Source organism: Desmodus rotundus, chromosome 7, assembly GCF_022682495.2.
Source record: "Desmodus rotundus isolate HL8 chromosome 7, HLdesRot8A.1, whole genome shotgun sequence".
NCBI lineage: Eukaryota > Metazoa > Chordata > Mammalia > Chiroptera > Phyllostomidae > Desmodus > Desmodus rotundus.
Genome location: NC_071393.1, coordinates 84,243,890 through 84,388,068, shown reverse-complemented (window position 1 = coordinate 84,388,068; position 144,179 = coordinate 84,243,890). Strand labels below are relative to the sequence as shown.

The 144,179-nt window shown below is 43.5% G+C and overlaps 1 protein-coding gene and 1 long non-coding RNA gene across 8 annotated transcripts; both read left to right on the top strand.

The window, feature by feature from the left end:
* The first annotated feature begins 65,774 nt into the window (after positions 1-65,774).
* Positions 65,775-70,428, top strand: LOC123480517 (uncharacterized). Its single transcript, XR_006656553.2, has 3 exons — positions 65,775-66,250; positions 66,428-66,516; positions 69,005-70,428. It is a non-coding gene; the product is annotated as an uncharacterized lncRNA (long non-coding RNA).
* Positions 70,429-80,811: 10,383 nt separating this feature from the next.
* On the top strand, positions 80,812-135,465 carry ONECUT1 (one cut homeobox 1). Of its 7 annotated transcripts, none has more exons than XR_008427405.1 (3): positions 80,812-82,173; positions 83,063-83,319; positions 112,993-113,130. XR_008427405.1 is itself a non-coding variant. In XM_053928942.1 (3 exons), the coding sequence occupies exons 1-2, from the start codon at positions 81,069-81,071 to the stop codon at positions 101,843-101,845; spliced, it is 1,152 nt and encodes a 383-aa protein (XP_053784917.1). In that variant the 5' UTR covers positions 80,812-81,068; the 3' UTR covers positions 101,846-101,869; positions 112,993-113,010. The 7 variants fall into 7 exon arrangements, 6 of the variants coding, with proteins under 6 accessions (XP_053784917.1, XP_053784914.1, XP_024424285.2 ...); XM_053928942.1 differs by lacking the exon at positions 83,063-83,319 and adding an exon at positions 101,799-101,869 and having other exon boundaries at positions 112,993-113,010; XM_053928939.2 differs by lacking the exons at positions 83,063-83,319; positions 112,993-113,130 and adding an exon at positions 135,250-135,465.
* Positions 135,466-144,179: the final 8,714 nt, after the last annotated feature.

The following is a 144,179-nucleotide window of genomic DNA, read 5'->3' as shown; positions in this document are numbered from 1 at the left end:
TCTCAGTAGAGTGTGTTTAAAGGGCTGCAGTGGGGTGACTGGAAGTGGGGTGAGTGCTGAACAAGCATCCAGCAGTCAGGCAGCAGCATGCCCTCCCCCCCGTCTTATTCCTCCCCCACTTATAAAACCACAAAGCACTGAAGTGGGCTGTCCTACTCTGCTGATTACTTAAGGCTCTGCCCCATACCATGTAACAGGTACACCAAGGCAGGGGGTCAAGGCAGCTCTACCTAATACATGGAAACAAACACAGAGAGGCTGCCAAGTTGAGGAGAAAAAGAAATATGGCTTAAGTGAAAAAAACAGAACAAAACCCCAGTAGAAGAACTAAGCAAAATGGAGATAGCCAACCCATCAGATGCAGAGTTTAAAACACTGGTGACAAGGATGCTTAGAGATCTCACTGAGTACAGCAAATGCATAAGGGAAGACATGAAGCCTACACTAAGTGAAATAAAGAAAAATCCACAGGGAACCAATAGTGAAGGGAAGGAAGCCGGGGTTCAAATCAACGATTTGGAACATAAGGAAAAAATAAGCATTCAACCAGAACAGAAAGAAGGAACAAGAATTTAAAAAACAAGGATAGTATAAGAAGACTCTGGGACATCTCCGAACATGCCAACATCTGAATCATAGGGATTCCAGAAGGAACAGAGGAAGAGAAAGAAATTGAAAACTAATTTGAAAAAATAATGAAAGAAAACTTCCCTGATTTGTCAAAGGAAATAGATATAAGTCCGGGAAGCACAGAGAGTCCCAAACAAGTTGGATCCAAAGAGGGCAACATCAAGACACATCATAATTAAAATGCCAAAGATTAAAGATAAAGAGAAATCCTTAAAAACAACAAGAGCAAAGTACACAGTAACCTACAAAGGAGTTTGCATATGAATATTATCTGATTTCTCAAAAGGAACTTTGCAGGCTAGAAAGGACTGGCAAGAAGTATTCAAAGTGATGAAAACAAGGACCTACTACCAAGATTACTCTATTCAGCAAAGCTACCATTTAGAATGGAAAGGCAGATAAAGTGCTTCCCAGATAAGGTAAAGCTAATGGAGTTCATCATCATCACCAAGCCTTATATGAAATGTTAAAGGGCCTTATTTAAGAAAAAGAAGAAGACCAAAACTATGAACAGTAAAGTGACAACAAACTATCAACAACTGAATCTGAAAAACAAAAACAAAAACTAAGTAAACAACCAGAATAGGAACAGAATCACAGAAATGGAGATCATATGGAGGGTTATCATCAGGGAGGGGGAAGGAAGGGAATGAGGGGAAAGGTACAGGGATTAAGATGCATAATTGGTAGGTACTAAATAGGGGGATGTTAAGAATAGTATAGGAAATGGAAAAGCCAAATAATGTATATGCATGACCCATAAACATGAACTAAGTGGGGGGATTGCTGGAGGGAAGGGGGATACCAGGCAGAGGGGGCAAAAGAGGGAAAATTGGGACAACTGAAATAGCATAACCAATAAAATGTACAAAAATTAAAAAGAAGAAAATGGAAAGATCATTCAAAGTGAACATGTGGATAAGGCAAAGGTCAGTGGAGATGGGAAGACCTGGCAGTGGGACAAGCTGGATGAAGGATAAAAGGAGCACAGGGGCAAAGGAAAAAATATCAAACAAAGAGGTCAACATACCATGAAGGGACTCAACCACCAGGCCAACATTCTTCAAGATAAAGAAGAAATTATCAGCCAGTTTCAAGTTCTGTAACTGTGATATTCTTAGCTAAGGTCTTAGCTTTCAACTGGGAACCTCAGATCAGCACATTTCAGTATAGATAACCCAAAAAATCTTTTTGAAATGAAATAAACCAATGGATTCACACCATATGTCTGAGTCTTAAACCAAAAAAAAAAAAATGTATGCAGAGAAACATTAGCTTAGAAACACATGTTAGCAATCTAAAGGGTTTTCTAAGACAGAAAAAGGGTCACACCAGGGTTTGGGCTTGGTCACTATGGAATTGCCCTATCCTGAGCATCCAAACCAATGGAAAATTCCTAAAAACCATATTAAGGGAATTCCAATTCTATAGAGAGGGCTGGAAAAGAGTTCTGCAAATGGAAGACAAAAAGCGAAGGGAAAATGTGTACTTTTTCTTATTACCCCCAGGGAAAAGAGAGGGAGGAAGATTCATCCTGGGATACTGAAAAAGGCTAGATTCAACCAAAGATGAAATGAAGGACATACCACAGTTATATAGAGACTCACAAGGAAAATAAAAATTTATTTCTCTTTTAATTGATTTTATACTCTCACATAACATTTGTAATCAATTTGCACCAAAGTGGGATCTATTTGTTCTGTATCACACATGGGCTACCATATGTAAAAGAAGTAATATATATAACATACATTGAAGAAGCAGAAATGATGTCTGGTCCACAATTGAACATAAATAGATAACATATAGTCATTCACTTATTTATTCACTTAATTCAATATTTATTGACTGTTTACTCTATGCAAGACACTGTTCTAAACACTAAGAATGTAGCATTAAAAAGAAAAGACAAAGCCCTCATGGAGCTTACTTTCCAGTGGGGGGAAACTGGAAAATGTGCAAATATATATTTAAAACAGAAGCAGAAACTAATACGTGCTATGAAGAAAAGGAAACAGAGTAAGGAGATGAAGAGTGACTAAGGGTTTCTTTAGATGAGGCAGTCAGGGTGGTGTCTCTGAGGAGGTAGCATTCAAGCAGAGACCTGGATGAAGTGAGGGAGACAGCCACATGGATATCTTAGAGGGCTTCATGAAGAAAGAGGGCAAAATGCAAGGTTCTAAGTTAAGGGCCAGCCAGGCAATAAGTAGACTGGATCAGAGTGAGAGAGGAAAGAAGGGGTGGGAAACGGGGCTGGAGAAGGATGTAGCAGCCAGGCCATGGTCACCTTTGTGGACCATGGAAAGGACTTTGGACAGTATACCAAATGTGGGGAAAGCCACTGGAGGGTCCTAAACAGGTGAGCCCCATGATTTGATGTTCCTTTTAAAAGAATCTCACTGACAGGTTTGCAGAAAGTGGCCCGTAGGAGTTGGAGAGCAAGAGTAAAAGCAGGGAGAAAGCTCGGTCAAGGAATGAGGATATGATGATGGTGTGGGGGGATAAAATAGAACATGATCTCCCCTTTCCCCAAAGAGAAGTTTCCAAAAATGTATTTTGGCCAACTTGAATACACAATTTCCAGAATGTTAATGAAATAGCCAAATATCTAGTTAGAACATTAGTGTTTTAATTTTACTCACATATATGTTTAAATTACATCTACAAAATCAACCTAGAAATATCAATTCATAAGTATTTCTTCCTTGTCAACCTCACATTACATAAAGTAATTTTACTCAAACTCATCACAAGTACATTTGACATCAGTGTCTTTTTAGAGCCACTTTGGGGTCACAAATTTCCAGCACGTGCCATCTTCACTTTCACCTAGGCCTGTTTTGAATCCGTGTGTCATGCTGTAGCTGAATGTTTGTCTCAAGCCACAAGTACCCATTGGTAAGGATTCAGGTTTTAAAGTAGCACTTTCATCATAACGTGGGTTCCTTGAAGGCAGGGATGTTGTTTTGTTAACTTCCTATCCCTTGGGCCAAGAGCAAGGATCCGTAAATATGGCCTGGGAGCCAAATCTGTGAATAAAGCTTTTATAAATGAGATTTTATTGGCACACCTCTGCCTATTTATTTGCATACTACTTAGAGCTACTTTTGCTCTGTAATGGCTGAACTGTTCGAACACAGATTGCATGGCTTGGAAAACCTAAAATATTTACTATTCAGACCTTTGCAGAAAGAGTTTGCTGAGCCCTAGTCTAGGGCATTGCCTAGCACATAGTAGGCGCTCAACAAAAATTTGCTATTGACCAGCTGACTATAAGACAGCTCCTTATCTTCCAAAGGATAATTAAGAGAAAGGAAAAAATAAAACAAAACCTTATATTCTGCAGTATTTGATGAATCCATCCTCAAGTGCCCTTCACACTGGCCCCCCTTGTAGTGGTTCTTTTCAAGCACTAAGGGCCATGAAAAAGCCTTTCTGTCTATTCTTAAGCAAGTGTTTTCTGAGGCAGCTCTCCTTCTCTTCAACCATGAGTAACTCTAAAGACATCACTTCTCTCTTCTGTGCCTTCATTTTCCACAACTTGAAAACAGTGTTTGCAGAACTCATGGGTCAAGTGTTTTCAGAGAAAAGGTACTGCTGTAGGAGTGTTTGACTTTTATAGCTGGAAAAAGCAAGAGGGCAGGAGTATGGGAAGTCCATGTACACAGGGAGGGCTAGAGGGGTGGTCAGCAGCAGGAGCCAGTGGAGAGTGCATCCTGTGGGAAGAAAGCACCTATTGAAAGGGACTTATTTCTTCCATGTGTTCAAGCCACTTTTATAAGAGCATGCTTTGAAGGAGTTCTAAAACTCTGTTCCATTTCATGTTAAAAACTATGTACAAAATTTACTGATCTTTGTATGCAGGCTCTCTCAGAAAGAGTTCCCACCTATGGAGGTATTTTGGAAAGATTTGCAGGTAGCTCAATCCAGCCAAGACTCTATCACAGCAGCACGGCTGGATATACAACCACCTGGAAGAACTCCAAGCTGCAAAACTGACAGAGTGGCGACAGCTTTATTTCTTCTTATAAAGCCAAGTGGAAATTACCTCCCTCTAGCCTTAGGAGGCAGAGAGCCTACATTTTTTGCCATTGTAAGGTCTCAAAAATGTTGTTTTACCCCTCCTCTCTTTTGTCTTCTGCCACCTTAAAAGAAGCAGAGGGGAGATCTCAGAGGAGTTGAACCTTTTAGAAAGTATTTGAGCAGCAATTTAAGAAGACATTCCTAAAAGCAATTTTCTGTAGCCTGAAATATCCTTCGGGGCAGTGAGGAGAAACTGTGACGGCTTTGGTGGCCAGGCCTGTAGACCTGGAGGCATGGCCCTCCTGGGGAACATCCGGCCCCACAACAAACTTCAGAGTGAGCAAGAAGCCTTCCATTGAAGCCATAGTGGTAACTGAGCCCCAATTTCCTCATTAAACATGGTCACATGATGGTACTGAAAAAATGAACTCATAATAAATGCGAGACCATCTAGGGCAAATAGGTCACCTTAGTGTGAGGAAGACCCAAAACAGAATCAGGATGTATATTTGAGAGGCATGAGAAACTAGGCAAGTGAGGAATACAGCCAGGAAAGGAAGGAATACAGGGTCAGACATCAAGCCAGCTACTACGGTGCATGAATGCGGCTTAGTCCTAGGGGAAAACTCTGGGACACTGAAAAACAAAAGCTTCTGGGTTATTCCACTCAAGGGATGGGGAGCTAAGCTCAGTAATTGATTGACAGCTGCCAGGGTGGTATTAATTCATTCAGTACTCACCCCTGGGCAAAGATGCAGATGTTGGCAGCTGGAAGAGATGGAGCACCTTGACATGGTAAGTTCCAATGGATATGACTGGTACCCCAACAACATCTAACATAGAGCCTCCCAATAAAAGTTTCCTTTTGTCTTTCCTTGCCCCCATGTCACTCTTGCATATACTTGGAAAAATGAAATTGCCTGGGACAGAGTCATGACTTCTGCCATATACAGGGCTCATGACCTTGTGAACTGACTTCCTACGTCTGGAGAAATCCCCACACTGTGAGTCCAAAATCCTCAGAATCGAACACAAATGCCCAGCCTCCCCTGCAGCTGGTACTCAGGCCTGAGGTTTAGGCTTTGCCAATCAGGCACACAAAGGTGACACTATGTTTTGGAAGTGTGCAGTGTAGGAGACAGGATGAGGGGGACATCTTTTGTTCCTGGTGAGAGGAGTGACAGAGGCAATGACTTGCTGATGGTCATGCAGATGTTCTGCCTGAGAAGGGGCTGGAGCCCCCAGCTCCTCTCCACTCGATCCCACTCTACATAATGGCCCGCAGTGGTCAAGCCACTCTTGGTTGTGCCTGGAAAACCCTTCCATCCTCTTCTGGGACACTGGGAATCCAAATAGTAAACCTGGCATCAGTCTTTCCCCAGATTCCTGGGTGACAGCAGAGACAGTGACCTCAGTGACAGGTCACTGAGCACTCCCTCAGCATCCCATAGTCTGCCCTCCCCACAATCAATCTTTTCTAACCCTTCATTTATCATCCCAGAACTTGAGAGTGAAGCCAGAGGAGAGAAGGCCACCATTACTGTGTGTCCTCCACACCACTCATCCTGTACATAATCTCTGGGTAATGGTTCCTTTTTCCAGAAGCCCAGCTCCCAAAATAGTATGGTGCATTGGCAGAGATCCAGGAACTAATCAGGGTGGCAGCATTGTGTCTTATGACCTGTTTTAACTGAGCTAATTTAGAATTTACCTGACCAAGAGTACCATAAAATGCACTCCTCAGAATGAGATTGTTAATTACCACAGGATGATTCTCCTGTATTTGGTGGTTGGTGGCTGAGAGAGAGCTGGAGGGGAAAGGCTTGTTTCCAGAAATAATCCTTCCCTCTTCACCAAATAGGAATTAAATGTGGGAAAGGGCAAAGGGGATGGATGGAGAGATTCACCCACAGGAACTAAATAGGGTTATAATTAGTTTGTGTGTTTTCAGGTGTCATTTTTCACCCTCTGCCAGAGGAGGACACTGCGGGTAAGCTCAGAATCCTTTGTGTCTCTTGGAGAAGGGCACTGAGATCCTTGGGGTGTTAGAGGAAGAGCTGAAAGCAAGATGACTGCAAGGAGCAAGACAAGCATAGTCTCTATGGTGCAGAGAGACGCCTGATGCAATGACCCCCGAATGTAACACTGTTTACTGACAGCAGCTCCCCGCAGCTATTACAGAGCTGCCTGAGAGCATCCTAATTAGTAAGGGTTGTCAGCGCTCCCATTATAATCCCCAGCTGAGTGGGCTAAGTGTTTATCTCAGCCACTTCAAGTCCCAGCCTCTGAAAATAGCCTTGAGTGGCCAGTCTTATTTTGTTTTTACCCTGTGACTTATTCTAACCATCTCCATGTTTCATATGCATCTCAAATCCAGGTTCAAGCTGAGCCATCCCATATTAAGGGAGATTCTCACAGCTGTCTCATAGCTGAGATGTCTATAATTTTACAAAAATCTTCTAAGAACTCTCTTTCCAAATGTTTTCAAGATATGTTATAAGATAGATTCGGAGCATTTTCTCCCACCCTTTTGTTTCCTTTTTTCTCTCATGCTGGCTCCACACACTGGGTCTTGACCTCAGCACAATGGCTCTATGGAGGCAGGAATTTGTTCCTACTTTTGGCTGTATTAGATTGCAATCCTGAACAAACGTCAGTCGAGGATTGTGTTCGTGACTTCATCCTTAGCATGCTCTCCTTAATATTTGTTAATTCATGAAACCCATGTGGAATTTGGACTGTAGTAGATATTGAATTTTACTGTTATATCATAAACCTTTACAGGACATGACCTGCCTTGTTGTATAGACCAGCCTTATTAAAAGTAATGGGTTTCCTGCATTTTGAATCGAATTGAAAGAGCATTCTGAAGAACAGGAATAAAACGCCAATGGGATGATATAAGTGTAAAAACATGGTTCATGTGGATGCAGTCTTGTAAGCACTGCCTCCCTTCTCTGCCAGCCCTTCTTCACAGCCACAACTGTCAAGAGAATTCCAGGGCAAAAGGGTGGGTGGGGGGAGCCTTATGTTCTTAAAGTGCCAGACAATACCTAGGTAAGTATATCAAATGTCAGGCTTTTCCTTAGGCAGTGTGGAGCTGACCTAAGCTTAAGTCTCACAACAAAACCAGTGGTTCCCTAAAACAAGAGAAGTCCAAAAGGTACTAATAGAGGTTACATTGAATCCCTTTTGAAATCCAAGTAAAATTAACATTAAAGATACTTGAAGTGAATTTATCTATTAGTAATAATCAAATTCAGTGTCATTTCAATTCCAACATTTTAAGAAATTTAAATATCATTTTCAAACACATAAAAAAGAAGATAGAATAGTTTAATAAACCTCATAATTGAGGTCTACCCAGAAGGTATCTAGCCATGTAATATGGAAAGTAGAGAAATATACTGAAGAAGATACAAGAAACATTGTACATAGGACAATGCTGCCTCAGTCCCCTTCAAAGTAGGCACCTTGGGACCTCACACAGTTCTCCCAATTGCCACCAGCTGCCTTGTCATGTTTTCCTGAATCTCATCAACAGTCTGAAGTCTCTTACCTTTCAAAGTTGCTTTTAGTTTTGGGAAAAGCCAGAAGTCACCAAATCTGGGCTATAGGGAGGCTGAGTCACTGGGTGATTTAACATTTCACCAGTAAACACTGTACAAGACATAATGCATGAATGGGCATGTTATTGTGATGAAGCTGCCAATCACCAGTTCTCCATAGCTGCAGCCTTCTGAATCATCTGAACAGTTTCCATGGAGGAATGTTCAAGCTTAATGCAAAATCTGATGCAGATTCATTGCTCTACTCGCTCAGTCATTTTGAATGTGATGGCCACACAGTACAGATGCTCACTAAACGGTGTCTACCACCCCCTCTGACTAGTACCAGTGAAGTTGTCATTGATCATGCATGCGCATTCCAGTCCACTCTCCTTGGCTGCCAGGTTACATCAATGTCATGCAAACCGTTCTCGTTATATTAACAATGACTGGACTATTTTCAGACAGACCTCGTATATCCAGCTTCAACACTATCAACTATCAACTCCTGGAAAATCTTATTTTACCTCTATTCACCATCACCACCTCTACCCATTCACCCCCTAGATAGTTTTAAAGCTAAAATCAGACTATATCAAGAAATTTAAACAACCATTTTACCTACCTCAGAGAGCCCATTCTGGGATGGAGTGCCATCTCCAGTTAGTGCATTTGGCCTCCCCTGATGCACTCTCATACCCCTACCACCCTCAACAAGCTTCATCTGACCACAGCCCCCAGAGATGTCCTCACAGGTATATCTTCAAACACACCATGAAACTCATCAGTGGCCCAGAATTGAAGGAAGTCACTGGGTGCCACAAGAACAATTGCCAGATGAATCTTACAACCTGAGGAGTAGCACTACCCATGGCCTGAGATTGGCCTCCATGAGCCAGCATAGTAGAGCATTTCCAAATCACCAAGGTAACAACATCAAGCATTCTATTATCAAAGAATTGAAAACAAGAAAGCGTCATCCTTGCTATAGAAAAGCTCAGTTTCCCAGGGTGAGGGCCGAGCAAGCAACATTGTTCCCTCTCCCACCACTCACTCCCCCACATACAGCGCCACAAAATGGTGAAGCAGGTTGCCCTACCATGGCAAATACCTAAGGCTCCAGCCCTTACAACATAACAGGTGCACCAGGACAGGGAGTCAGAGAAGCCCTGTTTAGTACATGGAAGCAAATACAGGGAGGCCACCAAGTTGAGGAGAAAGAAATATTGCCCAGATGGAGGAACAGATCAAAACTCCAGAGAAAGAACTAAGTGAAATAGAGATAGCCAACCTATCAGATGCAGAGTTCAAGACACTGGTGATAAGGCTTAGAAATCTCACTGAGTATGGCAAACACAAAAGGGAAGATAAGGAAGCCTACACCAAGTGAAATAAAGAAAAACCCACAGGAAACCAAAAGTGAAGAGAAAGAAACCAGGGTTCAAATCAATGGTTTGGAACATAAGGAAGAAATAGTCAACCAGAACAGAATGAAGAACAAGAATTCAAAAAAAAAAAAATGAGGAGAGAATAAGAAGATATTGGGACATCTCCAAACATGCCAACACCTGAATTATAGGGAAGCCAGAGGAGAAGAGGAAGAGCAAGAAATTGAAAACTTACTTGAACAAATAATGAAAGGAAAATTGCCCAATCTGGCAAAAGAAATAGACTTCCAGGAAGTTCAGGAAGATCAGAGAGTCCCAAACAAATTGAATCCAAGAAGAAATACACAAAGACACATCAAAATTAAGTTACCCATGATTAAAAATAAGGAGAGAATCTTAAAAGCAGCAAGAAGAAAGGAGAGAGTTACCTACAAAGGAGTGCCCATAAGACTATAAGCTGATTTTCTCAAAACAAACCTTGCAGGGAGGAAGGTGCTAGAAAGAAGTATTTGAAGTCATGAAAGGCAAAGATCTACATGCAATATTACTCTATCCAGCAAAGCTATCATTTACAATGGAAGGGCAGATAAAGTGTTTCCCAGACAAGGTAAAGTTAAAGGAATTCATCATCACCAAGCCCTTATTATATGAAATGTTAAAGGCATTTATTTAAGAAAAAGAAGAAGATCAAAACTATGAATAGTAAAATGACAACAAATTCACAACTATCAACAACTGAGTCTAAGAAAACTAAAACAAAAATAAACAAACTAAGAAACCAACTAGAACAGGAAGAGAATCACAGAAACGGAGATCACATGGAGGGTTATCAGCAGTGAGGGGGCAGGGGAGAGAATGGGGGAAAATGTATAGGGAATAAGAAGCATAAATGGTAGGTACAAAATAGGCATGGGGAGGTTAAGAATAGTATGGGAAATGTAAAAAGAAATCTCAAAAAATTGAAAATACAAATTATTATTTTACACACAAAAAATAAAAAATAATTAAAAGAAAGAATAGTATGGGAAATGGAGAAGCCAAAGAACTTATATGTTTGACCCATGGACATGAACTAAGGTGGGAGGCAAGGTATAGGGCAGAGGGGAGTAAAGGGGAGGATAAAAATGGGACAACTGTAATAACACAATCAATAAAATATATTTAAAAAAGAATAGTGTAGGAAATGGAGAGGCCAAAGACTTGTATGTAGGACCCATGGACATGAACTAAAGAGACTGCTGGAAGGAATGGGGGTACATGGTAGAGTAGGACAAAGGGGAAAAAATTGGGACAACTGTAATAGCATAATCAATACAATAGTCTTAAATAAATAAATACGAAAAGCTAGTTTCCTTAAAAACAAAAGCAAATGCATACATGCAGTTTGTGAACAAGTATAGCCTTCATTCTACAAATGCATATGAAGTCTGGTATCAGTAATAAACCCTCCCAAATTGTTTTTAAACCACCTTGTAATAGAATACCAAAAATTGGTGTCATTGCAATAAACCTCCCAAAAAATTAAAATAGAGCTGTAATATCATACCAAAACCAGACTCCCATGTCCCCCCTACTAGGAAGAGATGTAAGGAAAAATAGAGAGAGAGAGCTGTACCCCCTGGAAAGCTACTTAACTTACTCCTACAACATGTATGAGCTTGAAGGTGTTGACAAATGTATGAAATAAACACATCAGGTGGTAATGACCAGTGAAAAGTTTAAGGCTCTGGAGATATTTTTTAAATCAACAAGCCCCTGATCTTGGCAATTAGCAGCTATTACTATACTAAAATGATCTGCCTATAAGGCCCAAAAAAATCAAAGACATTCTCCACAGCGAAGCAAACAAGTTTGATTAACAAGATGAGCCTGTACTAAAATTCTAATCTTCCCCATCAGAGCAATGGCAAATGAAGCCATGAATGAGCTTATATACGTTTTTAGATACCCCTCTAGAAATACGCATCAGAAAGAATGTGCATTAACCAAATAACTAACTGGAAAGAAGAGACACATTTGAGATAGTGGTCAGTAGGAAAAAAGAAAGAAGGCTTTCTTAATCAGCTTTTGTCATTCAGCACCCGAAACGCAAGGAGAATGACAACATCAGTAACCAGGCCTTGTCAGAGAGGAGGGCAGAACTGAAGGAGCCCCAAGAGTTAAAACCCTGTTTACTATGTCTGGAGGTAGTGCAATCTATATACCAATCACTGAAGTCATTTGAGGCTGGCCTGTTGCTGACAAATGTAGATGGACAGATATGTAAAGATGATGCGTCATGAACTACAGCTGATGAATTTCCTGCAGAAGCCCCTGTACTCACATCAGAAGTGTCAAGAGGTGACAGAACTACATCACACCAAGTCTGGCAGTTTAATTTGGTGTCGGCTATTAGTGTTGACTCTCAGTGCTATTGCCATTCAGTGTTTCTGCTGGCAAGGTGACACAGCCTCAGAGATTGCTAAATTTCTTTGTTGAGTGAAAGAGAGGTTGCCTGGTTTGCTCAGTAATTCCTTGCTGAACAATGAGGATTGCAAAGGTGCAGGGGGAAGAAACGGGGAGAAAATGAACTTGTTTCACAGAGATCTTCTAAAACTTCCCTTGCATAATTTAGGTAAGAATCTGACGACTTCATTTGGGTAAAAAAAAGCAAATGCCTGGGGAAAAGAATGATTTATGTTGAAGGTTTGGCCTGGCTGAAGTAGAAGCTACTGTGTGTACTGCCGTCACAAAAGTATTCTCCCTACGTTGGTCCCCATGAAAGCATCACATTTGCTCAGGAAGGAGGACTTGGTGGGTTGGTCTGACCTCTGGGTGCCACCCAAAGAGTCCAGTTCCCTTCTCCTGGCCCCATGCTTGGAGGAGAAGCAGGCTTTGACAATTCCCTCAAGGACACTTCACCTTTCCTTTGTTACCCCTTCTCCAGAGAAAAGAGAAAGGGCCTGTACCCTATATGCCTCCCCTACCCCATACCACTGCTGTCAGGGTGTGAAGGCATGTGGTACAGGCCGGGGAGGCCCTGGCAGCTCCACACTGGCTAAGGGAAGCCTGACACTCAGTCAAGGGAATTTGGTCAAAGGCTATACAGATGTCCCAGTCATCACATCTGGAGGCCATAGGAAATTGATAAAGATTACCAGCTCCTAATATACACCTTAGGATACACCAGCTCCTAAGATTTCACAGAACTGTCTATGAAAGTTGGGAAGGAGTTGGAAGAAACATGGAGAGGAAGTTACAGTCATTAGTATTAAAATAATCTCTATAGCAACAAGAAAAACATAGCTCAAAGTTCAAACAACTTGTCTAATTTGTCCAGTTAGGATTAGAGTAGGGCAAAGAGGAAGCACTGCAGGAACTCTGTTATTATAAGAACAGGAACAGATTGCAATGCTTCTTGCCACCTGCGCTACCACACTGGAAAAGAGCCTGCTCACAGTACTGTGCTGCGTATATTTTCATGGAATTCCACACTTGTGTGTGGATTTTACTACCATTATCTTATCTGAGCCTCATTCATTACATGGTTTCCTGAAGGCACCCCTACACTCTAGTTCTAAGTTCTTCCAATACTCCAACTTCCACCCACATTCTTCTTTAAAGAAGAAAGTTGCATATTTCAGGAAAATTTCACCTAACACAATGGAGCTGATCAATCTAAAACCATCACAATAGTATAACCCAGGCCTCCTATGCTAGAAAAATTGGGTAAATTTCTAAGAGGAAAACAGATAGGTTAGTCCAAGGAATTCTGTATACACAAGGAATGTCTGGGATAACTGAAAGCAGCATCCTCAGGATGATGTTCTAACCTAAAAGTCTTTGGAAATATAAATTCATACTTGTAGTGTTCTTGTGGGAAGTTTTTCCTGTGAAAATTTCTCCAGGTGAAGGATCCTAGCATTAATATTCTAAAGTCCTTTGTCCTAGATTCCTGCTTTCTGAAACTATCTCCCTTTCATAAATACCGTTATTAAAGTTTCAGGAAGATCATCTAAGGAATATCGAGCTATATGCCTAGACGTAATGTATAGAACAAGCTCAGTGAGGGTTCTTGCTCTATGCTGATCACCCACCTAGAATATTGTGTCCAACTGTGGGAGCCACAGGAAAGCATCTGTGACCACAAGGAGTCGACAGTACCACTATGTATGGTTGAAGGTAAATAGTCAAAGAAGACAAGAATAAATACAGTCTTCAGTCAGCTGGACAGTTGTCATGTGAAAGCTAGGGACTGTTTATAACACATGGAGCAACACCTTTCCACACTACCCATAGCGGCATCCACACAGAGCTGTTTCAGGTTCCCTTTTTAACTTAAAAGGGAATTTTCACAATGTTCAGAGCCATTGATGTCCTGCAAATGGAGGGAGAATGTCCTAAAATTCCTTGCACCAAAAACCTACTTAGGAAGCACCCACTGTGACTTCCAAATAGAGCAGTTCATCTATAAAATGAAAAGTGATGGCATCTACATCATAAATCTGAAGAAGCTTCTGCGTGCAGCTCATGCCATTGTTACCTCTGATGTCAGTGTCATATCCTCCAGAAATACCGGCCAGCAAGCTGTGCTGAAGCTGCTGCCACCTCTGGAACTACATCTATTGCAGGCTGAGACTCTTGCAAGCTTCAAGAAGCAGATCCAAGCAGCTTTCTGGAAGCTGTGACCTCCTGTGGAGACTGCTCCCAGTGCCCGCCACCAGCCCCTTATAGAAACGTCTGATGTTAACCTGTCTATCACTGTTGCGTAACCCAGAGTCTGCTCTGCACCATGTAGACACTGCCACCCAAGCAACAACAGTAAGGGAGCTCACTTGGCAGGTCTCGGGTGGTAGATGCTGGCCCGGTTTGTTTTGCATGTATGCAGCAGCCTCTCACATGATCACCAATGGGAGGTCCTGCCTGATCTCTACACCTACAGAGATCCCAGAGAGACTGAAAAGGAAGAGCAGACCACTGCTGAAAAGGCTATGACCAAGGAGAAATTTTAGAGTAAGTGACTGCTCCAGCCCCTTGCTACTTACTCAACCTGAGGTCACAGGCTGCTCTGAAGGCTCAGGTGTCATCTGTGGCTGGTCAGCTGTTCTCTACTGAAGACTGGAGCCCTCAGCCTGTCACTGATGACTCGTCCTCAAATCCCTCCACTCTGGCCACCAAACAGGTAGGAACAACCTGAATGCTCTTTAGTGAGTCCACAGACTCTTAAACAAAAAAAAAGAGAAAGGTTGATAGAAAAATAAACCATTTCCAATAAAAAATAAGAAAAGCAGAACAAGGTCCAAACTGTGGGAGTTTCAGAAGGTCAAATCTGGAGTAAGGAAAACCTCTCTAGTAGCTCACCTGAGTGAGAAGGGGTTGCCTCAGGAAGCCATGAGTTCCCTCCACAAAGAGGCTAAGTGCTTTGGTGATCTGTTCATCGTATACAGAGTTGGAGTAAATTACAGCTCAGGTCCCTTCCCATTCTCATGTTCCATGGTCCTGGAATCTTCTCATTTAAATGTAATTACAGAAGAATGAAGGAACCTCAGGCATTCCATGCCCTGTCCATATGAGAAGTGAACTGTCGCTGTCAAGGAGGTAGGAAAGTTTGAGATAAGAAAAATAACTCCATGGGTCACTTATCATGCTTCTCCAGGCCTCCAGGTTTTCTCCCTTTAGTTTCAGACAGTCTTCAAGTCAGGAGACACTGCTGGTTAAGGAAGATCCACCTTCTTCCAAATCTGACTGTGTGTGGCTAGTTGATTGGCTTTCTCGGATAGAGAAACATCACCTACCTTGTAGTAATGGTTGAGAGTGTGAGGGTCTGGCAGACAGAGGGCAGCAGCCATTTCTGTCTTGTTACCTCTGTTTAAAAAGGGGTCTCACAGACAACTTGGTTGAAGGCCTTTATTTTTTAGGTAAGGAAACTGAGACTGAGAAAGGCCAACTCAGTATCCGAGGGTTAGACTGATAATTACTGTCAGAGCTGGGCCTTGAGCAGGGGTCACCTTGTCCCCTATCTAGGGGTCGTTCTTCCACCAAAGACCAATCTTAGCCACTGGGGATACAAATACCAGTTTCTCCAACAAATCAATGACATAGAAAGTGAATAGATTAAAAGAGATTTAAGAGAATCAACTAAATGCCTTGGTTGGAACTTGTTTGAATTCTCGCTGGGGAAAAAAAAACTGTAAAAAGACATTTTGGAGACAACCAGCAAAACTAAATATTAATTAGGTATTAGGTAACATTACTTATTGTAATTTTATTGGATATGATAATGGCATCAGGTATATGTAACTTTTTTAAGTTACCAGTTCAAATGCATATTGAAGTGTTGACAAGTTACAAAACAAGTCTTTGAATTTCCTTTAAAAGTACTCAGAAAAGTTTTGGGGGTGCAAAGTGGCCATGAATGAAATAAGATTGGCAAATATTGGTAATTGTTTAAACCAGGTAATAGGTACATGAGGACTTATTAAGCTATTCTCTTACCTTTGTTTGTAAACTGTAAACAAAAGGTGTCGAACTTTTTAGCATCTCTGGGCCACACTGGAAGAAGAGTTGTCTTGGGTCATACATTAAATATATTGTGACATGTAATCACAAAAAACCTCATAATGTTTTAAGTAAACTTACAGTTTTGTGTTGGGCCGCATTCATAGCCATCCTGGGATGCATGCGGCCCATGGGCCACAGGCTGGACACCCCTGGATCATTGGGTTGGCCAAAAAGTCCATTTAGTTTTTTCCATACCGTGGCTCTAGCAGTGCTTAGCTGTCTTTAAATTCACTTGAAACAATTTTGTTAGATTGTATTGTGACAGCTGTCATGTCAGCGTGCATTTAAAAAAATCAAATTTGGTGAATTTTTGTGCTGTCATTTTAATATCAAAGATGGAAGAAGATATGTAACATTTTTGGTGTATGGTGCTTTATCATTTCAAGAAAGGTAAAAATGCAATTGAAACACACACACAAAAAGATTTCTGCACTGTATGGAGAAGGTGCTGTGACTGATTAAATGTGTCAAAAGTGGTTTGTGAAGTTCCTTGGTACTGTTGACATTTTGGCAAATAATTCTTTGCTTTGGGGCTATCTTATTTTTTGAAAGATGGTTAGTGGCAACCCTGGCCTCTAACCACTACAAGCCAGTAGTGGGAGATAGCCAACTTACTCAAAATATTCAAACCAATAAAGTTATTGGTAAAAATGAAAAATGTCTTAATTTACTGAAAAAACGTAACAGACTTTTTGGCTAATCTAATAGGAAATGTCCATTTTTAAAAGAAAATATACTAATCCATACTTAAGGTTGAGCAGATTGAAAGTACAACCTTTTTCCTACCTCCTATGAAGCAACTCTGGGAGAGGGAAAAGTAGCCTTGGCCTGGATCACTGCCACTCCCCCGGGTCCTTCACTCACTACCACCTCCCAAATCTCCTCACCGAAGGTGCCAGGCAGGAATCACACTGTGCTTTATATATATTTACATATATTTATGATATCTATATATCATTTAATAGCAAACTGGAAACTTCCAGTGAAATAGACCTATGCTGTGTTTTCCAGACTCCAATCCTTTGTTAAAATTTTAAAAATTAAAATTTAAAAAGCCCTTACATTCTTCCTAAGCACAATACCCTGTTTAATCAGATACAATGTTAGTGCTCATCAATAGTTTTATTCATGTCACCCATTCTCACTCTCCCTTGGTGTTGTGTGTTCCTCTACACACACACACACACACCATGCACCCTTAACTGCACAGGAACCCAGTTTGTTTGCATATTAATCATAAGAAGGGAGACCTACCATTGGATCCAAATGGAAACTTGCCTGAAATATGCATGCAGAGTGCGGTTTGGCTTCAAGCTGCAGCTCTTTCCTGTTAATTTTCTCAAGGGACTTGAGTAAGTTGGGCTTTCATAATTAAAGAAATTGTGTCTTTGTGGGAACATTTGAAATAACTTTGGACTATTGAATCCACTTACCATTGGAGTCCTGATCTAATAGCTTATAATAGTGAGTCCAAGGGCATTCACTGCCTCCACCCAGTGACTTGATGAAATAGATTAAAGATAGAAGATTGCAGAGGAGGAGGGGAAATCCATCAACACAGCCCTGGGAAATTTCTTTAAATGATCAAGACTACATAAATTACTTTCAACCCCTCCAAAATCTACCTTGATCCCACCATATTTGCTTCTTTCCTGGTCCTAACCATCCCTGCATCCTTTTAACAAGTCAGAAACTTGACAAATATTATTGTGGCCAATGTAATTGTGGAGGAAACAGGAAGAGAAGCATGACTCTCTGTACCAAGGTTTGGGTACCTGGAAAAAAGCACGGAGGCCTGAAGTCATGGGGTTTGATTCTAGGCCCCCACATACAGAAAGAAAGCATTCATAAATAATTGCAAAGTAACACTCTGCCAGCGGGGATCATATCCCCCCCTTCTTTATGACTTCCACAAAGCTCAGCATAGTGCTTTGCACCTCAAGAAGCGATTCATAGACATAGACATGGAGAGTTTCTTTTAGCAATCTCCCACCAGGCACAAAATTCACAAGATTCACCATTGCTAGTATCTGTGGAAATCCATCCTATATAAAACTATATATAAATGCAATGGATTTGTAGCCTTAAAGTTCCAAAAGCATTGATATTTCTGATCTGAAGAAATAAAGGTATTTTAATACCATTGCATCTTCCAGTTTAAGATAGTGTATTAGACTGGAACAGAGATTATAACTTTTACTCAAGAGATATCTCCTGTAGGCCCTGACTAGTGTAGCTCAGTGGTTTGAGTGTGGGCCTGCAAGTAAAGCATTGCCAGTTCAATTCCCTGTCGGGCCACATGCCTGGGTTGCAGGCCATGTCCCCAGTAGGGGGTATGCTAGAGGCAACCACACATTGATGTTTCACTCCCCCTCCTTCTATCTCCTTTCCCCTCTCTTTAAAAATAAATAAATAAAATCTTCAAAAAAAAGAATTGAAATTTTTTTAAATTAAAAAAAGAGAGCGATATATCCTATATTCTCATTCCATTAGTTACAACAAGGCCCCATCACTAAAGATTTATTTTCTCACTGTGATGGAACTGTAATGAGTAATTCATTCACACAATTGGTTTAGGGAACCAGACTCATTCACTTAATTTAAAAAAAAAAAAAAAGTATGTCAAGTAAAGAAGAGATGGTCAAAGAATAACTCACTGGGTTCACCTTTATCTTTTTCTTTGAATAGGACCAGTAGTATCTTTCCCAGAAATGAGGTAACACTCAAGATGGACCTGAGGGTTCAGGTGACTTCAGTGGATCCACAGCATCCAGAAAGCACTGACTGTACACAAATCCTTGAGCTGTGACTGAAGAACCCACTGCAGACCTGACCCCTGCAGAAGCTTATTGTCTCATTGAGAAGATTTAAAACAAAAGAGAGGCATTTTTCAACCTAAAGAAAAAGCAGCACAAAAACTAGGGGGAAAATAATAAAATGCAAATGAAATATCCAAGGACCAAGGAGTACTGGATTAAGGCCACAATTAAGTCAACATAAGCAATAATAAATAATTTCTTCCATTTGTATAATACTCCACAATTTTCTAAATATTCACAGCTGTTGCCTCTTTTAATTTTCAAACAATGTTATGAAATAGGCTTTATCTTCCCCAATTTCTCAATGGGAAAACTGAGTCCCTTGTAGTTGAGGTGATGTGTCCAAGGTCTTTGAGCTCGTAAGTGGCAGAGCTGAGCAGAAAATAATTCAAGGCTCTAATCTGCTGACTTCTAGCCACTGATGTCTCCACTTCACCACATTATCCACTCAACACTATATATCTGTGCAGAGCTTTGCTTTACAAAGTATTTTCACAGACATTTTATCATTTGGTCCTCTCAGCAGCCCAGGGAGAGAGGCGGAGCAGAAATTCCACAGGAGAGCACACTAAGATCTTGGTGAGTTTCCCCCCTGAAGTCACCCAACCAGAAACTGCCCATGCATCTTGACTCCCAGCCCAGGGACTGCTCCTTTACACCTCACTGGGCTTTCACCACTGAGGTGAGTAGGAGAGAGGACAAATGCCAACCAGACATGTATTTTCATTTCTTCCTGGATCCGTACCTGTCAGGTAACCTTTAAACCATGAAGTGGCTGAGATGCATACCAGCCTGTTCTCTCAGCAGCTTCCTTGCTTTTCAGAGCATCAGGAATGATGGGGGCTCATCACATCTCCCCTACACCCCAAATCACCCTGCGCCCCTTTGTTTGGATTAAGGCAATTGAGTTGGATGGTGAATTTAAATCAAGTCCCCAGTTCTCAGCACTAAGCAGTCTCGTCTGCCAGTGGAACTGCCACAGCCTCCCCTGTTTTGCATGGCCTCTGTGAAGAAGAAGAATGAGAGAAAGATAACCCCAGGGTGAGAAGGAGAACCACTTTGGGAAATGTATTCCCGCAGCACCTGAGAAGGAGCTGGCTAATTGGCTCCAGAGGCAGTAGTGGCAGCACGGGCGAGTAGGATTGCTCTGTTCTTTATTGACTGGTACAGTCATTTGTTGGGAACCTGTGTTCATTAGCTGTGTGTAAAGTTGTATTAGAGGAGAGACGCTGGGTCCTGTGCTGAATGATTGAGCACATAATGCACACCTGATGGGAGGTGCATTATGTAAAAGCACCTCCAAGAGTAATCGCATTACTTAAGTGGATGTGTTGGACGTATCTGAGCGGGTGCTGCTATGCGAATGCAAGATCAGGGAGCGCTGAAATGTGACAGGCAACGCTACCTCAAATGAAATAAGCCCTCGGCCTTTTGCTACCCATTCTCCACATCTCTCTCTAGTTATCATCTGGAAGTAAAGAGTCTTCCACTTACCCTGTGCTGACTCTTCAGGATCCAGGGGCAAAAGTGGGTAAGCCAGCTACCAGGATCTGTTTGCTTAGCAGACCCCAGAGGAAAGTGGAGAGGCCAGCTCCTCTTGCTTTTCTTAGTCTTTTTTGTGACATCAGAAGGCTCATTGGCTAATCCCTAGGCATTAAAAGATTCAAAGGAATAAAAAAATTTTTTAAGCTATTAGGCCAAAGGCGTCTGCTACAATATTGCTGCTCAAGTCAGAAGTGGCAAAGAATTCACTGGATTTGCCCCCTTTCTCCCCACCACACCACCTTTGGAGGCACAGAAAGGAGTGTCTGGTTCTCATGGGTCTTGTGCTGAAACCAAATAAGTATAATCACCTCCACAAGTGGATGTGTCAAAGGGCTACCTCTCCATCACTGTGCTCCCATAAAGTACTGGTCGTCAACCCACTTCTTTCCCTAGTTCACTGCCTTCTGAACCCCTGTCCTCTTTTCTTAACCATAGCTTTTCAGTGAGATGGAGACATTCATACAAAAGCAATCTTCTGGCTCTACTCCCACCTACTCTGCAGGATCTGGAGACCCCTCCAGTTCCTCCCAAGTCATCCAAGAATCCCCAGAGGCATTTCCTAGGTGCTCCAAAACCAAACTTCTGGGCTACCAGTATCCCCTATCCCTATCACACTGGCAGGGTTATACAAGGTGTCTCCCACCAGAGCTGATACCAAAAGTAGCATCTACGTGCCTCCGAAAGCCTAGGACTCTGGATCCCTCATCCAAATAGACCACAGCTGGGTCTACACTTCCCACCCTAGCCCTCCAAACATGCCCCATTCTAGACAGAACACAGTTTCAGCTCATACCAGGATCCAGCCCACTTTCAATGGCTCACAACCACCTACACAACACAGTCCAGACTCTTTAGCATGGTATTTAAAGCCCCATGTCACTCTGCTTCCACAGTAGCTCATCTTCTCCCAATCCCATCCTCACACCCAACTCATTGCCCACTCCCCAGACTACTTGCCTTTCACCAGACACATTCTGAATGCTCTCTGCCTGGGCTTGTTCACTAAAGTTTTTGCAACCAGCCTTCCCTCCCCTCCACCCCCTGCTCCTTATTAAAATCCAGCCTGTCAATCAGCAAAACCCAGCTTAATACAGTGGCTTTCATCCTCTCCTCAAAGACCAGTTTACACCATAGTCAGTGGTGTGTGTCCCTCCCTAAAGTTGTGAGCTCTGAGGAAAGGGATCACACTTTATTTATCTAAATCTCTATTGTCAATAATATAGTGCTTGCACATAGTGGGTGATCAATAAGTGATCATTGAATTGAAGAGGCCATAGGCGTCTAAAAAATGATGCCTGAGGAAAATAAATCATTTACACCTAATTATGAAATCATTTATCCATTTTGTTTCTTTCACATGGAGGTGTTCTGGGGGAGGAGAACCCAGAACACGCAAGTTTTGATAGTCAAGGTTAGGATTGGGAAATTCCTGAAGCATGGCCCATGGGACACCCACGTGTAAGGTTCTTACCACCAATGGGAACCAGAGAAAATAAAATAAATTGAGCCCTGACTGGTGTGTCTTAGTTGGTTGGGTGTCATTCCACATAGCATAAGATCACTGGTTCAATTCCCTGTCAGGGCACATGCCCGGGTTGCAGGTTTGGTCCCTGGTCAGGGCACATGCAAAAGGGAACCAATTGATGTTTCCCTCTTTCTCTTCCTCCTTTCCCATCTCTCTAAAAATAAATAAATAAATATTTGTTTAAATAAATAAAATAAAATGGAATAAATGGAGAAATTGAGTGGGAGGAAAAGGACAGTCAAAATGAAGAGCTCTCTCAGGCCTGACCCCAACACCAACAATGCATGCTAGTCGGTATTCTCCAATGTTTTCATCTCCACTTTCTTTTACAGAACTAAGAGAAGGTGGGATCCTCAAATATTAGAATTACATGATCTAGCTGTTCATTCCATAGAGTCAGAAATGGAGGCTTAGAGAGGTCAAACGACTTCCCCAAGGTCACAGAGCCAGTTACTGGAAACTTCAAAACTAAACCCTAGGTCTTCTCATTACACATGCATATTTTTAGTAGTATTATAATCTCTTCTTCCCATCTTTTCATCATTTATTTTCAAAATGAATATGAATGGAATTTCGGGAGAACCAAGATGGCGGCGTAGGTAGACACACTGCGCCTCCTCACACAACCAGAACTGACAGAAAATCGAACGGCAAGGGCATCCAACACCAAGGAAATAAAAAATAAACATTCATCCAGACCGGTAGGAGGGGCGGAGACGGGCACTGGGGTGGAGAGGACTCTCGTGGCTGTGGCGGGACCAAGACTGGCCGAGTGTGGGACAAACGGGGCAGGCAGTCTGAGCACTAGCAGACCCTGCGGCCCCACATTCATGCAGATAAACCAGACTAATGGCGGGGAGCGAAGCAGACCTCGCAATCCAGGGCTCCAGCACGGGGAAATAACGCCTCAAACCTCTGATTGCAAGCACCCGCAGGGGTTGGGGCAGCAGCAGGAGAGTCTCCCAGCCTCACAGGAGAGGTCGTTGGAGAGACCCACAGGGGCCTAGAGTGTGCACAGGCCCACCCACTCGGGAACCAGCACCAGAGTGGCCCAGTTTGATTGTGGGTAGTGGAGTGAAAGATTGAAATCTGGAGGAGAGTGAAGTGGGCGCCATTGCTCCCTCTCGGCCCCTCCCCCATACACAGCGTCACAGCACAGCGACCAGCATTACCCCACCCCGGTGAACACCTAAGGCTCCGCCCCTTAAAGTAACAGAGGCGCCAAGACAAAAAAAAAAAAAATACAACTAAGTGAGGAAGAGATAGCAAACCTATCAGATGCACAGTTCAAAACACTGGTTATCAAGATGCTCACAGAATTGGTTGAATCTGTTCGAAAACCAGATGAAAAAATGAAGCCTATGCCAAGAGAAACAAAGGAAAATGTACAGGGAACCAATAGTGATGCAAAGGAAACTGGGACTCAAATCAACGGTGTGGACCAGAAGGAAGAAAGAAACATCCAACCAGAAAAGAATGAAGAAACAAGAACTCGGAAAAATGAGGAGAGGCTTAGGAACCTCCAGGACATCTTGGAACGTTCCACCATCCGAATTGTAGGGGTGCCAGGAGAAGAGGAAGAACAAAAAATTAAAAACTTATTTGAACAAATAATGAAGGAGAACTTCCCTTATCTGGCAAAGGAAATAGACTTCCAGGAAGTCCAGGAAGCTCAGAGACTACCAAAGAAGCTGGACCCAAGGAGGAACACACCAAGGCACATCATAATTACATTACCCAAGATTAAACGCAAGGACCTACATCCAAGATTACTGTATCCAGCAAAGCTATCATTTAGAATGGAAGGGAAGATCAAGTGCTTCTCAGATAAGGTCAAGTTAAAGAAGTCATCATCACCAAGCCCTTATTATATGAAATGTTAAAGGGAGTTACCTAAGAAAAAGAAGATCAAAAATAGGAACAGTAAAAATGACAGCAAACTCACAGTTATTAACGACCACACCTAAAACAAAAACAAGAGCAAACTAGGCAAACAACTAGAACAGGAACAGAACCATAGAGATGGAGATCACATGGAGGGTTGTCAATAGGGGAGTGGGAGGGGGAGAGAGGGGGAAAGGTACAGAGAATAAGTAGCATAGATGATAGGTGGAAAATAGACAGGGGGAGGGTAAAAATAGTGTAGGAAATGTAGAAGCCAAAGAACTTATAAGTATGACCCATGGACATGAACTATAGGGGGGGAATGTGGGAGGGAGGGGGTGGGCAGGATGGAGTGGAGTGGGGGGGGGGGGGAATGGGACAACTGTAATAGCATAATCAATAAATATATTTTAAAAAAAGAAATGAATATGAATGAAATGAAAGGATGAGGAAGTAGGATGAAGAGGCAGAAAAAGAGGAACTAAAAAGGAAGATTTATTCATAAATCTTTATATTGCCAATGATCCCTCAACATAAGCAATAAAGGGCTTTCATAAATTCTTTTGTTTTCATGAAATGGTCAAAAAGATGTGAAATTCACAAGTGACTAGGAATCCAGATTCCGCATGCTAGGCTCCACCTGCTACGTGCAGGCCCCTGGCCCTCCCTGCTAGAATCTGGGTGGGCTGATCATGGAAATGGGACACCAGATTCTTCACATTATTGTCCTTAGCACCAGCCCCAATCCTGCCAGGCTTTCCTCTCCAGTTTATTAGCATGAACCCAGAACTCTAAAACTATGATTACTGTATTGAGAATCTTTTTCCTATCTATATGCTGCAGGGATTTAAGCAGAACATAAACTCTTCGGACACTGAAATAAATCTGAGAAAACCAAACTGTGTACTCTGCCAAACCAGCCCGACAGCTGACGCTGCGCCGGGCTGCAGATGTGGAGGGCCGCTCCCCAGCAACTGCCACGCGGATGAAGGCAGCCATCATTTTAACATGAAGCACACAATTTACAGCAAGGAAGGCAACCTCATAGATCTTTCTTGATCATCTTAATATGAACTATTTCCTAAGTTTTATAATATACCCCCCAAAATAAATAAACTATTAAAATATACCTCCAGATTCTCACCTCTGATCTAGAGAAGAACTATACAATTTCTTTGTCATGTACTAAAATAAAACAGGCCAAAGAGACTAGTTAGGCATCATGTTTCAAATGAAAGACGTGTCTGGGAAACACAGCCTTAAGCATGGGTCCCTTGAGCTCATCCTCCTAAACCCGTTTATATCACCTTTAAAACCCCCAGTGGACTAATACCTTCTATTCAGCCTCCTGGCCCCTCCAGAACTCTGAGAGGCCTTGAGGTATAGTGACATAGGGCCCATCCCATCCCTGTCATGGGTTTGCTGTGCCATCATGGGAAAATGGCTGTTCTGCCTTGATCTCCATGACTAAAATGGGGACAACAGCCTTCCTGTATTAGTTAGCTAGGGCCACCGTAACAAAATACCACAGACTAGGGGGCTTAAACAGTATTTTTTCTCACAGTTCTGGAGGCTCTAAGTTCAAGATCAAGGTGTCAGCAAGGCTGACGTCATTCTGACACCTCTCTCCTTGGCTGGCAGGGGGCCACTCTCCCTGGGTCTTCACATGGTTTTTTGTGCTTGCACATCCCTGGTGTTTATTTGTGTCCAAACTTCCTTTTCTTAGGAGGGTACCAGTCAGATTGGATTAGGATCCACACCAACAGCCTCATTTTAACTTAACCTCCTCTCTAAAGACCTTATCTCCCCAAATATGATTACATTCTGAGCCACTAGGGGTTAGGACTTCAACAAATAAATTTGGGGGGGACACAAAGTAGCCCATAACACTCCCACTGTGATGTGGTGGTAAGAACCAAATACAATAATGAATATAAAGTGGCTTACATAGGGTCTTTGCACAGTAAATGCAAGTAAATGTCACCTATTTCTACTATAATTATTGTCTCTTTTGATAATATAATTTTGAGCTTTAAATAAAATTCAGAGATCATCATGTTTGTTTCCTCTTTAGAAAGTTTACAATGTCATTGAAAGCTTTTGGCTAGAATAAAGTTCTAAACACCTTCGCATCATTTACAAAACTCTCTAGAACCTGGGTTTGACCCATCTTTCCTGCCTTAGTCACTCCTCCACAAAGCTAGTGCTCTCTGTCATTCCAGACTTCCATCTGTTCTCCAGACATGCTGACTCCATCACACACAGATTCCTGTTCCTCCCACTACACACTTGATGAACTCCTTCAAGACCCACACTAAATTTCACACTTTTTTGTGAAACCTTTCTTCTAACCCTGGGTCAAAGTCAGTTTCTCTTATAGTGACACAACTAAATCACTTTTCATATAAATTTACAATAGCATATAATGCTTTGTATTTTAACTATTTGTCTACATGACTGTTGTGGTTTATCATTTTTCACGTAGTAGATGAAATTAAGAAAGGCAATATGCTACTCAAGTCTATCAATTCTAATATTAATCTCATCCAGAAACACTCTCGCAGACACATTCAGAAATAATATTTGACTAAACGTCTGGGCACCCCATGTCCCAGTCACGAAGACACATAAAATTAACCATCACACACAGTATTTCCCAAAACTTCTTCCACATCAGAATGCCTCCCTACAACAGTGTTCCTCAGGGGCTGGTGGTCCGTGGGTCACCTGTCTCAGAATCACCTGAGCTGTGCTCTTAGAGATGCTTATTCAGAGGTCTGTACTGGACCCATGCATGAGTCACCACTTGCAGGACCACAACACCTACACCTACGAATCAATCTCAGCACTGCTAAGAGTGGGACTGCTCCTGCATTCTTGTCCCAAGAATAGAACTGAATCTAAACAAGTCTCAGATTTAAGTGGCTATCCACTAATGAAAAATAGTACCAAACTAGTTAAAATTCACTACAAGGATAGAATCAGCCAAATCTGGAATGTGGTACATTCTATAGAATGAATGATTTTGTTCTTCAACAAATAAATGGCATTTTTTCATTGATGGGAGACTGTGAATCCATTGATAGATTAAAAGACACTTACAAAATATAAGATCCAATGCAAAGTACAATGTATAGAAACCACATGTAAAGGACATTTTGGAGACAATCAGGATAATATGAATATAGATTGAATACTAGCTAATGTTATGGAATTATTGTTAATTTTGTTATGTGTGATAATGGCATTGTGAATGCATAGGAAAAAAGGCATCTGGCAGAGATGCATATTGAAGTATATGCAGATGAAATTATATGATGATTAATATTTGCTTTAAATCACTCCATTAAAAAGAATAGGAGAGGTAGATGGAATAATATTTTCAAGACATTGATAACTGTTGAAAGTAAGTGTTATGGAAATAGCTTTTGTATACAATTTTTTCTACTGTTGTATTGTGTTTAAAGTTTTCCATGATAAAATACTTAAGAGAAAGGAAAGAAACATAGGTAATGTTTATGCGTCCTAAAGTTCTTCTTTCTGGGTAGTGCAAGGGCAAATGTGCCATAAGGAAGCAGAAATCAACTCAAAATTTCATAACCTTCTAACAGTTGGACATATCTGACTCTGGGAGCGTTCAGGGGAAGGTCATGGATAAAGGAAGCTGCAGAGGGACTTTCTGCATTGTTTTGGAGGCTGGGCAACGACCATCCAGCCAACAACTTATGCACTCTGATGCAGTTCCCCACACCACTCCTGGTTACCCTGGTCTCTAAGGAGCATGAAGGTTGCCAATTTCCAACCACTTTGCCTCATGCCACATAATCACTACTCCTGTGTTATAGAATCTCTAATCCCCAGCCCTGAGTACAATGAGGACTCAGGGAATCTTTCATGTGATTTACCACCCACTTTAAACTTTTAAAGTGGCTTGTGCCAAACGGAGGCAGTGGATCATTCACCTGAGCATCTCTCTAGCCATCAATTTAAAATATTCGGCAAGTCTTGCAAATAGCCACTCGGTCCAGACACAAAACTATTAATTAGGGTCATATAGAAAATGATATTAATTTCACTTACTGTGCTACATGTATTTGTCCCAGGAGGGCAAGGAAAGGTCTAGGTTTGGTTTTTTGCTGTTGTTTTTTGTTGTTGTTGTTTTTGTTTTTAAGAAAAAGAAAAAGCTATTGTGGGCTAAGAGGAATCTACATTTTTTTAAGTATGCTGTTTTAAGAATCTACTCAATTTGAATTTGATAAAATCACATGTTCATTGTCTAGTTTCCCCATCTCTACTTGGGAAACCACTTGGTATTGTGAGAAATCCCAAATGATGAAGGAAAACAAGTAATGTCCATTTGTCACGATGGTGTTCATACTGGAGGCAGGCTTGCAAAGTGTCATTTATACTTGCTCTGAAGATTACCTGGAGCACTTTATTTTCTTTCTTTTGCTCTTTAAAGGTTTTCTAGCACTTCTGCTTGTACAAAATCACCTTTGTAACTACGGGCACAATTGAACATAGGATTCTGCTCCCGGTTTCAATTCAGAATTTCGCACACACTATTACTCAGTGGCTTTTCCAATCAGCCATGTCCATGGTAGCTGCATGGCAAGGGTGCCAACCCACAATTATTTTTCTTCTGCAAATTAATGGTGTTGCATGTCTCTGTTAAAATAAGTGTGTTTGACTTTTCTATTAAGGTGTATTATCCTAAATAGGTTGTCAATCAGATTGTCCTCATTAGGAATTCAAACCTCCAAGTTCATCAGGGAATAGGTTTAGAATGGCTAATGATGTTACAGAGCTGCCAACCCTTATTCATAAGAAAAATTAGCTCTGTGATGTCTCAGAAATTCATCTCTTCCTTTCCCCTCCCACAACACTTGCTCTAATGCAGGCACCCCCGGCATCTGGCTACACAAAAGCCTTCCCTCCTCCATCTCCACCCACTTCTCTAGCCCTCCACACACACACGCACACACACAGCTTTGCTCTTCACTCTGACATTCAAAGCACCAAACCATCTTTCCAGTTTATCCCTACTCCTAGCCTCCCACCAATACCCCCACAACCACCGCCAAATTGATGTCCCAGCGACATCCCACAACTACCAGGCCCTCCCAGCCTGGATCTCCTTACCCCACATCTGTACCTGTCAGAGACCTGTCAATTATTTAATACTTGTTCAAATCCTCCAATTCTAGGAAAACTTCTCATGTCTTCCAAATAGAATTAATGTATTCCTCCTAGGTTCATTCTTTGAACTCTTCTTACACCTCTTACAGCACACCAAGAGCTTATCTTTCTTTGTAATTACCCAAATACATACATTCTTCTCTACCAGAACATGAGCCTGGGAGACGGAGGTCTGTCATGTTCATCTTTGCTTTCCAGGCAACACTCCTACTCCATACATTTTAGGGTTACAGTGAACTGCCAGGAAGCCATTCAAAACAGACGTGAAGCTATGGACAAGATATAGCATTATGTAAAAAGCAAAGGCAGCAAAGTATTTATATCATGCTGCCACTTACTGAAAATAAAACTACAGCCCTGGCTGGTGTGGCTTGGTGGATTGAGTGCTGACCTGCAAACCAAAAGGTCACCAGTTGGATTCAACCACACACTGATGTTTCTTGCCCTCTCCTTCTCCCTCCCTCCCCCTCTGTCTAAAAATAAATAAATAAAATCTTTTTAAAATTACATATGCATAGAGATATAGGAAGGTATAAATTGATTGACCTCTGATGACATTTCTTTCACAGGATACACACACACACAAACCTCTAATAACAGTGGCTGCCATTGCAGAGGCCACAGATACACAAGTCAGTGGTGGGACAGAGCCTTGCTTTCTCTGCAGGCCATCTCAAACTGTTCAAATTTTACTACCAGTGCATATACTACCTTGTGCGTGTATTACCCGCATTGCCTTTTCAAAGATCATTCAATTAAATTGAAAGTAATAAAATAAATGTTTGATTTTAATTGCAGCTAAACCGAACAATCCTGAAATTAATAATAGAACTGGCTGGAGTAGTGAAATTACCCATTCCCAATGAGAGCAACATTCAGAGAGAGAATTTTATTTCTCTAATTATATGGCGATCCAAGGCCAAGTTGAATTCATTAGTTTTAATAATAGTAATAATAATGAATACACTTATAAAATTAATAGATGAGACACAATTTTTTATACTGAGAAATTTTATCCAAGAGTGTTTAAATTCTATTGGCTTAATCAGTTCACTAACAATGTGAGCTCTTAGCAGTCAGGGGGTTTTTCAGTTTGTTTTGCAACATTGTTATTGGAAAGTGTTACCAAATAGCAAAAGCTGAAACATTGCAATAAATACATCATTAAATCTTACAATTACATAAATTATATTGGTAAATCCTTGCTGGAAATGTGCGCATAGAAAGAATAAAAACTGTTCTTAGAGTTCAAGGCATAGCTTCCTCAAGATATAGATGGAGAAAGCCCACTCCATGAAGAATTGGAACATGATATTTATAGCTAACAGATTCCCAGACTGGGCTGTGTGGCAAGATTTGCATAGGTCTGTGGAGAAGGTCGTTCCTCTTCTAGTTTCCTGCAGACAGAGAATTAACTCTATCAGACAACTCAAAATATTGTGGTTCCCTCTTTAGCTACTTCTACATCCTTCCTTCCCTTGTAACCTATTAGCAAATACATGAACATTCAAAAATATTTTTTAAAAAATTAAAAGAAACCCTTCCACAGCAAGCATGGGCTGCCAGTGCCTCCTTCACCCTAGCTGGTGAAAAGACCCTGCTCTGAACCCCAGGGCTTCATTGCTTTCACCATTAGCTTAGCCTCTGGAGCTACAAATGTTACATATGGTCATTAAATTATCCTGCCATCTCTAAGATCCCTTTTTAAAGAGTCACCTATGACGTATGAGCAGCACTGAGACTCCACTCCTGAAGGCTCTCAGTGGAAAGTTGGGGGCACAATGGAGACCCACGTGGCAGTGGCAGATCCTGGGGGATGCTAATGAGGGGCAGGGCCAGTGCTCAGAGAAGCACTACTTATTATTAACACATTAGCCCTGCAGGGCACTGTGCCAGTTTTAATAAGTAACCAATCTGGCAACCAACGTGCTCATCTATTAAAGATCTAGAAACTCATGAAAAAATATCCACCTATACTCTTAACACCTCATTTTCTGCAGTGCCTGAAAAACCACTTTTTTATAACAACAAATTCTCAGTCATTGCTAGTCACTATAGTAATCTTAAGTATTATTGCTAGTAATAGAGTAACTGTTATTACTCTCTACAACCAGTGTGGTTATTACAGAGTATATACTAAATATACTACCATAGTATTTGTGCTTACAATAATAAACTATCATAACATATTTTGTTCACCATTGTATTCCCAGGGACTACCCTGGCATATGGCAGGTGCCTGATATTTGTTGGCCCTAATTGAGTATTACATACAATGTGATAGATAATATGCTATTTTATTTCCAAGAAAAAAAAGACTTGATTTCTTGAAAACTGATTTCTGACTCCTCTATGTTTATCCGCAGAGATAGGCCACACCAGGAGAAAGGTGCTAGGAGAAGAAGGGAGCCTTCTGAGCAGGTAGCTGTACAAGGTTAGTAGTGACTCCCCTGCTCCTTCATGTAGACAGTCCTCCCAGGAAAAGCATGAGAAGCAGTCTTCTCCTTTGGAAAAGAAACTATAACATTCAAGCTTCTGATCCTTCTCTTTAGTGCTCATCTCTGTGTCCTCTGGCTCAGGACAGACTGAATTGTTTATAGAAAGTATTTGGAACCACTCTTCCCAGAATCAAGAAAAGACATTAGCAATGCCCTCCAAATTTCAGGTTCAATTGTACACTGCTAGTTGGCAAGAATATTGGTACAAGCTTTTTGAAGAGCAATTTGGCAATGTACACAGCAAGAGCTGTAGAATTATGCATATCATTTGACCCAAAATTCACCTCTAGAAAGCCAGCCTAAGGAAATCATCCAAAATACATAAAATTCTTTCTAGTCATATTCATTTGGAGCCTCATCCATAACAGAGAAAATACAGATGCAACCTGAATTTTTAATAATAGCAAAATGTTTTATTCCACTCACATGCTGGGGCATTGTGTAGCCATTAAAAATTATTTATGAAGAGCATGTAACAAGGGGAAATAATTATATTTCAATTACAAGTAGAAAAATATTCAAGAATATGTACATATAGGATGACCTTAACTATATAAGAATCTATGCATAAAATGAAGGGGCTCACACTGGCTGGTGTGGCTCAGTTGGCTGGAGTGTCATCCCATAACCAAGAAGTTGCAGGTTGGATTCCTAGTCAGGGCACACACCTAGGTTGCAGGTTTGATCCCCAGTTCAGGCATCTACATTCCCTGGTCTTGGAATGTATGGGAGGTGACCAATCGATGTTTGTCTCTCACATCCATGTTTCTCTTTCTCTCCCTTTCTCTCTCCCTTCCATTCTCTCTCTAAAAGCAATGAAAAATGTCTTCAGGTGATAATAAATAAACAAATAAATAAATGGCTCGATTTCACTAAAGGGATTGCAAATAAAAATTACAATGAGATATCATTTCACCCCATCAGATTAACAAAAAACTTTTTAAGGTTTTACTTATTTATTTTTAGAAAGAGGGGACGAGCAGGAGAGAAACATCAATGTGAAAAAGAAACATCCAATGGCTCAATGGCTGCTGCTTGCATGCTCCTTGACCAGGGGCCAAATCCGCAACCCAGGCATGTACCTTGACCAGGGATCAAACCACCAACTTTTTGTTCTGTGAGACCATGCCCAACCAACTCAGCCACACAAGTCAGGATAGATTACCAGAATTTAAAGTCTAATAATACCAAGTATTGGACTTCCAGTCCAGATGGCGGCATAGGTAAACATGGCTCACCTCCTCACACAACCATATCAAATTACAACGAAAGTATAGAGCAACCATCACTCAGAACCATCAGAAATCAAATTATATGGAAGTCTGACAACTACAGAATTACAGAAACCACATCCTTCCAGACTGGTAAGAGGGATGGAGACATAAAACAATCTGGTCCCACATCCATGGGTGGTGGATAAAAATTTCAGAGGGATATCTCGGGAGTGAGAAGTCCCAGCCCCACACCATTCCCCCCAGCCCAGGGTTCCAGTGCCAGGAAGTTAAGTCCCCCTCATTTCTGGCTGCAAAAACGAGCAGGGACTGAGTCACTGGAAGAAACTACTGGAGTCCCAAACAGTTCCCTTTAAAGAACCCATGCACAGACTTATTCCCTCTGAGTTCCAGGACCAAGTACCATCCTGAAAGACACCAGAGGCACATAGAGCAGAACTGAAGTGTCTGACATCAGGGCGAGAGCTAGAGAATAGCTTTCTTTTTTTTTTAATTTTTATTGTTATTCAGTTACAGTGGTATGCCTTTTCTCCCCATCCCTCCACCCCAATGGAATTCTATGCAACAGAGAGAAAGAAGGAGCTTATACCCTTTGCAACAGCATGGATGGAACTGGAGAGCATTATGCTAAGTGAAATAAGCCAGGTGGTGAGGGACAAATACCATATGATCTTACCTTTAACTGGAACATAATCAACAGAAGAAGAGAATAGCCTTCTACCAGACAGAAAGGTGAGCAGAGGCCATTGTCCCTTTTCTGCACTATCCCCCTGCAGAGCCACAGAGCTGGCCAGCAGGTGCCATATCTGAGACTACATCAACCTGGCTAACACTGTTTGCCCTGCTCTAGAGATCCCCTGAGGCTCCATCCCATCCAACTTACAACTGTCAACAGTGGCTTTTTCATATGAATGGGTCTTGGTTCATGCTTCACAACTTCCTAACTCCTCTCAAACAAATGACCTCAGTGAACCCCCAGCCCCCATACCTCTCTCTAAGTAGTCCCAGGCCTGGCAATATCAGCAGCCAGTTTAAATTCACAGCTTGGCTTCATGTGGGAATCTCAAGCCCAGCACAAGTTGCAGCCATCTCAGATTGCTTTATAGCCCAGGCAGGGTGGCCCCAAGCAAAATACAGGCAGAGGCTGATCTTAGCCTGCACCACCTGGAAAACCCCAGACCTGTGCACCCAGTGGACAGCTACAGACCATGTTGGAGCACCATCACCCTGCCCCTGCACAGCTGATCCTCCACAAGAGCAGAGGCTGGTGGTCAGTGGTCACAGCCAGTCATTGAAGCTGCATGGCCTGGGTAAAGCCTTCCCATTGACTTTCCAATAGCAACCAAGGCTCAACTACAAGAGGAGGGTGTACTCAGCCCACACAAATGGCACACATCAAATACCCAGCTTGGGTGATGGGGGAGGCTGTGCCACTGGACCCTACATGACACCTACTACATTAGGCCACTCTGTCAAGCCTGGGAGATGTAGCAGCTCTGCATAACAACATAGAAACAAACACAGGGAGGCTGCCAAAATGAGGAGACAAAAAAAAACATGGCCCAAATCAAAGAACACATCAAAACTCCAGGAAAAGAACTACACGAAATGGAGATAAGCAGTCTATCAGATGCAGCATTCAAAATACTGGTTAAAAAGATGCTCAAGGAACTTAATGAGGATCTCCACAGCATAAAAAAGATCCAGTAAGATATGAAGGATACACTAATTGAAATAAAGAATAATTTACAGGGGAAAAACAGTAGAGTGGGTGAAGCCAAGAATCAAATCAATGATTTGGAACATAAGGAAGCAAAAAACAACCAATCAGAACAAAAAGAAAAAAGAATCCAATAAACAAGGGTAGTGTGAGCAGCTTCTGGGACAACTTCAAGTGTTCCAACATTCCCATAATAGGAGTGCCAAAAGAAGAAGGGAAATAGCAAGAAATAGGAAGTCTATTTGAAAAAAATAATGAAAAAACAACTTCCCTAAGTTTGTGAAGGAAATAGAAATGCTAGCCCAGGAAGCACAGAGAATCCCAAACAAGATGCATGCAAAAAGGCCCATTCCAAGACACATCATAATTAAAATGCAAAAGTTAAAGTTAAAGAGAGAATCTTAAAAGCAGCAAGAGAAAAGAAGTTAGTTACCTACAGGGGAGTTTCCATAAGACTGTCAGCTGATTTTCTTAAAGAAACTTTGCAGGCTAGGAGGGATTAGCAAGAAATATTCAAAGTCATGAAATGCAGGGACCTACAGCCAAGATTACTCTACCCAGCAAAGCCATCATTTAGAATCAAAGGGCAGATAAAGAGCTTCCCAACAAGAAAAAACTAAAGAAGTTCATCATTACCAAACCATTATTATATGAAATGTTAAAGAGCCTTATTTAAGAAAAAGAAGATCAAAACTATGAACAATAAAATGGCAATAAATACATGTCTTTCAACAATCGAATCTAAAAAGCAAATGAAGCAAGCAAGAAGAACAGAGGCAGACTCATGGATACAGAGAGCATTTTGATAGTTACCAGATGGGATGGGGGTATGGGGCAATGGGTGAAGAGGTGAGGAGATTAAGAAGTACAAATAAGCAGTTACAGAATAACCATGGGCATGTAAAGTACAGTATAGAAAACAGAGTAGCCAAAGAACTTATAGGCATGACCCATGAATATAAACAATGGTGTGGGATTGCCTGAGGGAGTGGGTAGAGGAGGGTAAGAGAAAAAATTGGGATAACTGTAATAGCATAATCAATAAAATATAATTTAAAAAATAAAAAGGTGAAAATAATAATAATAATAATAATAATAATAGCAAGTGTTGGTGAGGCTGTGGAATAATGGAAACTAGTACCCTAAGTTGTCAATATCTAGTAAAATTGAACAATTTCCTCTTCACTGTATACCCAACAGAAACTTTCATGTACACGAAAAAACAACCATAAAAGAAGTTTACTGTCTATGCCCTGGCCATTGTGGCTCAGTTGGTTGGGCATCATTCTGCAAAGTCAAAGGTCCCCAGTTGTTTCTTGTTCAGGATACGTGCCCGGATTGCGAGTTCGGTACCCAGTTGCAGGGGTATGCACAAGAGGTGGCCAATTGATGTTTCTCTCTCACATGGATGTTTCTCTCCTTCACTTTCTCCCTCCCTTCCCTGGTCTCTAGAACCAATTTTTTTTTATTTTACTGTCTGTAAAAATGAACTATGAAACAACTTATAGTTAATTATTAATTTCTATTCATTAGAAATTAATGGATGAATACATGGTGGTCAAGTTACACAAAGAAATACTATATATACATCAATGAAAATGGAGGAGTTAGAGCTATATTAGCATGATTAATTCTCACAAACATAATATTAAGCACCAAATGCCATGCATAAAAATAATTATGTAAATTTTAAAAACATGTAAAGCAATATTCTTACATTACTTAATGATGGATGCACCAGTTGTTCATCTCTATTGTCACGCATGTCTAGACTTCATCAATTCCACTCACTTGTTTTTTGTCACTTATGATGTAAGAATATAAAGAGATTCAGCCCTGGCTGGTGTAGCTCAGTGGACTGAGCTCGTGCCTGCAAACCAAAGCATTACTGGTTTGACTCCCAGTCAGGGCACATGCCTGGGTTGCGGGCCAGGTCCCCAGTGGGGCATGCACAAGAGGCAACCACACATTGATGTTTCTCTCCCTCTCTTTCTCCTTCACTTCCCCTCTCTCTAAAAACAAATAAATAAAATCTTTTAAAAAAGAATAAAAAGAGATTCAGTATAGTGGTTATCTCTTAGGGACAGGAAAAAAAGACATGACAGGAAAGGGGCTCAAAGAGAGCTTCAATAGTACAAATGAAAGTTTTATTTCTTAAGCAGGATGTTGAGTACCTGGATGTTAACTGCATTATTTCTTATGCCTTTTGGTATATCTTAAATATTTCATGATAATTTAAAAACATATGATAGCCCTGGCCAAGTGGCTCAGTTGGTTGGAGCATCATCCTGTACACCAAAGGGTTGCAGGTTCAATCCCCAGTCAGGGCATGTACAGGAGGCAACCAATTGATATTCCTCTGTCACATCGATGTTTCTCTCTCTATCTATCTCCACTTTCCTCCCTCTATAAAATCAATAAACATATCCTCAGGTGAGGATTTTTTAAAAATTAAACATATATTACATATATGATAAATACATGATACAAAAGAGAAGGGTATTAACTATATCCAAATTATACAACGGCTACCTCTGTATGGTGGGATAGAGATGAGATTCTCCTTCTTTTTGCTTTTCACTATTTGCTAAGCCTGTATAACCTGGTACAAATAAGACACAAATAAGTAGGTACCAATCAGAGCCAGGAACTACAGAGATAATGGGCATCCAGAGGAGTATGACCAAAGTGATGATGAGAGGGCATTCTTTCTGGGTCCCAACTGTTGAGTCTTTCCTGTAACTAATTTCTGTCCTCAGCTCAAACTTACTGGTTCTAGAACACCACAGCCATTTACCACAACTCCTGTGAGCTAATTCAGTTGGTCAAAGATACACTATAGAAGGCCTGCAAATGTACTCGGCACAGTCGAGGAGACTTGTCTGGTCTCTTCCCACTCCCTATCCACCCTAGACTACAGGCCCAGTTCTGTCACTACCAGTCTGATCAGGTGTCTTTCAAAACTAATCAAGCTGGCCCAGTCCTGAGATAGAACCTAATTAATCAAGACGTACTTGACTCTACCTAGTGATGTAATACAAAAGACTACATGAGAAACTGTTGACAGTGATTCCTACTAGTGAGAAATATATGAAGAGTTTTATTTTCTATTTTATACCCTATCTGTTTTGAATTTTTAAAGTATATCTACATTAGCTTTAGCTACACTGTTATTTTAAATATATTTCTCTGATTTGTTTAGAAACAAGTAGCTATAACCAAATTTTTCAAATACATGTATAGATATATATTTATATGTATATCTGCACATACATAACATATGTATATTTATGTATATGGGTGTGCCTATATATATTATACATTTTGTCAGATATAACTTATTTTTATATTTTATATTATTTATATTTTATTATACATTATAATTTTATATATCATATATATATATATACTTATACATGTAAATTTAAACCCAGACACACTGGATTTGCATTAATAGAGACATATAATATTAAACTGCATTATTGTGGCTATTAAATGATACTGGCTTTAAAAACTTGAAAATATAATTCTATTTCTTAACTATTTTTTCTACTTCTTTTCTTTCTACCTACATACATTTTTGTTTGTGCTTTTAATTAAAATGACAAAATGTTCCTAGCGGATAATATAAAGCCAAATCCCACTATTACAAATTTCTAGTAAATAGTCTAAATCAATCACATCTTAGAATGTTTCCTTTGTGACCCCACAAGATATATATTATTACTGAGGGTTCTTGAAGAAAATGAGTATTCAAAACCTCAATTGATGACTAAGTGGAAGGGCAGTCATAGGAGGAAGAGAGAATATTTAGGCAAGAAGGTGAAAAACTGAAAAGAAAAAGCTAGACAAGAAAACATCTCTATGTCTGTTGAGAAGATTTGTGAAAAGTAAATGTGATGACAAGGGAAGGGTTATTTCTTTGTAACTGAACCTTGGCAGGAAGAACATTAAGATATGACAGAGTTTAAATAGACTAGATTTGGAAAGGTAAAATTATAAAGCTGTAAGAACCACCAAGAGATTTCCAGGGTCTTGAAAAAATAGCAGTTATTTGATAATAAAAGATACTGAAAATACGTGAGGCAAAATTAAATATAAAAATATAAATCTACACCCCGCATAGATCAGTAAGTCCAATCTTGGATAAAAGTAGACAAAAACAAATGTCTGTCTACTGCATTTCTAAAGATCTATTAGAATAGGGATCATATGCTTATGCACAGACATATATACAGAATGGAGTGATCAATCATTCCATTTTTCCTGGGACTAACGGAATTTCTGGCATGCAGGAATTTTAGTGCTAAAATCAGGATAGCCTAGGCAAACTGGAGACAAATTAGTTACCCTAACACAGAGATAGATAAATATAAAAGATAGATGAGCCCTGGCCAGTATGGCTCAGTTACTTGGAGCTTCATCTTGTATGCCAAAATGTCACAGGTTTGATTCCCATTCAGGGCACATAACCTAGGTTGCTGGTTCGCTCCCTAGTCAGGCGTGTACAGGAGGCAACCTGTTGATGTATCTCTCTCATATTGATCTCTCTCTCTCTGCCTCTCTCTAGAATCAATAAATGTATCCTCAGGTGAGGATTAAAAAAATTTTTTTAATTAAAAATATAGATGGTAGATAGATAGATAGATAATGAATATATTGGGTTGGCCAAAAACTTTGTTTGGTGTTTTTCATAAGATGGCTCTAGTAGCCCTTAGTTCTCTTTAAATTTATTTGGAGCAACTTTGTTAGATTGTATTGTGACAGCTATCAAGTCAGTGTGCATTTTTTAAAAAATCAAAATTGGATAAATAGTGACTTCTGGCCAAGATGGAGATGTAAGTAGATATACTTTGCCTCCTCGCACAATTAAAAGAAGGACAACAACAAATTTAAAAACAAAAACAACCAGAACTGCCAGAGAATTGAACTGTGTGGAATTCTGACAACCAAGGAGTTAAAGAAGAAACATTCATCCAGACGGGTAGGAGGGGAGGAAATTGGAAGCCAGGGCAGAGAGGCCGAGTGGCAAGGCAGAGGATGGAGGACTGATTGGGCGAGGCGGTGGCTGGTGGTCCCACATTTGCAAGTAGATAAACCAGGAGGAACAACTGGGGAGCGAAACAGACCACACAACCCAGGGTTCCAGTGTGGGAAAATAAAGTCTCAAAACCTCTGGTGGTAAAAAGCTGTGGGGGTTGCAGCAGTGAGAGAAACTCCCAGCCTCACAGGAGCATTCATTGGAGAGACCCACTGGGTCCTAGAACATACACAAAACCACCCACCTGGAAATCAACACCAGAAGAGCTCAATTTGCTTGTGGGTATCAGAGAAAGTGACTGAAAGCCTAGAGCCCAGCAAGCTGCATTGTTCCCTCTTGGACACCTCCCCCACAGACAGCACCACAACACAGCGACCTGCATTGCCCTACCCTGGTCAATACCTAAAGCTCTACCTTTTACTAAGTAACAGGCACACAGAGACAAAAAAATATGGCCCAAATGAAAAAACACATTAAAGCTCCAGAAAAAATACAACTAAGTAATGAAGAGCTGGCCAGCCCATCACATGCACAGTTCAAAACACTGGTAATCAGGATGCTCAAAGAAATGGTTGAGTACAGTTGCAAAATAGAGGAAAAAGTGAAGGCTATGAAAAGTGAAATAAAGGGAACCAACAGTGAAGGAAACTGGGACTCAAGTCAATCATTTGGAACACAAGGAAGAAATGACATTCAACCAGAACAGAATGAAGAAGCAAGAATTCAAAAAAATGAGGAGAGGCTTAGGAACCTCCAGGACAACTTCAAATGTTCCAACATCTAAAACATAGGGGTGCCAGAGGAAAACAACAGCAAGAAATTGAAAACTTATTTGAAAACATAATGAAGGAGAACTTCCCCAATCTGGCAAAGAAAATAGACTTCCAGGAAGTCCAGGAAGCTCACAGTCCCAGAGAAGTTGTACCCAAGGAAGCACACACCAAGGCACATCATAATTACATTACCCAAGATTAAAGATAAGGAGAGACTTAAAAGCAGCAGGAGAGAAGGAGACAGCTACCTACAAAGGAGTTCTCATAAGACTCAGCTCATTTCTCAAAAGAAACCTTGCAGGCAAGAAGGGGCTGGAAAGAAGTATTTGAAGTCACGAAAGTCAAGGACCTCTGTCCAAGATGACTCTATCCAGCAAAGCTATCATTTAGAATGGAACAGCAGATAAAGTGCTTCCCAGATAATGTCAAGTTAAAGGAGTTCATCATTACCAAGCCCTTACTATATGAAATACTAAAGGGACCTATCTAAGAAAAGGAAGATCAAGACTATGGACAGTAAAATCACAACAAATTCACAACTCTTGGCAACTGAACAGAAAGAAAGGAAGGAAGGAAGGAAGGAAGGAAGGAAGGAAGGAAGGAAGGAAGGAAGGAAGGAAGGAAGGGAGGAAGGAAGGAAGGAAGGAAGGAGGGAGAAAGAATGGAAAGAAAGAAAGAAAGAAAAGGAAGGAAGGAAGGAAGGAAGGAAGGAAGGAAGGAAGGAAGGAAGGAAGGAAGGAAGGAAGGAAGGAAGGGAAAGAAAGAAAGAAAAAAATGAACTAAGGAAACAACTAGAAGAGGAACAGAATCACAGAAATGGAGATCACGTGGAGGGTTATCAGCAGGGGGCGAGAAGTGGGGAAGAATGGGGGAAAAGGTACAGAGAATAAGAAGCATAAATGGTAGGTACAAAATAGACAGGGGGAGGTTAAGAATAGTATAGGAAATGGAGAAGCAAAGAACTTACATGTAAGACCCATGGACATGAACTAAGTGGGGGAATGCTGGTGGGAGGCAGGGTGCAGGGCAGAGGGGAATAAAGGAGAGAAAAAAATGAGCCTGCGCTGGTGGTTCAGTGAACTGAGTGCTGGCCTGAGAACCAGGGGGTTGCCAGTTCAATTCCCAATCAGGGCACATGCCTGGGTTGCAGGCCAGGTCCCCAGTAGGGGGTGCTTGAGAGGCAACTATACATCAATTTTTCTCTCCCTCTCCCTCCCTTCCCATCTCTCTAAAAATAAATAAAAGCTTGTTTAAAATAGGGGGAGAAAAATTGGACAACTGTAATAGTATAATTGATAAAATATACTTTAAAAATTTAAATAAAAATTGGCGACTTTTTCTGTAGCCATTTTAATATTGAAGATAGAAGAAAATAAGCAACATTTTCAGCATATTATGCGTTCTTATTTCAAGAAGGTAAAAAATACGACTGAAACAGAAAAAAAGATTTATGCAGTATATGGAGAAGGTGCTGTGACTGACTGAACATGTCAAATGTGGTTTGTAAAGTTTTGTGCTGGAGGCTTCTCGCTGGACAATACTCCATGGTGGAGTAGACCAGTTGAAGTTGATAGCAATCAAATTGAGACTTTAATTGGCAACAATCAACATTACACCTCAGAGGAGACAGACAACATACTCAAAATATCCAAATCAATAAAGTTATTGGTGAAAATTAAAAAATGTGTCTTTTATTTTACAGAAAAATTAAATTTGCTTTTTGTCCAACCCAATAAATGCCCTTTCGTACAGATCTCTGAACATGTTGTGGACTATTAAAAAAAATTAAGATTATTGCTGTGGCTCCTACTAGTTTTTAAGACTTTATTTTTTGTGTGCAGTTTTAGGTTCACAGCAAAACTGAGGGGAAGGTATGGAGATTTCCCATACACTCTCTGCCCCCACATAAGCACAGTCTACCATTATCAACATTCCCAACCAGGGTATTGTTTGCTACAATTGAAGAACTATTTTGACGCATCCTCATCACCCAAAATTCATCATTTATATTAGGGCTCACTCTTAGTGGTGTATCTTCTATGGTCTTGGACAAATGTACAAGTGTACATGTATCTATCACTGTAATATCATACATAGTAGTTTCACTACCCTAAAAACCCTTTGTGCTTTGCCTTTCCCCTACCCCTCCCCTTAACCCCTGGTCTTTTTACTGCCTCCATAGTTTTGCCTTTTCCAAAGCATCACATAGTTGTAGTCATACAGTATGGAAGCCTTTTTAGATTGGCTTCTTTCACTTGGTAATGTGCATTTAAGCTTTCTCCACATGTTTTCATGGTTTAATAGCTCATTTCTTTTTAGTGATGAATAATAATCCATTGTCTGGATATACCACATTTCATTTATCCAATCACTTACTGAAACACATCTTAATTGCTTCCAAGTTCCGGCCATTTTGAATGAAGCTGTTATAAACATTGTGCAGATGTAACTTTTCAATTCCTTTGGGTAAATACCAAAGAGCAAAATTGCTGGATCATATGGTAGGAGTATATTTGATTTTGTAAGAAACAGCCAAACTGTCTTCCAAAGTGGTTGTAACATTTTGCATTCCCACCAGCAATGAATAAGAGTTCCTATTCCTCCACACCCTTATCAGAATTTGGTTTTATCAGTATTCTAGATTTTGATCATTTTTAATAAGTGTTATTTTGTGTTATTAAAAAACACAAAAATGTTATTGTTGCTTTAATTTGCATTTCCCTGATGACATATGTTTGGGATGTATTTTCATATGCTAATTTTCCATCTGTATATCTTCTCTGGTGAAGTGTCTGTTAAGGTCTTTAGTCAAGTTGTTTGACTTTTTTAATCAAGTTGTTTGTTTTCTTGTTCTTGAGTTTTAAGAGTTCTCTACATTTTTTTGATAACAGCCCTTTATCAGATGTGCCTTTTGCAAATATTTTCTCCCAGTCTGTGTCTTATCTTCTCATTTTATTTACATTACTTTTTACAGAACAATATTTTTTAATTTTAATGAAATTCAACTTATCAATTATTTCTTTCATGGATTGTGCCTTTGGTGTCATACCTAAAAAAGCATCACCTACACAAGGTCATCTAGGTTATCTCTTATGGCATCTTCTAGGTGTTTTAGCTTTGTGCTTCTCTTTAGGTCTGTGATCCATTTTGAGTTAGTTTTTGTGATGGGTGTAAGGTCTGTGTCTAGATTCATTTATTTTGCCTCTGGATGTCCAGTTGTTGAAAAGACTATCTTTGCTCCATTGTGTGTTTTTGCTCCTTCATCCAACATCATTGACTGTACTTATAGAGTCTCTTTCTGGATCCTCTATTCTGTTACATTGACCTATTTGTTATTTTTTTTTTCACCAATACCTCACTGTCTTTATACTAGGTCTTGAAGTCAGGTAGTGGAAATCCTCCATCATTGTTCTTCTCCTTCAATATTATGTTCCCTATTCTGATTCTTTTGCCTCTCCATACAAATTTTAGAATCAGTTTGCCATTGCCCACAAAATAACTTGGGATTTGATTGGGAATTGCATTGAAGCCATAGATCAAGTTGGAAAGAACAGACATCTTGACAATATTGAATCTTTCTACCCATGAACGTGGAATAACTGTCTATTTATTTAGGGGTGGTTTTTTTTCATTCATCAGAGTAGTTTTTCTCCTTTCAGTCTTATCCATATCTTGTTACATTTATATCTAAGTATTTCATTTGTGAGGGAGGGCTCTGGTTACTTTTAAGAAAAGCTGTATAAGTTCAACTCAGCCACTATTTAGGCCACATCCATATTCTGTTCTGTTCCTTGAAGCAAAATGACATGGTTAGTGAAATTCTGCATACTCTGCACCTAGGAGAAAACTCCATAAGATGCCAGTCAAGGTGATTACAGTTGAGTTAATTTAAGATCTATTTCCATCCAAGGTGACAACAGGATAGAACAGTTTAATTCTACCCTATTAAAAAAGCAAGGCAATTTCTGGGAAATGAGAGTTATCAGAGCTCATTCACCTATTCAACAAATATTTATCGAGCATTTAGTTTGTACATTGTTAATATAAAGCAACCAAAATTGTTAATATAGGAGTGTTCACAACCTTTTCTCTAACCATGCTCTGCTGAATAAAATACTATATTTTCCAGCCCAATTTCTCCTCTTCCCCATTCCAAAAGAGGAAAGACTGACCTACATAGTAAAGATTTGGGAAGTAAGTTGGGATAGAAGAGCAGCATCAAACTGAGCTTAGGAGAAGATTTGAAGTGAGCTGTGGAACAAAATGCCCTGTAGCAGATAGCAGATAGCAATTGTGAAAGAAGTGGGTGGGAAAGAAAACATTTTAAGAAATGTTTCAGCAGACTATGTATGTGAATCTCTTCCACGTTTTTGAGAAACACAAGGAAAGGATTTGAGCTATTCTGAAATGGTTTTTGGTTACTGAACTGTGTTTATTTGTCAGGCTCCAAGAATGAGCCACATATGTGCTTGCTCTGTAAGACTCACATAAGAAACAAATACACTGTGATTCTCGGTGGATGTAGAGAAACTGAGCTGTGGAACTTTATCACCAGAGGTAAAAATTTTCCCATCTGAAGCCCTTGTCCCCCCACTTAAGCACCCACCTCCATGAGTTCCACAGTTATCCTCTGCCTAATTATTTCCATATTATAAACAATGTGATCAAATAAAGCAAGTATCACTTGTTTGAATTTTATTGCTGGTTTACATAGAAGACATTCTACCAGATGGTTGAAGTTCAAATGTTCTTCAGACCACAGCGGACACATGTGATTGGAGAGATTCACTCATCCATTTAAGTACCAAGCCACAGGTACACAGACATTCAAATAAATGGTTTCTACTCAAATCGAGGAGGTGAAGAGAATGAAAATAATATAATTTGTCTTAGTTAAAATGTAAACTGTGGGCTTTACTGATTTTGTATTGAGTTGTCAAGTTTATCCAGAACAATAGACAACAAAAACATTAGCAACATAATGGTATTTGGAACAGGAAAATATATGCCACAGTGTTAAAAAAAAAAAAAAAAAAGCTGTTTACATTTTTCACATCAGCAAATTAAATACTGCATTGGAGAAAGGCAAATATGCTCCAATTTTCTACACCATTTATAATTGTAAGCATAAGGATTTAACAATACCTGCACAGATTCAAAGATGTACAAGAGAAAATAGAAACTTAAGAGATTATTTGGTACAAATCCTTCATTTTACAAAGGAAAAATTCAGATCCAGGGGAATTAATCTCCTTTTCTAAAGCCACACAATACCAGTACTTGCACCCAAAGTACTTTTGACTCAAAATCCATGTCTCACAGTAATACACTGCAGCTCTAACGGCACTTGCAATATGGTTTCCTAAATGATTATCTACATTCGCCTTAGCTATTTTTATTCTAAGAGTAATTTCTTCATGATAGAAGTTAAAACAGACTCCAGTTGTTTTTAATCTGACAGAAAAAAGATGGACATATCAAATGAGAGCACATTTTGTTAAAAATATTTTAACTGTGTCTAGGAAGACCAATTGAAGTATTGACAGAGGTCTAAAAAGAAATTAAATCTTAAGAGGTTCTGATAACATGAAAAAAATTATGAAGTTGGAATAAGAAAAGCATTTTGGAAATGCTATAAATTCCAGAAGGCATACGAAAACGGACAGATACATTTTATTACATAAAAATGTAAAAATGATTAATAGTGAAATACTATGTTTTACATATCAGACTGATAAACACCATTAAGTTTAAACAAATATAGGTTGGAAAGAATATATGGCAACATCTTATGAACCTCGAAAAGAAAGAGAGAGACCTACTAAGAAGAGCTCCTGCTGGCTAACTAGGCTCAAGTAAAAAAGCAGAGCTTAGGAGCCACTTCTGCACATGGGCCTCTAACATAAATTGCACTTTACAGAGAAGCCTGCGCTGAACTGCCTGAGCCAGCCCTTATAAAGTTCTCCTAAAATTCTATTTTAAACAATAGGACTGAGGCTTTCCACATCCAATCAAAGTTGAACCAATTAGAGTGTCTCTATTCTAACCAGTCAGAACAGTGCCTTTTAGGCCAAACTGTGATGCTTCAGAGCCTTCATTTGCATGAGGACACACCAATCAGAGACTAGGAACAAGGACTTCTGACCATATCAGCCCGCTCACCTCTGGCGCAGGAACAGCACTTACTGGTTCCATCAAAGTCAGAGGGCTGTGTCTCCCTAGCTGAGCTGAAACACAGATGTCCTGCCAGAGCAGAACAGGCGCTGGAGCAAAGACGCAGACCAGTTCTCAGGGGAGCAGAGCTGCCTGGTTGAGGTGGGGCCTGGCCCCAGGGCCACCTCACAGCTCAGCTGTTTATACAGCTGCACTGTATGTGGCACTGTTGAACTGTTTGCACGAAATAAAGTTTTATTCACCACACTCCAAACTGGGGACTCCTGTTGGGGTTTAATTGGCACCAAGAACCATCAGTTGACAATATGCAGCCATTCTAGGTAGAAATATAAACTGAAGCAACCTCTTTTCAGTGAAAATTGGCAATATCTCAAATTAAATATTTTATAACACTTAACAAAACTTTTAACTTCAACTTTGTGAAGAGCATCCACAATAAACTGACAGCCAATATAGTAATGGTGAAGTACTAAATACTTTTTATTTAAGACCAAAACAACACATGGATGTCTACTCTCACAGCTGTTATTTCAACATAGTACTGGTAGTACAATAAGGGAAGAAAGAGAAATAAATAAATAAATTATATATATATATCATATCCTTTGCTCATATTTATTGTATATTGTATATATATATCATATGTATATGATATATATAAAATAAAAGGAGGAATAAGTCTGTCCCTATTTGCATCTGACATGACTAAGTAGAAAATTCTCAGGGAATATATATATTTTTTAAAAATCTCCTACAACTCAGGAGAACCAAGATGGCGGCGTAGGTAGACACACTGCGCCTCCTCGCACAACCAGAACTGACAGAGAATCGAACAGCAAGGGGGACCAACACCAAGGAAACAGAAAATAATCATTCATCCAGACTGGTAGGAGGGGCGGAGACGGCACTGGGGTGGAGAGGACTCGCGTGGCTGTGGCGGGACTGAGACTGGCGGAGTGTGGGACAAATGGCGCAGGCAGTCCGAGCACTAGCAGACCCTGCGGTCCCACATTTGCACAGATAAACCCAGAGGGCCGGACTCAGAGTGGCGGAGAGTGGAGCAGGCAGAGTGGCGGATAGCACATTGCGGCACCACATTCGCCCACAGATAAACCGGACGAACGGCGGGCAGAGAAGCAGACCGCTGCGCAACCCAGGGCTCCAGCTCGGGGAAATAAAGCCTCAAACCTCTGATTGAAAGCGCCCCTGGGGGTTGGGGTGGCAGGAGAGACTCCCAGCCTCACAGGAGAGGTTGTTGGAGAGACCCACAGGGGCCTAGAGTGTGCACAGGCCCACTTACTCGGGAACCAGCACCAGAGGGGCCCAGTTTGATTGTGGGTAGCGGAGTGAAAGACTGAAATCCGGAGGAGAGTGAAGCGGGCGCCATTGCTCCCTCTCGGCCCCGCCCCCACGTACAGCATCACAGCGCAGCGACCAGCATTACCCCGCCCCGGTGAACACCTAAGGCTCCGCCCCTTAAAGTAACAGACACGCCAAGACAAACAAACAAAAAAAATGGCCCAAATGACAGAACACTTCAAAGCTCCAGAAAAAATACAACTAAGTGAGGAAGAGATAGCAAACCTATCAGATGCACAGTTCAAAGCACTGGTTATCAATATGCTCACAGACTTGGTTGAATCTATTCGAAAAACAGATGAAAAAATGAAGCCTATGCTAACAGAAACAAAGGAAAATGTACAGGGAACCAATAGTGATGAGAAGGAAACTGGGACTCAAATCAATGGTATGGACCAGAAGGAAGAAACAAACATTCAACCAGAAAAGAATGAAGAAACAAGAACTTGGAAAAATGAGGAGAGGCTTAGGAACCTCCAGGACATCTTGAAACGTTCCAACATCCGAATTATAGGGGTGCCAGAAGGAGAAGAGGAAGAACAAAAAATTGAAAACTTATTTGAACAAATAATGGAGAACTTCCCCGATCTGGCAAAGGAAATAGACTTCCGGGAAGTCCAGGAAGCTCAGAGAGTCCCAAAGAAGCTGGACCCAAGGAGGAACACAACAAGACACATCATAATTACATTACCCAAGATTAAACGCAAGGACCTACGTCCAAGATTACTATATCCAGCAAAGCTATCATTTAGAATGGAAGGGAGGATAAAGTGCTTCTCAGATAAGGTCAAGTTGAAGAGGCTCATCATCACCAAGCCCTTATTATATGAAATGTTAAAGGGAGTTACCTAAGAAAAAGATCAAAAATAGGAACAGTAAAAATGACACCAAACTCACAGTTATTAACGACCACACATAAAACAAAAACGAGAGCAAACTAGGCAAACAACTAGAACATGAGGGTTGTCAATAAGGGAGTGGGAGGGGGAGAGGGGGGTAAAGGTACAGAGAATAAGTAGCATAGATGATAGGTGGAAAATAGACAGGGGGAGGGTAAAAATAGTGTAGGAAATGTAGAAGCCAAAGAACTTATAAGTATGACCCATGGACATGAACTATGGGGGGGGAATGTGGGAGGGAGGGGGGTGGGCAGGATGGAGTGGAGTGGGGGGGAAATGGGACAACTGTAATAGCATAATCAATAAATATATTTTAAAAAAATTAAAAAAAAAAAATCTCCTACAACTAATAAGTGAGTTCAGCAAGGTCACAAGATTCAAGATCAACACAAAAATCAATCACATATCTATTTACTCACAATGAACATGTGACAATCAAAATTTAAAACACTATACCATTTATAATCACCCCCAAGGAAATGCAAAAAGAATAAACTTAAACATGTACAGGATCCAAGATCTGTATACTAAAAGTTACAAAGTGCTGATAACAGAAATCAAAGGAAATCTAAATAAATGGAAATAAATACCAAGTTTGGAAACCATAAACAAAGTGAAAAGACAAACTTCAAAGAAAATACTTGCAAATTATCTTATAAGGGGTTGATATCCAAAATACATTAAGAACTCACACAACTCAGTAACAAAAATAATAATAATAAACAATCCAATTTTAAATGGGCAGAAGATCTGACTAGACATTCTTCCAAAGACAAAAAATGGCCACGAGTACATGAAATGATGCTCAAAATCACTAATCATCAGGGAAATGCAAATCAAAACCACAACACACCTATTAAAATGACTGTCATCAAAAGGACAAGAGATAACGAGTGTCAACAGGGATGTGGAGATGCTTGTGCGCTGTTGGTACAGCCAGTATGGAAAACAGAGTGATGGTTTTTCAAAAAAAATTAAACATAGAACTACCAGCAATGCCACTTCTGGGTATATACCAAAAGAAAATGAAAATAGAATTTCAAAGAAATATCTGCATTTCCATTTTCATTGTAGCATTATTCATAATAGCTAAGATAGGAAAACAACCTATGTGTCCATCAATAGATGAATGGATGAAAAGAAGTGAGATAACTATATATATGGACAAAAGTAGATTTATAGTTGTGAGTACACAAAGCAGAGTTTATTCTTGTCTTATTATTTATTAATTATTGTATTATTTCCCATATAGACAACTGTAAACCTACTTTTGCCCCACCCTGTGTATACAATGAAATACTATTCAGTCACGAGAATCCTGCTGTCTGTGAAAACATGGACGGACCTTGAAGGCACTATGGTGAGTTAAATAAGCCAGACAAAGAAAGGCAAATACTGTGTAATATTACTTACATATGGAATCCTGAAAAAAATCAAACTCATAGAAACAGAGAGTAGAAAAGTGGTTGCCAGGGGCTGATGGTGAGGGAAATGGGGAGAAGTTGGTAAAAGGATACAAATTTTCAGCTACAAGGTGAATAAGGTTTTAGGATCTATCAATTTAGTCACCTTATCAACTTAGGTGACTCTAGCTGATAATGCTGGTGTTGTATAAATGAAATTTGCTAAGACAGTAGAATTTAAATGTCCTCATTAAAAAATATGAACATGTGTGTGTGTGCTGATGGATGGGTCAATTAAATGGGGGGAATCCTTTCACAATGTATACATATATCAAGTCATCAACATGTGTACTTTACATATAATTTTGTCAATTATACCTCAATAAAACTGAAAAAAAGAAGTGCCATATTCATGAATTGGAAGATTCAACAAAGTAAAGAATTCAATTCTCCCCAAGTTGATATATAGGTTTAGCTCAGTTCCTATCAAAATCCCAGCAAGATCTTATAAGTAAAGACAAGCTTATTCTAAAATTTATATGGAAAAATACAAATACAGGCCCTTAAATAGCTAAAACAGTCTTAACACAAAAGAATAACATAGGCAAAATTATTCTACCCAATACTAAGACTCACCATATAGCTATAGTAATCAAAATAACATGGTATTAGCTGAGGAATAGACACATAGATCAAAGAAAAGGGATAACAAAACAGACTCGAACAAAATATGCCCAACTGATTCTGTATTTGGCATATTTAAGTCTTAAAAATATATCATGCATTCTTTTTTAAATGTGTTGTTGAAACATAATTCATGTACCATAAATTTCATATTTACCAAGTGTACAAGTCAGTGATCTTAACTGTGTTCAGAACTTATACACCATCAACACTATCTCATTCCACAACATTTTCATCACCCCCCAAAGGAAATTCCATACCCATTCTGCAGTCACTCCCTATACCCTTATACCCCACCCAGCCTGTGGCAACCAATAATCTATATTCTGTCTCTAAGGATTTGTCTATTCTGAGCATTTCATATAAATGAAATCATATAATATGTAGCCTTTTGCATCTGGCTTCTTTCACTTAATATTTTCAAAATTCATTCATGTTGTAATATGTATCCATACTTCATTTTTACTGCTGCATACTAAACCACTGTATGAGTATTTTATTGATTGATTGAGTCTTTTGCTATTATGAATAACTCTATTGCAAACATTCATGTACAGATTTTTGTGTGGGTGGGTGTTTTCAGTTCTCTTGGATATATACCTAGAACTGGAATTGTTGGGTCATATGGTAACTCTATGTTTAACTCCTTGTGGAAATGTTAAACTGTTTTCCAAAGCAGCTGCATCATTTTACATTTTACATTCCCACCAGCAATGTATGAGGGCTCAAATTTGTCCATAATCTCTCCAACACTTATTATTGTCCAACTTTTTTTATTGTGGCCATCCTAGTGGGTGAAGTGGTATCTCACTGTGGTTTGAATTTACATTACCTTAATAACTAATAATGTTAAGCATCTTTTCAAGTGCTTATTGGTCATTTGCATATCTTCTTTGGAGAAATGTCTATTCAAGTCCTTTGCTCATTTATTTCAGAAGTACTATAACTCACACTTGGAGACCAATTAATGTTAGAAGAAAAGCAAGGGAAGGTATTTAAGATCTATCTATACCTTCTATTAGGTTGAGTAATATGAAATTGCCATTTTTGTAAGTCAAAAGTTATTGAACTTCACCAGTTTAAAGAGTTTCAAGTGAGAGACTCAGCAAGTAGTAATTCTATAAAAGCAAGATATGGCAAACAGGCAGAAGAGCTTATTTGGGAGTGAAGACCTGATTTTTATTAAACAAGAGAATTGAGCTATCAATTTCCAGTTTTTCAAAAGGCAGGCTTAGAGAGATACTTTGTCAAATGTGACAGAGTATTCCCTACCTCCTTTCCTTTAAATCAAACATGGCTTCACCAAAGGGCAAAGGATGAATTGTAAACTCAAGAATAGGACCTATCAGAACAAAGAAACCTATAAGCAAGGCTCACCATTGTTCCATTTCCTCCTGGACACAAAACTAAACTTCATTGCACATCATCCCTTGCAACTTGATGTGGCTGACCAATGGAACATAGGTGGAAGTGATAGGCACTACTGGACCTGGCCCCTAAGAGCTCCAATGGGTGGCCTTGATTCTCCTCCCTACCTCCCAAAGCAGAGGCTCCATCAGAGGACACCATGCTGAAAGGGGCCTGCATCCCTGAGTGACCATAGGAAAGACCGCCCATCAACCAGGAACATCTGTGCTAGACTTTCCTTAAACCAGAAGTAAACATTTATTGGGGTAAGCCACAGAAATTTTTTAGATTAATTTTTTATAGCACATAATCTACCCTAATACAAGACCTTCAACAAATAGCCAGGGACTTTGGGCAACCATTTTGTTCCCACTGTGCATCATTAATGCCTCCTTTAGAGTCATAAAGAGAAGAGTAAATCTTTGGTTATGTTTCCAGCAGCAATCTCTCCTCATGAGTATCCTCCTACTGTTTTCAAAGTGCAGGCCACTCTCCTCCTTGAAATAGTCTGATCAAGTTGACACGTTTAAGCACTTCAACAAAATCTCTAAAAACAATAAACAAATTACTTTAACTGTAGGGTCTCAGGAAAACAGATTAGACAGCACACTGTATAGTAATTTCATAATTCAGTGTCTTAATTTTACCAGTTCCATACCTTTACACAGACCCCTGATGGCTTCACTGTATTTTAACAACTTTCATAGGAAGAAGGAGGATGTATAAAAGCTTCCTCAAATGTAAAATGGGAACTCTCTATTTCCTCCTCCCTCCACCCTCTCCAAGAAAATCCTGCTCTTCCCCCAGCCTCCTCATCTCCATAAATGGTAAAGCCAACTATCTGACTGCTTAAGCCAAACACCTATTAGCTATTTTTTAAACTCTTTTCCCTCTCTACCACCTTTTCACTTCCAATAAACCTGCAGTTTCTATCAGCTCTGCCTCTAAATCATACTCCAAAAGTCTTCATTTTTTTCTTTCATTTTAGTTCACTTCATTTTATAATTTTTTGTAATTTTATTGTGGTAAGAATATCATGAGATATAACCTCTTATCACATTTTTAAGTGTACAATACAGTTTCATTATCTATAGGTACAATGTTTTACAGCAAATTCTGGAGCTTTTTCATCTTGTGTAACTGAACATTTATACCTGTTGATTAGCAACTCCGTTTCCTGCCCCCTCTCCAAGCCCTTGGTAACCACGATTCTATTCTTTGTTTCTATGAATTAAACTATTTTAGATACCTCATTTAAGTGGAATCATGCACGTGTCCTTATGTGACTGGCTTATTTTACTTACTGTTATGTTCTCTGGGTATATCCATGTTGCTGCATAAGATAGGATTTCCTTCCTTTTTGTATGGCTGAATAATAATCCACTGTGTGTATATACCACATTTCCATTATTCTTCTGTGGATGGACACTGCATTTTTTCCATTTCTTGGCTATTATGAATAATGCTGCAATGAAAGTACAAATATCTCTTCAAGATCCTGATTTCAATTCTTTGGGATAAATACCCAGATGTGGGATTTCTGCGTCATATGGTAGTTGGCAGTTCTATGTTAATTTTTTGAGGAACTGCCATGCTGTTTTCATTGTGCAGCAGTATTTTACATTCCCACCAGTAGTGCACGAGTGTTCCCATTTCTCAAAACCCCAGCATCACTTGTCTTTGTCCTCACTATAACAGTCGAACCACCCGGGCAACACTTGTTGTCTTTGTTTTTTCTATAATAGCCAACCCAACAGTTATAAGGTAATATCTCATAGTGATTTGCATTTCCCTAGTGATTAGTGATATGGAGCATCTTTTCACATACTTGTTGGCCATGTGTATGTCTTCTCTGGAGAAATTCAAGTCTTTAGCTCATTTTTAATGAGGTTATTAGTTACTTTACTCTTTGCAGCATTCCTTATATATTTTAGATATTAACACCTTCTCAGATACATGGTTTGCAAATATTTTCTTCCATTTCATAGGTTGCCTTTTCACTCTACTGACTGTCTGTCTTTCTGTGCAGGAGCTTTTTGATTTGATGTAGTCCCACTTGTCTATTTTTGCTTTTGTTGCCTGTGCATTTGGTATTATATCCATTAAATCACTGCCAAGACCAATGTCATGAAGCTTTACACTACTTCTTATTCTAGAGTTTTCACAGTTTCAGGTATTATGTTTAAGTCTTTAATCTATTTTGAGTTGATTTTTTGTAACAGGTAAGATAAGAGTAGAATTTCATTCTTTTCCATGTGGATATCCTGTTTCCCCAGCACAATTTGTTGAAGAGACCTTTATTTACTCATTGTGTATTCTTGACTCCCTTGTCAGAGATTAGTTAACTATACGCATGTGGATTTATTTCTGGGCTCTCTATCCTGTTCCATTGGTCTATATATTTGTCTTTATGCCAGTACCATACTGTTTTATTTACTGTAGCCTTGTCAAATATATAAAAATCAGAAAGTGTGATGCCCCTAGCTTTGATCTTCTTTTTCAGGATTGATTTGGCTATTCAGGGTCTTTTATGGTTTCACATAAATTCATCTAGAAATGTTTTTTCTATTTCTGCAAAAAAAATGCCACTGGTATTTTTATAGGAATTTCATTGAATCTATAGATTGCTTTAGATAATATGGACATTTTAAGAATATTAAGTCTTCTCATCGATGAACATGGGATGTCTTTCCATTTCATCAATGTTTTGTAGTTTTTAGTATACAAGTGCCTTATTTCCTTAGTTAAGTTTATTCCTAAGTATTTTATCCTTTTTGATGCTATTGTAGATGGGATTGCTTTACTAATTCCAATCCTTTTACATTAGCTATTAGTGTATATAAATACAACTGATTTTGTATATTGATTTAATATCCTGCAACTTTACTGAGTACATTTATTAGTTCTAACAAGTTTTATTTGGTGGAGTCTTTAGGGTTTTCTAAATATAAGATGATATCATATGCAAACAGGGATAATTTTACCTCTTCCATTCCAATTTTGATGTCTTTTAGCTCTTTTTCTTGACTAATAAATAGATCTGGCTAGGGTTTCCAATACTATGTTGAGTGGAAGTGGTGAGAGTGAGCATCTTTGTCTTGTCCTGATCTTCATGGAAAAGCTTTCAGTGTTTCACCATTGGCTATGATATATTAGCTATGGGCTTTTCATATATGGCCTTTATTATGTTGAGGTTATTTTCCTCTACTCCTAGTTTGTTGAAACTTTTTAAAGCAATAACTATTAATAAACTTTAAACAATAACACAGTAAACATGAATAAAATGGAATTTAATATTATCGAATGTTTTTTCTGCACCTATTGGGATAATCATGAGATTTTTATCCTTTATTCTGCTAATGTGATACATCACACTAATTGTATGAACCATCCTTGTGTTGAACCATATGTTGAACCATCCTTGTGCCCCAGGGATATATCCCGCTTGATCAGGGTATATGATCTTTTTAACATGCTATTGAATTTGGGTTGCTAGTATTTTGTTGAAGATTTTTGCATCTATGTTTAAAAGGTGTCCTGTCACCAATTACAATGTATGGGGCAAGGCTTCCTCACACACATCCAACAAGCAAGTCTCTGACACCAGTTGGGTGTCCTACAATTCAACTCAGTTCTGACATTGTCCCCCCAGAGGTAGCAACAGATCCCACAGGGTAAGAATTTAAGTCATACAAGACTTTCCTCCATCACCACTTCAGATGCCAGTCATAAGTCCACATTGTCATCAGTACTTTGACTGGCTAGTTATAAATATAAGGTTCCCATAAACCCCTCCTTTGGTAAAATTTGCTAGAGTGACTCACAGAACTCAGAGAAACATATTACTAGATCAGCAGTTTATTATAAAAGGATATAACTCAGGAACGGCCAGATGGAAGAGATGCATGGAACAAGGTATGAGGAGCAGATGTGGAGCTTTCTTGCCCTCTCCAGCTGCGCCATTCTCCCTGCATCTCCATGTATTCTTCAGCCCAGAAGCATTCTGAACGTTGTTCTTTGGGGTTTTTATGGAAGCTTCGTCACAAAGGCATGATTGATTAGATCATTGACCATTGGCTAACGTCAACCTTCAATCCCTTTCCCCTCCCCAGAGGTCAGGGGATAGGACTGAAAGTTCCAACATTTTAATCATAAGGCTGATTCTGCCAGCAACCAGCTCCCATCTTTAGGTGAAGGCCAAGTCACTTCATTAACATAAAAAAGACACCTTTTTAGCTCTCATCACTTAGGAAATCCCAAGAGTATGATTAGCAGATCTGTGCCAGAAATGGGGATGAAGACCAAGTATACATTTCACATCATCACAATGTTCATAAGGGATATGAGCCTAGAGTTTTCTTTTGGTGTCTTTGTTGGGTTTTGGTATCAGGGTAATGTTGGCCTTATACAGGGAGTTTGGAAGTGTTCCCTCCTTTTCAATATTTTGGAAGAGTTTGAGAAGAACTAGCATTCAAAAGGTCCATCTTTCTCCCTCTCCACAGTCACCACATTAGTCCAAAACATCATCTCTCACCTAAAATGCTCACCACTTCCACTTTTTTCTTTAATTACAGTTTACATTCAATATTATTTGTATTAGTTTCGGGTGACCACTTTCACTCTTAACCTCTACTTACGTACTATTCATTCCCCATACAGCAGCCAGAAGAATCTTTTTAAACACAAATTAGATGACATCACTCTCTTTAAAGTTCTCCAGTGACTTCCCATTGCAGTTGGAGTAGAATGCAGACGTCTTCATCATGGCCTGAGAGGCCCATGAGATCCAGTCCTGCCCCAAGTCTCCAATCTTGTCTCGTGCCACTGTAACACTCAGCTACTACTCTTTAACTGTCAAATTAGTCCTTCTTAACAGGTACATGTATTAATTTGAGCAAATATATTTCAACTTTGTTGGAGTTAGCAGAAGGAAGATGGCATGCCATCTACGTCACCATACAAAATAAGTGATTATCCTAATACTTCCATCTCTGTCTTTAAAAAAAATCTAACATCTGCATTAGCTCTTACATAAAATTCGAAACAAGTGGGCAGATACCCTTCTTCCTCTTTGACAATTGAAAACTGAAACGTGCAGAGGTCAAAATGCGTGAACTAGCCACATCTACCTCAACTTAAACTTAAATTAAATGTTATTGGAACTTCTGACTATAATTTATCCTTCTGAGTAATATTGTCAGAATCAAATATATGCCCTATATTGCAAAAAAGTCTTTTTTGCATCTCTTACATTCATTTTTAAAGAATCATGTTTTAAATATCTGCATCGTTATCTGTCTCTGAAAATTGTGATATTATTCTAATTCAGATTATCTCTGTTGAGCAAAATTGCATATATATTGTCATTATGGCAAAATAAAATCTTCAAATACATAAAACTACCCATATTAGTAGGGAACTTATAATTAATTTTCTAATATCTATAGTGTAGTTAGGAATCTTTGATGTTTCAAAACAAAACTAAAAAACTAAGGAAAAAACAAGTGGAATATTGTTATCAGTATGGTCAAGTTTTATTTTTATTTAAATGCTAAAATTAATTTTAAACAGAGAATTTTATTGTATTTGCTCATTGGTTGGTATTCACAGATTTTCCTAAGAATGAGGAGAACTCAATCACCCAGAATTACTGAAAATGCTGATTATTTATGCTATTTCAGGTCAACTAAAAGAGTACTAAACAATGCTACCCATTGCTTTTGGAGATAAATTCTTTACTCAAATTAATTCACACCCAAAATATTTTATAAAATGGAATTACTCTGGCTTGAGTGAAGATAAGAACCTGCACAGCCACCCCTTGGTCCCAGCTTTCCTATGAAGAACCTGCCACTTATTAAATTACTGCCTTATAATGCACAAATGTTGCCGGAATTTTATTTCCAGTGCTAATGAAAATGATGGATCTTGTCACACAAATTTAAGAAGCACCATAGCTTTTGACTTAAAATATTTCTATTTCTATCTCTATTTCAATGCCTATTATTTTCTCTCTCCTTAAAGGATTGAGTCCGTTTTTATTCTGTTTCCAGACACAACATTTACAGTGACTATGAGTTTTAAATTTCTAAAATACCAAGTGAAAGGAAAACATATTTCAAGAAATGGATTCAGCATTTTCAAGTTTCAGTGTTTTGTTTTAGGAGCTTTAGATCAAGTGAGCCGTAAGACAGTGGCCATTATAATGTGTACCTGGGCACCGTGCTCAGTAATAACAATAAAAGTCAGTAGTTTGAAGCCAAATGCTCTGGTGCTGAAATAAAAACAATAACATAAAAAGGCATATGAACACAGATTGCTATAGATTTGGGGATTTTGCCACTTGTAGCAATAAATCTGAATGGAAGAGTGTATATCACAACAGAAAAAAATAATGCTATAAGTTTCAAAGGAGACAAGAATAGATAAATCAAACTCAAGCACAAGAGAAGCCCTTAATTGCATGTCTTACGGACAAGGTCATTTAGGACAGCTTCTCACTAACCAATATTTCATTTTTTTTCAGTAGATGCATAATAGTCTTCATCACTTTAAGCCCTACCTGGATGCAGGCCTGCCTCAAGGACCAGCCCACGTCAACCTGGGTTAGTAGGTATTTTATGTAGTACTCAATCAGAACCAATACCCCCCTTATTAACAAATATTTTGTTATATCTCTTTTACTATTCTAAAGCAAAATTAATAATATAAGCTACTAATGCACATATTTAACAAGGTTCCAATAGTGATGTAAAGAACAAAAATTAAGCAATATATCATTTAAAAATAAACATTTCAAAATGTAAATGCTCAGACATAAGTTCATTGAAGACCTAAAAAAGTAATTGAATGCTTACAACTATCAATAATAAATAAGTTTGGAATTACAAGTTAATCCAAAACTTACAAATTAATAAGGAACTTATTAAGAAATACAAGTTAATCCAAAGCCATTTCTTATATGAGAGTCAGAGACAAGTAGTGCTAAGATAAACTATTGTTAGGATAAGTAACAAGAAATCAAAATGTACCTGTATGCAATAAGACAAAAATGGAAATAACCAATGTGTCACGACAAGTTACAAACTGTAAAAGTGAAGAAAATTAGGAAATTGATATATTTTTGGATTGACTAATAATGTCACTATGCCCTGCCAGGACTGCCAGACTTTAGAATCTCCTTTCAAAGTCTGTGGAGGTTGTATCACTGAGAAATACATTCAGCTTCTGGTAACACATCTGAAATAACCTTGACTTAAATATGATAAAGGCCTATTTCTCATTTTTAAAAAAATCCAGAGGTACACAACTAAGTGCTGAAATCATAGCTCCATCATCATCAGGAATCAGGCTCCTGTTATCTTTCTGCTGCACCATCTTTATTTTTTCCTTTAAAGTTTTTTAAGATTTTATTTATTTATTTTTAGAAAGAGGGGAAGGAAGGAAGAAAGGGAAAGAGAGAAGCATCAGTGTGAGAAACAATTGGTTGCCTCTCACATGAGCCCTGGCCAGGGGCCAAACCAGCAACTCAGGCATGTGCCCTGACCTGGAATCAAAACGACGACCCTTTGTTTTGCAGGATAACACCCAACCAACTGAGCCACACCAGTCAGGGCTCTGCTGCACCATCTTTGAAACTAGCTTTTATCCTTGAAATTCCCTCATAGTTGCAAGATGATCACTGCAGCTCCAACCATCAATTCTATGATCTAGGCATCAGAAAAAATAAGCAGGCAAGGACCAAAGGTCACACACCCCAACTAATTCATCCTCCTTTAAAGTACTTTTATGGCCCAGGCTGGTGTAGCTCAGTGGATTGAGCACAGGCCTGTGAACCAAAAGGCAGTCCGTTCAGTTCTCAGTCGGGACAGATGTCTGGGTTGTGTGCCAGGTCCCCGGTATGGGACACTCAAGAAGCAACCACACATTGATGTTTCTGTCCCTCTCTTTCTCCCTCCCTTCCCCTCTCTCTAAAAATAAATAAAGAGAACCTTTAAAAAAATAAAGTACTTTTCTGGAAGTCTCACCACAACACACCTGCTTACCGCTCTTGGCCCAGTAAACTTTTCTGCAAAAGAGATTGGGACATACAGTTACATATCTGGGCTAAACCAACAATATAGAAAATTCATTACAAAGGAAGAAGGGGGAACTTGAAGGGGGATAAAGAGATGACTAAGGGTGAGCATTAGGGAGTTTGATATGTGCATTGCTTTATAAGAAAGTGCAGGTGTTAAGACACTTTCAAGAAGAGACTGACGTTCCACTTCATTCTTAAGGCTTTTTGAGTTGCTTTGTGTTTTATTTGAATACGACCAGCTCATACTGCCACTGAAGATGAGTCCAGAGACAATGGTTGTCCACCCAAAATATTCAAATTAAATTACAGACAACAAGAACTGATTGAAAGGCAAAGCTAATGATGTACTTATTTTAATAGAAGGGGAAATGAACCAGAAGTAATAGTGAACAGGAAAAAAAAATCACCCTTATTCTCCTCACGTAAGTTTCATACCATGATTTTTCTGTGATTAAATTTAAAAAATGGAGATTTGAAAAATTATTTCATGAATTGGGGCTTTACATAGACTAGTGTGGATACCAGTTTTATTTTGGCTTGTTATTTTTATACTGGCCTTCCTGTCTCCGGTGTCCTCACTCTACACCAGTTACTTTCCTCAGCAGTGAATCTAATCATCTCACTTGCCTGTTTAAAAACTTGCATTGGTTCCCTGTTGAATAAATGGTAAAATCCAAACCCAGCTTGTAACAGGGCCTTTCACAAGCCCCAGCTGACTTTCTTCTCGAACTGTACACCCTCACACCTGCTGGGTTGAACATTTAGACTGTAATACCTTTGTACATATTATTCATTCTCTTTGCCTCTATTTTATTCCCCCATCCTCATCTTCACCTGCCCAGCCCCATCTACCCTGAGTCTGAGGGGTTGCCTCCTTGAGTAAAGCCTTCTGTGACAAACTCCCTGCCTTGGACAGCTACCCACACTCTCTCTACTCTCACAGCTTTCTTCAAATCTCTAAAATAGTGTCTACATACCTGTCACTGCCCCCAGATTAGGAACAGGGACCACTCTGTTTCCTCTTAACCCCATGCCACCAAGGTGCCTGAGCAGTAGAGCAGTAGATGACTCAGCAAACATGAAGTTCTCCCTGCTGTAAATCACTTTCCCCCATGTTTCTGAGAGCTTCAGGGGCAACTCCCCGTAGTTTAACTACAAAGAGGACCATTGCCCTCACTCAGGAGGACCAAGAAATGGAAAATAAGAGTTCTATAAGCCCACACTATGCATTCCCATAGAACAAACTGGTATCCTCAGGAGGTAACACTCCAGGACACATCCCTAGGAGCCATTTGTCAAAAGTATTCCCCACGGGTGTCTCAAAACAAAATGCTGAGGACAAGGAGTGCACAAATGCTTTATCTTTTTATTTCATGGATCTTCACAGATTAGAGAGAGAGAATAAGAGAGGAAAAGCAGAGCAAGGAAGAGAGAGTGAGCTATCCAATGCCAGACTCTGCTGCTGGCTGCCCATACCCCCTACTCCCCACTGCTACTTGGGAAATCATCCAAGCCAGTCCTCTGCCCTTTCCCATTGATCCTTCCACTACCAACCAAAAATAAAAAGGAAAATTTCATTAAACCCCAAAATCAAAATAATGTGATTTTACTAAAATATTTACTATATCTAGATAAACATCTGTCTTGTCAATATCAATGCCTGTATTACATTAAGTAGTATTTGTTTTGTGCTTGCAAGAATAGTAATTCAGGCTTTCTATTGTCTCCGTACCCAGCAATATCCAACAAGTCAATTCAGTTTTTTCCTCAAATTCTTTGAAAATATTCTCCGAATAAGATGGCTTATTTCCAATGTTTTAAATGCAAGTTGTCTGAAGCTTCTTTTCCTTTCTTCAGCTGTTTACTCTAATGGTTAGCATCTGCAGATTCTAGTCCTAGAGTTAGATGAGCCTGGAGAGTTTCTCATGTCTTGAACTCTCAATTCTGGCCTGATTCCTGCCTCCAGGGAAATATAATGCTGCTCCTGGAATCTTTCTAAACCACACAAGGACTGTTGTGCAAGGACATTTCAGCGACCAGAGCTTATGACTCAGAGCTTCTGACAGTCTCAATTCCAGCATATGTTCTCACATTGCCTCTTGGTCAGGACTTAAGCTCTCTAGTTTCTCCCCACTTCCAAGAATTAATGAGACAAATAGCATTTGCAAATATAATGTTAGACTATAACAAAATAATTTTAGAGAAGACAAACGTAAACATAGGGGGGAAAGAGTTTATAAATATTTGGCAATCATTTTGGGTCTGACCCAATATTAATTGAGTACACCAAGCAACTCCACAGATTACATTTAATCTTTAAAGTAACCCTGTAACATAGACATTGATTATCTCCACATTAAGAGAGAAAAACAGAGGCTCAAAAGGGGCTAAATCCCTTGCCCAAGGATCCCACTGCTAGTGAGTGCCACAGACTTTGAACTGAGGTCATTTGACTCCTGGTTCAGAATTCTTTTCACTGCACCACTCTTTTGAAAAGACTAGTACATTCCATGGTTGGAAATTTGTCACCCCTTATCTATGAATCACTTTTTAATGTAATCCTTGCTAAAATAAATGCATTTTTCTAGTACAACCCCAAAAGATTACCTTGTGTAGAAAAACTAAACTAAGAGGTTGCCCCTATTCTTAGGATAGCCTCACTTGAGCAAGAACTGGAAAAGGTAGAATTTGTAGAAGCTTCATGCTGTTCCCAGGATCCTATCAAATGCAGACTACTCAGTGCCCCCTCCTTTTGAACTAAAATGGGGCCCTTTTACAGAGGAAGCTGCTAATATGGCATCAGGCTATTAATGGGAAAAGCATTTACTTTAGATTAAGAACAGTGTAAAGTAGAGAGGGGGCTCTCTATGGCTGGCTATTAGGGATGTTAATTAAATATTTATGATGTCTAAATTAGCATAGTGAAAGCTCAATTCATCAATTTGTTCTGGTCTGTTTGTAAGGGGGAAAAATAACTCCAAATGCCCCTGAAGAAAGATGCTATGTGAGTCAATAGGAAGATGACTGAACAATTTATTATGATTGTGGTAAACTTTTATTTTGATTTTATTTAAAGGTACTTGTTGCAGCACCTTACTTTAAAGATCATTTACCACAGTCAATATGCTGGAGGGTCATGCATTATTCATTGTTATCCAATGAAGAATTTGCTAAGGTGCTTCAATGTGGACTGTCTGATTGATTAATTGATTTGATAGTTACTTCCAAAAAGTAGGGACCTGGTTTAATGTTGAGAATTGGGGCTGGAAGCCAGAAGCCCTAGAGCCTTCTTCTATTGCTAACTAGCCGGCTGAACACCATGTTTCCCAAGATGTGAAATATGTCCTCCTACTAGAGTTGTTTCCAAGCTTCATGGCTAATGATTCGGAGGAATAGGAGGATCTTCTACTGAAAACTGTTAGGTATGCGGCTGCTTCTCCCTCTGTCCAGTGTGGGAAAACCAAGGATGTTAACATCTAAATGTCCTCAGCCTGTGGATACTCCATGAATGCATTCTATGAATTTCATTGGTTAAAATTGTTTTTACCTCATTTTATTGTGGAAAAATCCCAGAAGGGAAAGACCACCTGTCCATCCTGTGTTCAACCGCACACGAGTCTGGCTGCAGTGGAGACCTTCCAGCACCAGCACTGTAAGTGGGGTTGTCCACAGCTGGATGTCCCTCACCACTCACGCACACTTGGGTAAACACGCTTCATTGTAGGAGGGAAATCTGGGCTTTCTTACAAACTCACTTCCACCACATTGGTCCATTAGTTAGTTCCACGATCATATTTAGTAATGTATTTCTTCCCCAAAACTAAAAAATAATAATAATAATAAAACTTTTTAAAGACCTTTTAGTTTGTTTGGGCTGTATTGACCTGTTTTCTTCTCTCTTGTAAGTTTTCTTCTCTAGAGAAGTGCCGAGAAATACAGTTTGATCCCTCTTTATAGGGGTACATCCGATCTCCCTCTCTAGCTTTCCACCTTCAGAAAAGCTGGCCTTCCCTAGAGGGAAGGCTGGCTTGAAAGGGTTAAAGGTTCTCCGGTCAAAATGACCCAACAGAAGGAGCCCGGCCCAGAGCTGAAATCTAAGTGCTAATGACCGCTGCCCTTCACCCCGCGGCTGTCCACCGGCCAGACCTGCGGCCGGGTGGGGGCCGGGCCTGGGAGAGGGCACGATGTTCTGCATTTAACATTTGAACTTCTCCTATCCGAGGCAGCCGGCCGTTTTGTCCTGGGGTCGCTGACCCGGGCTCCCCCTTCAGCCGCCCTGAAACCTTAATTGAATGACAGATGGTCATCTTCAGGGGCGCCAGAAGCTTCAGGCTGCCCGCCGCGCGGGGGCCGCGGCCCCCGGCCCCAGCGGTCCCGGCCCGGCTCTGCCAGCGAGGGGCGGGCGGCAGAGCCCGCGGGCGCGGCGGGCTCTGTGGGCCGGGGCCAAAGGCTCGGCCCCGCGCTGCCAGAGGAAACTTGAGCCAAAGTGGCCCCGAGCGTCGACGCCTGAAGCCTGCGAGGCCTACGGCCAGCAGGCCGCCGTCCAAGCCCGAGGGCCGTCCCCGGGCGTGGCGCGCCCGCCGCACGCGGCCGGCACCGAGCCGCCGAGAGCGCTTTCGCTGGAGCTCCATTCCCGGCCGGAGTCCCCGCGAGCCTCGCGGTTCCGGGGGGTCGGGTCCACCCGGGTGAAGGCGCGCGCGCTGGAATCGCAAAACCACCCCACCGCGAGGAGATGTCAGGGCTCTGGGGTAAAAGACCGGCGCCCCAAACGGCGCTCGGAGACACCGCGGCCGGGCCTCGCCGCCTCCGCCGCCCACCCGCACACAGCGTCCCATTCTTTAAAATAAAAGCCGCGAGCCCTACAATTACTGGGATGACAGTGAGCGGGTATTGATCGGCCGCGGGCATTGTAGGATCGAGCAGGCGGGCGGAGGCTGACATCGCCGCCCCCACCCCTAGCCGCCGCCTTGTCCTGCAAAGCGCTAAAAAAAAACCGTTTCTAAATGTTTGATTTCAGACGCACCATCAACACCTGCTGCAAAGAATGACACCCCCACCCTGGCCGAAAGGCTGTACCTCCCCCCCTCCTCCCGTGGGCCTTCCAGGCCCGAGTCAGCTACGCCGCCACCTTCAGCCTTTTTTTTTTTTTTTCATTTTTTTAATTACTGAGGGAAAATATACACATAAGCAAAAGAAAGAAAAAAAGAAAGAAAAGCCTCCCCGGCAGGCGCGAGCGGGGGTGGTGAGGAGGGCGGCGAGGACGGTAATGCAACCCTAATGCACAGATAGCTGACATCAACTTCCGTCAGGCAGCTCCTAGAGATCGAACCTTTCGATTGTAACTGGGACAATTTGCATAGTGATTCCCTTTCAGAGGTTTCCCGGGTCCATAACAAGCCCAGGCAGCTATTCAAATGCAAGTTGCAACCCCAAATGCAAGGCTGGCCTAACCAAAAAGAGCCATTCGGATCCCGGGAGAAGCGAGACCCGTGCTCCGGTTCTCATCCTTCTCTTTCCTCCTTTCTTCTCTCTTTTTCTTCTCTCGTTCCTGATTTAGCTGGGAGCTGTTTATTTATGGCTGCAAATGTGTTTGAGCAAGAGAGAGGGAGAATTGATCTTTGCTTGGACTTAAAGATGGAGCCGAAGGCGCTAGAGGGAATTTGGGTGTGTGCGTCTAGCTCAGACCCTGGGCGCCGAAGGGGGCAGCTTGGCAAAGAGCCCAAGATCTTTCTTCCCCGCAACCCTCACCTCGCGACCTTGCAGGAATCCGCGGGCTCAGGAGCGTCCTGGCTGACCCACCTGCCCCGGGCCGAGCTACCGAGCGAGGCTTCAAGGAGGGGGCCATCCTGTCTCTGTCTTTAAAATGAGCGCAATAAAAGGTATCACCTGCGACGTGTGCGGATTACTTTTACTGTGCCTTGGGGGGAGTGGGGGGGGGGGCGGTGCTACACGTCAGGGGAAGGGGGATGTTAGGGGGCTTGAAATTAGGGTCCCCGTTTATGGTTTCTGTCTCATTTGAAATTATGCAGATTGACTCTCCTTTCCCTCCCTCCTAGGGGGCAAATCCTCAAACGGGAACCCGTCCGCTTGTCACGGAAGCAACTTGCCATGAAATCCGCTAATGCGCTGCGACTCGCCCACTGGGGTAAGCCAGTCTCACAGGCGCAGGCGGGGGCGGGGTGGGGCGCAACGCGGGGTGGTTATCCAGGGAAGGGGCTCCACGGGCCCGGCCACGCTGGTCCACTACTGAGCTTGCGGCCACGCAAACAGGGTGGGAAGCGAAGGGCAAAGGGCAGCAGCCGCGTCACAGCAGAGCCAAGTGGGGGCGCCCCCTCCCAGCCTGCCCTCCCAGCCAAGGCCACTAACAGGTCCTCCTGACGAGTTTAAAGTAGCAAATGAGGGCGGGGGAAAGGCCTCCCGAAAAGGGTGTAAATATCCGGGTGCGCCCAGCGCGGCGGCGGATGCGAGAGCGCGCCCGAGGTTTTGTACGCGGTGGACCAGCACCTGTGTCCCAGCGAGCTGTAAAAATGGAGCCAGCCAGATTCATTCACCGGGGAAATCTCTAAATTGGGACTTGTCTGCATTTTCCTGGGCCGGTTCCCACTTTCTAAATCTGCCAGGTTGCTGGGCTGTCCCTCCAAATCCAGCCCAAACATGCTAGAGAGGATCACAGTCCACTGCCCTTGCAGCACTGACCGTGATCTTGGTGGCAGAACCAGATCCTCTAGTCAGATGAGTTAAAGCGGCGGCTAAATTCGTGTCTTTTTGTTTTGTATTGTTTTGTTTTGTTTGTTACGTGGTGAGAAAATGTAGGCTTCTTAAACCTGCAGAAGCAGCCAAGCACATTTCCCAGTGTCCTTTGCTTACTTGATTCGGGTGCTGGAAGCTGTCTGGCCGTTAGCTATTTCTCTGCGACTGTTTTATGCAGAGCACTTGGGATATCTTCTCCTTTTTTTTTTAAGTCTCGGTATCCTAAAATTTACCTATAGAACGATTCTCCAGTCGTTTCACAATAGGTTTCTTAGGGACCACCAGCTCAGAATGGGGAGGGTTCGGGATTGAATAATGAGAAAAGCCGGCCGGAAGGTACATATAAACCCAATGAAAATTGAAAATCGAACAGACGAAGTGATTATGAAAGAAGATGAGGGATTTAATTAATCTGGAAAGAGCAAGCGTAAGGTCTGAATTTGCTAATGTAATGGCCAAATATAACAAATCAAAAGGAATTAGATCTATCCCTTTGACTGTGCATGCACAATCTGAGAACACAGGCCTTCCTGAGTGTCGTGGTCAAGTACATATTGGCGGCATTTCAAATTTGGCTTTGGGATGCTTTCCTACTTTTTTGGTAAACTATAACCACTTAGGTGACCTTTAGTTCTGGTGAAAAACAATTTCAAATGTATTTCTGGCTGTAGGAAAAGAAAAGAAAAAAATGTAAACCCTATTAGTTAAGTTATCTCTGGTTTCTAAGGGGTTAATTTTGATGTGAATTACCTACTGCTTTCTGAGCAGGGAGGAAGAAAGGTAGAGGCCCCGGCAGAGAAGCTCGTCTGCTGGTGGCAGAGCTTTGTGGGTCTGAGGAGAGCATGGAGAGGCTATGAACCTAGCTTTGGGTTTGTTGCATCCCTCTCGCTCTTAAAACAGTAACTCAGACGTAAGTAAAAGTGTTTTCATTTTTTATTGATCCCGCTAACATCTTTCATTATCCAGCATGTAGCCACAGCAAATTATCGCTCATTTGATACCAAGAATTCTATTGACCATCACATTCGCTGGAGAGAGAATTCTAACTACTGGGCTGCTCTGTAGTCAGAGCTGAGGCTGAGGATGTTCTCAGCTAAAACCAAAATAAATTGAGCCCTCTGCCTCCAGGAATTGATGGAGATGTGTTCATTACATTGGGCCACGTGAACATGCATAGAAATCTGCTTTTTACTCTGCCTGCCTTGCCCCCACTCATGAGAAAGGTCGGCCCCTTTGGAAGAGATCGGCCTATTTGAAGCGTTGGGCTTCGTTTGTCTCTTCTAGATCCTTTCTGGCAACTTCTTTCCAGCTCTGGCCAGGGTTTGGTCAACAGAAATGATAACAATACCAATTTGGATACTTACAGGAATCATTAAACACCCCTTCCCCCCAAAACAACCCTCAAATAAGCACCCCCCCCCGATTTTTGATTTTTAGTCTCAACACAATTTCCTAAATTAACCTGCGCCACCCCCCACCCGCCCTGTCCCCAAGACCCCGTGTCCTCAGAAAGGGCTACGTAGAGGAGGAGGGAGCTCTGAGATCTGCAGCTGTTCTCTCTTTGGTTGGCCATGGGCGCCCATCCCGAAGTAAGAGGCTGGGAGACTCCCGCGCATGTGGAGGGGCTGGGGAGGAAGCCTGGGGCTAGTTAAGGCCTCGCCTTTCACCCTCGGGCTGGCTCCTTGGGGCGAAAGGCTGGTAAGGGAGGCCGGAGGGGATAAGGCTGGAGCGAGGGACCGGAAAGGCGAGGAGAGGCCGGGTTTGTTCCCCCGGAAATTTGTGGCTGAATCCGCCTTCGAGCAGAAAGGAGCCCGAGCTGCCCCCTTCCCCAGAAACCGGGCCACCTAAGGCCCCAGCCCACTGCCTGCCTCCCTCCTCCCAAGGAGGCCTCCTCGTGCCTGCCTGTCAGAAACCACGAGCCCTCGCCGCCTCCCTTCGGCGTCAGGGAAAGTTGCAGCGACGCGATGGTGCGCTAGCCGGGCACCACAACGGTGAAGAGAGAGACGTCGGGCCAGCAGTGGGCGGCTGAGCTGGTGGCTGGACCCCTGCGAGCCTAGCGACGCAGCCTGGCAGACTTTCAAGTGATGAGGCATCCACGTCAGCTTCTCTTAAGCCCTCCGCCCCGAGAGAAGGCCGGGACGACGTTGGAGGAGCCATGCCCCCAGGAACTCCGTGAACGAGATGGCTTGGTTGGATTCAATTTCGCAGCCACCAGGAGAGTGGTCCAGAATGAGGGGGACCCGTTAACGACTTGTGCAATGAGTCCCTGGCGTGTGCACCAGCGAATCTAAGCCGGTCCCAAATGCGGGAGCGCACGTAGGGTCTCCAAAGGACACGGCTTACTAGCTATTTTCCTAATGGTGCTTTTAAGTGTGAGTGAAGTTTTTCGCACCCTCTCGTGAGCCAAGCTCCGTGAACCCTCGAGCATTTGGAAGCCACTTTGTTCTAGAACAAGGCAGCGAACAGTAATCTGCGCACGCTGGGATCTCAGGGAAGAGCAGCGGTGGAGAGATGAAGATAGATTCTAACTCGCCTTTGTGGGGTGAGGAGATAGGGGAGGGGAGTTTATGAAGAGATTCACACGGTGGATGTTTTTTGGTTTTCTTTTTTATCTTTAACATACATAAAATAACCCCCCCACACTCGCGCTGGTATAACCAAATGCGCGCCCCAAAATGCACACTTATCCCCCGGATGTGGCTCACCCACGTCACAAGAATCCAGCCCACGGAGGTTTCAGAACACTTTGGTCCCTGTCAAGCAACCCAACACACAGGAATGGAGGCGGTACTTCGTAGGATGAAGAACCAGGGTGGCAGGATGGGGTTCTGGGAGCCCACGCCTGAGCGAGCCAGGAAGGCTCTGGCCCTGCCAGAGTCGTGAAACCACTAAAGCAGCTTCATCCTGAGAATTATTTGGGGAAACAAGACCTGTGACCTGGGTGTAAGTTAAAGGGGCTAGGGACAGATCGCAAGCATGTCTTTGGAACTAGCAGAAGTGAGAACCACCCAGCTGGCCGCGCCTGGCTGCAGACTGGAGGTTAGGAAATGTATTCTGACACACAGCCACACACATCTCCTCTGCAGGGCCAGCTCACCCCTGCACTGGGGCAAGTTTGGGGGAAGGGAGGCACCTGATTCGGCCACTGCGCTTTCCAACCGCCCTTTTGGCCTCCTCCAGGTTTTGCCAGGCAAATGAAACGAGCAGAACTCAATAGTAAATTATTTTGCTCAGCCTTCTGTCTTTTTATGAAAATAAAAGACAACACTTTGTCATTTTTAATCATATAAGCCAACAATAAACCTAATTTCGATATTGATTTTTTTCCAGAAATCAAGTGATTTTGTACAGTGTCTGTTGTGTTTCCTTTCGGAGGAAGGGCCTTTGCTGGTACATTGTGTATCTAGCTCTAAGGCTGTGTCTACAGCAGCGCTTATCTGAAACATGTGCTGGACTTGATTGTAGACTTTGAGGCTGGATAGCTGACAGGGGGCTTTTGCTGGATGGTAGGGAATATGGTTTTTGTCTAATTATCTAGATAATGGTTTCAACTGGGCCACCCCTGGTGCCCTAGAATAGATGTAAGACTCGGCTGGCACTTTTAGGATTTTTGGCCTTAGAGATTGTCTTTGCTTAAATTGTTCTTTTCAAAATAAAATTAAATAAATAAAAATAAAATAACAAAAATCTTAGTGATATCAGGGTACCAGATGGTGCTGTGGGACTCCTTAGCAAGAGGAGCACACTCTCCTGGTTTACCAAGCCCCAAAGCTCCAGATAGGGGCCAACTCTGAGCCTTGGTACACCCGCGGTGGGAAAGGCCCAACAGAGTAGAGTTAGAGGACACCAGTTACAGCCAAGGGCCCAGAGGCTCCAGTGCTCCCTCCTCATCTGGTGCTCACTTCCTCTTTCCTTTTTTTAAAACAAGATTATTTTATGTCAATTCTGAATGGATTTGGCACCTTTTATGTGATAGTCTCAAGGAGCTGAGAGGGGGGCCAGGCTTCCACCTACCTACAGAAGGAAGAGAAGGGGGGGGGAATGGAATGAAGGGGGAAATTTGCTGGAAAAAAAAAAAGAGGTGGAGAAAAAAAGGGAGGGAGGAAGAGAGGAAATAAAAATTAAGAAAGGAGTGGTGTAGAGAACAAATGGAAGGAAGGAGGAAAAAGGGAAAAAAAGAGAAGTAAAAAGAATGATGAAGAGGTGGGAAAAGGAGGAAAAACAGATTTTAATAAAGAAAATATACAAAATTACCCATCCTCTGGAGGAAAACTGTGATTGCCCTGGTAGACTACCTGGGCCTTTTACTACAGCCCCGGGCAGCTTCTCCTCCCTCCCAAAACGCAGAAGAAATGACAGTCCCAAGCATAAATTAAAAGCCGCCCAACTTCCTACTCCAATCCTAGAGACTAGACTCAGGTCACCTGACCTCGATGGCTGGCGGGGGAACCCACCCGCTACCATAGCATCGCCCTCCCCCAACTCCTCTCCTCCAAGGGCCCAGGACCCTGGCTGGGGGAGGGGATCGGACAGTCTGCGCCTGCCGGAGGGGGTTGTAACCTCGGGCCTGCGAGTAACCCTGGGGCTCTGACCTTTCCCGCCGTCCTCTAGGGTCAGTATTTAACCTTTAGCTCCCCTACACTACCCGCCCCACCCCACCCCACCCCCGCCACTCCGTGGCCCTCCGCTAGTGAGAAAAGAGGAGCGGGTCGATATTTGGAACAAATAGGGGAGGGGCGGCTCCTAGGCTGAATTGGGCGTGGATGCAGCCCAAACCAGCGCGCACATTTCCCTCCGCAGGAGGAGGAAACCGAGTCTCGAGTATCCAGCCCTTGCCCGGCGCTGGACGGCAAGGCCCATTTCAACCCTGGTAAAGACCCTGCTGAGAAACAGGGGAGAAAAGTTGGCATCTTTCCCAGTTTTTCTGCCCCGCTTAGAGCCGTTTCTCTTCATCCAAAGCTCCCCCACCTCCAAAACCAGCTACCCGTTTGCATTTGGGGAATCTCGAGAGGTTGGGCCAAATGGCGGGAGACGAGAGTGTAGAGACAGACCTGTGCCTCTCTCAAGCCCGAAGCATTTGGCTCCTCTTCGGGAGTGGGTGCCAAGAGAACCAGTGAAGAAATCGGGCCAAAGTCCAGGCCGCCCGCTGGCGGACTTACTGTCCCCGCCAGTACAGCAAGCACCAGCCTCGCGCCTGCCCCATCCCACTAACTCCCAAAAGCACTGCAACCGTCGCCCCAGAGGGCTCGCCCGCAGGGGATTAGGGAATGCGGTAGTAAACTGGAGGCTGACAGGGTTGGGGGGCGGGTGTTGAGGGGGAAGCGCCCCCTCCCTGCCCCCCAGCTCCCAGTGGCTTGGGGTTTTCGCGGTCTCCCCAGCTGGAGCCGGGGCCGCCAGGAGCCGAGAGCGTTAGGTTCAAATGCATCAAGGCTCTGAAGTCATTTATCCGGTTTCATAAATAATTTTCTTATTACACTTAAGCCCGAGTCCTGCCCCCTTCCCGTTTTTATTGCGGGGTTTCAGCGGCAAAAAGTTTCTAAGTCGGGTGGGCCGTTGTTTTCCTTTTTCCATCATTAACATCATTAATATAAGCTATCAATAACCCTGTCGTTCGGAGCCGAGTTTCACAGTATTGATCCACGCAGCTATTCATCTCTGCCATGCAAGACACGGAATAATTTTCGCATTACAGTAGCTTGGATTTGCTTTTAATTCATATTTAAAGCTGCAACCGGCTCGGTGGAGCGCTCTGCGAAAGACTAGAGGCGCCTAATTAATAATAAGTTAGAAACGAAGGAAGGCACCAGCGAATAAATAATTAATACAGACATCTATGTCTCTTTGAATATTGCTCCTTTAAAAATTTAGACTTACCAGGACCATACTATAAGTCTGCAATTTATATTGCGGGGATGATTTAAGAAAGCTATTTTTTTCCCTTGAAATACAATACTAAATTATTTACACTGTTTTGCAAGCCTAAGTTCCTTCATTAGCCAGCCCCTCTGGTTTGTTCTTTCCAGGTGGAAAACACCAATTTAAAAAATAATAATTATTATAATAGGAATTATAATAAACTCCCAACAAGAACCCCCAAGAGCAATTAGCTTCAGGCAGCAAAGGTGAGAAGTATTGGCCAGGAGAGCAAGTATGGGTCTCCAGCTCTGGGAGGGGCGGGGGCTGCCGTAGAAGGGGTTTTGTTAGAGAAAGAAAACAAAATCCAAAGGCACTGAGCAGTGACTTTGGGCATTCAAGAGTGCAGAAGGGACAGAGTTTGAGGTAAACCCCTGGAGTCCTCAAAGGGCCCTGGGCAGAGAGGAGGCTGGGATTTGGAATGCCCCAAGGTCCCCTCAGTAACTAACTAACTAAATAAATAAATAAATAAATAAGGATTTTCAGAGAAAGGCTATTTAAAGCCAGAACTGTATTCCAGACTAGCCAGGAGCTACCAGTGGGCTAGGAGAAATAACAAAATTCAAGTGGGTAGAAGTGACTGCAAATTTGACAAGATTTTTTGTATGAGAGAGACTAGGATTTGTTTGCAATAGTGTCAGCAGCATTGATTTGTTGTTGTTGTTGTTACTTTGGATGAATGTATGTGGAACAGAAAAATACAGGCATTAGTCAAATACATTATAATCATCTATTGTTGAGAGCGAAGTTTCTCAGGTGAGTGTCTGAGTCTTGGGACTATGGGGCAGTTCCAGGTTCAGGTTAAGGCAGCCCAAGCCCCCAGGGAATGGCAGTTTGGAGATAGGAGAGGGCTTGCCTCCAGCTCACTCTTCCTTCCCACTTTGAGAATTACAGCCCGTGTTTAACCAGCCCACTACCCAGGTGAGTCAGGCTCGACCCCTCTGCCCCGGTTAAATGATGATTAGAGAAATTGAGAAGTGGAGGTGTTCTTGGCCGAGCAGGTTCCCCCAAATTTCTCACTGCGCCCACCCATCTTCCCCGCAGCCTCCTAGCCCCGTCTCCAGGTCTCTTGGGCCTGGCGACCATCACTACAACCCTCTTGCGGCTACCACATTGCAGCCCTGGCGGCCTGAAGCCGGGCGGGGCGCGCAGCCGGTGCCTCTACACAAATGCGTGCGCGCACACATAACCGTGCACCTACACCTGAAAAAAGGCACTAGGTGGGGAAGGAAACACAGGAGCATCTATTTACAAGCGCCTGGGGACCCTTCGGACCCCTACCACAACCCCTGGACCTTGGGCGCTAGCCCGGCCCAGAGAAATGTGCCTCGGGGGTAACACACATCCCCCAACCTTTGGTCCCAACGGGGGCGGCCTCCTCACCCAGCGTTCCGGGCTTGGGCACCAAGGCCGCACTCTCAGCTTCTCTTCTCAACTCCGGTCCTGTGCCCTGGGTCACCACATTAATAGTGCAAGACCCTCTGGGTCACTGCATTAATGGGGCAAGGTCCTCCGCCCCACCGCGAAGGTAAAGGTCTTTTCCGAGCTCCACCGAAGCTAAAGAGCGCGCACAGACCCCTTAGGTCTTGGATGGTTCAGGGGCATTCGAGAGCATGTGCATCAGGGTTAGAGGGCGAGGGTCCCTGGAAAAGGTTTCTTTCTGGGCGCTTGACGACTCCACAATCCTGCGCGGGGGTGGCCCTGGGCCCAAAGGGCTGGCGGGCGCGCTCGCTCAGAGCCCGAAGGGTCCGACACCCGGAGGCTACCACCCACAGGGTTGAAGGGATGAAGAGGTCGAGGCATGCAAGCTGGACAGGGCAGGATGGGCAAGAAGAGAAGGCAAAGAGTGCAAAGTGTGAAGAGGAGAGGAAAGATGGCAGAAGGGAAAGAGGAGGCTCGGACTGCAGGAAACAAAAGGCCGGAGGGGCCCAGCAGGCCGGGGTGGGGGGGACGTGCAGGCAAAGAGTGGGGAGTTCAGAACCCCGGCGTTTCATTTTTAAATCTTCTAGGTGTCTGCGTGTCAAATAAAGACAAGGGGGATAACGATTACTCTGTTAAATCTATGGTACTTGACTGCACAAACACTAATTGATTAGACACCAAAATGATTTGTTTAAAGAGTTTTCCTTCTCAAGTGCAGCTGCTCTCGGGCCCGGGTGGGTGTTATCCTGCGAAGCTGCGGAGGAGCTCGCCAAGTGGGCCGCTCGCCGTGCGGCACAGCCGGCAATAGCCCAGGGTCGGGGTGGAGGCAGTGTAACTGGTGCACCCCCGCCAGCCTGTGGCTCAGGATTGGACTGCGACCCGAGACTTGCACCCTTTCTGTCCCCCTGGCAGGGAGGATTGTGCACCTAGAGACGTTCTTGAGCTGACTTTGGCCTCCACCCGCCCTCTTTGAGTTTTCCCCACCTCGAGTCGCTTAGAACTGCATCAGCGTGAGGGTCCCTTGTCCCTTGCCCTGCCCTCCCAGCCCCCAGCCCTGGAGCTCTACCCTGGTCCCCCCTAATCCAGAGAAGAGCCCCAGATTCTAGGCACAGGAAGAGGATCCTTAACCACTGCCCCAAATCTGGAAAATTTGTCACCCCCACAGTTCCGACAGGTCTCATTTGTAATAGACTTCAACGATATAAAGATAAGACCAAAAACAAAATCCACTGAAAGTTGGACGAGAGAAGGCCAACTCCCCCAGAATCGAACTGGCTAAGGATCCTGCGGGGGGGTTCTACAGCCAAAGCGTCAGGAGGGACCCTTGGACCCTGCCGCAGCCCCACAAAATTACACCCCTTCTCCCCTCAGTGTGTTTGGCCTGAGGCCTTGAAAAGCCCTCGTCAAAAACTGGGGGCCGCAGAAACAGATTCAAACCCAAGAGAGCCACTTCTAGTTTATCGGATGTCCCAAAAGAGGAAGTGACCAGAGGTGCACACGAAGGGTGCCTGACATCCGGCCAGCTCAGTCCTGGACCCTCTCTGCGTCTTCTTGAATCGGGAGTCTGCAGGAGTTGGCATCAGCTGTGCAGAGCCCTTCACCAGAGTATCTTCTCTATGGGTTTGGAGGAGGTGGGTAGGCAACTGGACAAAGGAGAGTGCAAAACCACAGAGTAAAAATATATATATATGTTGTCATGGGCCTTTTTTTTTTTTTTTGCCACCTTGGAGCCTGTGGAGGCCTGCCTGGAACAGGACTTTTAAAAGGACAAATACATCTGGAAGGCTGTGGTCCACGGCCATTTTTGCAGTCTATAAGCATGGTCTCTGGAACCAGATGGAGCTCCTCGTAAAATTGAAGGTGTTTATGCTGGAGATGAAACTGACTTCTCTCTAGGCAAGAGATGTGCTTATGCGTACAAAGTGAACACCAACACAGTGACTCCTGGTGGCAAACTGAACAAAACCAGAGTCACCTGGGAAAAGGTAACTCGTGCTCCTGGAAACAGTAGCATGGTTCATGCTAAACTCCAAAGCAACCTTCCTGCTAAAGCCATTGCACACAGAATTTGTGTAATGCTGTACCCTCAAGGATTTAAACCTATTGAAAAGTAACTAAGCAGCCCTGACTGGTGTGGCTCAGTTGGTTGGGGGTGCTCTGGGGAAGCGAAGGACTCCCGGTTGGGGCACATGCCTGGGTTGCAGTTCTGTGCCTGGTCAAGACGCAAAAGGGAGCCCACTGATGAATGTTTCTCTCGCGTGTTGATGTTTCTCTTCCTCTCTTTCTCCCTCCCTTCCCTCTCTCTAAAATAAGTAAGTAAATAAAATCTTCTTTAAAAAGTAAAAAATACATACATATTGTCATGGGCAAAAACCATAATTTAGGTTAAGAAAGAAAAAATAATTGAACAGGTGGATTAAAAACCACATGCTAAATAGGAGATCAGAGATTGACAAAGAGGGCTGGAATAATTGGTTGTCCTTTCCTTGGCCCCCAGAGACACATGGAGAAAGTCATTGATTAAATTTTTTAAATGGTTTCAATAGTGAATTATCAGACCACCCCTTTCTGAATTTCTTGGTGTTCTATTCTAAGCCAACAGCAATTTTCTGAATTAAATTTTTCCAGAGGTGGAAGGAAGACAGGAGAGCCTGGCAGACAGCACCACCAAATCCATCACCCCACAGTTTATCAAGTTGTGATCAGTACACTGTTTCCAGATACCAAAGAAATGGTTCCTCACCAGGATTTTCATTCTAGACTTTCTATAAGCATCAGAAACACTGGTGAGTCAGTCACCTTCCAAGGCTGTGGCAAAGGAGTCAGCCTCCCACTGGACCGTAGCTGAGGGAATCTGCCCTGTTACCCAGGCTTGCTCTTTGTGTGGTCAACAAATGTGAAGTAAATATTTAATGTCTCAGAGGGGTCAGAAACATTTCTTTGGAATGGCCCTGAAAACTGGGACTGGGCTGTATGTTACATCTCTATTACTCACAAAGAAAACTAAAGCAGTAACTCCGAAACCCCAGGAAGATTCTCAGAAAAGCTTGTGTGCCCAGCATTTGGAAGATGGACTTATGCTCCTTTCTAAGCTTAGTGGGAAGCTCTAGCCCACCCAGCACAGGAAAGATCGTACGTGCTTGATCTCCACCCCAATACTTACAAAATAAGCAGTCTGAAATCCTTGTTTCCACACAGAGAATATTATCAGGAACAGCATCCAGTCAACAGCCTTATTTCCCTTTTTCTTAAATATATATACATGTATGTAATTTTATGGTGATGACTGACACTATTTTTTTTAAGTTTCCTGCAGCTACTCAAAATCTAACTAGCTGATATTAAGCACCCCTCTAAAACTTCTTGGCAGTTACAAAGAATTGTGCAGCATCCTGTAATACACTTGACCGACCAAGTAGTTTCAAGGAACTCCTCCTTGGGGTTTGTTTCATTTCTCCATAGTGCCCCGATGGGTGCCAGACATTGTGCTGGGCATTGGAAAGGGGAAAGGATTGCCAGCTGCTACCCCAACCCAAGTAGCAGTTGGCAATCTGTCTAGCCTCACACACACACACACACACATTCACTTTAACTAAGCCTAAAATAATCCTTCCCTTTCCTTAGTATAGTAAAATTTTCCAAGAAGTCCAGTCAGAATAAAATGTTTCTGAGAAATCACTGCAATTCAGTCAACTACAAGAAAAATAATGGTTAATTATAACAGCATGAATAGATGAGAAAGATTAGGGAGATTTGCAAACCAAAGCAAGTGCTGCACATGTTTAGCCCAACATATAGAATACTCATCCAGATCTTTTCTTTGACTTCTCCTTTCGGGACCAACACTGACATCTTTTAATTAGGGGAGTAGGGGACTTGAGCTCACCTGATTCCAGCCCTCTTCAGGTAGCCTCCAGAGGCTCAGCCAGAAGCCTCACATGAAGGAGGGTTACCAGGATCAAGTCCCTAATTAGTTACACAAAGAGAAAACCATGAACAATTTGTGCACTTGGTGGTATTTACTTCTTTCTTTTAACAAACTGCCTTTTGGGAAGAGAGTTGTCATAAGGGCAAATCAATAATTTCCGAGGGATTAAAATATGGGGGTGTGGAGGGACAACAGTTTAGCTTAAAGGTTGTCCACTACTTTAACCCATTGTTTGGTCTCACATGAGAGCCACACACTCAGTGTGTAGCAACAACAACAACAAAAGAAAAAAAACAAACAATAAGGAAATAAGAATTCAACTTCCCAACGACACAAGATAATCCACTAGGTAGAAAATACACATTATGCTTGTGTGTATGAGTAGAAATAGGTAGACAAAAGTTTAAGTAATTTTGTTTCCTGAGTTCCTTTATGTCAGTGTATTTTTCCCAAAGATCTTTTCCTCTCTGGGGGCCTTAAATTCCTAAATGTTCACTGTGCAAGTAGATGCTAATCCCTTCAGATAGATTCCCATTTCCAGGGCCTTCCCAGGCATTGTTTGGACAAGATAGGAATGTCTGGTGATAAAACCAGCAAGATTAACCAGTCCCAGGACACGACCACTTTCAAGGATGTCAGGTTGACTGTACCCACCTGGATCATGGTGTTGCCCTGGTGGTGGCAGGAACGGTGGGCAAAGAGATGGGCCTGGTCATGGCTTAGCTGGTGGGAAGTTTCCCCCAAGAATAGGCCTGCCCAAGCTTTTGGCTAGGGGACTCAGTCACCACGACTACCGTTATCCCACCCCTGGTCTCTCCTAGGGTCTGGGGGCACTTTCAGCAGAGACACCACTGGTGGGCTCTGAGCGGGTGTCCCAGCAAAGGAACGTACAATCTGAGTGCGGAGCAGTACAGGCCACAAACACTTTGTTCCACATCCGGGCCGAGATACCCAGGCTCCGAGAGGCTCCATTGTGAGCACCGTTCGCCTGGGGCTGAGGCTTGGCGCTGACCCGGTCGTAACTGCCAAGGGCCTGACAATAGACACATCTGTCCTTTCTCTGAGGGATGAAAGCACCTAAGCGGACACGGGTCTGCCTTTTGTTACAGATTTTTTTTTCCTTTCTTTTGTAAATGAAATAAAAGTCGTGGCATGTGGCGGCCGGGGTACATCCCACACTGGGGGCCTCCCTACGCGTCCTCACCAGGCCCAAGGACCAGGTTCGATTCCGGATTGAAGCGTGATTGTGAGAACCGGACAATTACGCCAGAAGCTGAATTGATTTTCAAATCTGGAGGTTTCTCGCGGGGACGCTGGGAAGATAGCGTCCCTACGGGCCAAACGGAGACAGGCGCGCCTTGTCCACCATGCCGGTGCCAGTCCTTCCCGCAAGCAGTGCCTTCTGGGTGCTTCACCAGGGGCCATGGAGAAACTGCGGGAACGGCCGGACACTCGGTGGCCCCATTAGCACCCAGAAGTTAACAGGGAACCCTCCAGGGCACTCCCGCCCCCAACACACACACACACACACACACACACTCATTAGCGAAGCAGACGCGCCGCCTTAATTGTCGTCTGAGCCAGAGAAGGACCCAGGCAGCGGGCGACAGTGAGGTACGGCCCCGACTCTTGGCGCTGGTCGCTCCTCTCCCCAGCCCCTGGAAGAGGAGGGAGAGGCGGGCAGAGGGTTTTCAGGGAGGTCAGAGATTTCTGGGTCAGGAGCCACCAAGCTGACCAAGGCCTTTAAGGTATTTGTTCCGTGAGGATGGGGAGAAGGCGGACTCCCAGACGCCCTCCGGGAAATAAAGCTCAGTAGGCTAGGGTGGAAGGAGTGCGGACACAGTGTCGGCCTCCCGGGCAAGCTGCGCCGAGACGCAGCGGCGGGAGAGCGGGCCGACGGCCCCCGCGGCGGGGCGCACCGCCCGGTGCCAAAGCGCCGCGAGCGCAGCCCGGGACTGGGAGCAGAGCCCAGCGGACCAGGGAGCGGAGACCGGCCCAAGTCTCCCGGGGCTGCGGCCGCTGCCCCGGGTCGCTCTCCATGCTGGGCCTCCCCACGTGCGCGCCGCAAACCCCACCGCCCCGCGCGGCTAGGGAGGCGCGGGACCCCCGCCCGCTTTCGTGCGCGGACGTCTCGGGCCGCGCGCGCGGGGGCCGAGGGGGCGGGGCCGAGCCGCGCGCCTGCGCGCAGCGCCCAGCGGGCGTGAGGGCGGGCCGCGGCGGCGGCGGCGGCGGCGGCGGTGGCGGCGGCGGCACCGCGGCCGCAGAGTCTGCAACAGTAACCGAGCCATGGCTCGAGCTGGCCAGCGGCGCGGGCAGGCAGCAGCCGCGGCAGGAGCGCCGGCTGCGTCAGGGGAGCCGGGGACCTCACAATTCTAAGAAGGAGAGGGGCGAGAGGGGGCGAGGGGCGAGGGGGCTGGGGGACGGCGCTCACCCAACTGCGCTGATCCTTTTTGGAAATTAATATTAAAAAAAAAAAAAAAAAAGGAGCCGAGGACGCAGAGGGGAAGGTGGGGGCAAGAGGGAAGGCGAGACACTCAGAGAGGGAGACAGAGCCCCACAGTGAAAGGAAGGAAAGAAGGCAACAGTCGCCGGCAGCCGATGTGAAGACCGGACTCCGCGCGCCCTTTGCCGCCTCTGTCCGGCCTCATCGATGTTGTGTCCGCCGCCCGCTCGCCCGGATCACGATGAATGCGCAGCTGACCATGGAGGCGATCGGCGAGCTGCACGGGGTGAGCCATGAGCCGGTGCCCGCTCCTGCCGACCTGCTGGGCGGCAGCCCCCACGCGCGAAGCTCCGTGGCGCACCGCGGCAGCCACCTGCCCCCCGCGCACCCGCGCTCCATGGGCATGGCGTCCCTGCTGGACGGCGGCGGCGGCAGCGGCGATTACCACCACCATCACCGGGCCCCCGAACACAGCCTCGCCGGCCCCCTGCACCCTACGATGACCATGGCCTGCGAGACTCCCCCAGGTATGAGCATGCCCACAACCTACACCACTTTAACCCCTCTGCAGCCGCTGCCGCCCATCTCCACCGTGTCGGACAAGTTCCCCCACCATCACCACCACCACCATCACCACCACCACCCGCACCACCACCAGCGCCTGGCGGGCAATGTGAGCGGTAGCTTCACGCTCATGCGGGACGAGCGCGGGCTGGCCTCCATGAATAACCTCTATACCCCATACCACAAGGACGTGGCTGGCATGGGCCAGAGCCTCTCGCCCCTCTCGGGTTCCGGTCTGGGCGGCATCCACAACTCCCAGCAAGGGCTCCCCCACTATGCTCACCCGGGCGCAGCCATGCCCACTGACAAGATGCTCACCCCCAACGGCTTCGAAGCCCACCACCCGGCCATGCTCGGCCGGCACGGGGAGCAGCACCTCACGCCCACCTCGGCCGGCATGGTACCCATCAACGGCCTTCCTCCGCACCACCCCCACGCCCACCTGAACGCCCAGAGCCACGGGCAGCTCCTAGGCACAGCCCGGGAGCCCAACCCTTCCGTGACCGGTACGCAGGTCAGCAATGGAAGTAATTCAGGGCAGATGGAAGAGATCAATACCAAAGAGGTGGCGCAGCGTATCACCACCGAGCTCAAGCGCTACAGCATCCCACAGGCCATCTTCGCGCAGAGGGTGCTCTGCCGCTCCCAAGGGACCCTCTCGGACCTGCTGCGCAACCCCAAACCTTGGAGCAAACTCAAGTCCGGCCGGGAGACCTTCCGGAGAATGTGGAAGTGGCTGCAGGAGCCGGAATTCCAGCGCATGTCTGCGCTCCGCTTAGCAGGTGAGCGGTTCAAGGAGTTGGGCGCGAAGGGATGGGAAAGACTAGGGACCGAAAAAGAGAGGGAAGGAGAGAGGTCTGGGACCGCTTCACCCCGTCCTCCTTTTCCTGAGAGGGGGTTCTTGGGCCTGGAAGAGCCAGCACGAGGCTCCAGGCAACAGACAGCCTGCTCCAGGACTTAGTGTGTCGGGCTGCGCCAGGCTCCGGGAGCTGAGTGGTGCGGTCTCGGCGACTGCCGGGGTGCACACATGCTGGAAGACAGCGCGCGGGAAGCTCGCGCTGCCCGAAGTGGAGAAAAGTCCCTGCACCTGGCCAGACACCGTTTGAGTGTCGCTTCTCGGTTGGGCACTCGGGTTTGGGGAGAGGGAGGCAAGGCGTCCGTGGAACTACGCGCCTGGCACGTACCCGGCGCTAGGGTGGAGCTGCCTGCCAATGTTGGGCAGAATTCGCTCCGGTGACCCCCTCCCGCCTAACTCTATTGGCTTGGGGTGGGACGGGGATGGGGAGCGCAGTCAGAATTCGGGCAAAAGCCTAGGGGCTGTTGGTGTGTGGCGCGGACGCCGTGTAAGGGTTAGCACACACTCTGAGCTCTCAACTGGCTGTGGAAGGGAGAGGAGGACGGAACCACAAGGTTCCGTCCGAGCCCAGGGACAGTCTTCGCTGCCCACTCGCTTAGGACTTTGCATTTGCATTTTATTCCTTTGCATGTTTTTTTTTTTTTCCTCATCTGAATCCCAATGCAGGGGAGAGTGGGGGTGTGGAAATAGCCCTCCAAGAGTTGGAGCAGAGGTCTCCCGGGACCGAACCCCGAAGCCCAGGCGTTTCGAAGTTGAGCAGGAAGGTCTAGGCGGCGCTGCGCAGAAACAGCGCCTAGCTCCCCCCGTCTCTCTAGGCCGAGGTGCGGACGAGGCTCTGGCCGGCAGACTAGCCGAGGGAACAGCTGAGCCCAGCCTGAATGGCACGGAGGGATTTCGTTTGGATGCCAAGACCTCCGAGGGCGGAAGCCACGAGAGGAGACAGAGCCAGGGGTAGCTGAGGGCGGACTCGATTTTGATGAGACTGGGGCTGAGCTGACTGACTCCGGGGTCCATTACCTCCCCTGCCCCATCTCAGCCCGGCGCCTTGACCTGAGTCCTGGCGAAGAGAAAGGTAAAAGCTGGTATGCGGGTTTGTTAATTAACTGATCATTCTCCATTAATTCGTCCCTGGAGAACGAGAGACAGTCAATCCTCTCAGAGCCGGGGGCTCTGAGCAGTTGCACAGACTAAAATCAAAGCGAGAGGCCAGAGCCCCCTCCCCCACCTCGTGCCGGCCAATGAGAAGCTAGAGGGAAGCAGGTGCTGCCTCGCCCGCGAGCCTGCAACTCGAGCCCGGATGCGACCCAAAGCTATCTTCGGGTCTGGGCGCTCTTGGCCTCCTTGCCCGAGCGCCGCGCAGGCTGAGTCTCAGCCCTGCGCTCATTGGCTCCAAGCAAAGACCCCACGCAGGGAAGCCAGGAGTAGGGGTACAGGAAGGGAGAAGTGTGACCTGGTGTCCTCTGGGCTTCCGAGAGTCCACTCTCTAGCCTTGTCGCCGTATCGCAGCCCTCCCTCCTCTGCGGGCTGACCGAGACCTGAGGGCCCCTGAAACTCCACAGGGTTGGGAGAAACGGCCACTCCCCTCCCTGACTGCTCTGCTTCTGCCGGTGCCCAAGGTGATCGGTGCCTTTTCACACTCCTACGCCAGGCTGGAGCCCGGCTTCGGGACCTTTTAGGAAGGCAGCGCCTGCACAGGCCCGCGGGGATTGGAGGGGGGGGGGGGGCGTGTAGGGAAAATGGAGAGGTTGCCCGGAGGGAAGCCCATTCCCCACCTGTCACCCCCTGAAGGCGCTTGCTCCGAACTTAAGTGACCCTTCCTCCCTCACTACCTCCTCTTCCCCCCTGGAAGGACAGACTGACGTGTTCTGTTTAGAGACTACCACTGAGCCCTGGAAACCCAGCCTAGGGCCCTGCCCTGGGGGGGAGCCCTCTGACCCCCACACATGGGCGCTGCGGTGATGTTGAGCGGGAGCCCGAGTACTGCGACCCGCACAAGAAACGCAGGAGCGGCGTACCAGATAGAGAAGGCGCACCCGACCCAGGAGGCTATCGAATGGGCGCCTACCTGGTACCCAGCAGCCCATGGTATGTCATCCTTGCCCAAGGCATGTGGCCTTTTCCAGAGGTGGAGGAAGTCAGAGACTCTTGTAGGACACATGTTTGGCCCCTGACCCCAAACAGACTCCGAATCTCAAAACCCGGGTGGAGCGTCGTTTCTCTCATTTTCCTTTCTTTAGGTTAATTAAAGGGGTGGCAAGGGCTGGAATGTGAGCACTGGCTGAGCAAACCGAGAGCAATACCATTAAGCTGCAAAAGCCACGACCTATTTTAAGCCACCAAAGAACAACGAACCATGCCGTTAACATTGTCATTTAGAAAAATAAATGAGAGCGAAGCCATTTCCTGAACCCTGTCAATGATCTCTACTGGGCTTTGCAGGAGACTTAAAGTGGATTGCAGGGCATGTTGGCTGCAGCTGTGAAACACTGCCTCCTCCCCACCGACCGCCACCTCCCCTGCACCAAGATGCTCCTCACAGCTTTGCTCGGTGTTGCCATCGAAGACCTGTCAACCTAGTGCCTACCCCATGCGAGGCTGGGGCCCACCGTGGTCAGTTCTATCGACCATGGGTGGGAGGGTGGCTTCTTTACGCTCCTCCCTGTGCCCCAGGTTTCTCCCAGCTTGCTGTGGAGAGTCAAGCCCTCCACACATGGCAGCGTGTTTGGGGAGGCACCTTCTTACGAAATACATCTGCTGGTGGAAGACAGGAGACAGGAGGAAATTCTCACCAAATTAACTATCTTTAAAAATCAATATGTTCCCTCAGTGCAATACCTGGTGCTGCCCCATCTCATCCCAGGTGGCGTGGGCGGGCTGGGCTGTGAGGGTGGGTGGGTGCCCCTCCACTGACATAGACGCCTATTAAGATGGGAGGAGATTTGTTTCCAATTAAAGATTCCAGAAGATGTCCAACACACTAGGGGAGCTGCAGCCATGACCCACCAGCTGGCAAAGCACCAAGCACAGGGGACCTAGGAGGAGGCGAGGCCCAAGAGCCCTGGGTTTGGGTAGGGTCGTGTGCTGGGCCACTCGGATTCTTTGATACCTGGAGGCAAGGAAACCTCCAAAGGGCGCCAAGGGGCCAACTGGATCTCCTGCACCGGGATTGCGCTGTCTTCCTGACCAGGATTTGCTCCAGAACAACTTAGAGAAAGGTGGGGGTGGGAGTGGGGGAACTATCAGGCCAGGAGGTGGCCATGAGAAAGTCTCACCCCGGCCAACCTGGACTGTGTTTGCCATAAGTGGCCTTGTGGCTGGGTTGATTGATAACAGGCCCCCGCGCAAGTTCATTTGCTTTTTGTTAATATTTATCCCAGCGGGTGACATTCCAACTGTCTCCTTGCTTCCTTGGTCTAGGGGAGCCAAGCAGGAGTGCGATGCTAGCTCTGGGAACCCCACTTCTTTAATCCACGAAGACTCCCCTGCCGGGCTGGGAGAAAAGCCAGGGCTAGGCGTGTGGGACACCGGAACTGGAAGAGTGCCTGGGCCCTAGAGAGGAGGAGAAGGCGCCAAGCGGGTCCCGCGCAGTGCAGCTGCTCCCAGCCGGTTGCTCAAACAAAGGGCAGGCCGGGAGCAGCCTCCCGCTCTGGTCTCCAATCCTGTGAGGAGGGCTTCCTCCAGCGTGCTTGGGGAACAGGCCAGTTGTCAGGCCAAGACCTAGGGCTCCCAGATTCTCCTCACCGCCCCCCCACCCCCCAGCCCAAATGGTGGCCATATACCGGGGGAGTTGGCTGAGGACCCCATACACACCAGCTCAGCAGGAGACCAAAAGACCTCACTCCTGGGGACAGTTACCAGAAGGTTCTGTATAAGCCTTTCTTGCGGTCCATGTCTGACTCCTCGAGGGCACGAGACGAAAGTTTCCTCTTGCCATCCCCACTAGGGAGCACAAACCCTCGAGAGGAGAGAAAGGAGCCGAGGGGGTAGGAGGAGGTGTGCACCTGGTTAGACTAGGGTGGAGAAGACCTGCCTCTGGGGCTTGAGGAGGCTTGTGGGTTATTGCGTGGCGACTCTGGTGTAAGCGTATGAAGGAGGACAGCTGCCAGAGATCAATAAACACCGGCCTGTGCAAAGGGCCACAGGCTGCCCTGCTGGCAGACCCAAGCCCCTTGGAAGTGCCCAGAGGAAGTCGGCCGAGGGAGACCCTCCTGGCCCAGGGCTGCTCGTGGTCCCTGGAGACCCAGCCCTGCCGTTGCTGTTTTGCAACTGACAATTGGGATGGACTGTGCCGTCCAATAGCAAGTTGTGTTGTAGCAGCAGAGCGACTAAAAGCCCAGGGCACGCTTTCTTATCTTCAAGCTTCGAGCTGTTAGCCCCCCGCGGGGAGCCAGACTCCTGCCCTCTATTTGGGCTCATCCTCTCCCTGTGAGCCCGTCTGTGCGGTGATAGCTGCGCGCGCGCCCCCTGCGGGCCTGCGGGCCTGGAACCCAGCAAGCCTCTGGGTTTCAACCTTCAGGTTCAACCTTCAACCTGCGGAATTGTCCCAGGGATTTCAAAACGATAACTATTTTGATAGGAAGAGACTGTGGAGGAGGAAGAAAGGGATACCTAGTGGATCTATCTATCTTGGTCCCCAACAATGCCTTAGTATCATCCCAGTGATGAGACAAAATTGCCATCCCCTCAAAGTACACCCCAACCCTCACCTGTCCAAACGAGAAGCGTGTTTGGATTTTCCATCTGATTATACCTTTGCTGGCATGTTTTCATTTGAGAAGAGCAGGATCACAGTAGAAAAGGTGACTCTGGCTGTCTAAAGTAGGCGGTTGGGGCTGAGGGATGTAGGACTGGGAGGGCGGATTAGTGGTTCCTTTGTTTTCTTGTTTCCCCTTCCAGCTATTGACTGGAGTTAGAAGGCTGCTCTGAGGCCTTGAGCTTGGAGGTCTTTGTTTCCTCCCTCGTGAAGTGGGTGAAAGGGCCTGCGGAGGCCCACCGGCTTGGAGCCCTGGGGCAGCGTCAGGACCCTGGACAGGGCCCCACCGGCTGGCTGCCTGGTCCGGCTTCTCTTCGCCCCTGGAAGGTGGCTGGAATGTCTTTGAAGAGTTGTGGTGAGAAAACGAAAACTCACTGCTAATATGCAGAAATTTGTGAGAAATGGTAAGAGCCCGCCAGGAACATACACCACCACAGTCAAGTAATTGAAAAGATCAACCCTATTCTCGTGGATCAGGCGGTTGATCTTTTCCTCCCGCTCTGGCAGCGTGCTGTGTGCATCTCAGTGCATGTGCACACCTGCTCATAAAATCGGAACTCGAGTCCCTGTGGGTGTGACAGGGGTTGGATCCTTAAGCTAAAACGTTCAGTTCAGTCCCTTTGATCCGTGCGGGGGAAAATCTATAGTCATCTCTAATCTACGAGGTCTTTAAGGAGCTTGTTACACAGGCTGTTTTGATGTCATCATTTCCACATTCATGGTGAATTCAACTAATCAAACAGACGCTGCCACCCAAAGTTCTCAAAGGAAATAGTTCTCACAGAATATATCGGCAAATTTTATTGTTGATTTTCTTGTAAGAAAGAAAATCCTGAAACCTGATGAGGGTGAGTAATTCACAAGGAGGTTCTTGGTGTTTTACTCCAGAGAATTCATAGTGAGAAGTCTTGCCCTTTTAAGTAACAGTGCTCAGTGTTCTTTGTAAACTCCGCATATTGGAATAAACACCAACTTAATATTTAAATTAACCAAGGAACCTTGTCGGATTGGATGAGAAATGACTAGTTTTATTTCAGTCCCTCGAAAACAGCAGGATTCCCACACTCTTGGAAAAATCGAATGGCCCCCTTGGGTAGCGACAGAAGGAGGGTCTTACTGAAGTCATGGCCGTTGGAGGGCAGATGTCTTACAGTTCTGGATAAAAGCACTCAGCAAGTATTCGTTAAGTACTATTTACATTACGTGTCTAAATAAGATGAATATGCACATCTGGGAGGGAAAAGCTGTATTATTTCCATACGGAAAGTGTCAGCCTCAGGGAGTTCAGTAAAAAGAAAAAATGTGTTTGTAATGTGAATGAACTAGGTGCACAACCATAAATTCCTGTTTTCTGTCTATAGATTTGTACAAGTTTTCATTTTAACACAAGTGTGTTAATACTAATGAAGCTTTATGTCCTTCTGAAATGATAGGATTGGGTTGAATGACCAGACCAGTCAGAAGACAATCTGATTATTTTAATACAAACATATGGATTTAATTTTCTCATAGGGTCTTGCTATAAAGTCATCACATTATGTTCCTCAAAAATATATTATCATAAATTTGGATCAAATTAGCTTCTAGAAGTTTTCTTCTTATCTCGGTGAGACAATTTGATAAGACAACAGCTGGCCCCAGCTGGTGTAGCTTAGTGGATTGAGAGCTGGACTGTGAACCAAAGGGTCACAGGTTTGATTCCCAATCTCTGCCTGGGTTGCGGGCCAGGTCCCCAGTAGGGGGCACACAAGAGGCAACCACACATTGCTGTTTGTCTCCCTCTCTCCCTCTATTCCCTAAAAATAAATGAATAAAATCTTTAAAAAAAAAAGACAGCAGCTGAACAGAACCAGACCCTGGAGTACCACCCATCAGATTTTTATGACAATTGATAAGGAAGAAGTTTATGTCTGCTGTGCACTTTCCCTTAGTCAGGTATATCCTAGGCACATAGATGTTCTCATTTAATATCCACTGTCTATGCCAGTGGCTCCCAAATTGTGCTGCATACTGGAATCACTTAGGGATCTTTTCTAAAAAATGATTCCTGCCATCACCTCTCGGCCTTTTGGCTGAGATCAAGTGTAAAAGTGATTCCTGGCTATGCCCCTAGATATTCTGCTATCATTGATATAGGACATGTCCTGGGTATTGGGATTTTTAAGAGCTTGAGGTGATTTCAATGTTCAGGAAAGTTTGGGAACCACTCGTTTATGTGGTAATTATCATTACCTCCCCTGTGTCTCTGTACAACAAGGTTAAATAACTTAACTGTGATAGCACAGCTGGAAATCACTGATGCCTGGGACTCAGGTTTCTTAGGTCACAGCCCAGAACCCTCTGACCATCCTCCCTGTTCCTCTGTCACTAGAACAGGTCTGCCAGGTCAGTGGACCCCAAGTGGAAATGTCTGATTCTCTGTCCCAGACACCCAATCTAGAATGTCTCTGCATAATAAAGGTCTTGACATTAGGGAGGTGTGTCTTCCCTCTGGGACTCTCCAAGAGAGTTACTTATGGAAACTTATTTCCTTTTTACGCAAGACTTATAACAGAGACTTTTTATTGTTCTCTTTTGAAGAAGCAGCCAGGGAGCATGTAAGGCAGTAACAGCGCTGGATGTGGAACCGAAGTCTCCCTATCCATTTGTTCACTTAAACAATTATTGATGGGCAAGACCCATCTCATTAGATGTGTTCTGTGGGCACGACCGGTCCTTTGGGACCCATGCCTGGAGGAGGCCCAAAGGCCCAAACCTCCCGTACTTTCAGGCATTGGCCTTCTGATCTGCACTCGCACAGCAATTACATTTCTTGGCTTCACATCAGCTCCTGACTTGCTATTCCAAAGCTTGCCTATTATTCATATTTTAGGACTCTGCACTAAAAAATAATAAATTGACTAAAACTCTGTATATATGTTGGCAATCATCCAAAGAGCAACTTACAATTTCCATCTAACACCTTATGTTTCCAGTTACCCATGTGTTTCTCATACTCCTTTGCATATGCCATAGGGCACTCAGAATCGACACTTTCTGAAATCACTGCTTTCGTTTTCGAATCTGGTGATGATCTCATAGTCCCAAAGAGAGGTTATCAAAGGAACACAATACTATGTGCTTTTTCGCTTCCTTTCCTTGTCTTCTAAAACAGATCAATGACGAAAATTAATAAATAACCGAGCGAAGTGCGCCACCTAGTGTCATCTGTGATCACTGTAGGTGAAGTGCGTGAGAGGAGTGGCTAACGCGATTCGAATATTGATGGAGTCACAAAAATCGTTCATTAAGGCAACTTAATCTTTGCTATTAAATGTCCTTTCAATTCATTTGGGGTAATTAAGATGCAGTTAAAGTGATTAAATTCTAATTACTTATGCTAGACAAAGACATATTTGTCACACTAATGCGGTTAACTAAGGACTCAGAAAGAAAGTTAACATTTACTTCAAATGATGCAACTGGAAAAATCAGTTCCTCTTTTCATCATTAATCCGATGAGCTGGGTGATTATGTAATGGCATTACAAGCTCATTAAATAGGGGAAGTGCTGATTAAAATGACTGCTAGGAGGAAAACCTGAACCAGGAGTACCTCAGTATCGTTTGCTCAGCATTCCTAGCAAAATTACTTGTTCTTTCCCACTCCACAGTAATAAATGCTCCTGAGTTTGACCCTTATGTTAAAATAGGGGTGAGCTCACTGAAATCTTTTATTACCAGCCTACATTGTTAAACCAAAAGATATTTTTTAATGGTAAATAAATTCTTGGGTAGCAATGGGCAGGGGGGTGTGGTGTTGTGTGTGTTTGGGGGAGGTTCCCACTGCAGACTTCTGGAGCCACATTCCTCACACAACCACCCCTGCTGTTAGGCGGTCCTCCCCATCCCTAGTTCTGCTTTTACTGCCTTTGATGCATGGAGACAGATTCCTCTGCACGGGATCACGCCCTGTTTCATTATTAGGTACACTCTGAAGAGGGTTAAGTACCTCAGCTGCCAGCTGGTCTCTTTTCAGTGTTTTTCTACATTCACATGTAAAGCCATGTGAGATTATAAACTATCGGGTTACTGAGGCTATTTTGCCATAATGTGCATATAGTTCCCAGCTGCTTGCAATAGCTGATTATGAGTGCTCGAAGAGTAGAGTGAATTGAAACTCACTGAGGTTTGCCTTCCTTACAAAATGGCTTCTTAAGGCAGTGCCTGGCATTTGCCTGGGGGAGGGGATGGGGAAGTGACCCCAGGACAAACATGGTCAGTCAGAAAGTTGGGGGTTATTTTCCCCAGGAGACGGATGTCTTTTAACACTGGTAAATTTGCATATTAAAAACCATAATTGTGGAGATTGCATCTTTCCCCTACTTAGCTCGTTGAAATTCATTATTACCCCTGTTTAGTTCATAAGCAAAGAAGCTAAAGTTATCAAATTTATCAGTCACTTAAGTCACACAATCACCTTTTAAAAATAATTTGGCAGTTATTTAAATATCTACAGACTCATTATTAATTTAATAGGTCATGTTATGCCACCTTAAATGACTAAAACAAACAACATTTTTCAAACCCTGGAGTGAGAATAAAGAGCCCCAGAGACAGGTTCTCTCACTGACTGGCTCTGAGGACTTGTCAAGTCCTGGAACCTTTCTGGGCCTCAGCCACCTTCAACGTGGAATGAAGGATTTGGCCTTCGGGCCCTTCCAGGTGCCACATACTACGATTGATTGCCATCTGTGATGACTGTGTATCCACAGCTAAGTCTGCCATCTCAACTCAGTGCTCTGTCCCAAAGTCAGGATTCCACAAGGTAAGGCCCAGGGGCCCATCTCTTGGACAGTCTCAGGCCAGGCTCCCCTTCAGATGGTCAGGAGGAAACAGTTAATCCAGTCAGGAACACTGCTATCTGGCACAGATGTGCCGCTGTTTGAGACTGCAACTCCTGTATCCTCATAGTACAAGCTCTTGGCAAGGATATGGATCATCAGTAAGTCATACGTACAGTGCAGGTGGGAATGTAAATTGGCACTGTTGATTCAAAAGATAATTTGGCAATATCTTCTAAACCTGAACCTATACCTACCAGCAACTTTAACTCTTAGGTATATAATCAAGATAAATTTACAGAGGTTCCTGGAGATGGGTGAAAACCTATTTGTAGTAGTAGAGAGAGAAAAACAAACTGAGAAGGAATGCATATATAAATTGTGATGTATTCATACAATGCAGTATTATACTGTGATGAAAATGAATGGGCCACAGCTATACACACAGCTTAGCTGAGGCTTAGGAATAATGTTGCCTTTTTTTTTTTTTTTTTTACAAAAAAGGACAAGCTGTAGAAGATCATACTAAAACAATAGCACTTTCACAAAGCTCAAAAACAAGCAAAATAACTTACTGCTAGGAGATGCATAAGTATTGTTTTAAAAAACAAATGAATAATAAATACAAATTCAGGAGAGCGGTTACATCTGGTGGGGGAAATCCAGGTGATCAGCGGAGAAAACACCTTGTAGATTCACAAGGCAGCTGATGTTCTAGTTCTTTGTTTTTGGATGCTGCCTTCGCAAATATTTATTTTGTTACTGTGCTTCCTATCTTAAACACATGATACATATTGTTTTGTAGGCAGTACATAATATTTAATTTTCTTTTTTTATGTTCTTTAATTTTAACATGGGGAAAGAGGAAGATTGTTTTTATCTGGTTCCCCAACCCAAACAATTTTACCAAACAATCCCCACAATATTTGTATTGCCATTTACGAGTTCCTCGCGCTATACTAAGTATCAGCCTCTTAGGAGTTATAATGGGCCAATTTTGGACAAAGGTGAAAGAGGAAATGTCATCTGAGTAGCGGCTACTGCAGCGCTGTGCTCGGTCCTGGGCATGGCGTGTACTAGTCCCTTGCAATGCACAGTCCAGTGGGGGAAGAAAGACAAATAATAGTTCATATCCTTTTTCTTGGTGGTTTTTTCTGTGCCAAGAAGAGGTTCAGGCACAATGTGATAAAGTGACATTTTTGAAGACCTGGAGGATGAGTTCGGTCAGAAATGGAGGAAGAGGCCTTTTTTGGGCGGAGGGATCAATCACATGTGTGGAGGCCCTGGCCGAAACCCCTTTGCCGATTTCTTGTGTCTGAATTCTCATGAATCTGGAGCCCTGTTTCTTCCCTAGCACAGCTGAGTGACAATACCTTCCCATTGATAATAGAAGGCTTCCCCAAGGCTGTGGTTTTTGGTGGTGGGGAGGAGTGGGCAGAGAATTTCACATCCCTCTAGGGGAGCAAATCAGCTCCGTGGAGGGGAGGTCAGGGAGAACATACAGGGTCCGGCAGAAGTTGTGTGGTTGGGAGGGTATGTGGACGTGTCACACGAGATGGACAGCAATTTGAACATTTCACCTAAAATGTCCTATGGTGTGCTTGAGTGTGATATTGTTATGTTACAGAATTACATGCTTATGATTCTGTAATAAGAGATTTTTATGTAATAAAAAGGCATTATTTGTGCCAGAACCTGTATATTGGGTAAAAAGCCTCCCATGTGATTCTAATATAACTCCAAGTTGAGAATTAGAATATTGACATTGAGAATTTAAGAGCAAATAACTTTTATTTTTTGCCCCTTTTTTATTTTACACTTTTTCTAAAATAACCTATAGTTCCATAGCTTAAATGTAGGGGCTGACAAAAGTAGGTTTACGGTTGTTCATATGGAAAATAATACAACAGTGAATAAATAATATAAGAATAAGCTGTGGCTTATTTTCCGTACAAACAACTGTAAACTTACTTTTGCTCTGCCCTATATAATATTATTACATAATATATGTTATATGTCATTATATAATATTTCACTTCTTTTCATTTTAAAAAATCTGTTTTTATTTATTGATTTTAAAGATTTTATTTATTTGTTTTTAGAAAGAGGGGAAGGATGGGAGAGAGGGAGAGAAACATCACTGCGTGGTTGGCTCTCACGCGCCCCCAGCTGGGGACCTAGCCTGCAACCCAGGCTTGTGCCCTGACTGGGAATCCGACCAGCGACCCTTTGGTTCTCAGGCCAGTGATCAATTCACTGAGCCACACCAGCCAGGGCATATTTATTGGTTTCAGAGAGAGAGAGGAAAGGAGAGAGAAGAAAGGAAAAAGAGGAAACACTGACTTGTTGTTCCACTTATTTATGCATTCATTGGTTAATTTTTATATGTGCCCTGACAGGAATTGAGCCTGCAACCTTGGCATATCAGGACAACACTCTAACCAACTGAGCTACCCAGCCAGGGCCTCTTTTTATCCCTTTTATCAAAAGGTTACTCAAATATTCAAGATTCCTGTAGGAATAATTGCTTCCATACTCTCCTCCATCTAAAAAATTATTACTACCCTGGCTGGTGTGCCTCAGTGGATTGAGCACCGGCCTGAGAACCAAAGGGTTGCCAGTTCAATTCCCAGTCAGGGTACATGCCTGGGTTGTGGGCCAGGTCCCCAGTAGGGGGCATGTGAGAGGCTACCACATATTGCTGTTTCTCTCCCTCTCTTTCTCCCTCTTTTTCCCTCTCTGTAAAAGTAAATAAATAAAATCTTTTAAAAATGAAAATAAAAAATTATTACTGTTCTTTCAATCCCTCCCACTCAAAGCGTGGTGCCCTGACCAGACCAGCAGTACTGGCCTTCTCTGGGAACTTGCAGAAAAATGTAGACTCTCAGGTCCCAGCCAAGACCTACTGAATCTTATCTGCATCTTGACGAGATCCCCAGGAGACTCATGGGCACATTTCAGTTGGAGACGCACTATTGAAGGTCCTATCACAGCTTCCAAAAGGTCTGTTTTCCTTCAGTCCCCAAAACACTGATTGGATGCCTCCTATGTGTCCAGCCTTGGGCTAAGTACTGGAGCTCAAAAGGGGAGTGACGCGTCAAATCCTGGGGGAGATTGAGGGGAGATGTGTGCAAGTAAATAAATACTTACAAGGTCTCTGATGAGTGCTATGATCCTGGTAGGAATCAAGCCCTGTGGGAGCAGGGAATGAAAGTGCAAAGAAGCCTGAAAGGAGACTACCAAACACCTAGTGTGCCTGTGTGGTCCAAGGGATTTAGGCCTCTGACAATAGGAGCTAAAGGAGTTGTTTCTCTCATGGCGTGAAGTGGGAGTCATGCTTTTGAAAGCAAGCTTGAGTGCGAGGTAATAGGAAAAGAGGCAGCAGCAGGGGACTAGCTAGGAGGGGTGGTGATAGGTTACAAGGATCTGATTGTCTATCATTGTCAGCAGAGGTAGAGAAAGTAGGTGGGCAGAATTTGAGAGACATTTTTAAAGGAAAATCCAGGAGATGTTGTGGAGAGTGAAAATGGAAGAGGATCTGACCCCTGTGGTTCTGGCTCGGGAAGCTGGGTGCTTGGGTACACCTTACCTGCGTAGTGGCTGTGGTGATGTAAATACAAAGTTAAAACATTTCAGAATAGTCCACACCCTCAATCTGTTACCTCTGCATGGATTTGATGTGTAAAATCGGGTAAAGTGTCTATGCCCCACCAGAACATGTCATTTAATGTGGGCAACAGGATGTTAGCCCAATAGTAATGAGGTCAAGATTGTGGTTCAGTCCTTCAGGTCTGATTTCCACTTCCCAGTGTTGGTGAAAGTGTTGGAACCACTGATTCTAGCCAGCTACCTGCTGTGGGGTACACAAGAGCCATGAAGAACCAGGATGAATGTTAGAACCAGGGTAAAATCCATCCCTCCATTCCTGCTGGTAGAGGAACAGAAGTGATCCCCAGTAACTGCCGGTCAGCTGCCTCTGTCTAAAAGCAAAGACAGCGGGAGAGGAGAGGTGGAAGCACAGACATGTTGGAGAGACAGACAAGTGTTGGCGAGGCTTGGTTTTAATCCCTTTCAAATTAGTTTGGGGTGGGAACTAACCATTCCAAAGCCAAGCATATTCTTATACAAAAGAAAATTTTGCATTATTCTAGTTGTTCATGGTTACCCGTGAGCCCCAAATTAAAAAAAAACGTTTTTAACTAATATATATTTAATTTTGAGTACATATTATGGGTACATCACTTTTTAAAAGTTAAACAGTGTAAAAAGCTATACAGAGAAAACAAAGTTCTTCTCCAAACCAATTCCCTAGTTACCCCAGTTCCCCTTCCCTAGAAACAAACTCTGTTACCATTTTCTTGTGTATTCTTCAGAGATAGCCTATGACTTTTAAAGTGTGTGAGCTTGTGTGTGTGTGTGTGTGTCTGTGTCCGTATTCTAAAATAATCAAAGGCCTCTTCCATCTCCCAGACAGTAACTTTCTAGGGAAAATAGTGAATGCCTTTTGCTTCCTCTTGCAAAATTCTGCTATTTTGACTGATACCTTCCTTCCTAGAAATACATTTACACACCCAGCAAGGTGCTGCCCAGTGTAATTATCCAAGCAATGAAATTGAGGGACTAGCAGAGGGTGACCACCCTTCTGGGGATGTTGAAAATGGTCTTGGGTGCTTCAATGGCTGTCCCCGTCATCCATCTCTTTTATGAAAGACAACTCAGTATACAGAAGTGGTCCAAAAGTTATAAAAATATATTCTGTCTACCACCCAGCCTCATTTAAAGTAAAGCAAAACCCAAACACAACTTCTATACACTCAAGAACCTTCAGCTCAGGGATAAAGGTTTTTTTCTAACAAGTTAATTATTGTACTAAATAATTACCTATGATAGGCTTGGACCCTGCTCTTGGCTTGACATAACCCTACTAAATTGTTTTTACCATTTCTGCATGTTTACCATGTCCAACATCTCGTATCTTATTTTTAAATTTGACTTACCTCCACTGCTTTTTAAAAAGTAATTTATTCTTTTTAAAGTGCAATATGCTGCCCTGGCTGGAGTGGCTCAGTAGATTGGGCACCAGACTGCAAAGCAAGGGGTCGCCAGTTCAGTTCTCAGTCAGGGCACATGCCTGGGTTGCAGGCCAGCCCCCAATAGGGGGCGCACAAGAGGCAACAACACTTTGATGTTTCTCTCCCTTTCTTTCTCCCTCCCTTCCCCTCTCTCTAAAAGTAAATAAATAAAATCTTTTTTTAAATAATTTTTCATCTCCAGCACTCCTGCCATATTTAACAGGCAGCTCTCTTTCTACTGTGACCTAGAGTCTCTTCTCTCACATTTACTTAACCATTCATTGTGTGTGTAGATTCATGGATTCCTTTTTAATTTAACCTTTATTGTATTGTTTCCATTACCATTTAGTCCTCTTACACCCCCAAGCAATCACCATATTCCTTTCTTTTTTTCCCAAGAATTTAGAGTTCATTACTATACTTCACTATTTCAGTGCTCAAGTTGTCCCAGACTTGACCAATGGGAGTCCTTTTAATCTAGATCCTGTGCTTTTCCAACTTTTTGGAAAGTTTCTGGCATCATCATAAAATATCTCAAGCTCATCTGTTGCTCCATCCCTGGAATCTGCCCCTTCTTTGACGAGCCCTGGTTTATGTTGGTGGGGAATGGTATTGGAGACCAGGAAAACCTGGGTAGCGAGGCGTGCTCGTGGCTGCTAGTGTGACTTTGTTCGGGGCCCTCTCAGACCAGTCCAGGAAGAGTGAGCATGCATATTTACACACACACAAATGTGCACACATTCATGCATACATAATACATGTGCACATAAATATGCTTATGTGTATATTTTAAAAATCATGAGTTCACACCAGTACCTCCACAGTCCATTGCAATATCTCCCCACAGGATTTTTTCTTGCTTTCCTCTACACTGAGAACGTGGCACCTAATGACATCACTCTATCTACCTTATAATATGCATTATTTACTCATTTACTCAGTCCAATAAATATATCTAAACTCTTTCCAAAATTGCTTTGCTCAAACCCATAAAATACACAAACCTGCTAAAATATTTTTAGGTGGGATTCATCCGCAGTTCTTGCCACACATATACATCCAGGCACCACTTGGGACCTTGTTAGAAATCCTGCCGATTCGGAAACTCTGGAACACAACCCAGGAATCTGTGTTTTAACAAGCCCTTGAAGTGATTCTAATGCATGCTCGAGTTTGAGGAGAACAGCCTGAAATACGCAGCATGGGTTTACGATGCAGGTGTGTGTCTGTGCCCATACGCCTGCAAGTTATTAGGTAAAATAATACTTTCAACATATTCAAAAAGTAGCAACAGCTATAAAACAAGTCCAGTGCAGAGTAATAGGGTTCCTCTTGTCACAGTATTAGTGTGGAGGTGGAGATGTAAAAGTAAACAAACCCTCCGTTCTTTGTCCTCCTGGTGCCAGCCAGGAGGAAGGGGGACGGGTGGGTGTGGAAGTGACCACACTGGTATCAGGGGTGCTCTCCCCATCCCCAGCTCCCGCACCTCCCTGCATGGTAAACTCAAGATGGAGCAAGATCTGATCATGCAGCTCACAGCACTAATCTGAAATTCCCCTACTGTTCTCACCCAGCTTCCTCTCTCTTCAGAAGCATCAAACAAAACCCTCCGCCTCCAGCACTGAACACTGTGCACACTCCCACCTTTGGGCCTTGCCTGTCCCCACATATCCACTTTTTCTCTGGAGACTGTCTGTGACAGTCACTGGAGCTGCAAGGTACAATGACAGTTTCCTTGTGGAGAGAAGGAGGAGTTTCCTGTGCCTTCCCCAACTCCACCAAAAGATCCCACCAAGCAGCCTTCCCTAGACCTGAAATCAGAGGGATTACCCAGTTCTCTGCTTAGCGTTCACATTGTCTGGCCGCTCCTGAAATTCTGATTCAGTCCATCTGTATTTCTGACAAGTGTGGGGCATGATTCTTTTGATCTTGGCAAGTTTTGAAATATTAGCCTAAGAGCAAGTATCTCCATCTAAATTACCTGGATGGGAAGCTTGTTTAAAATACATGTTTGTGAATCTCCCTCTCAGAGAATCTAATTCAGTAGGGATAGGAGGGGGTCCTGTGCATTTTGAACACTACACCTTCGTTACTCAGCCAGCCCCTGGGCATCACCTGGGAGCTTGTTAGACGTTCAGAATCTCAGGCCCTGCCCAGACCTGCTGAATCAGAATCTTCATCTTAATAAGATGTCCAAATTGTTCAAGTTTGCACATTCAAGTTTGAGAAGCACTGATTTAGAGTAGTGGTTCTCAGCCTTGGATATGGGTTAGAATCACTTGAGGAGCTTTCAAAAATCTCAGTTGACTCCAATTTATAGCCAAGGCTCAGAACTTTGAGCATCCTTCCAGCTCTCCCACTGCAGAATTCAGGCCAGCTGGGAAGTGCAGGGAGAAGGCATGGCACCCTCACCCATGGACCCAGGGCACCAACTCAAAAATTCCAATGACCTGGCAGGTGCTAAAAGAAAAAGAAACAAATGGTATGTCATTTCACCTTACTCATAAGCATTTTTATCTACATCCTCCAACCCTTAACTTTTAATTTCTCCAAGACTATTCCATTGGAGTCATCCCATTAATTTATTCTCTCTCGTTTCCACCACAGACTCTGTGTGGCTATTTGCTGACATTATCCACAAATCAGATCCTTACCAACTCTATATTTAACTAAGGTATATACAGACCAGTCACCACCCAGAGTTAGCAGAAACAGACACAGCATCCCTCTGTCTTCTGGAACCCAGTGACCCTGAGCTGGGCACCTCATCTGGGAGGGCTGGTTGCCTTATTCCCAGCTCACTTAAATGCCCCAGCCCAAATTCAGCCCCTCTGAACCTCCTGCTCTTCCAGCTCTGTTACTCTAGCCTCTCCCTCCCTGGCCTGAACACCTTCTGACTAAACTAGCTTCCTTCACCAGGGTTCAGCCCCCTTTCACTAACTTGTCAATGACAATTCAGCAATATCCCCCATAGTGCCGTTAAAGAGCTTCAAAATAATTATCCAGTAAAGGATTAAGGTGATCTCGCGGAACCACATTCTATGTACACATTTTCAAAAGATAAAGATTTGTGTCTTGGATGTCTCCACTTCCTATGGGGCCACATCCAGCTTATTTATGCAACAAGGATGTTGAGTATGCCAAAGAAATAATCCATGGTGTACTCTTTTTTAAAAAAGGATTTTATTTATTTATTTTTAGAGAGAAGGAAAGGGAGGGAGACAGAAAGGGAGAGGAACATCAATGCATGGGAGATACATTGATCAGTTGCCTCCCACATGCCCCCAACTGGGGACCTGGCCTGCAACCAAGGCATGTGCCCTGACTGGGAATCAAACTAGCAAACGTTTGGTTCACAGGCTGGCACTCCGTCCACTGAGCCACACCAGCCAGGGCCATGGTGTACTTTTATGGGTCTTGTGGTCTAGTGAGAGAGATAGGTAGGTAAACAACTAATTATCCAGGGGGCTCTATGAGCTCAGGAGACAGCAGTTCTCCCTGAATAGGAGAGGAGTTAGAGAAGGCTTAGCAGAAAATGAGATGCTTGAGCTGGGTCTTGATTACATAGGAAACTTTTCATATGGAAAAGAAAGAGAAGGAAGGACATCCTGGTGGAGGGAACAGCTTGGGCAAAGAAATGGGGCGTGATATTTCCTATGTGTTAAGAACTGACTTCTGAGCGGTGTGCCTCACTGTGGGTGGGGGGTGGGCAGTAGTGGGAAACGAGATGGGATGGTTGGGGTCCGTGTCAAGATCTTTGACTATCATGGTCGACCGCCCACCAAGGGCTTTCTTCTCAGGCTTTTGGGAGACCCTTGTAAAACTAATTGTGTAATACATGTCTTTGGGAGAATAGCGTTTAGAATTGGACTTTACAGACGAGTTTCCAGAAATGCAAACCACTAATTTGAAATTACTTGTGGGAAATGTCTGATGACTTAGTGCAAAGTCAAAATTATAGGTTATTTTTGAAGGAATTCCATATTGTAACTTTCAATTGCTGTGAATATTATAAGGTATTACATACAGCTTTTAATTAAAGAAATGGGATCATGAAACTAAGACTTAAAATTTACAATAGGCTTATCTGAGATAATAATGCATAATCATGTAACTTATCGGGTGTGCCATTTGTCTTATAGAATCAACAACATAACTAGGGCATCAATATCACCTATTTCCAATTATTGGGGTCCAAACTATTGAGGGGCTCTTCAAGATGAGGGATACTGATGTAAGAAAATTCCAATGGATCAGGCATTAACAGAAGTTTAGGAATTTAAAAATCAGAATTTCTGAGGCAACCTTTCAGAAAAGAGTCACACGACCTTTTGTTACTGGCCGGACAAGCAGGTGCCAGGTAGCAGCTTCTCTTCCCACCAGTTCCTGTGAAGCCACAATGCAGGGAAAGAACTTGGTGGGCAGGAGGGCCGGGCAGTGAGCATCTCTTCTGCGAGTATCAGAAAGCTTGACCCTGTGCTGAGGAAAGTGTGTGCCTGTGAGCATGAATGGTCAGCAACACAACAGTGCAGGCATCACAGGAGGATGAAAATGCGTTCATTCATTGAGGAGTCCCAGCTCACCTGTCCGTCTCAGGGTCAGCCTGTGCCAGGGAGAACACAGAACAAAAGAGAGAAGACAGAATTTGTAAGGAGAAGAACTGGGGTAGTCTAGAATCATATCAAAAGGGCTGTTTGAGGGGGCCGTGCCAAGTGAAAGCTGGTACAGCAAGTCTTCCAGTACGTAGTTTCATTATAATGTTGATGAGATGTTTAGGAACTTAACTGCTATTTATATCAATTAAACCTTGGTAAAATTGGTTTTGTTATAAGTCATTTCACTCAGAACCTATGGATGAAGTTAAGTTAGGACTTACTGTATGATTCTCTGATTTTCCTGCCCAGCTGTGCCTAAGGACTACCCAGGTCATACCCGGTCTCCAATACTATGACTGAGCCCCACCATTTACTCTCAGGTAACTTTGGACCAGTCCCTTAATCTAACCTCTAAGCCACAAGCCGCTCATTTGTAAACTAAAGAATAATAGTCCGGACCTCCCATAGTTGCTGTGAGGCTCTGTAAGGTAATAACGCAACACGTGTGGGCTAAGCACAGGGAAAGCAGCCATAAGTTTCCGCTGATCCTGTTCCACCCCTCCCAGGCCCTTGCAGCCTCTGCCCACCTTTGATCGCAAGGTTCAGTGGGTTCTCTTCTCCTGGACTACAGCTACAGAGTTCTACCTAGAGAAGAGAGGTTGACGAAATTATTTGATATGCTGACTCAGAAGGACTCCAGGCAGCAGGTGTGTGGGAAGGCAGGTCTCTGTCCTGAACAGCTCTGTTAAAAAAGCAAATAGGTGGAGTGCTGAGAGGCTTGGATGACTTTTCCAACCTGAATTGGATGGAGCAGACGTGTCCTGGCTTTAGCCCACTGCTCCCTATCTTTCCTTTTCCATTAGGTCAGCAGTTCCCATCAGCTTCCTCTCAAAGCCGATGTCCATGTGGAGCACCTATCTCATGCTCTTCTGCTCTGCTACTGGAAACCGGATTCACTCCCACCCCTCTCCCAGGCCAGAGTGGGTGTGCTGTCCCCTCTGCTGCCCAAACACCTTCCATCTCAGCTTCCTTCCATGCAGCCCACTTTCCTGGATGGGCCAACTGTAGTTCTTTCCGCCACAGTGAGGCAGGTCTGGCCAACAAGCAGCCTGCAGCCCGGGGAGCCAACTGTGCCCACCCGCTGCCCATGGCTGCGGGCTCCCCGGGCTCCCCATCACCAGGGCTCCTGCCTACTTCTCCATCCTGGGCAAAGTTTTCATGTGTCCACTCTGCTGACATCTGCCTCCAGGGCATGGTTTGGAGGTCCCCCACTAACCAGCTGTGTGCCCATAGGCAAGCTGTCTACCCTCTCTGACACTGTTTCTTCATCTGCATAAAAAGAATACCCATTTCTTCCTCACCTGAGTTTGGTGGGGCTCCAAGAGAAAGAGATAACAGAGGTTTTTTTTAATTTTTAAATCCTTACCCAAGGATATATTTATTGATTTTAGAGAGAGAAGGGGGAGAGAGAGAAAGAAACATTGATGTAACAAAGAAACATCGATTGGTTGCCTCTGACCAGGGATCAAACTTGCAACCTTTGGCATATGAGACAACGCTCCAACCAACCAAGCCACCAGGCCAGGGTGGACAGAGGTGTTTTAAGCACTGTACAGCAAGATGCAGGGCTGGGTTTTTATGATCGTTCCTGGATGGGAATGTCTGCTTTTTCGGGTTCAGTAAGGCCTTTCATGTGCACGCCCGGAAGAGCTTCCGCGGGTGCTCCGTAGGCTTCACCTCCCCCTGCCGGGCGGGCATCACAGCCCCAGACAATCCGTGCAGGAGTTCGTTTTCTGTGCAAAGGCTGCCCTTGGCCGTGTCGATTAGAACTCACTGGAGTTGCTTTACAAATTGCACATTGTGCTGTGCCCTCTAAATTTGCCACTTAACAGCTGCCTCCTTCCAAAAACTATTAAGAGCCCCATCTTATAAAATTATGCATAGTGCAGCCAAATAACTGAAGGCAGATCAGATAACATTGTGACCCTGGACTCTTAGAGTCTGAGCTCTAATCCTGAAGATGTCACGGCCTACCCACGGGCTCTTTGCCCTCCCCATTGTGGGGACTGCTCTGTAAAACGGGCTCAGGGCCAGACCCCTATCTGTCTTACTGCAATCTGTCTTATTTGCATGGTTGCTCTTTCATTTATATTGTCCTGTAGAGTTACTTTGAAAAGCAGCTCCAGCTGTCTAGAGAGGGTCTTTGGGGGCTCAACAGACATGCCATTCATTTGGCTCCATTTCCCTCTTATACTATCAGACACCATAGCTTCCTAGAAGTGTGCCAACCACTAAAGATCACTTGTCTGTGTGTATATCCACCCCCTCCAAAAAAAACACACGCTTCTCCTATTCCTCCTTCATGTAACTAACATAAGCTAGTTTTCTAAAGGACCTTTACAAATTATGTCTAAGAATAATTCAATTTATGAAGTCCAATTTTCTGATAATACTGTTCACTAAGCACAGAGGTCTTGTTCCCCTTCCTACCTCATCTGAAGGTGCTCTGCCTCAAAGGCCTTCTCGCCCCAATCCACCCCCATCCCTGCCTGCCAGGAGTGGGATCGAGGCAGTGGTACAGGGACAGTCTGACAAAGGAGGAGTCAGGGACTGGAAGGGTGGCCCGGCCATCCCTAGAATGAGTAGTTTAACCCTCATACTTTTCTGGGTGCCCATTTACAACGCAGAAACAGATAATCCTGGGCAGGGTCTGCACTGTCTGCTATTTCTCCTGGAGCTGAAAGCGTTTACACACATCTAGTCATAGAGCTGAACCTGGAAGGGACTCTAAGTTATTTGGTCCAATCCCTTCATTATGCAATTAAGGAACCAGGACTCAGTTTGATTCAAAGATTTAATCAAGTCATTCAGCTAATTTAGGACAGAGACAAAACCAGAACCCAAACTTTCTCTCTGTACTTATTTAAAGGAAATGCTTCATTTTTAAAAAGTAACTCTAGAGAGAGAAGAAGGGAGAGAGAGAGAAATATCTATTTGTTGTTTCATTTATTTATGTATGCATTGGTTCTTTTATGTGCCCTGACCAGGAAGTGAACCCACAACCTTGCTGTATGGGGACAATGCCCTAACCAACTGAGCTACCCAGCCAGGGCCAGAACCTAAACTTTCAGACGAGTAGCGCAATGGTTTTTACAGACGCTCCCTCACTCATAGACCACGAGTATGGAGATCACTCTGACTATACCTGGATGCTCCGTGTACTTTTAGTAAGTACACACTGATACTGTCCCCAAGTTGACGGCCTTATTCTAAGGCATGATTCCATCCTATGTGAAGCAGCCAACTCTGGAACAAATAGACTAAGAACATCAGGAAGCAAATTAAATAAATTATCCTACAATTTTTTAAAGATATTATTTATTTATTTTTAGAGAGGGGGAGGGAGAAAGAAAGGAAGAGAAACATCAATGTGTGGTTGCCTCTCACGCTCCCCCTATTGGGGACCTGACCTGCAACCCAGTCATTTGCTCTAGACTGGGAATCAAACCAGCGACACTTTGGTTCACGGCTGTCACTCAGTCCACTGAGCTATACCAACCAGGGCAAATTGTTCTATAATTTTAATTAAAAAGTAGAAACTTGATAGGTAGAAACATACAAATTACCTATTGTTTAATGGCCCAGCGTTCTAGGAAGGCAAATGCTTAACTGTTCTCAGAGCCTGTGGGAGTGGGGGTTGGAGCTGTTTCATCCAGAAAGCTCACAAATTCAAAAAGTGAAAGCAACTGTGAGGACTGTGAGTTTATGTTTATCACGTTCATTCAGATGAATGTGGATCTGGATTATCTGAGGACTAGCTGAGGCCCTGCAGAGCCAGTCCCTGCTCTTTCTGAGGTGCCAGAAGGATGAAGAAGATGCAACAGAAAACTACACTTGTTGGAAATTTTTTAATAGACTTTGGAAACCAGTATAAACTGCAGCCATGTATTCATTGACTCAGAGCTTTCATACCCGCAGGGACCTTAGAACACAGCCTGCTCGTTTAAAGGATGCAGAGAAAGAGAATGAGTGATGTGTCCAAGTTCATCCCACAGGCTGGAGACAAAGCAGAGATTCCAGCCTGCTGTGTCAATTCAATATTTATACCGCACCTTGACTAAAGAAGAAAGAAAGCATCCAAAAATTAATTTATAAACATCTAGAATACTCCTTAAGGATTTATACTTTTAATAATTACTTCAACATATATTAGCTTATTTAATGCTATTGCAATCCTGTGAGGAAAGAAGGCCATTGTCCTCTATTTTGCAGCTGAGTAAACTGCGGCTCGAAGGCGGTGAAGGACTTGCCCAATACCGCACGTCTGCCAGTGCCCGTGGAGCTGGGGCTCGAGTTCATGTCGTCTGAGTCCAGGTTCACCTGAGAAGTTGTGCTATAAATCTGCCAGGCTTTCTAAATGTCTTCCAGGCCAATATGTCTGTGCCCACATAGTCCCAGACAAGTTCTTGGCAGACTTTAGTACAGCTCGATCAGCACTTTAGATGTTGTAAAGTCTTCTGTGTCATTAAATCAGGAAAATGGATATAAGTTGGCCACATGAACGCTTGGCGGATAGCTGATTCTAGGATGTCACTGTATACCTTGTATTATAACGTGTGTTCTGAGACAAGCCTTCTTACATTCTATGTAGCGAAGGACTAGTAGTTTGTTTCTAATTTCCAACTGTCCTGGACCAAATTTTGATTACACATTAAAAAAATCTATTACTAGCACAATAGTCGCATGCTTGAATGTTGCAGTAATGTCAAACTGCCACAGAAAATTTCCATTGCTAATTCCCAGTTTTCTTGCCTCAGGTCAGTAACAGTTCACAGACCAGCAAGGGTCTGCCAACCACATCTTGAGAAACATTGTTCTAAGCAACGCCATTCCTGAGAGAAATCCTCTCAATAAAGGGTTCCTTAATCAAGTAAGTTTGGGAGGCTCCATAAGCTGGAGAGTATCCGTGCACACTAGCATATTGAAAGCTCTGAGAAGTCCTACATCGAAGAAGCTTGTTGCCTGTGGCTCAGTGGATGGCGTGCCGGCCTGTGAACCAAGAGGTCACCAGTTTGATTTGTGGTCAGGGCACATGCCTGGGTTGTAGGCCATGTCCCCAGGTAGGGGCATGTGAGAGGCAACTGATCAATCTATCTCTTACACATTAATGTTTCTCTCCATCTCTTTCTCTCTATCCCGTCTGCTCTCTCAAAATAAGTAAAACCTTTAAAAAAAAATAGCTTGTTTAATCATCAGTTAACTCAGCCTTTCCCAAACTGACTGACCTCAAAAATTCATTGTTCATGAAATACCTTTCAACATGCTGTAGAATTCATATTTCTTGAAATAGCCTTGGCTCTGTCTTGCCAATTATGGGTAAAGCACAGGCCCCAGGTGGGCCTGAAATGAAAGTTTCTGTCCTTTGTTCATGTCTTCAAGTGCTGTCTTAAAAAACAAAAAGTCTTTATAACCTTTTGTTCTGTAGCGCTCAACGTCACGCTTTGCCTTTTACCAATTTCCATGCCGACTTCTGCCTCCCACATAGGACTTGCCCTGGGTGATGTCACCCATAAAGAAGGTCACAGTCATCTGTTTGCAACAGCCCCACTACACTTTGCCACTGCGCCTTGAAAACGTATTTGCTTGCCCACCTTCACTGACATGGCTCCCGAAAGGCCATCTTCCTCTCCATCGTTGCCTTTCACAAACCCGAGGGGTCCCCTTCCCGTAAACCCAGTTCTGTGATAAATGCTTGTCCACTTTTCATGGACGCTGTATACCCACACACAAAGTGTAACTTTGCCTAAAGCACACATACTGCTGTTCCCCAAGCAGCAGTACTTCTTGTCATGCTCCTCGCGCACTGTCTTACTCTCTCTACCTTGCACACTGCGTGGACTCTCGTGCCTACCCACTGGAGGTTTCCCACCTTACCACAGCTCATCTGTACCCTGAAATGAATTCCACAGAAATTCTAAATCGTGGCTGTCACTCATATTCTCTTTTTTTAGATTTTTTAAATTGTATTTTATTGTTTATGCTATTACATTTGTCCCAAATTTTTCCCCTTTGTCCTTCTCCACCCAGACCCCCCTCCCTCAGGCAACCCCCACACTGTTATCCATGTCCATGGGTCAATGCATGTATGTTCTTTGGCTGCTATATTCCCTATGCTGTACTTTATATCCCCATGACTATTCTGTAACTACCTGTTTGTACTTCTTAATCCCTTCACCTTTTTTGCTCATCCCCTGATGCCCTTCCCATCAGGCAACCATCAAATTGTTCTCTGTATCTATGATTCTGTTTCTGTTCTGCTTGCTTGTTTATTTTGTTTATTTCAGCACCCCATGGGTAGTGAGCTCCCCTAGAGCCAGGCACTATGCCAAGAGGTGTTGATTACGCATTAAAATAGCACAAGTCAATCAAGCTCTCTGCTCTGGGAGAATCTTACTTCCCAGGTTTGGACACTGTGGTGTCTACAATGCTTGAGAGCTTGGGGCAGGAACTTCCAACATTGGTATCGTATGAGACATGAATAACAGTCCCTGCCAAAAAGGGGTTAAGGAAGTTTGGGAGACAGAATTACATGTGCTAACAAATATCAGGAGTTTTGAGGGGAAGGCTCTATATAGTAGGTTTTGGTAAATGTGCTTGGCATGCAAAACACCTTTTCAAGGAACCCATGTTTAAGACATTATTCCTCTGATACTATTTGGGAAATGCTGGCTTGGGACAGCTTTAGCCCACTCAGCCCTGCCAAATGCTGAGGACTAGATGGAAGTCATTCAAACATACATCTTAGGTGGAAAATGGATATCTTTGTGATATCCCTTCACTCTGCCTTTTGAATGATAAATAAGTTGAGTCTGCACCCAACGCTCAGTTATTTACTTTTCCACAAGTATGTGTTCTGTGTAATTTACCATCTGGAGCCCTAACAACTTCCCAGTCTGTGTTCCTAGCCCAGATCTCCCCCTGAGCTGCAGACCGCATACATCCTGCTGTCTGCTGAACAATCACCTATCGGAGATCTTTAACAAAATGCTCAACGAGCACGTCAAATGCAGTTTGTCCCACATAGAAGTGATTACTGCCCTCATAAAGTTCATTTCTCCATCTGAATTTCCTAATGGCCCCGTTACTACCATCCAACCAGAAATCTGGAAGATCTTCTGAATGCCATGCTCCCAGCCAAATTGTCATTAAGTCCTCTTGGTTCTTTCTACCTTCCAAGAAGCTCTAGAATTTGCTCCCTGTATTCCATCCTCAACTGCCATTGTCTAATTTGGGGTCTCACTACAGTGGTTTTCTAATGGCTTCTATCTCAGGTTAGGTTTTCTGGGGAAAAGACTCTGGGTTTCTGCAACTTGCATGCAGGAAGGTTACCAGAGGAAGTCATGGGGAATAACACCTGTAGGGGGTGGGGGTGGAGGAGATAAGACCGAGCAAAGGGAGATGTTAAACTTTGATGGAGTTGCAATAATAGCCTCAATCAGTCCTATGGGTGCTCTGTAACTGGATGACCCTTCAGAGCTGTCCCAACTTGATGCAAGGGACTGGAGTTAGGAGACCTTAAACCAACACATTCCCACTCTTTTCAACCTCTTCCATCCATAGCAACCCCTCTTCCCCCCACCCGCAATGGATGTGGGCAGCCCCCCACCCCAACTCACCCCAGGGTGGCATAACCTTTGTCCAAGGGCAATTCCCAGAATGAACCTCAGCTGAGAGCCACCGGCCACCAACTCTTCCAGCAGGTGGAAGAATGAGTGCCCTAGTCCTGAGGGAGGTCAGAGTGGCATGCCACAGCCTTCTTGTCCCTAATCTTGCTGCTTTCCAATACATCTCCCATGACACCACCAGAGGAGTTTTTGTAAACCCAGATTTAATCACACTACACCTTTACTCATAACCTTTCAATAGCTCTTCATTACCTACAAGATAATCCAATTCTGATCTCTGTCTACCCGTGAAGGCTTGTCCCCCACAACTTTCTTCCTGCGTGCACTCCTGCCCCACTAATCCCCACCTACTAATACTTATCAACCCTTCATTCATGTTGCTCCCCTGCTGAGTATGAGTTTATCCCACCCCACTCACTAACAAACTCTTATTCATCCTTCATAGCCCAGTGCAAGCACCTCCTCCTCTGTGAAACCTTCCTTAATATCCTGAAGCAGAGGTACTATCCTATATACTCTTTTTCTACTCTTGCAGTTTTTGTTTACATGACCACAAGAATGACCTCTTTAAGAGCAAAGTCTGTATTATATTCATTTTTGAATGTGAATGAATGGATCAGCCATGAGCATCAATATTATATAAAGCTGTGTCTACATGGGCTGACTCTAACTAGAGTTTTTGGTCGAATCAGCTATTTTTATCAGGGACTTAATCAAGCTGTCCAATGAGGGCTGTAGGTCCCTGTGGGGAGGGATTCTACTTGGGGAAATTCAGCTGGTTTGGTATACACAGCTCAGTGCTCTGTGGCTTAATAAATACTTCCTATTATGTTGATGCTGCTCCCTCATATTGGGAAAACGATGTAACCAGTGACCTAAGGCAGCAGTCCCTGACCTTTTGGCACCGGGGACTGGTTTCATGGAAGACAGTTTTTCCACTGACCCCGGGGTTGGGAGGCAGGGATGGTTTTGGATGATTCAAGTGCATTACATTCCCTGCTCACTCCCTGTTGTGCGGCTCAGTTCCTAAAAGTCTGCACCAGTATCAGTCCTCGCCCCGAGGTTGGGGACCCCTAACCTATGGGATGTGTTCTGAAAGGTGCCATGTGGTCTGACTTGCCCCCAGATCTCTTTTTTGTGACTAAGGTCTGCCCTCATATTCATTCTGAAACCCGTACCCTGTATTTTCTGTGACTGGATCAGTGGTTCCTTCAGTGGGGTCAATGCACTCTAAGGCCTGGGCTAGCTGATGCACCTATAGAAGAGAATTTCTATGTCTCTTTATTTTTATTTTACCCCCTTAAAAATTTCTATATTTTGTGTATGCTTTATCATGTGCATAATATAGTAGCACAGTAACACAAGTATATAATTTATAAATAAATAGTATTAGAGAGTATACACTCAAATATACTTGGTATTTTTAGAATGATCACAGAGGCTGCATCCTGCCAGAGCTGGTGACCCATCTCCTAAGGAATTGAGAACCTGGAATACAAATAGCCAGGAGGTGGAGCAAGAGGCAGCAATGGGCCAGGCAGCCAACAGGAGGTCTGAGGGGATATGAAAGGGCAACAGTCCCTACCTGCACAGGAAGACGCCCTGCCTGCTTCTCACTGTGGTTGGAGCTCATGTCAGAGTATAGCCACCCAGATACAAAGATAGCGGCAGCTGCTCCAGAATACGTAGGTAGGCGGGGCTGAGAGGCCGCAATCTGATTGGAGTCAGGGCACAGGAGCCTGGTCCTAAAGTTGCGTTTGCATAATCAGAGCACTGTTTTCACTTGGGTTGTACGGTTATTCGGGGATGGCTGTAAGACTGATTGATGGTGGAAATGAGGAGTAGGGGGGAGGGTGTTGTTGGCATTGCAGCCTGTGGTGCCCTTTCGTCAGACAGCAGCCAGTGAGCCACATTATGCTAGAAAGAGGAGTGTGGCATCAGAGATGAGGAGGGACACTGCTCCAGCACCAAACCCTGGGACACAAGGGACGCATGGAAATGGTGCTCCAGAATCGCTCTAGCAGCCAGGAAGCAGCTTATGATATAGGACCAAGAGGCATGATCAGGGAGGGGACCTGTAACAGCAGCACTGAGTTCTAGGTTCCGGGTTCTATTGCCTGCTACCAATAAGAACTGTGACTCCCAAAGCCAGAGTCTTATGAAAAGGAAAGGAACTATTTATTCAAAAGTTACACAGGTTTAGAATGATGGTGAAATTCTGCTGTTAAATCCCATACCCTTTAGAAACAAAAAAACACCCACTAACACACAGTCCTGCCTCCCCTTGCCAAACCAGGCCAGTCAGAGGTACCGTCTCTCAGGAAAATAAATAGAAATCTGTAGCTTAGCTGGGCAGGTTCCCATCTGTATTCCAGCTTCTTCCTTTCATCCGTGCTTGGCTGGATTCCTGCTCTTAATCCAAAACCTCATCCTCATGGTGGGCCAGTAGGGGTCCTTCTGCATCCTTTCAAACTGTGTGGCCAAGACCCCTCACAGCTCCTACATCCTGCTTTTCTGCTCCTTTCAGAGCTGTATGGTTAAGCCCTCCCATGCCTGCCACACCTGGGTTTAAATCCTGGCATGGATCTTCCTCTGTAACCCCATTTCTGACTCCTCCCACACTGGGTTACATCTGCCAGTAGTCTGGTCTTTTCTGCCTTTCTAGGCTGCCATTGTTAGTCTAGGCAGACATGGTGGAACCACCTCCAAGCCTCTTTTGCAGGTGCAGCGTCTGGGCAACCACCTCCCAGCTGCATCCCAGGTTGGAGTCACGCCCATCTCCCTGGTCTCCAGTGTGGCTGGCACAGCTACTTAACATGACTAAAACACTGGCCAAGTTCTTTAAATATGCAAAGTAACTCTCAAGAGCTCTGCTCCACTTCCCCTCCCCCAGTCAGGTTGTGGATGCTTTGGGATTTTTTTCTTTTTCTATATTAGGGAGCAGAGGGTTCTGTAGTTCAGGGAGACCCCTAGTCCAAACACCCCAAGTTCTGGACCTCATTCCACACCTGTTACAGACCTTCTTAAGGGGAGATGGGTTAAGGGCAGAGAGGCACTGCAAGAGGAAGTCTTCACGAAGGCAAAAAGGAGGCACAGAGACACCCCAAATGTGAATATGCTTAATGTGGCAGGTTTCATTCGGATGGCAAAGCATCTCTACATCTCTACAAGTCCTGGTTCCATAGTCAGCGGAAGGCTGTTGGCTGGGCATGGTAGGATGCTACATGCAGTTTTCTTATGTACAGTGTCTCCTGAAAAGCAAAGATCAGAAGGGAACCCAGTGCAATTTCTTCTTATTTTCAGACTCTTGATTAGACTCTTAGTGTGCTACCAGCCACAGACTGTGCACCCTGCGAGGGCTGCGACCACTTCCACTGATCAGATTTGCATTTGTAAATCACTTCAGTTAACATAAACTTTTCATATACTGTTTCCTATATCCTTACCATAACCAAGACAGGCAGGTATTCTTATCTTCATTTGACAGATGGTAATTTTAAAAAATTCAAACAATGAGTATTTAGCCCAAACCCTATATCCTGCAGAAGAGGACCCCAAGACCCAGGAGGTTCACTGATTTACCACAGAGAAAATGCAGATACTGTTAAAGCCTCAAAGCCAGGACTCACAGAACTCCGCCTCCTCCTAATTCTGCATCATCTTGTTACACTTCCCCCCAGCCCACCATGATGCTAAAATCAGAGACCAGCAGACAGGAAGTGGACATGAGGAATGGCTAACACATTTTATTGGCTCTGCCTTTCCACTTTTGATTCTCCCAGGCAGTTGGTTCTAACAGCTCCTGTGTTTCTTTACAGCATGCAAAAGGAAAGAGCAAGAACACGGGAAGGATAGAGGCAACACACCCAAAAAGCCCAGACTGGTCTTCACAGATGTCCAGCGTAGAACTCTACATGCAATATTCAAGGAAAATAAGCGTCCATCCAAAGAATTGCAAATCACCATCTCCCAGCAGCTGGGGCTGGAGCTGAGCACCGTCAGCAACTTCTTCATGAACGCAAGGAGGAGGAGCCTGGACAAGTGGCAGGACGAGGGCAGCTCCAACTCTGGCAACTCATCGTCTTCATCAAGCACTTGTACCAAAGCATGAAGGAATAACCACGAACTAAAACCTCGGTGGAAAAGCTTTAAAGAAAAAAAAAATTTTAAAAGACCAGGACCTCAAGATAGCAGGTTTATACTTAGAAATATTTGAAGAAAAAGAATTGTTATTTATAGTCCAAAGAAACCAAAGACTTAGCTCACCTGCATTCTAACTTTGTTCAGAGACACACATGTCAGCGGGGCGACCACTTGGCAAGAGTGATGAGCAGGAAAACACCACTGGATCTTCCACCTTCAATCCATGGTCATTCTTGCTGTGCTTGGCTGTTTCGTGGTTTGGAGCATAGTGGTATTGAGCCATTGAGTGGACATCTTTCAAGATCGGACTTTCTCATCTGTTCCGCCATGCCACGAAGGCGTCTGGTGTCTCAGTACTTGTGTGTGTGGGTGCATGCGTGTGCACACATACACACCACCAGTGGTTAGGGACTTAGGCAGGGCTGGTCTTTAGGAAGGGTTGTACTGTAGGAGTGCAACCAGCAGTGTGGGGTTGTCTGAGTTCATTGGGTTCGAAGTGTGATTTCGCTCGTCTAGCCTATTGTTTGAACCTGCCAGGCCCGCAACCTAAATGCAGATTCAAACCCAGCAAAGAAAATTTGAATGACACCTAAACTAGTGCATTCTCTTTGTTTGTTAAGGAATGTTCAGATGTTTTTTAAGAAATGAAACAAGAGTCCATCCATTAAAAAAAAAAATCACCTAGGTACCAAAGAACACACTGAATATTAAAGTGCAGGTATTTTATTGCAATGATTTTAATAACCAAAGCTATTTTTACACAAGATACTATGTAAAGTTATACGTATGAACTGATCTAGCTGTAATACACACGCCACATAGAATCATGACTATTATTTATGACTCTTGAAGCATTTGAAATATTCATTTTCAGAACTGGCAAGAAAGAATGTAGCTTCAGGGAAGCAATTAATACCATGACAGAGAGGTCGATGCAGCGTACGTGTACACCCAGATGGCACAGTCCCTTTCAGGACCCATACGCCTCACTTCAGGAGACAAATAACATGAATCCAGAGTCTGTTTATAGCTGAGGAAACCTGGGGGTTCTTCCAAAAGTAGGATCCCATTTGTAAACTAGAGAACAAAGTTTAACACGGTAGGTAACTAAATTAGAAAATTTGTTCAAACTAATGCTTTTTTTAGTAAAAAGAGAACAAAATAAAGGACTCCCTACTTAGATTAATTTGACAAATGTGCTTTATGCATTTGACACCTAATATCTTTTAAAATACTTTATAGACACTCAAAGTGAGCAGAACAACATTATGAAAATGAACTATCCAATATCTGTGATCATTCTAAAAATATAGTCAAACTGTTTTTATTGCTAATCCCAGACATTTTATAAAGACTTGGGCATCCATAAAAATATCAGGTACAACCGCAAAATGGTGGAACGTAGAGAAAGCCAGGGTCCTAGTGGGAGACAAGGCTTTGGGCTCCAGAGTCTTAGGCCGTTTATTTCATTAAGCGCAGCCTCCACAGCATGCTACATTCTTTCTTGCTGCTGCATTAAGCTGGAAATTTTATAACATAGATTCCACTCTCTAACAGGGACAGATAAAAACTAGACCTCAACCTCCAAATATAAAAATTTAAATTTCTATTTTCCCAAATCACTTAACCAGGGCCATAGAAATCAAAGCAAAATAAGAAAACAAAAGAAAAACCACCAAAAGATAAATACAGTGGTACTAGTAGTACCTGAGTGAATCACTTGATTTTCACCCCAAATTCTATCTGAGTTCCATTGAATTGTCACTCATATAAGTGGAAGTCTTTTGTACTATTAGGTAAAGAACTGGGTATTCTTGGTTAGTTAGCCTCTCTAACTAGAAATATAAAATTAAATATCTCAACAATAAGTTGTTTACTGAGATTCATTAAAACGCTAAAGAAAAAAATTAAACCATCTTGAAATAAAATCTCACTCCTTAGGATCAAATCCCAGCACCTTGTCTAGGTCTAGAAGAGGCAGGCACCTGGAGAGATGAGGCAGAACTGACAAGCCATCTGTGTGTCTGCTGTAGAATGAGGAAAGGAGATCAACACATACCTCCCCTCTAAGGAAATAGCGCATTTGCCTTGACACATCCTATTTTCTTTATCTTGCCCTAAATTCCAGCTTAAAATTTTCTCTTCTAAATATGGCACAACGACAATTGAGCTATTAAAAGAGACAATTTAAATGGTCACTCTCCAGATTTGCTGAAAATTTAATCTTGTCAATGACATAAACTAAAAGGAAAAAACCGATGTACTTTTTCTCTCTCTCCAGGAATAGAGGGGGCCAGGAGTACAGCTATATAATGTACTTCTATTTAGGAGGGAGGAAAGCCTTATTAATTTAAAACATGAGAATTTTAAATGCAGGGAAATTCAAGCTGTGTCTACACCAATCTTACCAAATTCAATACCCCAGGTAAAAAAAAAGTTGAATTCAGACAACCATGTTTTTTTGCTTTGTTTGTACACATAACCCTCTCAAATTAATCTGATTGCATTTTAAGTTTTCAACCAGTCATTTTGGTACTGTGTAGACACAGTCTCAAAGAATATTATTACATTTTTAATATTCTCACTGTAATGATTTTTTGAAAAATAACCAATGATTCTATTTGCTGACACCAAAGATGATTTTCATACCAGCATTGAATGTGCACCCATTATGCAATTTCAGGGCCTAGAGATATATTTTCTCATAGACAGATGCACAAATCCGAGCCTGAAAAGCAATTTTTTTACTTGACTATTTAAGCATCCTCACAACCTCTGCTTCTTAGAAATCATAATGACAAACTCAGCTTCTCACAAGCAATACACTTATTCCATCATGTATGACTGATTCTGTTTAGCCTCTGACTTGTCACATAGAAAATGCTTCCGTTCCTGCTTCATATAGCATTGATTTATGGCTCAGGTTCTAAACCCACCACAACCGAGCAGATCACACGCCATTTACTCACCCATCATTTCTCAGTCCTTGAACAGAATTCACCTAAAAAGATATCTCATTCTTTTATTCATATGTTTGCTTATTCCAAAACTGCACTTCAAATCATACATTTTGGGTTTGGTTTGGTTCTGTCTTAGAATGGAAGTTAGACTGTTTGGGGCCACAGGTCATTTATGTCCTCTCACAACTAGAAGCTTCCCTGAAAGGGAGCCAAGAGAAAGAGTAGGAAGTCTGGACACCCCAAAAGCTCAGTAAATGTTCAGGTAAAACAATTCTGAATGTCGGGAGCTGAGTGTTCCAGTCCTGGATGTAGTGGGAATAGACCCCAAAAACCAAAGAAAATGTGTGGGGAAATTCAGAAGTTCTAACTGAACATGTCACTCACTATCCCCCTGCCCCCCCAAAGCATAATTAATTTTCCAGGAAAAAAAAGTAAAAGCACTATGCTACATTTGGACTCATGCCCTTCCCATTGCTACCCCGGGTGATGACCCATCTTTGCAGATTAAATGCAGACTTTGCTATACCAAAGAGTCCTAGGGCATTTTCTCATGAGCTACAAAGGCATTTTCCCTGAAGAGGTTCTCCCTTCTTTGTACATAAAGCATGAAAACTATGCATTTAGCAAACAAAGAGAAAGCACTTCTCCCTTTCCGATCTAGTTGTTTAGGGTGCATTCAAACACCAGAGGCCATTTTGAGATGCCATTGGCCTTCTGGATTATTCTTGTGGTGTGGTTAGCATTACAGTGCATTTGGTAACTATTTCCTAAATAGGAAGGACAAAGAAGCAGAAGGTAAGAAATAGCTACTTCCACGTGTAAAAAAAAAAAAAAAGTGTAAAGATCTACTATTTATAGTGTGAACCAAAGACGCTACCTCACTCGATTTCCATTGGTGATTTTAATCACATTGATATGATACCAAAGAATACCAAAGATATTTTCATGCACGGCCTCAGTCTGCAGAGGGAACTCCACCCCGGTCCCTTCTCCCACCTCCTCGCCCCTCCTCACTCTTCACTCAGTGTGTAAACTTGTCTTCATTCTTAATAATAATGATACGACGACGACAACAACATTAGGAAATACTTCTCTTACTACTGCTAGTTCTACTTGTAAATCTCTAGGCAAACATGTTGCAAACTTTGTTAACTCCTAGGACGAGTGCCTTGCTTGAACCAAAGTGTTAAACCGCTGTTGACCTCTCTCACCTTATACTCTTTGAATACCTCAGCCTCTTAGAAAGGCCACTAATGAAAAAAAAAAAAAGAAGGAATAATTATTCACCGTGGTGCTTTTTCCGTGCAACCATGCAATGAAACTTTCTTTGATACCAAAGGATGACTTTTTTTCCCCAATTTCTTGCTGATAAACCAAAGCTCCTCCTCCTAGTTCCCTCTGAGGTCCCCCACTTCATGGAGTCCCTTCCCCAGGCAGGCCGTGCACCACTTTTACCAATTCCTCCAAATACCTCATAGTGATGACGTTTTAGGGTTATGTTGTATAGAGAGTTTATGTGATGAGGCAGAACTCACTAGTTTGATAATTGTTAAGGTTACTTTTAAAAGAAACTTTATAATTCTTATTTATTTTGTAGCTTGTACGTTTGGGATGTCCGCCCCCTCCCCGCTTTGGTTTGGGGTTTATTTTCTTGGCCGAACTGCTCTATTGCTCAAGGAAGACTTAATTTCTGGAAACGTTCCCCAAGTGGGTTAAGGGTTGTGTAAAAATGCAAGAATGGAATAAGAAATGCTTTTCACTTTGATGGTTACTTATGAAGTTTTTGTGTTTCGTAGTAAATTTGTTTCCACAGGGTAAAAAAAAAAAGTATATATATATATATATATATAATCTCTTTTTTGTGAAACTGGTTCCTATTTTCTCTATAATGTGCTGTGATTTTTTAATTTAATTACATTTTATATGAGCTTATTTAATCACTGCTTTAATTTATGACTATGTAGTTTTTAAAATGTATATAGTAGAATCCAAATGGCCAAAGCTTTATGTTACACAATCTTTTCGTTCTTGATGCTAAGATGAGCTGAAGGCAAGAGCTTCTCTTAACTGCAGGGTGTATCTTTAGCTTTTTCTTAGCGGCACTTCAGCGTGTGTTGTGAACACTGCCAGTCCCCCCCGGAAACCTGTACATGCCAAAATGAGCGTTTGAAGGTAGTCCTTTTTGTCACTTAGAAAGAAGCAAGGCATTATTCATGTTCTTCCTTTAATTTATTAATTTTTTTAAAGAAAAGATTGCTTTGCAGGTTAGACCTGAAATTCCAAAGAATTTAAGACTTGTTTAATGTTCCCAAGCACCGGCATCTGTGAGATACTTTGCTACTTTTTTTTTTTTTTTAAGCCATTCACACGGGTATGAGAAGTAAAGAGTGTAAAAACTCAAAAAGACAAGCTAACTTGAATTTGGAAATCCTCTTAAGTTTCACCAAGTTTCTGAATTGCCTCGAGGCAGGGGGCAGGTCCTGAGGACATAGGCATGCCCTTACAGAGGAAGTCGAGGCTGAGGGGCAGCTGACCTGGCCCCTGCCCCTCTGGCCGACCCATGGAAAAAGCATGAGATGATTGCCCAGCCCCAGTGATCTATCAGGTTTAAGGACAATGTTTCACAGTGACACGTTCCACCCCTACGTCTGTTTCTTGGAATCTGCTACTCACAATTCCCACCCGACCCTCATACGCCTGCCCATCAAAACTGAAGAATTCTCCTCAATTCCCCTGGTGAATGTATCCCAGGCCTATTTCAGTTTGTCTCTCCTCACGCATCTTACCCCTTCTTTTCTTTCCACACAGCACAGATGGTCCCTGCCTCAGGCCCCCTTTGTCACGAGGCTGTTGTGGTACTTGGCCCTCTTTACTTTAGATCTGCACACACAGAATTCTCCGCCGATTCATGGCGCCCTCAGAAGACCCAGTGCCCACTATTTTCTTTTATTTTGCTGACATAAGTTGCTTCAACTACATGGCATAAATCCATAGATGTAAATACGTTTCCTCTCAATACAAGAAATTTACATGATTTTCTTTTGCAGGGGTGTTTGGGGTGGGGAAGGAAAGGGAGGGCTTAGACTTTGGGTCAAAGGTTACATTTTCGTAGAAACATTTTTATGTTCATTACGTGTTTTAGTCGGGCAATAAATCTGCTCTGAGTTGCAGGATCACTCGTGCTCTGTTGGTAAGCAGGAGCGGATGTGTTTTTAATACGAATGCTGTGTGGTGAGTTACAGAAAGCCCAGGCAAGTGGTGCGGGGAGAAGACTGACCGTCAGCGGAGAACCGCTGAACAGAGTTGTATTCAGAGGTCGCAGTTCCTGTTCCTATGTTAGTCTGGATTTCTCATGGTATGTTCTGCACTTACTGCATAATCTTTATGGGCTCATTTTAGATATGCCGTCTGAACCAAGTGACGAGTATTTTTTAACAAAATAAACTTTAAAACATTGTCTTCCACTTGCTTCAGTAGTCGTCTTCATACTCCCTGTGTTTCTTGTCCCTTCTGAGGTCGGCCCACCTGTCTCTCTTAGACTGTCCCTTCTTTGCTGTTGTTTGAGTGTGACGCAGTTTCCCTGTTCAAGTTAGCTTGATGGTTTATTATGTAAGGAGGGTGCCTAAGACAATCATCAGGTAAAAAATAAATAAAAATAAAATGAAAAAAAAAAAAAAAAGATCAGTAGAGTAGAAAATCTTCCAAGAGCAGAGGGAGTTCTTCCTTAGCAATAGGGGGAAAAAAGAAAAGGTAAATACATAATTAAATAATGAATTAATTTTAAAAACCTAACCATGAGGGGCTTAGAAGATTTTTGATAAAAGAAAAATGTTGCTGTCATTTTCTTTGTCAATTAGAAAGCAGTGGTAGCTTCTACGTTGCATCTACATTTCAGACAAAATGATTATTGTACCCAGTTATGGTTGTTTGCTAATATTTTGTCTCTCTCTCTTTCTCTGTCCAATGCTTCTTCTGTATTTTTGTGTGTAGCAACAAAAAGTGTAATGCACTAGGCATTATTCTGGTTTGTTTATGAGTATTTCCTGTACTGCATTAAGGTTTCTTTCTCTTTTTTTTTAAGCTTCGCTACTGTTCTCACTTTATGCCGTGCAATATCATCTGCTGTGTTTGCTAAGCAAAAAAGAAAAAAAGAAAAAAAAGCAAGTGATGATGCCATCATGCTTTTCAGTGTTAAAATGTTTCAGCATTTATGTAGTCACCAAAATGTAGTAAATAAAATGTTGGATTTTCCAGCACTTTAAATTTAGACAATTCTTGCTTCTTTTGTTTTTATTCTCTTTGTAAACCTCAGCGAGTAGCTCATGGATTTTCTTTGGAGGAAGGGCGAAGCTGAGAGGACAACATGCCAAAGCCAGGGCCATGATTTTTTTGTTTTGTGTTTTGATTTTTTTTTTAATATAAGGTAAAGTTTATTTTGAAAGTTTCAGAGTTAGTAGAAGTGAGCCAGCTGGGCTGCGGGGGCTCAGGAAACAAATTATAGAAGCAAAAGGAGGACCCTTGGAGCTTAGGAGAGGGGAAGGCAAAGGTAACACGCCTGGGGAGGAAGAGGGGACAGGAAAGGCTGGGGGCATGCTCCCAGGAGGGAGAGCTCACCAAGCCAGGGCCATGTTTTAAAGAAAGATTAACTAAGGGGGGCGGGGGAAGGAGGTGTTCTCTAATGGAACAGTAGGGTGTTTTTAAATGCAAGTGGGGCATTCTGTTTGTAGATGTTAGCCATTTATATTAACCTCATTAACTCTCAGAAAACATACAATTATTATGAGAAGATGGCCTTAAAAAGTCCTCTCCGGTTAAATAATGTGTATGGAGAGGGGGTGTCTGTCTGTTGGTCTGTCTGTCTCAGAAGCTGCGGGGAGCGTCTGGGAAGTTAGATCCCCTTCTACTGAATAGAAGGCAGTGATTGATCAAGAGGCCTGATTTAGGGAAGAGGGAAACTAGGTTTAGAACTCCTGTTGTGCGGATTGCTAGCTGTGTGACTTTGGGCCGACCCATGGGATGGTGGGAGGTATGCTTGAGCTCTGCCCTGAGGGTAATTAATACCGACTTTATTCCAATAGGATACAAAAACCTTGCTCCACTATAGTTGTGTTCTCTCCTCCTGTGATGGTCAGTTTTATGTGTCAGCTTGGCCAGTCTCTGAGTCCCCAGTCATCCAGTCAAACACTAATCTAGGTGCTGTGCTGATGGCGTTTTGTGGGTGTTATTATTGTGCATAATTAGTTGACTGTAAGTTAAGGAGACTATCCCACACAGGTGCATAAAGATGTTCCAGTTCCCAGAAATATGTCAGAGCTTATCTAAGTCCTTTATGGGTATCTCATTCCCCAGCTTTTCCTTTTAAGATTTTTGGTTTCTTGTTTGCCCCACTGTTGCCACTGTCTCAGGCAACCATAGGTTAAGCAGTTGTCCCTGATTGCTTTTGTCAAATGCCCCAGGGACAAGGTTTTCAGAATTGAGCAAGCTCTGACTCAGGTTGGATTTAAGGAGTAAACGTAAAAAATAAGCCCTGTGAATGGAGGTTTCCAGGGAACTTCCAGATGGGTGAATAGTGATAATTCTCTGAGAGTGGTGTGTCGGGAGAGCTCCAACCCCATCTGTCCTGTCCCGTGGCTGCTAAGCTGTTGGTTTTCACTCTGATTTCAGGGCTGTTATAGCACAGATTGAAATAACACTCAGCTAGCAGTATTTACTGAGATTCAGCTATTTTTATTAAGTAAATATTCCTCACAATGTTGCAAGCCTTTAGTTCAATCCAGAGTTCTTAAAAAGATGATTTTGATAATTTTGCCAGTGTTGTTACTGGTTTTGTGGAGAAACTGGCTTTTTGAAGTTCCTTACTCTGCCATTCCCCCTGCCCTAAGGGTGAAAGTATAGGGCGGATGTCCAGGCCCCCTCAGGAAGGCTGCCAGCAACCGCAAGGCAGTGGTAACAGTCTTTAGAACGCCTAGATTTTTTTCCAAACTTTGTAACTTCTCCGTGGTTCTTATTTTTGTCATACCAAGTTCGTTCCTCCACAGGCTAAACTTCAAAGGGCCTGAGGGCCTGGATGGGGCACAGGGAATTGTGATCAGGAAGAGGATTTCCTCACGTGCCCTTTCCTAGTTCACACATTGAGAACATCAAGATCGCTTATCTGAGATTCCTGAGAAAGCCACTAGACATTTCAGCTCTGCAATTGTCTTTAGGTCAGGCCCTGTGAAATGCATACTTGCAAACCAAACCTAAGCAACAGGAAAGCAGGGTGATGGTCAGATATTTTGTGAGGAATAATCTCACAGGGCATATGCTGTTAAAAAAGAAGCAACAGATACAAAATGGAATCGCTTTTGCTAAATCCTACCAAGATTTAATCCGTAACCTAATTGAAGTTTCAGCCTCTCCCAGGAGTGGAATTTTAAACCAATCAGTCTAAAAATTTCCTGGTTTGCACTAGCAAGGTGATGTGCCTGGTAAGATCCCCCCTGCTGACCCCTTGGGGAAGGTGTCCTTGCCTGAAATAATACACTGACCCTAAGAATGCAAGGTTGGTTAAACATCTGAATATCGGTTAATGTAATATACCATATTAATACAATAAGGAACAGAATCCACATTATCATCTTAAGAGATGGAGAAAAAGCATTTGACAAAATGCAGTGTTTATTCACAATAAAAACTCTCAACAGACTAGAACAAGAAGGGAACTTCCTCAACCTGATAAAAACATATCTATGGAAAGTTTGTAATGGGGTGTAGGCTGGGAGGTCACAGGGCCCCCCACAGGGGGGATTTGTAATGGGGTCCAGAACTTGTGGTATCTGGGAATATAGGATATCCCCCACAGACCTGGCTGGAGGAAGGGAGACATGGAGCAGGGCCATTGAGAGTTATTTTGCATATCAGTAACAGCAGACTAGTCTTCCATCCTGAGTGGAGCCAGCAGGTATGCATAACTTTGACCCATGGTGTAGCTGGGAGGCAGTTCCCCCTGGTTACAACGCCTGTGTGAGAGCTCGGAGATGGTTCCCTCCCCATCACGGGGCCACGCCTGCCGGGACTACCCATGGCAGCCAAGGAAGGCAGAAAATGCGGGCGTGCTGGCAGGTGTAGCCAATTGTGGGGGGAGTTAGAAATGGGGTTATGGAGGAGGTTCCAGGCTGGGATTTAAACTAAAGGCATGCTGCGGTGTGTGGGGTGGGGAGACAATGAGGGAGAGAGACAGTGCAGGACAATGAAAGAGACAACAGAGGACAATGCCAGACCATGCGGGACGGAAAGGAGTGAAAGCACTCTCACTGGTGGGCCGTGAGGGGGTGCCGTGTGGTTTTGGATTAAGAACTGGAGATCGTGGTGACACAGCTGATGGTGCTGGGAGCTGCGGGAGACCTGCCCAGCGGAGCACAGGTTACTGGGAGGAGCCGGGAGTCCAGCCGAGATACGGACTTCTATTTCCTCTTCCTGAGCTATGGTGCCCCTGACTGCCCTGGTTGGGCAAAGGGGGGAAGGCAGGACGCCGTGTGTGTGTTTGTGGGAGTTTTAAAGGGACTTTGGGATTTTAATGGCGACATTCTGCCATTACTCTAAACCTGTATAACTTTTGAATACATAGTTCCTTTCCTTTTCACCAAACTCTGGCACTGAGAGCCACAATTCCTAACACCTGGCAGCGGGCATGAGGAACCTAGTGCCAAGAAACCCCGGGGGAGGAGGCTTGTTTCGGTAACGGGATCTGGGCTCCCCCCTGACATGAGTTCCTTTAGGTAACAAATTCACAGCTAACATCATACCTAATGGCCAAAGACTGAATGCTTTCCTCCTAAGACCGGACACGAGTCCAGTATCACTACTTCCATCCAAAACTGCACTGCAAGTTCTAGCCAGGGCCATTAGGCAAGAAAAAGAAGTACCGTATTTTTCAGACTATAAGACACACTGGACCATAAGACGCACTAGATTTTAGAGGAGGAAAATAGGGAAAAAAAAACTAGCTCCACTACCGCCACCCTCCCTCCACAGCGAGCCAGGTAAGGTACATTTGGACTATAAAATGCACCCCCATTTTCCTCCCAAATTTTTGGGGGGAAAGTAAGTCTTATAGTCTGAAAAATACAGTAAAGACTCATCCAGACTAGATAGGAAGAAGTAAAACTATATCTTGTATATAGTAAATTCTGAAGGAACTACAAAACCCTAATAAATTCATCAAGGTTGGAGGCCACGAGGTCATTATACAAAATCAGTTATATTTCCACACACTAGCAACAAGCGATCTGGAAATAAAATTAAGAAAAAAAAATCTATTCACATTAGCATCAAAAAGAATAAAATAGGAATAATTTAACAAGAGAAGTGCAAGACGGGTACACTGAAAACTGTTACCCGTCATTGCAAGAAATGTAAAACAATCTAAGGAAATCAAAATAAGACATACAAACAGCAGATAAGCATGTGAAAAGATGCTCAGCATCATTTGTCATTAGGAAAATGCAAATCTAAACCACAAGGAAATATTACATCATACCCACTAGGATAGCTATAATAATTTTTTTAAAGGGCAATAACAAGTGTTGACAAGGATGTAAAGAAATTGGAACCCTCACACATTGCTGGTGGAGGTATAAAAAGGTCCAGTGGCTTTAGAAAACCACCTGGCAGTTCCTCAAAAAGTTGGTCATGAATTACAATTTGATCCAGCAATTCAACTTGTAGGTGTACAACAAAAATAACTAAAAACATATGCTCACACAAAAACCTGTACACAAATGTTCACAGCATCATTAGTCATGATGCCAAAAAATGGGAACAAGTCAAATGTTCATTAACTGGTTAATGGATAAACAAAATGTGGTATGTCCACATAGTGGACTGTTACTGAGCTATAAAAAGAACTGACACATTACAACATGAATGAACCTTAAAGGCTTATGCTCAGTGAAAGAAGCCAGGCACAGAAGGCCACACATGGTATGATTCCATTTATATGAAATGTCTAGAATAGGCAAGTCCATAGGAAAAGGAAGTAAATCTGTTGTTGCCAGGGACCGAGGGAAAGAAGAGATGGGGAATAACTGTTAAGGGTATGATTTTGGCGTGATTGAAGTGTTCTACAATTATACGGCTGGTAATGGTCACACAATCTTGGGACGATACTAAACACCCCTGAGTCACATACTTTAACGGGTGAATTTTGTGCTAAGTGCATTATATCTTACTACTGCTGCTCCTGCAAAAATGTTGGGGCATGTCAAAGGGCACAGGAGCGACTTCAAAAATCTCCCAAAGGCCTAAGCTTGGACAATTTGAAAAAAAAGAATAATGAAAGTATTTAGAATAAGATAAATATCCATGAGTTCATGCTGATAAAAATACATAATGGATTAAATAAATAAGTGTGAGGAAGGGACACCCCTTCCTTACGGAAGACTTCCGATTTTAAAATGTAGGGGTGGAAATAAGTCATCGCAACAATACTTGCTGCAGGCAACAATCATTAATAGATGCTTAAATCAGTAGCCAAAAGTATGATGAGAAACTGGATATGTGTAAAAGCTCAAATTATCCTCCCACCAAAGACTTACTAGTGACAAAGGGGAAATAGTAACTTTATACACAGCAGAGAAACCTGACAGACTCCTTCTTAACCAAGAGTCCGAAATTAGCATCACTATCTATAAATAAGATATATCGACATCATGTATTTCCTGATATGATACACTGCCGAAAGTATGTTTTTTCAATCTAATCATGTGAAAGTATCAAACACACTGCGGGACATCATACACAATAACTGACCAGTACTCTTCAAAAGGGTAAAGGTCAAGAAAGCCTAGGAAACTGTCACCTTTTGAAGAGACTAAAAAGATGGCAATGTGAGCTCCTGGACTGGATCCTGGACAAGGAAAAGCCATCAGTGGGAAAGCAGTCGACATTCAAGTCCAGTCTGTAGAGTAGGAGGAGCTCTGAGCAGACGCTTTGTATTCTTTGTATTGTAGCATGTCCATTTTCTGGTTTCAATAGTTGCACTATGGTTATGTAAGATGTTAATATTAGGGGACTGGGCAAAGGGTAAATGGAACTGTATATTATTTGTACAGCTTTTCTGTGTCTAACATTATTTCAACATAAAAATGTTTAAAACCTTTTATTTAAACAACTATGTTCAGATCCATTTTTCTCTGAAAGTACAGCTGTGGACCCCTTCTTTGTTTTATAGGTTGCCAACACAATAATGTGAAAAGAAGCAACACAGGACGTTGTCTTGGAAACCTGTTTAACATTTTCCATGCCACGGCTCCTTAGTTATATACCTTGACCAGTAGGCGGCAGCATTCAACCAGTTTCTTATCAAAAAAACCCTGGGTTGGGAAAAACAGCTGAGATTTAACTGTGGGAGGTAAAACGATGAGACATCCTGGACAAGGAAGCTGAAGGTGACAATGTACAGTCACTACAGGGAGATGCCATTTTTATGGGCACTTAAGTGATGAGGCATGGAGGAAAGAACTTGTAAACAGTGATGTCAAGCTTGGAGGCAAAATTATCCTCCCCACGCTGCCCCCACCCCAGCCTGGGGCCTCAGGAAGAGCCCAAGGCAACAGGTGTGCTGAGGTGCTAATGCCATACTGTTAAAGAATAACAAAAGGTGACTTGCAAAATTTTAAAGACTTTCAGAGAATGAATTACAAAGAACCAATAAATCATTAATAGTATAAGAACTTTAATGATTTTTAAATAAGACTATTACCAATTTTTTGGTTGATTTTTCTTAGAATTGTGGGCCTGGAAGGAACTCCCCTCAATTCTCTTTCTCCTCTCTTGGTCTTCTCTCTCAAACCCGGAACTGCTCCCATCAAAGTCTAATACCTGAGTTATCTCAGCTATCTTTAGTAGCGCTGAGCCCCAGGCAGGTCAAGACACTTGTTTAAAACACCACAGCCAGCAAGTGCCAGAGCTAGGACTTAAAGCCAGACTTTGGGTGAGTCCAGTCCTTCCTCAACGCCTTCCACAGTGTTTAAACTCATCCCAAGCTACTGCCTTTTACAAGGGGGAACCCCCGCCCCCCAAAACAATGGAATTAGCTTCTGGAGGGCCAGCCCCTTGTAGTACAGGCTTCCCCCACTAGGTGAGTGTTCTAGGAACCCATCTGTATCAGTGTACCAACTGGCGTTGTTGTGAGAGGCTGTATTCAGCTTCAGTGAATTTGTCTTTTTAAAAACTCTTGCAACATGTTTGCCCATTTCATGATGGGTGATTTATGAGCGCACCTGCCCACACTGTGCTGAGTGTTCAGCAGTTTTTTACCAAAAACTGCACAATTCCCATGCCCTACCCTCCCTATTCACCCAGTCTCACCCCAAGTGACTTTTTTTTGTTTCCCAAAATGAAAAAAGTCCTCAAAGGGAAACATTTTGCTGACGTAGCAGAGGTGAAACAAAAAACAGCAGAAGCACTAAAAGACATCAAAATCAACAAGTTCAAAAATTGTTTTGAGCCGTGGAAAAAATGTCTTGATAGGTATATTGAATCAAAGGGAGAGTACTTTGAAGATGACTGGACTTTAAACATGTAAATAAATACACAATTTTTTATAAATAAATTCCGGGAGGGTTGTTTTTTTTTTTTGCCATCTCCCCTGGTATCTGTGAAGGACCGGGCTCCAGGGGGCAGGAACCTGGGCTGATTTCCCACAGTGGGCACCAAAGACTCCCTGATGAAGCCGAGTTGCACTAAGCTGAACCCTTCTGCAATGGTTAAGACATATGAAATGTGTATTTTAATGTTTCATTTTCTGAATTTCCTGGACTGAGAACTTTTGTTCCTCGTTCCACAAGCCCACCTTTCCTTTCTAACCTTTTCTTTCCCCCCTTGAAGTGGGAGGATAACCGTCATGAAATGTAAAACCCAAAGCTTCTGATCCAGCTTCCTGCTACTCCTGAAGCTTCTCCCAGCATGACCTCAATCACTAGGCCTGAAACCAAACAAACAAAAAAAGAAAGCTATTTAAAGATATCCTTTCTACCACTCTAACCCATAGCCTTCTGCTAATGGACAGATGGGCATTGTGGTGCCAGCTCCCCACCAGTATTAAAATACTCAGTTAACACTCACTGCCTGGCATCCTGAAACTCCCCCTACCCCCTCACAGCTCATTCTGCAAAGCAGTGGGTTAGAAGGATGTGTGGAAGGACACGGCCTTCAGAACCAGGCAGAAGCAGCAGGGATCCCTGGGGCCTAGGCTTGAGAGATATTAGGACTGACAGGGATGAGCTTCAAGAATAAGTTTCTACAGGAGCTGTTCTTCAGTTTCTGGTCCAGGTCCAGGTTGGGGCCACTGAGGAAAGCTATCGCTGTGGGAGTCTTAGGGTCTAGTCCAAACCAGGGAGCCAGAGAACCCAGATCATAGGTGGTTCTTCTCAACGGTTAGTCCTTAGAATGTAGAGGCACAGACGTGATTCTGAAGTGTGTTTGCTTGAGGGGGACACTGAAGTCCCACATGACGCCCATTGGTCTTCCCTCCCAATCTGAGTGCTTGCAGTTCACTTTGACCCACAATAGATGTACAGAGGCCCGGAGCACAGGTTGCAGCCTTGGGAGCAGGCCATTTGTACTGCTTTGGAGCTTCTTGCCGCATCTGCAGCTGAATGTGACAGGATGTGGGTAAGAGGCCTTGAATACTGTGATGCAAGAATCCATGGCTTTAGATAACACGTGGCCCGCTCTGCTGACAGTGCAAAACGTAAGACAAGAACTCAATACCCGCAGAGAGGCAGCTCAAGAAAGACAGCCATGCATGGCTGCAAACATTCTGGCTTGCTGTCATTTCCTTCCCACTCACCCCACACCCAGTTGTCAATGGTGACACTTGTTTTTAACCAGAATAAAAATGAAAATGTAGCACCGCCCTGTTACCCCACCTTGATCTGGTAAACTTTCAGTTTGAGGACTCAAAGTTCCCCAGATGGGGAGGAGGTGGTGCTGTGTGTTATTTATCTCCAGTGTGCCTCTTTCTAAATAAGGACTTTTGGAGTTTCTTTTAATAGCCAAAATAACATTTCACACCTAACCAAATTAAATTATATAATTATATTCCTTAATATACATAATTCCCAGTTAAATTCATATTTACCGTGGACTTGCGATCAAGACAGTGGTGGTAGGCAGACATGGCTCGCCTCTTCACACAACCACGTCAAAATTACAGCTACAGCATAGGACAGCCATCACCCAGAAACGTCAGGAATCAAGTTGAAAGGAAGTCTGACAACTGCGGAATTAAAGAAACTACATCCATCCAACTGGTAGGAGGGGCACAGAGGCGGAACAGGCTGGTCTCACACCCTTGTGTAGTGGATAAAAATTCAGGAGGGATATTTCAGGAGCGAGGAGTCCCAGACCCACACCAGCACCCCTCCTCCCCGCCCCCTGCCCCATCTGAGGATTCCAGTGCCAGGAAGATGCACAACTTCTGGCTGCAAAAACCAGCAGGGATTGAGTCGGTGGAAGGAAATACTTCCACCTAAGCATTTCTTCTTAAAGAACCTACACATGGACTCATCTACTCAGGCTCACTCCCTCTGAGCTCTAGCAGTGGGGTAGCAGCTTGAAAGGCACAGTGGTATACAGGGAGAAACTGAAGTGTCTAGCATCAAGGCAAGGTGAGGCCATTGTCCCTTTTCTAAACACTCCCTCTACAGAGCTGGCAAGCCGATGCCATATCTGAGACTCCATCAACCTGGCTAACACTGCTTGACCCGCCTTGGAGATCTCCAGGGACTCAGGTCCATCCAAGCTCCTTTTCCGTATGAATGGCTGGTCTTGGCTCATGCTTCACAACTTCCGAAATCTTCTCAAACAAGCAACAGATTAACTCAGTGAGCCCCAGGCCCAGCACTAGCAGCAGCCAGCACAGATTCACAGCTTGGCTTCACCTGGGAATCTCCAAGACCAGAACAAGTAGCAGCCATGTCAGATTGCTTTATAGCTCAGGCAGGGTGGCCCCAGGCAAAACACAGGTTGGGACTGACCTGGACTTGCACCACCCAAGAAACCCTAGGGCCAGCACACCCAGTGGATGGCTACAGACCATAATGGAGCACCACCACCCTGTGCCTGCACAGCTGATCCACCACGGAGGGCAGAGTTTGTTGGTAAGTGGTCACAGCCAGTGCTTACAGCTGACTGGCCTGGGTAAATCCCCCCCGCATTGACCTGCCATCAGCAGCCAAGGCTCACCTACAAGAGGAGGGTGTATTCAGCCCATATGAAGGCGTACCTTGAGTACCTAGCTTGGGTGATAGGAGAGGCTGTGCCACTGGACCTTACAGGACACCTACTATATTAGACCACACTACCAAGACACGGAGTCAAAGCAGCTCTACCTAATACATAGGAACAAACCCAGGGAGGTTGCCAAAATGAGGTGGCAAAAAACCATGACCCAAATGAAAGAACAAAACAAAACCTCAGAAAAAGAGCTAAACAAAATGGAGATAAGCAATCTTTCAGGTGCAGAGTTCAAAACACTGGTTATAAGGATGTTCCAGATACTTAGTGAGAATCTCAACAGCATAAAAAAGATCCAGTTAGAAACGAAAGACCCACTAAGGGAAACAAAGAACAATTCATAAGGAAACAACAGTAAAGTGGATGAAGCCAAGAATCAAATCAATGATTTGAAACATAAGGAAGCAAAAAACAACCACACAGAACAACAAGAAGAATCCAAAAAAAATGAGGATAGTGGAAGCAGCCTCTGAGACAACCTCAAGATGTCCAACATTAGCATAATAGGGGTGCCAGAAGGAGAAGAGAAAGAGCAAAAAATTGGAAATTTATTTTTAAAAAATAATGAAAGAAAACTTCCCTAATTTGGCAAAGGAAATAGACATGCAAGTTCAGGAAGCACAGAGAGTCCCAAACAACATGGATGCAAAGATCCCCACTCTAAGGCACATCATAATTAAAATGCCAAAGGTTAAAGACAAAGAATCTTAAAAGCAGCAAGAGAAAAGAAGTTAGTTACCTAGAGTGGAGTCCCATAAGACTGTCAGCTGATTTCTCAAAAGAAACTTTGCAGGCTAGAGGGGATTGGCAAGAAATATTCAAAGTCAGGAAAAGCAGAAACCTGCAGCCAAGGTTGCTCTACCCAGAAAAGCTGTCCCTTAAGAGTCAAAAAACAGGAAAAGATCTTTCCAGACAAGAAAAAGCTGAAAGAGTTCATCACCACCAAACCATTATTATATGAAATGTTAAAGGGACTTATTTAAGAAAAAGTACATCAAAACTATGAACAATAAAATGGCAAAAAATATGTATCTATCAACAACTGAATCTAAAAAACAAACTAAGCAAACAAGAAGAACAGAGACAAAATCATGAATATTGAGAGTGTTTTAATGGTTGCCAGATGGGTGGGGGGTTGTGGAGAATGGGTGGAAGAGGTGAGGGGATTAAGAAGTACAAATAGGTAGTTACAGAATAGTCATGGTGATGGCTACAGCAGAGGAAATGGAGAAGCCAAAGAACTTATATGCATGACCCATGGACATGAACAATGGTGTGGGGATTGCCTGATGGAGAGGAGGGTGTTGGGTGAAGAGGGGCAAAGGGAGAAAAAGTAGGACAACTGTAGTAGCATAATCAACAAAATAAAATTTAAAAAAAAATTTACCAAGTTGTCTTTTAAAATGTCCTTTAGTGTTGGTTTGTCTAAACTAGTATTCAATAACAGGACCATACACTGCACCTGTTTTCATGTCCTTATCGTCTCCTAAGCTACAGCAGTGACCTTTTCTCGTGCTGCTGGCTCCTTGGCATCATGGGCCAGTTGGCGTGTAGAGTGCCTGGGTGTGTCTGATGGCTACTTCCAGGTGTGACAGAGCTTGTTTCTCTATTCCTTGAGTGTCCTGTAACCCAGAAGTTAGATGCAGGTTAAATGTCTTTAACGTGCCAGATTTACAAGTGTATTTTATAGAAAGGAGACCGCATCCCACAGAACAGCCGAATGACATAAATGACAATTACATACATTACAGAAAGCATCACACGTGTATCAATTGTTATTGCTCAATTAGACCACATTTACCTTAACGTCGTGAAACACGAAGCCTACTCCTATGCTGATCATACGGATAGGAGTCTCCTTACAAGTCACAGGCGTGGTCTGATAGGGCTTGGAACAAAATGACATAAAAGAAATCATAATATTTAAACCTTCTACAGGCAACACCCCTGTTTCCTCTTGGGAAACAGATCTGTTTCCATTTTTTGATTCACAGCCCTGTAATTTGTTCTATGAGCTTGGGTCTTCCTCAAAGAAGCCACCTTGAGTAATTTCGGCCACCCTTTCTGTTCAAGAAATGTGGAGTCTGGGGCCCATCCTTGCACAGGTCGGCTCTGCCCTCTGGTGTGGTGACCAGGGAACACTGGGCAGGGGCCCGGAAGATGAGCTCCATCTCCAAGTGCTAAGTTCACCCTCAGTGTAAGTTAGTCTGTGAAATAAAAAAGGCTGGAGAGGGAGTCGGGGAACAAGGAGCCACAATTGTTTCTTTACATGTAGATAAAAAAAGAAAGAAGGCCATAAAGGGATAGCCACCTTACATATATGCCTGGGTATGTATGGGATATTTGTGGAAGAATATGCAAGAATCTGATGAGTATAACCTCTGGTGGACACCAAAGGTATGGGGTGGGAAGAAAATATTAATGTATTAATATTAATGTATAAACATTTTTCTATTACTTTTTTTTTCAACATTTACTTTATTTTTAGAGAGAGGGAGAGGGAGGGAGAAAGAGAAGGAGAGAAACATCAGTGTGTGGTTGCCTCTCATACACACTCTACTGGGGACCTGGCCTGCAACCCAGGCATGTGCCCTGACTGGGAATCGAACCAGCACCCATTTGGTTTGCAGGCCGGCACTCGAGCCACACCAGCCACACCAGCCAGAGCTAATGTATAACTTTTTGTACTACTGGAGTCTTTTTTACCATGTATATGTATGACTTTTCAACAACCACAAGTTTTTGTTGTTGTTTAATACATTGATCTATAATGTTACCCTTCTTGGAAAGATTTGCCCTTCCGCTTGTCTTCAGCTAAAATCATCTGTCAGGCCCTGGCCGGGCAGCTCAGTTGGTTAGAGTATTGTCTCGGTAAACCAAGGTTGCAGGTTTGATCCCCAGTCAGGGCACATATAAGGATCAACCAATGAATGCATTAAAAAATGGGACAACAAATTTCTCTCTCCCCCCTTCCTCTCTCTCTAAAATCAATAGAAAGAAAAGAAAGGAGGGAGGGAAGCAATGAAGGGAGGGAGGAAGGGATGGAGGGAGAGAGAGAGAGAGAGAGAGAGAGAGAGAAAGGAAGGAAGGAAGGAAGAAAAGCAATTGTCAGAGAGGAAATTGCAGGTGGCTGGTTGTCAGGGGAGAGAAGGTATTTTACCCAAGAGAAAGCTTTTCCTTGGTCTTCTGAAATTATGAGGACATCTCAAGACTGTCCCCAGCATGCTTCTGGGGAAGTGTGTTGTGGGCTGAGCTTATACTTGGGCAGCAATAGGATGCTCTGGACAAGCAGGCGTGGCTGTGGCCTTAACGCCCCTCTCCATAGTGGAGCCCTGTCTCCCCAGCCAGAACACAGAGAGGTATTTTTAACCTTGGTGTTGGCTTACACAGAGGTTCAGGTATTCTCTGGGGTGCACTATGAGACGAGAAAGCTGAGATCTGACGCTCAGACTCATTTGCCCTACCTCAATGTGCTGGTTTTATGCACCTTGGAGAATTGGACTATAAAAGCTGTAATAAGTGAAAGCTATTTATTATACTTCCCTAGAAACCCTTTGGATAACATCTTTCTTTTGTTTCTGACACAGAAGTGCAGTGCAGGGAGGGGCAGCTAATCCCACCCCCTACTCCCCACGGAGAAGGGATGAACAGCGATTTTCAACCTTTATCATCTCATGGCATGCATAAGCTAAGTGCTAAAATCCTGTGCACACCAAAAATATATATATTTTTGCCAACCTTACAAAAAATAAGTATAATTTTGACTCATTCACACCAAATGGCTATTGTTGTGTTGGGTTTTATCATTTTTTAATTTGACAGTCTAAGGGAAAAGAGGTCAGTGCCCCTGACTAGTCAGATATTGCGGGTTTTAAAAATTCTTGCAGCACATGGGTTGAAAATCGCTGGGATAGAAAAATGATGTCCCTATCACCCGCCTCACTGGACCAGGAAGAGAAACCCGATGTGGGTCTATTACAAAAGAACTAGAATTACAGGTAGGTTATATAGGTCCTCTTCACAAGGTGGCATGCATTAGTCATGAGACCTAAAGCACGTGCATGAGACAAATCAAGTCAACAGGAAACCGAACGCATTGTCTGGGAGGGGACAAAAACTGAAAAATGTGGGCCACACAGATTCTTAGGGGATTGCGGAGATCCTGGATTTTTCTTTCCTCACCAAAGGAGGGAATGAAGGAATGATGATTTACAGATTCGTTAACAAAAGAAGGATACAAACATTTCATTTAAGTAAATATATAAAGCCTGCAAAACACCAGGGACAAAAGAGCTGGGCTAGAAAGTAACAAGTCTGGGCCGTTTGGGGACAATTGTCCCTTCCCTTCAGAGATAAGAAGGAAAGCATAATCGGGTGGTGAGTTTGTTTCAGAAAAGAAACACAATAGGGAGTTAAGTCCGTAGAGACATCAAAAAATCTGATGATGAGGCTGTGCTATTCTTGAGTCCCAAGGCCCTTGATAAAATAAAGCCCACTGGAGACTATAAATCAAACTCAGCCCGAGTCTTTGGGGTTCACACTGGTATAAGCGTGAGCTTGCTCCTAGCAGTGTCTCATCAGGGTGAGCGAAGAACTGGCTCCTCTCGCACCACTGACACAGACTGCTCCCGGGTACAAGGCAGGATGGATGGGGCAATATGTAGTTTATAGCTGTCTGTCTTGTTCCAGATTCCAAATGCTTGTTTGGAACCTCAAGGATCCCCTCGGGGCTGGAAAGGAGGAGGGCTGCTTCCAGACGTCTGACTCACCTCACACAGGGAGGCTTGGTACCGAAGTTCGTCTGTCTCTGCGGCATCTCACACCTCCATTCCTCCCGCCCAGGTATTTCTCCTTCGTCTTTAAACTCTAAAATAATAAAATGATTCTGACCATGGGCTCTAAAACTAATTATTCAATCTTTATTTTTGACTTAATTCCTTTCTATTTCCTTAGACATGGTGGAAAACCCCTGAAGTCTTGGTGATGTTCAAAATCAGAATTCGTTCCAGACTGAGTCTTCATACTGTAAGTGACTTCATGTAGCTTTGGTCTAATCTCCATTGCCACACAGACTTGACTAAACAATCTTGGTTCTTCGGTCTTGCTTCTGAACCAGCAGAAGAATCTGGAGATCATTGCCAAATAGACTGCATGAGTCACAACAGGTGACTGTTTTCCTTTCTGGTGTGAGGCAGTGCGAGATAAATTTAGTTCCATTATTTTTGTTGTTTCTCAGAAAGAGCAGGACTTGCAAAATAAACTAGGATTACTGCTCTGATTCACAGCAATTTTTATTTCCTTCAGGGCTGTTTCTGGCCAGCAGTGGAAGGTCTCTGCATTAACTCCTCAAAGGCTCCCTGTGAATCAGGCCTCAGACATGATCTTCCTGTTGTTACGTCATATCGGGAGCACGTACTACCCACAGTCATGCAGTCCGTTCAGTGTAGTATTGACAGCTAACAGACTCTTGGCCCTTTGTTTTCCATTTAATGTTCATTCACTTCGTCGATGCGAAATCCTCCTACCGTGTTGAGGGCTGCCTTTCGAGCTGTGTGAGAGAGGGAGGTGTGTGATTTGGCCTCTGTTTTCAAGGACATTCTAACCCACAGGTAGCCTAAATAGCAATAAATAATTTATGTGTGAATGCTAAGAGTTTAGGAGAGGAAAGGTTAGCAGGGGAGATGAGTCAGGAAGACTGGAGAAGGGAGAACAAGAGCGAAATGTGTACGTAAGACAGCAATAGAATTGGAGGCCCTTAGGCAGCACAGCAGACTAGATATTTGGAAGAGATACCTCAACAAAACAACTGGATCTGCAATGAAACTTGCTTTTCTTTGCATCAGTGAGCTCATAGGAAGGGAAATTTCCCAGAGGCAGAACAAAATATGGGAGGAAAGCAGAATGGTGAATAATGAGCACAGGGTGGGGGGTGGGGGGCAGCTGCAGCCACCCCAAGGGCAAAGCCTGAGAAGCAGCACCCGAGAGCCTACATTAGTCTGCTGGGGCTGCCGTAACAAAACAGCACAGACTAGGTGGGCTAACGACAGAAGTCTGTCTCCTCACAGTTTGGGGGCTAGAAGACTGAGATCAAGATGCCAACAGGGTTGGGCTCCTCTGAGGCCTCTCTCCTCAGCCTGAAGGCTGTCTCCCTCTGATCACCGCTGAGCAGGGTCTTCCCTGAGACCAAGCCTCCCTGGGGGCTTCCTTCTTTAAGGACACTAGTCAAAGTGGATCAGGGCCCACCCTAACAGCCTCATTTTAACATTTTCGCATTTTAAAGGCCTTATCATCTAACAGGTTACACTCTGAGGTACCTGAACAAATGAATTGTGGGGTGGACACACCTCAGCCCATAGCAGAGCCTCGCTAAGCCTTGGGTCAGCAGCAAAGTGGGGAAGCTGAACCTCAGTCTCCAGGTCAAGCCAAGGACCCTAGAAGAGACCACAAGTCCCCAGAAGGCAGTGCCTCCTGTTTGCAGCTGCAAATGAAAATTTCCTTTGAGCAAAGCCACCCCAATTCAGGCCCTGAGGGTGTAACAGAGTGAAATGCTTGCTCTCTCTCTGAGTCCTGGTTCAAGCCTGCTTTGTTCCCAGGGCCTTCAGGCTAGTAGCTTCTGCTTAGTCTTGCATGTGGACAGGCTAATCATTAGAGGAATTCTGCTGGCAGCTTGAATGTACAGAAACAGTCCCTCCCATTTCCCCTTTCCTTCACATAAAAGAAGCCTGAACTCTGTACTTTTTAAAGATGAATTTGAGGTACCACTAAGCCTCCCATCTTCTTGGTTGATGCCTTCTCAACCAATAAACCTTTCCTTACTCCAAACTCAGATGTTTTGCGTTTTGGCCTTTCAAAGGGGCAGGCCCATGGACTTTGGACATGTAACGAGGATTCTTAGAGATTAAAATCAAACAGACGTTGTATCCAGCAAAACTATTTTCTAAGAATAAGAATAAATGAACATGGCCCTGACCGATGGAGCTCAGCTGGTTGGGCATTGACTTGCCAAGCAAAAGCTCAGCAGTTCAATTCCCAGTCGGGGCACTTGCCTGGGTTGCGGGTGCGGTCCCCAGTCAGGATGCTTACGAGAGGCGACTGATCGACGTTTCTCTTGCACAATGATGTTTCTCTGCCTCCCTTTTTCCCTCCCTTCCCCTATCTCTTAAAATAAATAAATAAAATCTTAAAAAAAAAAAACCGGTATTGGCCACCAATAAACTCACACTAAGGTATTTCTAAAGGATCATGTCTTCAGTTCCCTCAAAAATGTACCCTGATTTACTCTTGAACAAAGCAGGGGTTAAGGGCACTTTTGAATCTACATTTGGCCCTTCACATCCATGGATCAAAAAGAGTATATTCAATCTGGGTTTGGGAATCCACTTCTGGAAAACTGCACTTGGGAATGTGGAAAGACTGTTTTCAATCTGCTGCTTGTGGGTAGAACGGGCCAACTGCATTTACTGAGAGAAATTGGCACGCGAGTGGACCCCTGCAGTTCAAACCCCAGAGATACAGGGAGGAACTGTCATTCATGTGAGAGTAATTTCAGGAAACGCTTGTGGGGCCTTGGGAAAGTGAGAGAGGAAAGGAGAGGAAGCCAGAAAAGGCCCGTTGTCAAGCAAGCCACCACCATGGGCAAGCGGAGCTTCATCCCACTGAGGATCCCACCAGGGCCAGTGTAGAAAATGCCTCAGAGTTTTCCTGCCCAAGGGCAAGACAGCTGGGCATCCACAAATTCCCTTCATCCCCTGGTTGAGGCTGCTCCCAGGAGCATTCCTCCTCTGACACTTTTGGCCTGCAGCTGGCAGGAGCAAGGGGCTGCGGCAGCCATCAGAAAACTCAGGTCCAGTTGCAGGTGCTGAGAGTTGGAGGATGGCCAGCTGAACTTGCAAATGGTCTAAGTGTTGATGGGATGTGGAGGCCAGCGGCAAAGCCTACTACCCATGTACTGCAGGAAATCGGCAAAACGATCATGGAAAGGGAAGGCCTGGTGTGCTGTGAGCAATGAGTCAATATATTGGCAGCTATGTAGGTACATCTAAACAAACACTGTTAGCATAAAAGTATAATGGTAGTATCTAATTTGTAGTCCAACACAAATCAAAACAGAGCACAACTAAAATATTGGAAACTAGCATATTTTAAATGAGAGTCTGTATCACTATTAAGGACTTCTTTTCTTAAGGATAAAATTTGACCATTCAGATTGGTGGGAAGAAGGTAAGGTATGTCACCTCAGGTTACCTGATAGAAGAGAAGTTTGGAGGGGACTGTGCAGTAGCACAAGCTTCTGGAAATGGCGAGCTTTATTAGAGAGAGGAAGGGGGGGGGACACCGATTTGTTGTTCCACTTATTCCTGCACTCACTGGTTGCTTCTTGTATGTACTCGGACCGGAACCTGCAACCTCTAACCAACTGAGCTACCCAGCCAGGGCCCATTAATATGTTTTGAGCTTGTACCCTTATATGTAATATTTGTACTGCATTACTAATACGTACATTATAAAACATATACTCGAAAGGAATTTTTTAATGAGATTGATTACTTATCATATGCTTTTTAATATTTGTTCTTCCTAAAGACAACATTAATAATTTAGGTGTGAGCATTAAGCTTTGCTATCATTCATTATCTTGAAAATCTTGACTTACAGAAGATGGGTATATTTTGACATCAGGTGTTAGTGGCTGTCGTGGCCGATAAAAGATATCTCACCAAAGTAAAGCAGACCCAAAGGAAGAAGTGTGCTTACGAATCATGATAATTATTTTTTTTTCAGTCCCACATCCCATTATGCAAGCATTTTTGTTGAAGTTCTTCTAGGAAATTTCTATGTTCTCTGATTTCAATCAGTGGTAATAGCATACTAATCAGAAGGGGCTAATTGACACATTTTTAAACAAATGAGTCCAAACCTCATGGAAATTCTTCATCAGAATAATTTTTAAATAAATTTTAAATTTATGATTCTGTATTTTTTTAGCAGGCCCTGAGAGGAGGCCACTGCAGCTACATGGACAGGAGGATAAAGACCTGCAGTCACAAGGTAGGTGTAGAAAGGAGGGTCGGGGGACAACTTTGGCCAAATATGGTAATGGCACGTAAAAGAAGGAGAAGGCAGGACTGTAAGTCCCTGGGTTAGTCAGGTTTTTCAAGTTGCAAGATGCAAAAATATATTCAGAATACCTCCATGAATAGGAGGGTATTTTAAGGACCCATGACAACCTAAAGTGGACGAAGAACCATCTTTGTAACTGCATTACTGGCTTCATGAAAATGTCACTAATGCCATTTCAAGATACCACGTGTCTCTGGTGATCCAGTCTCAACTCGGGGCTCCACTACTATCCCCATCCACGGCTGAGTTTGTGACTCAGTTCCACAGACCCTGCTCTTCTCCTGTTTTTTCTCCCAGTTTCCACTGCCTCCTGACTCCTCTTTGTTGCTTTCTCTGTGTTTCCTTCCAGTTCAACCCCAGTTCATTCATTCAGCATCCCCTCTCTGTGTCACATTAGAAGTCTCAAAGGCAGAGGGCTAACTGGTCCCCGCACCACAGTGTTGGCCAAGGGTCTTGGGCAGGGCCAATCCATTCACTGGCTAGTCTTCAGACAGCTGCCTTTGGAGCCCGTGCTCATGCCTGGGATGGCGGGTCATGTCTCCATGGCCCACACTAGAGCAACCTATGTACGAGGAACTCCTCAGAGTGAGCTATGAGCTTACAAATACCTCGAAGCTGTGAATAAATGAGCTGGGGAATGAGCAGGTTGCCTAATAGAGTCTGTCCATTATCGTCTGGGAGGTAGGAAGATGGGATATTCTGGATGTGGCTTATTTTACAACAAAGGCCAGCGACATACATGCATATATTTCACTGACAACCTGAGTCTTTACTTGGGGTACTAACATAGGAAATAACAAAAAGTTATTACTACTACTCGCAGAAGAATTATAAGATGCCAAGTAGTTAAGATCGCAGACTTTGGAACTAGACTGCCTATGGTCACATCCCCAGCACTCTCGTTTACTGGCTGTGTGACCTTATGCAAATTACTTAACTGCTCTGTGCCACAGTTTCCTCGTCTGTAAAATGAGTACAATGAAACCCATCTCATTGGGTTGTCATGAGAATTAAATCAGTCAATATAATCAGTATATTTAAATCGCTTAGCACAGTGCCTGCAATACAGTGAGCACCATGGGACTGTTTGCTACTTTGTTTTCAGTCGTGAGTTACACCCCAGCTGTACACCAGCATTCGTGCATCATATCTGCCACTTTCGTCTCTCTGATTTAAGCTTGGTCTCTGATTAAATATTTCAAATTATTTTCTCTTGCTAGATTTGGCTTTTTAATAAGATTTATACCTTACTCTGTATAAAATAAATATTTTCAGACTTAGAATTTTAAAATGGCTTTCTTTGTTTTCATTTCACAGCCAATTCTTGGAAATAATTCTTACCAAAATAAATATCTTTTTATTTTCCCTGTTCTTATGTTGGTTCCAGGATGTTATTTTGTCATAGTTTGATTGATTTCCCTCTGGAGATCAATTTCCCTGGAACATTTGATGTCATTATTTAGAGATGAAGTAGGTGTTACATGTTTATTAAAAGTGATCCACGAGAGTGACTCAGAAACCAGGAGACGTTGATATTTTTTGCCTCGGTAACCTTGCTGGCCTGCTTACATACTTGAATTTGAATGCTGGTTTAAATTAACCTTCTGGAAATGGTCAATAGTTGGTAGGATTTGCTCCAGGCATTGAAACTATAATGTTCCACTATATTTACAGATGTAACTTAAAGCAAATTTTCAAAGATGTCATATATTTTGAGATGACACATCCTAACTGCGGAACATAAATCCACATGGCAACAAGCCAGTCCATATATCAACCAATGGGTCATCACTCCCAGGACACGGGCTGTCTTCTCCCGGAACTGAGCCCTCAGTCACCCTTGTCCCACCACCACAATGACCTTTAGTAGCTTCACCTTCCAGGAATCTGGTTTGGAGCCTGTGCTGATCTCTTCTCTCCCCACTCCCTCAGGGGTCAACCACTGAGCCAGAGCAGTAGTAACCCACTGGCCACCCTTCCTCCCAAAGCCCAAGAGAGAGAGAGCCAGCATGGGCCTCCCCAGTCTCCCTCTCACATGGCCACAGCTGCCAGCACAACTGCTAACCCTCCCAGCTGGCTCTCTCGGCCAGAATTATCACTGTGTCAATCAATCCCAGAGTCAAGGCTTTCCTTCTCCCCCACTGAACCTGGGATGGGTCACATGCCACTATCGATGGCAGAGAGGGAGGCAGGGAATTTCAAATCAGATGGTTCAAAAGGGCAGGGCACCTGTTTTTAAATTAACCTGACTAGTACAGGGCTATGGAGGTGACCCATTAAGTAGAGCTATTTTATTCCTTCCCATCTTTACATAACACTGAAGTCCTTTTATTTTGGATTAGTGATCTTAGCTACCATCTCAGAAAGCTCCTCCTCAGTCTCTGTGCACCCCCAGATCTCCAAAACTCAAAATAAGGTCAAAAGGACTCGTAGGCTGGGATGCCTTCCAGCAACTCAAATGTCCAAACTCACACAATGTGCAGGAACAGAAACATGTGAACCTCTGCTTCATCAATGCAGGATTTTCTACACCCAAATTGTACAACTCAATATAACTTTAAGTGCTGATACCAAAACACATACAAGGTTTTTCCTGCCCCAAAGAAAAGTGTGTATAATCTTATGAGAGAGCCAAGATAGCAACAGGAAATAATATGAAAACAGTGCAAGATAACATTTAATTGGAAAACTTGCATCAGAATGGCAGATACAATGCCATTTTGTATCCTGGGGTATGCAGTCTTGGGAGAAACATTTACTCTTTCTGGAATTCACTTTGCTTGTTGATTTTTGGTTTGGTTTTGGTTTTAGGTAGGAATAATATTAATCATTGACTATCTTTTGAATAATCCTGTGATGCACAAATGTAACAAAATACACATCGGCCCTTTGAAAAATTTTTAGCACTGTTCAAATGTAAAGCACTATGATTATTGCTGTGATCATTGCATTGGTGATTATTAATATAATTATATTACATCAGGGGTCCTGGTACTTAGGGAAGTATGCCCAGAGAAGGAAGTATCTGAAAATCTGAGCCAGCTTTGAAAGATGTGCGGGATTCAGAAGGGCAGGAACAGCCCAGGCTTAGGGGCGGCAGGGGAGAGCAGAGCAGGGAGGGGTGACCTTGCAGAAGGTCCACTTCTTCTGCTCCACTTCTGCCATCTTGTCAGTTCTGCAAAAGGCCATTGGTGTTTCCTTTGTTCAAGACTAGGGTTTGCTTAGAAAAACGCAACTGTACTTACTAGTTCACACGTCCAGAGAATTACAGTTGATCCTTGAACAACACAGGTTTGAACAGCAAGGGCTCACTTACCAGATTTTTTCTCAATAAATACAGTTGGCCCATCATATCCATGGGTTTTGCATCCATGGATTCAACCAACCACAGATGGAAAACAGTATTTTCACATTCCCAATTGTGGATTCCCAACCACAAGTGGAAAATACCATTTTGGATCTGTGGTTGGTTAAATCTGAGAATAGGAAGAGCCGGCCAACTGTAGTCAAAAGTTATATGCAAATTTTGGGCTGCATCGAGGCTCGAGGGGCTGGAGGTGGGTGGGTGCCACCAAGCCCCCACCCAGACCCCCACATTGTTCAAGGGCCAACTGTAAAATGTTTCCTTCTACTACACTTCCCAAGCACAGACCCATTCTTTCAAGTGAATGTATTCTTTTCCTTGACTTGTTGTATCCAGCCCAGGGCTCAGCTGATAAGTGCCCTGAAACTGCTGGCTGAACTGAATCCATACTACCTGTATTATCTTCCCTTATCGCTGCTACTGTTGCTCCCAGTTCCTTTAAGTTAGTTACCAATGACTTCATTCTACACTGATCACTGGTCATGTCTTTGTCTTCATCCTTTTTGACCTCTGCTGACTCTGCCTGGCCCACTCATTCCACGTTTTCACAGAAGGCTGTATTGTCTGCTCTGTGCTGGGAACAATTCCATCCCTGATTCCCAGGCAAACAGCTTCAGAATTCTGCCTCAAATTTAAAACTACGGAGATATTTTTACCTATAAACCCATGTTTTCTTTTAAAATACAAATGCATCCAAGGTGGCTAAAGAGGGCTAAGTTTTTCAATTTGTCATTAATGATTATGATGATGATTTTTTTATCCTCACCCAAGGACATTTTTTTCATTGCTTTTAGAGAGGCAGGGGAACATCAACACAAGAGAGAAACATTGATGTGTTGCTTCCCGCATGCTCCCCAACCAGGCAGTCTAACCCACAGCCTAGTGCCCTGACCCGGAATGGAACCTGCGACCTTTCGATCCTCAGGACAACACTCCAACCAACTGAGCCACACCGGCAGGGGCTGTTGTTAATTATTTTAATTCATTTATTTTTCTGCTACTCTCTCTACCTATGAACTGCACTTGAAGGAATGAACAAATGCTGGTTTTGACAAGTTTACACAGAAGAAAGGTCAGCTACAAGATGTGGGAAATGTGGGAGGGCTTTGGTGAAATGAAGAGCAGAATGAGGGCA

Coding starts and splice junctions, on each gene's coding strand:
- ONECUT1 (XM_024568517.3), top strand. CDS start 81,069: ATGAATGCGCAGCTGACCATGGAGGCGATCGGCGAGCTGCACGGGGTG. Junction 82,174..112,992: donor GTCTGCGCTCCGCTTAGCAG/GTGAGCGGTTCA, acceptor GTTTCTTTACAG/CATGCAAAAGGAAAGAGCAA.